Below are 118,612 nucleotides of genomic sequence, written 5' to 3'. Positions count from 1 at the left end.
GCATGTGTAATTTATCATTCTCGTAGCTATTTCCCTGGTAGTTTGACATCTTAAAAGGGAGACGGAAGCACACCCACCTATGCTCAACCCATCCAAAGGCCATTATGTCCCTTTTTCCTGTAGCATTATACTTCTCAAAGAAGGTTCACACTCATTTGCTCCTAGACCTCAAATTGTTTCTGTAAATAATTTTAACGTATTATGGGTAACACAAATCTATGATAACCAGGTAAAACTCCAGTTCCTGGCATGACAAGTAGTTTGTGTCAGACTCTCCTGTTAACATGAATATATATATATATATATATATATATATATATATATATATATATATATATATATATAACTGTATGAAAGCATGGAGACCTACCAAAAGCAAGACAAACTAGAAGGAATTTAATTCTTGAAAAAAGCAAAGCCTACTGGGGTGAGTACCACATTTAACAGGCTTTTCCCTAAAGACACTTCACCATTCCCTGCAGCACACAGGGAAACAGAGCTCAGGCAGAAAGTGACAGTCTGCCTGGCCGAGGAAGCAGAGGCTGGAGTACAGAAACATCAGAGTAGCTGGAAATTGAGGGAGAAAGCTGGAAAATGAGTGAGCTACAGAGAGAGAGGTGAACCCAAAATCCACATGCAAGTTCCCCTCAGATCCTTAGCTACCTTCTGAAATGGCACACGTGCAGGGTGAGATTCCAAGAAGCCTAGTGGAAAAGTTAATAGCCAAACAGGGATTTTTTAGAGGCTGCCACAGTGTTAGGGAGACCAAGTTTGGAGGTTAGGACCCATAACATTAGAGGTCCTTGGTAAACACCTTGGGGTTTTTATTGAAATCCTTAAAAGACCATATCTTAGATATACTGTAAATACAAAGGCCAGGACTAAGGGAAACAGCCGAGAATTAAGACAGAACCAAAATACTCTGGCCCTAAAATAATCAGGCTTCAAGGTTTTTCTGCCAAAAATTTAATTGTAATAAAACTTTCTCACAAAGAAACTCAGGCCCAAACACTTAAAGAAGAAGAAATAGCAATCTTAAACTCTTTCAGAGCATAACAAAAGAGACAATACTTTCTGACTGATTTTATGAGGCCAGCATAACCAAACTTTTGGAAGAAAACATAGGAGAAAAATCTTTGTAAGTCTGGGGTAGACAAATATTTCTAAGAACACAGCATTAGCCATAAAAGATAAAATTAATAAATTGGACTTCCTCAAAATTAAAGTATTTTGCTCCTCAAAAGACACTATTAAGAAACTTAAAATGAAATGTTCAGAGCTAGAGAAACTATTCAAAACACCATTTATCTGATAAAGGAGTGCTATCCAGAAGTACCCAGAGAATTGTGCAAATTAGGAGTTGTAAATATTTTTAGATATTGTATTCATTTCCAATCACTGCTGTAACAAATCACCTCAAACTTACTAGTTTAAAGCATCAAAAATTTACTTCCCAGTTCTGGAAGTCAGAAGTCTAAACTCAAGGTGTCAACTGGGATGTGGTCCTTCTGGAGTCTTACAGGGAGAATCAATTTCCCGGCCTTTTTCAGTTTCTAGAGGCTTTTTGCATTCCTTGGCTTGGAACCCCTTCCTTGCAGTATTCCAATCTCTTGCTTCCAATGTCACATGTCCCATTACTGATTCTGACTCGCACTCTCCTGCTTCTCTCTTATAAAGATCTTTGTGGTTCTATTGGGCACACCCAGAAAATCCAGGACACTCTCCTCTCTCATCTGAGGTTAATCACCTTCTAAGGTTAATCACACCAGCAAAATGCCTCTTACCATGTAAAGTAACATTCACAGGTTCCAGAGATTCAGACGTCGACATTTTTAGGGGCCATTATTCAGGCTACTGCAGATGTCATAAGTATTGTGGCTATGTATAGTAAAACTATCATTAATTCTAAGAGATGTGTATTGAATTATTTAGGAGTGAAATGTCATGAAGTCTGTAAATTACCTTTAAATACTTCATTAAGAGGAAGAAGCAATTGTGATAAAATCTTAATTGTTAGTCTGGGTGGTAGTTATATATGTGCATTCATTAGATCCTCTGTTTTAATTGAAAATTTTCATAATTTTAAGCTTAATAAACAAAATATGGAAATGCCAATCTAGAGTTTAGGAAACTCACACACTAACCTATAACTAAACAAGAGTGGAAACAAAAGATCAGTTAATTTCTTAGCCAGTTAGTTATTGCAATAGCTCTATTAGAAAGAGTATAGTGGTCTGAACCAGAGAAATGGCGGCAATGTGGAGAGAAGTGGATAGATGTGCAATACACAGAGGGTGCCAAAAAAACATATACCCATTTTAAGAAAGTAAAAGACAGTATTAAAATTATAATACTCGGGGTGGCCGGTTGGCTCAGTTGGTTGGAGTGTGGTGCCAATAGCACCAAGGTTGCCGGGTTGATCCCCGCACGGACCTCTGTGAGCTGCACCCTCCTTAAATAAAATAAAATTAAATTTTTAAAAAATTGTAATATTCAATATATACTGATATGATAACAAAAGATGAATACAAGTCACGTTTGACTTCTGCAATGACAAGAGGTGCTCAAAGTGGTTACCATCAGCGTAATTTTAATACAGTTTTTTCCTTTCTTAAAATGTGTGTACATTTTTTTGGCACCCTCTGTATTTTGCAGGTCAAATCCATGTATGTTGAAGGTCTTTAGGAGGCTGAGGGTAAAGTGAGCATCGAGGGTAATAAAAACAGACTAAAGGCACTGAGTCTACTGTCTCGTCGTTGTTCATATTTAATCCTCACAACAAACTTACGACGTAGGTACAATTCGCACCCACATCTTACTTGCAATCCATTTCTCCAACTTTGGACCTGGTTTACATAAAACAGGAGCGGGCCCCTGGGGGTGAGGTGGCTGCGTGGACGGAAAGGCCAGCAGGAGCTGGGTAGGCTTTTGCAGGGGCAAGGCCTGCCCGCGATCGGCGGAGCTACCTAGGGAGGAATGTGCAGGTTCATTTTCGTTAGCGGGTGGAAAGCAAGTCCCGCTTAGCCGCTCCAGCTGCGGTCTCCGCCTTCTCTGAGAGGTAGGTGGGGAGCAAGCGCGCGGAGCCCAGGAGGACGCGGCGCCGGCTGTGGTTTGGGGACTCCTGGGGGCTCCGTCTGCTCCTCTGCTTCCTACTGCGGAACAGCAGCCCAGTGGGCAGCAGTGGCCACCGTCCCGAGGAAACCGAAACCTTGGGGGTGCAGGCAGGGCCAGAGCGATCCCCAAAGAAGTGGGTCAGGAGTCCTCGATGTTAGGAACTTAATAGGAAAAGAATGTGTTTGGAGGCGTGAAAAGAGATAAATGTAGAGAGTGTGTCACAGAAAGAGGCGCAAGCTTGCGGTAGGGCTCCGCCTGGGGGATCTGGACCTAAGAGAGAAGCGGACTCGGGAAAATTGGGGAATCGGGAGGAGGGCGCAAAAACAAGTGGGAGGAGGAAAGAAAAAACGGTCTATGCGACCACAGGAGAAGCAAGACTAGCCGAGGGGCCAGAGAAGAGACGCCCGGGGCTGGGGGACAGGCAGGGGACCAGGGTCTATGGACAGTAGGAGCAGAGACCGCAGGTATCGGGCTTCGCTCCGGAAGGAAGGCTGGGCCGAGAGATAAGCCCTCAGAGTCTGGTGTCTGCAATCCAGTTTCCGATAAGAAGGGGAAGGCTAGGCTGGAGTAAAAGAGGATGGAGTAGGAAAGAGTCCAGCCTTTTTTCTTCCCCCTCCACTCTGCGCCAGCGGAGCAGCGCAGAATTAAATCTGAGCAGCCAAAGAGGAACTGCGCAGACTCGAGGATTCCGTGCCCGGCACTAGGGGAAGACAGCGCAAACTCCTAGTCCGAGGCCAACTCTCCCCCTCCCGATTTTTGGATTTAGAGGCCTATGCAGAAGACTCGCGAAGAACTATGGGAAGAGGCCTGGTGGCAGAAGATAAAACGGGGTGGGAGGTAGGGAGGAAGATCAAGCCTGTGGGATGCCTTGCCCTCTTTACCGCCCAGAGCTGCCTCTTTCCCAGGCTTCGACCACCTCTCAGCACCACGGACAGCACCAGGCCTCCCGTGGGTCTGACCCAGGGTGTCCAGCTCTCTTTTCCTATCAATCTTGGGAGCGCTGCCTCTTCCCTTCCAGAAGCTCTTTTCCATCTCAGTAGGATGCTGGGGGTTCTGCTCCTACCTAAAGCCAGGAAATCGATATTAGGACCCATTTGATTGGGGAAAATTCCCTTTTCCTAAAGCCTGTCCATAATGATTCATGGTAATTCCACCACAGAAAAAAAAATGGACTCTCCTCCAACCCCACCACATCTACCTGGAATAAGAAAGGTGTGTAGAGCATTAGGGACTATCCTTCTTCACCCTTTGTCCTTTGTCTATGCACAGTTGGGCAAACTGGCTTTCAGGACAAGGGTCCAGACACACTCAAACCCTACACATACCAATACTTTCCCCTATGCGGAGTCCAGGCCTCCTCCCCTCATGCCTGACTTCAAATCCTTCCACGGGATGCAGTTCACCTGCTTCCCAAGCCCCATCTCTTCACCTGCATATGCATTCCACGTGTGTAGCTGTCCAAGTTTCTGCTTACCTCAACCCCCACAGGCTAGTCTGCCTGTAAGCTTGGTTCTTACCTGGAAGTTGATACCAAAGGTGAATGAGGTGCAGGGCCTGAAGAACAGGGCAGGTGGTGATGGGGGCAGGGAGAAATGAAAAGAAGGAACACTTGAAAGGAGGAAGGGACCTGGTTGGGGGGGGGGGGAACAGAGACCAGGTACCCCAGGGGTCATAGTGGAAGCTGCTTTTCTTCAACTTGGAGTTGGAAGTCTTCTGGCTAAGTTCCTTGCTGAAGCCACTATTTTGCCCTGAGAAGGTCAGGGCCAAGTGGGAGTGGGGCAGCTCTGGCCCTTCCAAGGATTTACTACCCCAGTCTTCCAACACTTGCAAGTTGTACTCCAGCAGATTGTGCCCCGAGGTGAGTAAGACCTGGAGAAGAGAGGCTGGGGCTGGTCAGATATGAGGGCGGGGGGACAGTGAGGGGCTGTTTGATCTGAGGTCAGCCTTCCTTCCTCATATGTCTCTACTTGAAACTTTCCTGTCATGCTCATCTCATGGAGAAGGGGTGAGACCAGAGGCAGGGTGGAGTGGGACGGGTGGGCTGTTTGCCCTTAAGCACTCTTGGGAAGAGCCCAGCACAGGCTTCTAGAAGAAACCACCAAAGAAGCTAGCGTCTAACTCCTTTAGACTCGTCCCAACCCCTGGCCCTATCTGAGTGTTTCCAGAGTCAAGAATCCTTAAGTTCTCAGCCAGGAGAACACACACCCACCCCTGTGTCTGAGTAGGAAGCAGAGCAAATTGTATGACAAATACAGGGGAGGAATGAAAGGGAGTGGGAAGTCCCTTGGAGACAGATGGCTTACCCTTCCTTAAAGCAGAGTTTCATGAATGGGGAGAAGGTCAGATAAGAACTCTATCTGGCGTTCATATTACTACTACAACTACTACTGGTGTCTAATATGTGTATAATGCCTTAGAACAGTGGTTCTCAAAATGCGTCCTAGGACCAGCGGCATCAGGCAACTTGTTAGAAATGCTAATTCTTGAGCTAATTCCAGACCGACTGAATCAGATACTCTAGGGGTGGGGAACAGCAATCTGTATCTTAACAAGCCAGGGGATTCTAATGCACACTAAAGTTTGGGAATCAGTGCTTTAGCGTTTTGTAAGCACTCTTTACCTCCCTGGTCTCATTTAATCCTCACAATAGCATCAAATGAATCAGCAAAGAGAATATAATCCTAATCCTAAATGAATATTTATTAAATGCCAGGCACTATGCTAAACAGCTTTTATATACCATCTCATTTAATTCTCTCCACAAATTGTGATCATTTACCTACTTCAGGGAGAGGGGGAGTGTTAATCTCACCTGGTCCCTGGCGTGGGCCTGTGTGTCCCACAGGTCAATTCACTGCACCTTTTCACCCTGCAGGTTTGTTCTGGAAGGATGACATCACCCAGGATGTGATGACCCAGAAGATGGAGCACATCAGCGTGCTCCACCCCCAAGATCCCTGTCTGAGGGATGGGCAGGGAGCCTTTCCCACCAAAACCACTGGGGTGAGGTGCATGAGGTCCATGCTGTCTGGCGGACAGACAGAGCAGGGAGAGAACAGGTATTAAAACTGCAGGTAAGAGCTGTCAAGAGCACGTTGAGAACGGTTCAGAGGTCACGCCTAGGATCTGTAGGAAACCACTCCATGAGGCATTAATGATATCTGCGAAAGGAGAGGAAGTGGATGTTAGCCAGCCTAGCTTCCTGCCTCTTCTCGGGGACAAGCAGGAGGAGAAACTTCGACTCCTTTTCCCCAACGCGAGGCTCATACATCTTCTAAAGAATTTTAAGTCTCTGGCTTTGGGTCCCATCTCTTTCCTTCTGGGGCTTTGTTACCCTTTTTTGCCCCCTTCACCCCTGGCTTCCCGCCTCACAGATCCCAGTGGTCGAGGTGATCAGTGCTATACCTCCAAAGTGGCTTTGATGGCCCTGACACAAGAGATGACCAAGCCTGTCCAGGTGAGGGGCTCGCTTTTTCTAGGGAGGTGGGAACCCTCAAGGGCCTGTTGAAATGAGGGAGGCAGGCACGAGAAGGGAGTGGGTATTGAGGTGTGAGTGGATAAGCTGAAGAAAAGAGATTTCTTTTCCCAATCAAAGGGTACCCCCACTTTCCTTTTCTGTCTCACAGACCCTGTGGGAATCCACATGAGAGGCTGGGAGGGCGAGGAAGCGGGAGCCTCTGAGGATGAGATGATCTATAGTTTCATGTATAAGCATCGAAAACTGCAGAGTTTTCAAAATTAAATAAGGATCCTCCTCTGCTCCATATATTCCCTTGTTTATATCAAGTGATAGCAAGTTCCTTTGGATAAATAGGAGACGTAGCTCAGGGACTTTCACATTCAGAACACACACACACACACACACACACACACACACACACACACACACTACCTTACTCTACTCTGTGGCTTGGGCCAGTCATCTGGGTAAAGCTCTGAGTTATTTCCTTGAGATGCTTGAATTCTTCAGAATCCAGATTGAAAACACCCACCTAGCACTCCCATCTATGTTTTTAGCTGAGACGCTGGGGTCCAGGCTGGTCAAGGGACTTACTTAAGACCGCATAGCAGATTTATGGTAGAGGCAAGACCGGAGCCAGGTCCCCTGCACAGCTCCTGCCTTTTGTCTCAGGGACCACAGTGGGGGTTGGACTGTGCCAAACATCAGGCCCTTCCACACTGACAAAAGTCGTTTTTGTTTGTTTGTTTGTTTTTTGGACTAAGACCAAAATTACAAGAAGGTGGCAGCTAGAGGAAGCCGTAAAGGAAGGGCTTCCCAGGCGAGAGCACTGCAATGACAAATGCCCTCAGACGAGGATACCATGGTATGTGAGAGAAGCAGACAGAAAAGTCAGTGGTAGAAGAGTAGGTTGGAGACGGAAGCTCAGGACTGACCATACAGGGCCTCACGGATCATGTTTAAAAATTTTTTTTTAATTGGGTTTTATTTTAAGTATAATGGCAGGTTAACTGGGAAATTTTAAGGAAGGAGATGTCACAATGTGATTGGTAGACGATTTTAAGAGGCCACTCTAGTGATGTTGGAGAATGGATTGTGAAAACACCAAGAGTGAAAACTGAGAGGCCAGTAAGGAATGGATTATCCAGGTCCAGGGGAGACTGAGGTGGCCTGGACGGGGGTGGTGACAGAGGAGCTAGCACCCCCAGCTGGCTGTGCACTCCATCCAGAGGTAGCCCATACCTCAGGGGGCTTCCACCCCTCCTGCTCTTCTAGGAAACCGGTTCCCTTGGTTCCCACTCTTGTAAGGTGGCAGCTGGGCTTCCTCGGCCTGGATTGGTTGCTGGGTTAACGCACTCAGAGCTAAATGACAGACCCACCTGTGAGGGACTGGTTGCCGTGGTGCTTCTGCCAGTGCAAACAAGGTGTTGCCATTCTTCTTCAGCTCTGAGCCCGCGGGAAAATCACAGGAGTGAGGATAAACTATATGTGGGAGCCATGGGGACGGGCTCAATCAGTGGGCTGAGTCACTGTGGGCTTGCTCAAAACAGGCTGTTATTGAAGGAGAGTAGGTGAGGGAGGGGCCACCTCCCTACAAACTGATTCCAATCCTTTGTTTCTTCTTGTTTTAGGCCTTCTTTGAGCTGCCCCCACTGTACGCCATAACCTTGTCACTGACTGAGACCTGTGAAAAGCCTCTCTGCCCCACTGCCCTCTCCATTGCCCTGCAGAGGGGGCAATTCTAGGACGACCCGATTCTGGATCATTAAAGTGGACTTTTATGCAAAGTCTTTCTGGGCCTTAGTTTGAGGAAGGATGGGTAGGGTTTGGACCTGGTCAGAGCCTCCAAAGTAAGAGAGGTAGGACGAGAGCAGGGGTGGGGGTGAGGAGAGCACAGTTCCTCTGACAGTGCTCATGGAGGCTGGTCTCTGTCTTGTTTTCCTCTCAGGGACCATTCCTGAAGTGGGGAAAGTGAGGATGGTACTACTGTTGGAATGTCAGCCTTCCCCACCCACACCCAGCTACATTGGGTGGTCTAGTTGCTCGCCCTTCCTGGTCAGACAGGCCTGCACCCTGCTGTTTTATGGGGGTCTCCACCTCCAGCATTACAGCCCCTGCCAGGGCTTTCCCACTCATCTAGTTCCCAGGAATCCACAGGAAAGTGCTATGATTAAAGTGTACAGACATTAACTATTTCGATGGCTCTTGCCAGTTTGCTCCTACTAGCTTAAATTCTTAAAAGGGAGTGGGTACTCTGACCACTCATGCTCAGCCCAACCAAACACCAGGATACTTTATTTGCAGAGCTTTATTCTCAAAGTACTCTCACTCGTTGGGTACTCACAGGTGTCAGCAAATAGACAGGTATCAAGATTTACTCTTTCTAAGGAGGAACAGAGTTGTACACATATATTAATAATCATACAGTTATAAACATAAGTTTGTATACATTACTGGATATAAGTTGTGCTTTAATAATAAATAATAATAACTATGAACCTCTCAAAATGTAAGAGGTGAATAAGAGGAAAAATGTTTTTGAAAAGAAGATGGAATGATTTGCTCTACATGATATCAAGACGGAGTATGACGTTGTAGTAATTAAGAAAGTGTGGTATTGATGCAAAGACGACAGGTAAATCTATGAAATACAGAGCTGATAGATAGACACACCACAATGTGGACGCTTTATAATAAAGATGGTACTGCAGAGAAGAAAGGGTAATCTTTTTAATACATACTCGTAGTTCAGGAACCACTGGGAACCCTTGTAGAAGAAAAATTCACTTTTATCCATAACTTAAAACAGACACACAAATAGAATCCAGGTGGATTATAAGCCAATGTGAAGAATTAAACAATGACGCTTACTCCACAGCTTAAAGCCATTCAGCAGTTTTAGTTTGATTTTAGGAACGCCTACTCTACAAAACTTTGTGGATGAAGCATTTAGAAGATAGTATAAGAAAATAACTCCATGTCCTAAGAGTTGGAAAAAATTTCTTCAAGAGGAAACAAAAATGCTAAAGATAAAGTAAAAAATAATACATTAAATAAAGAATATCTATAAACTCTTCCTTACAGCTTAAATAGGACAGTGTTAGGGTATAATATTGTCTCTGCTGCTATGTGAATGCAAACTTCTTCCAGTTGTCTTTCCTAACAAGAATGGAAAAGAAAGATTTTTCTAAGTCAGTGGTTGTATAAATTATATAGAAATATAATTTATAATTGTGTATGTAATTTTTCAATTTCTAATAGTCACATGATTTTTTAAGTAAAAAGAAATTAAAGCTATGTCATCTGCCCTGTCCGTCCTCTGTAAAAATATGATTTGGAAAGACATTTTTTATTTTGATATCCCACAGAAAATCACACTAGTCCATGACTTGGATGATATTGTGCCAACCAGATATGGTGAGCAGGATGCAGCAAGTGCCCTAGATGCCATAAGACATATGCATGGAAGAAGAACCTCAAGAAAGCTCAGAGTCCTGCCACATCAGTGAAGTTTCTAGGGTCCAATTGTCTGTGGCATGTTGCTATATGCTCTTGAAAGTGAGACAAGTTACTTAACCTAGGATATCTACCACAATAAAAAAAAAATGAGGGAGAGATAATACCTTTTGTGAAAGAATGGGCAGTTATCTTTGGCAGTTGAGGCAAAATACAACAAACACATTTCAATGTGCTACTCTGCCCCATTTATCATTAATCCATCAGGCTTTCCTAGTATGGCCTGAAGCAAGAAACAGTTCTGCAACAGTCCCAGGTTGCAATGTAAGCAGATCTTTCTGAGAATGTTTCAAAACTGATGAAAGATATCAAGCTACAGAGTCAAGAAATACTTTGAATCTCAAGGAGAGGAAATAAAAAGAAACCCCTCCCTGTCACAGCTTAGTAAAACTGTTAACAACCAAAGACAAGTTACCTACAAAAGAGTAACAAATATACTGACAAATGATTTCTCCAAAATGTTTTTAAACAGAGAGAAGGGTATCAAGTGAGCAGATACCTTAAGTTTGGCCCCTGGATCTACTCTCCACTTGTCTTCACCCTGTTTTCTGTCCAAAGAGGCTGGACTACTTCAAGGAACTCCTTCTTCCTCTGGATTCTGATTAGGTTAGCACAATGGGAATACCTAAAAGGAGATCAAAGAGAGAGAATGCGGAGTAAGGAGCAATTATTTATTTCTCCAGCTTCCTCCCTGTGAGTTTGCTGTAGGTTGTCTGCCTCCCCGGGCACACATGTGCAATAGGAAACATGTATAAGAGGCTACATAGTCACACTATGTATTCATGATAACTCAAGGTTGGGGGTAATCCAAAACTCATGTTTATTGGCTTTTCTTTAGTTTTATAACCTAAGCATGTGTCCTTAGATTATAAAATTGTAAAGTAAAGAAAAGAAATGTGGTCAACAAGAGAATGGATAATGGTTACCTTTGGAAACAAATAATGACTGGGGGACACAATAAGACTTTTAGGGTACAGGAAGTGTTCTATTTCTTTTTTTTTTTAATAACTAATGAGTGTTGAATATTTTTTTTTATTGGGGAAGGGGAACAGGACTTTATTGGGGAACAGTGTGTACTTCCAGGACTTTTTTCCAAGTCAAGTTGTTGTCCTTTCAATCTTAGTTGTGGAGGGTGCCGTTCAGCTTCAAGTTGTTGTCCTTTCAGTCTTAGTTGTGGAGGATGCAGCTCAGCTCCAGGTCCAGTTGCCGTTGCTAGTTGCAGGGGACACAGCCCACCATCCCTTGCGGGAGTTGAACCGGCAACCCTGTGGTTGAGAGGACGCGTTCCAACAAACTGAGCCATCTGGGAGCTCAGCGGCAGCTCAGCTCAAGGTGCCATGTTCAATCTTAGTTGCAGGGGGCGGAGCTCACCATCCCTTGTGGGACTTGAAGAGTTGAACTGGCAACCTTGTGGTTGAGAGCCCACTGGCCCATGTGGGACTCGAACCGGCAGCCTTTGGAGTTAGGAGCATGGAGCTCTAACCACCGCCTGAGCCACTGGGCGGGCCCAAGTGTTCTATTTCTTGTCCAGGGTTACATGAGTATTCACTTTGTGATCATTTATTGAGCTGTTCATTTTTGTTTTATGCATTTTTCTGTCTGTTATATTTCACAATTTACAAAATTTTTTTAAAAGGAAATAAATGGGATGAAGTGATCAAGAGGGCAGGGGGAATTGTGCAAGGTGCAGAAACTTCCCTGAGTATATCTTATTTTACAGTTTTAATTTTTTGAACAATATAAATATTTTACATTGTTCAAAAAATAAAATTACATAACAATAAAAAAATCAAACCCTAAAATTGAAAACAAACTGAAACAAATATACCAAATTATATATCAAATTTTTAAAAATGACTACACAAACAAAAGAACTATTTCAAATTACTTTAAAACACAATATTTTGATGGTATACTCCTTGGGGTTATATTCTAAGGACAAAATAAACTACCAAAAGTCTTAAACGTATTCATTATTTATTAGCAGACTATATTATTATTTATAAATTGTATGCATATTGTAGGACTGAACATATAAGTGATTATGTTAATGTCATTAGAAACCAAAATTTTCAGTATAAGAATAAAGAGATACAAGTATAAATCAAGAGTTCAGTAAAAATCACAGTTAAATTTTAATCATAAATAGTGTGCATGTCTTAATATCCAAGCTCTGTGCATTGAAAGGCCTAGAAGCACGACACCTCGGCAGCCATTAATCATTCCTAGAAGTTCAGTCCTAAGATCAGTCTCTAAGATCAGTCCTTACTGAAAGCTGCCAAGTCTCTTTGGAGGAATGGCTGCTTCCACATCTAGGCCAGGGAATAAAAACAGATAAACCTGGTACCCCTGAGAGTGATAGAAAGCAAGGGAGCGTTCAGTGATTAATGGGACGTTTCAGAAGGAGACCAGAACCGGTTTAAAGGAATTTTTATTGACTCACTCTGGGACAATTTGAATATCAAAGAGAATAATCACTGCAACTGATTGATACACACTGAATATATAAAAATCCATATTTTCATAGTAGTGCTCAAACAAGAAAAGTCATAAAAATTTTTTTTAAAACTTATTTGTCATTGTTGGAGGTAGCTATTATACCAGCTGATTACTCTGAAAATTGGTAGGTAAAAAGAAAAAAACTAAGAATGTATGCCACTTCTCCAGTTGGAATTATATTGCAGGGTAACTAAGCCCAGTTGATAGGAGAAAGCTCCTCTTTATGAAATAATATCAGCTAACAAATGTTAAAGGAATGATAGGGAAAAAATCACCATTTTGCAACCTCTAATGAAATCATTTAGACAAGTATCTGGCAAACCATTAAATGAAAAGTTGATAAGGAACTAGATATTCTCAGCATGCCAAAATATTCTCCCATGGATTACATACAAGGTCTGACAATTAAGTTTGTGAACTCATCCTAGAAAAAGCGCTACATACCTCATTGCTGAATATCACTATGGTCACCTTCGAAGTACACCCCTCGGGAAGCTATGCACCGACGCCAGTGCCTAGTCCCCCCTTCAAAGCAATTTTGGGACTCTTTTTCTGGAATGGCCATCAGTGCTGTCTTTGTGTTACCATTGATGTCCCAAATGTCCTCAAAATGTCTTCCTTTCAATATTTTCTTTATCTTGGGGAAAAGAAAGAAGTCATTGGGGGCCAGTTCAGGTGAGTAGGGAGGGTGTTCCAATACAGTTATTTGTTTACTGGCTAAAAAGTCCCTCACAGACAGTGCTGTGTGAGCTGATGCATTGTTGTGTTGCAAGAGCCATGAATTGTTGGCGAAAATTTCAGGTCGTTTTCCTCTAACTTTTTCATGCAGCCTTTTCAGCACTTCCAAATAGTAAACTTGGTTAACTGTTTGTCCAGTTGGTACAAATTCAGAATGAATAATCCCTCTGATATTAAAAAAAGTTAGCAATATCATTACAAGTTCACAAACTTAATTGTCAGAACTCGTATTGGTCACTAGAGGAAAACATAACTGTACATACAGAGATCTGGCTGTCTCCATCTTAAATCAGTGATCAATCTAGCATCCCTAATAGTGGGACAGCGAGACATTACGCACTTCCTGAAATGATGCAATTGGGGCATACAGCATCACCTGTAAAGCATTTTGCTTAAAAAAAAATGTTTAACCCGACCCAAACAAGACTTTGGCTATAACTTTTAGTTTGCAGGAAATGCAGGGTAAATACAGAATACATACAGGGGAACTACAGGGAACTGTATCATGAGAAAACAACCAGACAAATCCAGAAGGTGGGGAGTTGTAAAGAAAAGCTGACCTGGTCTCTTCAACAAAATGTCAAAAATAGGGTGGAGGAGGAAGGGGAGCCCTGTCTATGCGAATTTAAACAGAATTAAGAAACATAACCAAAAACAATGGTGGTCTAGGACTCCTATTTTAAACAAAACAGCTGAAAAAAAGGTATTTTTGGAAACAATTTGAGCAATATGAACATGAACTGAGCACAAATTCTATTTGGACATTATTGTAAATTTTGTTAGATGTCATAGTGGCATTTTTGTTATGTGGGAAATATCTTTATTTCTTGGATATGTACATTGAAATATTTATATGGGAAATGTGATGTCTATTATTTACTTTTAAAGCTAAAAAGAAGCAAATATGGCAAAATGTCAGTAACTGAGTATTTACTACCTATGCACTACTATCTTTTTTTGTATTTTGGAAAATTTTACTGAAAAGCAAGAAAGTAAAGTGATCAAATTTGAAAGTAAAGTGAGCAAATTACAAAGCTCACTCCCTAGCTTATTGAGTGGCAGGAGTGGAAGCAAAAGACTAGTTAGTTGGTTACTGCAATAGTCATGAAGAAAGAGCACAGTGGTTTAGATAGGACAGTGAGCATGGAGAGCAGTGGTCTGATGGCAGATATATTTTGCAGGTAGAAACCATGAGATTGTTGATAGACTCGAGGTAGAAGAGGGTGAAAGACAGTCAAGTCGAGTGTTCCGTATATGCCAGTGCAGTTGTTCTAAGTGATTCACATGAGTTTAATTCCAGTAATCCTCACCGCCACCTGGTAAACAAGGTACTATCAGCACCTCCATTTTACAAACCAGGAAATTTGGGCGCACAGAGATTAATCAACTTGCCCAAAGTTATCCCCTTAGAAGGTGGCATCGCTAGAACTGGAATCTAGGCACACACGCATGGCTATTCCTGCTCTGAAGGATGACATCGGTGCCATGAATTGAGATGCATAAGAGTACCTACTCTGTTCCTTGTTATGCTCTTCATCTTAGTGTTTATACGACCTGACTCCCATATCTTTCCTGGTTCCCATCCAACTATAATAACCCTTTTCGTCAACCTGGGGACTGGGGAATAAAGGTGGTGGTCCTTGGGGAGAAGCGTATGTCAAAAGGGGTAAAGCCAAGTGGGAATTCTAGTGAGGCCCCTATTTGGTGGACGAGGGACGGGGTGGCTAGGTCCCCCGCTAAGACAGTGCTCTTACGCCACTTGTGACGCAAATAAGCGTCAGAGCCGGGGGTGGAGATGTCGTCACCACCCTCCCGGGTTGGCCGAGTAGAGGCGAGAGGGGCGTGTAGATCCCGCCTCGTAGGTGGGTGGGGAGTGGCAGGCCCCGCCCTGGACCCTCTGGGAGGCTGTGGTCCGCGTAGCTGCGGCTCCGGCAGCAGAGCCAGCGCGTGGAGCCCGTAGGATGCGGCGCCCGCGGCGGCCTGGGGGCCCCGGAGGATCCGGGGGTCTTCGGGTGCTCCTCTGCCTTCTGCTGCTGAGCAGCCGTCCGGGAGGCTGCAGCGCCATTAGTGCCCACGGTCAGGAGGAAACCGGGAGCGCGGGGGGAGGAATATGGTGCGGGGAGCACAACTCGGTGGGGGGTGCGGGGAAGTGTCTCGAAGGTAGGAAGCTCGAGTAGAATATGTGTGGAGTGGGGTAAGGAGAGGCATTGTGAGATGAGGGAGATGAGAGGGCGTCTGAGAGGAAAGGGGCGTAGGCCTGGAGGTGGGGCTGGGAATACGGGGGCGGGGCCCAAGAGGAGCGGACTCGGGGAAGATTGCGGGTTTGGGAGGAGGAACGGGGGTGCAAATGGACAGAGGGACTTAAAGATGGGCTACAAGACCACGGGAGAAGCAAGCTGCGCCGAGGCGCCAAAGAAGTGGCCACTGGCGCTGAGAGGTGGAGAGGGCGGTAGGGGGAGGGAGAGGGAACTCCGACCTCCGGGTAGTAGGAGTCTGGGCCGAGAGCCTCGGGGTCCCAGGTCCCAGTAGAAAATCAGGCCGAGGAAAGGCTCAGCGTTTCTCTTTATGCCTCGAGAGGTCAATTGCTTCGGTCTGATCTCCGATAAGGGGTACAGCTGGGGGAGAGGGCGGAAGAGAGCGAAGAAGGAAGGGTCCTCTCCGGTCCCCCTCCCCACAGCCCGGCCCCGGTGCTGACTCACATCTTAGAGGACAGAGACAGTCAGCGCTGACTCACGGGCCAGGGGAGGGCGGGGGCGAGGGGCGCGTGGCGGAAGGGGCGCAGCCCAGCTGTCACACTCCCTCCTTCACCACTGGGTTTGGAAGCCAATGCAGGATACTTCCTGTGGCGCTGTGGGTTAGTAGGATGGTAGATGAGTGCTGGAGCAGTGGAGGGGTCACGTCACATGGAGACTCCTCTCCTTGTCACCCCTCCCTCCCCCATAACTGCTTCCAGGCAAGTCCTCGGCGGCTCCAGGCTCAGAGCTTCAGCACCGCGGACAGAGCCAGCGTCACAGGGTCCACGGACTGTAGGGACAGTGTAGGAAGCATTGCCTTAAACACACCCCATCCTTCCTCCTTTCCCACATGAGGGGGGAGACGTGCTAGGGTTTTCACCTTTTCTGGGTCCCAGGCCATCAGTTAGGATGTGTTTGGAGCTTTGGGAAGGAAAGTCCTCTTTTCCTCAAAATTTGGTCATAAACGTCCCCCATAGTAATTCCATGAGAGTACAAGTGTTTGCTCCTCCACTACCACTGCCCCATGCACCTGGAAGGCTTCTTCTCCCCATCACTCAGTTAAGCAAACTGAAGTTTTTAGGGAAAGCATCCAGACTCACAGATCCTTAAAATCCAAAGCCATACCCTGTGTTTCCTTCTCTTAAGTATTTTAGGCCTTTTCCCTCTTCTCCCAGCTTAAAGCCTTCCTTAGAATGAAAGAATGGACCCATACGCTTCCCGCTTTCTCAGCATGTACATCCATTCTATGTGTGTGGGTTTCTGAGCCTCTGCTCACTTATCCCTCTACAGGCTGTCTGTTTGACCGAAGACTCTGCTCTCACCTTGAAGTCTGTATCCAGGGTGAGTGAGGCCCAGGCACAGGATTTACAAGATGGGGGGATACAATAACAAAGACTGGGGGGAGGCCTGGAAGGGAGAGGGGTACTGGGCTTGGGAAAAAGGGGGACTAGCTGGAGGAGCAGAGCTCTCTGAAGCCAAGAGAGGAGATGAAGAGAGTCCTGCCCATTTGCAACCTGGATTTGGGAAGGCCTTTTGTCCAAACCACCTACTGACACCACTTTTGTCTTCTTAGATGGCTTATTTGGACAGTGCCAGGTGGGAGTGGGGCAGGCTCGGCCCCTTTTGCAGGTCACCTCCCCTGTTCTTCAGCGCTTACAAGGTGTGCTCCGACAGCTTATGTCCCAAGGTGAGGTCTAGATTCATTGGAGGAGAGGGCTGGAACTTGATTAGATAAGGGTGGGGAAGGGAAGGGTCACCTGACTCAAGGATTTCTCTCATGGAACATTCCTATCACACCACCACTCCTGGGGCCTCACCTTCCCACACCTCACTGGAGAAGTAGGCGAAACAGGAGTGTTGTGGAACCCTAGAGATGGGCTGCGCATATGTAGACTCTTGAGGAGTCCAGAGGAGGCTTCTAGAAGAAGCCACTGTGAGAGGCCAGCATCCATCTCCTTAGGGCCATCCCAGTCCCTGGACGGTCTGAGTGCTCCAGAGCTATGAATTCTGGAGTCCTCAGTCAGAAGAACACCCCACTCATCCAGTTCACTCATTCAGCAAGTACTTATTGGGTATTTACTATGGGGCAAGCATAGTTTTAGGGGCTTGGGACTTCTCAGGGAATAAAACAGACAAAGGTCTCTGTCTACTGGAGTTTACTTTCCAGGGTGAGGGGAGGGAATACACTATATAAATTGAAAATAAGTAGTATGTTGGAAGGTGATAAGTGCCATAGAAAAAGCAAATATTGCAACAGGCTACAGTCACCCGAAATTGTGAGGGAGGAAGCTACAGTATTAAATTGATTGATTAAGACAGACCTCATTGAGACTATGAAATTTGAACAAAGACATCGAGGAAGTGGAGGTGTTTTCCAGAAGGTTATCTGGGGAGATTGTATTTCACATCAACCAAAGAGTTAGAATAAAAGCCCTCAGGTCGAAGCATGAGTTTGAGGAACACCATGGAGACCCCCTCTATAGTGTGGCTGTAGAGAGTGACAGAGAGGCAGGGTAGAAGATGCATTCAAGTAGCTCATGGGAAAGGGATGCAGGTCACGACAGGGCCTTAGAGGAGAATGTACAGATATTGGCTTGACTCTGAATAAGAGGAAACCATCACAAGGTTTTGAGCATGGGGTGCATGATCTCACTTCTACTTTAAAAGCATCATTCTTGCTGCTATGTTGAGAATAGAATGTAAGGATTCAAGGTTAGAAACAGAGAGACCATTAAAAGCTACCACAACAATTCATGTAAGAGGTATATGTGGCATGGACCAGGGTGGCTGCAGGCGGGTAGTGAGGAATGACAGAATTCTGTATATATTTTTAAGGTAGTTAGCATGATTTCATGAACGATTGGATATGGCTGTGAAATAAAGGCAGGAGTCAAGGATGACACCCAGGTTTTACTGAGTAGATGTCATTAACTATGCGGGAGAATCAGCTTGGGGGAAAGAGTGTTTAGTTTTGAATATATTGAGTTTAAGATGTCCATTCAAGGAGAGTGGGCAGTTGGGTTTTGAAGGAGAGAGCGAGGTCTGCAGTGGAGATATAAATTTGGAATTCTTTGATATGTAGATGGTAATTAAACCCATGAAGTGGATGAAATAACCAAAGGATTGAGTGTTTATGAAGAAGAGCCCTAGAGAATTCTAATACTTAGAGGACCAAGAGAAGGGGAAGAACCAACAAGGGAGACTGAAAAAGGGGATCCAGTGAGGTCGGAGAAAAAACAAGAGTGTTTGGTATCGTAGAAATCAAGTGAAATTGTATCCAGGAAGAAGGAGTGATTAACAGTGTGAAAAGATGGTAGGTTAAGAAAGATGAGATCTGAGATTTGACCAATGGATTTAGATATACAGAAGTCACTGGTGACCTTGATAAAAGCAGTCTTGGGAATAAATAGTTGGGAATAAAATCCTGAATAGAGTGGTTTGAGAGGAAATGGGAGGGAAAAAAATTGGATACAGCCAGTATAGCTAACCTGTCAAGGAATTTTGCTATAAAGAATGGGAGATGAGGGTAAGGGGGATCGAATATATGGTGATGGAAAGAGAACTGACTCTGGGTGATGAACACACAATGGGATTTATAGATGATGTAATACAGAATTGTACACCTGAAATCTATGTAATTTTACTAACAATTGTCACCCCAATAAATTTAATTAAAAAAAAAAAAAAAAAAAAAAAGAAAAGCAAAGAGATGGGGTGATGCAGGGGAATGTGAGATCAAGCATTCTTTTTGAAATTTCATCCTGTTTGCATGATAATGGGAATAATTCTGTAGAACACAGGAGATGATGGTGTAGTATATAAGGGAGAATTGCAGGGAAGATGTTCTTGAGTAGGTAGTGGAGGATGAAATCTAGGGCTCAAGTGGAGGAATTGGCCTTAAATAAGAACACAGTCCATGTAATGTTAATTACGTTGACATTAGCATAAAAGGAGATATGGGTGCTAGTAGACCCCTGGAAGGAGTTAAGAGCAGTACTGACTGTTAATCCAGAGCCAGGGAAGAAGGAATGGAAGTAGAGAGTGGGAGGTTATTCCTTTAGAATGGCTGACTGACCTTTCCTGGTAGGAAAGTGTTAAACAGGGGATCTGCCTCAGGATAAGATGATTATGATGGTGATGATGGTGGTGATGATGGTGATGATGATGGTGATGGTGGTGATGATGGTGATGGTGGTGATGATGATGGTGGTGGTAATGGTGATGGTGGTAATGATGAGGGATCAGAGGATGAGGTTTAAAACAGGTGTATCATGCTTTAGAGTTTTCTAAGCACTTTCATTTCCTTCATCGCACTTGAACTTCACAACAGCCCCATGAAGTATATATTATTCCCACTTTACAAATAAAGAAAACTAAAGTTCAAGATCAACAAAAAGAAGAATAGGAATAATAATTATGATGATGATGATGATAATAACATTTACTGAAAGTTCACTATGTGACAGGTACTATTATAACCATTTTATATTGTGTTATTTTAATCATCACAACAATCTTAGGAGGCATAGGTTCCCATTTTACAGATGAGAGAATTGAGGCTCAGACAGGTTCAGCAAATTGCCCAAGGTCACACAATTAGTAAGTGGCAGAGAATTCAAACCCAGTCTGACTGGACACAGTCTAATTCCAAAATCTGTTCCTGAGGGTGGGAAATGGACACGTCAGATCACCCACCAGGTCACTGCACTCCCTCCACTGTCCTTTTGCTCTTTCACACTCAATACACTGCAGGGCAGGGGTTGCAGTTTTGATCTCCACTGGTCCCTGCTCCTGGGCCCTCAGGCTGTCCTGATCCAATCTCACCCTCTCCTGTGCCCTGGCAGGATTGTCCTGGCACGATGACCTCACCCAGTATGTGATCTCCCAGGAGATGGAACGCATCCCCAGGCTTCGCCCCCCAGAGCCTCATCCAAAGGACAGGTAAGTACTCTTTCTCAACCATTCTAGCATGGTAAGGCTGGTGGGGCTGGCATCTTCCTGATGGATGGAGGAAGAAGGAGGGGTGTGGGCACCAACGTCAGCAGCCTGGGGCATGGGTACAAGGGGTTCAAGAATGGCCATCTGACATGCCCACACACCCAGGAGGAGCTGAGCTCATTCCTGGGAATCCAGCAAAACAGGTATTTTTAAAATGTTGTGAAAAACTTGGATATTTGGTATTTTCAAAGAAGCGTCAGAGTAGTCATCATAGGAAAATTAGAAATGTGTTGGATTGAAGTTGGTTGATGTTCAGTTTCATTACTATGTGGAATTGTATCCTGTAGGAGATATAGCCATCGTCTGTGGTTAGGGACTCTGAAGGTATCATTCGGGCCCTGTGAAGCAAAGTAAATGAGAGCGTGGAGCTCAGGTGATAACACCAGGATGAAGAAGGCAGAGGGATGGGGGTGGGGGCAGCGTGGGAGGCCACGGTGTTGAATATTTGAACCTGTACTTGGAGAGCCAGACGTGAGACATACACACAGGGACAATGGGCAAGCTATCGACACAGTTCATCTAGAAAGGTTGCCAGCTGCCTTCCCCTGTGCCTGTCATTCCCTTCTCCTTCCTCGCCTCACACTTCCCTAGCCTCTGCCGCTGTGTTTCAGGGACCCAGGCATGCTTACCAGGAGGCAATGACCTTTCCCTCTGACTCCTCCTCATGCTGCTCTCTCCTCCCCTGAGGCTGCCTCATTTCTTCAGAGGTCAGACTCACTCTACACTCCTGGGCCTGTCTGGCCTCACCAGCTCTGCCTCATAGGCTCTGTATGCCCTTGCCACACAGTCAACACACACACACACACACACACACACACACACACACACTTTGCTTTCCTCCCCAGATCCGGCTCGGTGCCCAGAAGACCTGGTCCCTCCGGGGAACTGCTTTTACAAGGCATCCCTACTGGCTCTGCCCCTGCTGCCCAGCACCGGCTTCCTCGACCTCCAGTGGGTGGGGATGGAGCTGGGGCGGGCTCCCCCCTGACCCCTCTGCAGGCTGAGCTGCTGCCCCCTCTCTTGGAGCATCTGCTGCTGCCCCCACAGCCACCCCACCCTGCCCTGAGTTATGAACCTACCCTCCTGCAGCCTTACCTGTTCCATCAGGTGAGCCCCACAAACTGGCCCCACCCCCACCCCAACCCTCCAGTCCTAATGTCTGCTTACCTGGATCTCTGGTTTCCCACAGTTTGGCTCCCGAGATGGCTCCCAGGGCTCAGAGAGCTCCCCAGGGATGGTCAGTGTTGGCCCCCTGCCCAAGGCCAATCCCCCTGCCCTCTTCAGCAGAACTGCCCCCAAGGGCATGTTTGGGGCTCACCCTGGCCACTCCTATGGGGACCCTCCAGGACCTTCACCTGCTCAGCTTTTCCAGGAGTCAGGGCTGCTCTACTTGGCCCAGGAGCTGCCAGTGCCCAGCAGGGCCAGGGCACCAAGGCTGCCAGAACAAGGGGGCAGCAGCCGGGCAGAGGACTCCTCAGAGGAGGAAGGACTCGAGGGTCGTGGGGAGAAGCCTCCTTCCCCAGCAGAGCAGCCAGGTAACAGTCTTCATCCACTGCCTGCCTGTGGGGGCTGTTTTGGGGGACTCCTTCTTGACTGTCCATGCACTTGTGAACTTGCCCTTTAAGTCATTCATACATGTAACTAATGTCTACTGATAACCCGATCAACGCCAGGCAGTAGGTAGGCAGTGGGGATACAGTGGGGGGTGGAGGTGACATGACTCTTCTTCAGAGGGAGAGTCCAGATGTCCCTGGTGGGCCTGAAGTGTGGTCTTGGCCCCAGGAAGGTCTTCCCCCCAAAGTGTGGACAAGGGCTGGAAGAACAGGGCGGGCGTCAGTGTCCTGGTGTTTGAGAAGGCGCTCTTAGATATGCTAGCCCCCTGCCACCCCCAACTCATCCATCTGTAACCCACAAGTGTATCTCGCCACCAGCTCTTAGCTCTGTGTCTGGCTCCCAGCAGATGTGACTCTGCAGAGACTGGCAGCTGTGCTGGCGGGCTATGGGGTGGAGCTCCGTCAGCTGACCCCTGAGCAGCTCTCCACCCTCTCCACCCTGCTGCAGCTTCTGCCCAAGGGTGCGGGACGAAATCTGGGTGAGTGTCCAGGCAGAGAGACCAGCACCTACCAGCCCCATGGAAGCCTATTGCCCCCATGGAGCTGCCTAGAGGGGAAGGGTCAGGGTCAGGGAAGGGCGTTCTTTTGAGACATGGGGTCCTTGGCAGCAAAGGGCAAGAAGCAAGGGGGTGCAATGAGAGCTGAGGAGTTAGACCAGGAAAGGACTGGAGGGTGGAAGTAATGGACAAAGAAGCCAATGGGGGGAGGGGGGTGCGGGGAGGTTGAGCAGAAATCCGGAGGCACTGAGAAGGGTGGGTGGGTGACAGTGAGGACCTAAAGAAGGGCATGGCCAATTCGGAGGAGAAGCCAATGATATACCGATAGAAGGAAGACAGAACAAATAGTTTTGAGAGGTGTGGCCAATGCCAGAGGGAAGAGTTGATAAAACAATGAATTATAAGACAGAAGCACAGTGGCACGAGGCCATGCTTAGGATGAGACCAGTGCCTGGGTCTTGGTCACTGACTGAGAGGAAAGCGGCCACAGCAGATGTAACAGCCTTAGGGCCTCTGGCCCTTCTCCCACCTGCGTTGTGTGGACTTTGGCCCTTTGGCCAGAGCCTTGTTTTTCCTGTCTCTACAGGAGCGATGGTAAACATTGGAGCTGACATCAAGAAAGTGAGTTCCAGCACCTCCCTGACCCATACGTGCCCCATGGCAGTAAACCCCCTTGCCGAAATCTAAACCTCAAGATCAGGACCCAGAATCTAAATCCTCCAAATCCTCATTTTGGGGAAACCAAGGCCCATAGACTGTGCATTGCCTAAGTCTCACCTCAAGTTGATGGCAGAACTCAGACTAGATAAGCTATAATTCTTTTTTTTTTTTTTAACTTTTGTTTATTTTAAGTGTGTTTTTCCGGGATCCATCATAAGGTAGAATTCTTTTTTATTTTATTTTGTTTTATTGGGGAAGAGTGTGTTTCTCCAGGACCCATCAGGGCCCATCAGCTCCAAGTCATTGTCCTTCAATCTAGTTGTGGAGGGCGCAGCTCAGCTCCAAGTCCAGTCGCCATTTTCAATCTTTAGTTGTGGGGGGCACAGCCCACCATCCCATGCGGGAATTGAACCAGCAACCTTGTTGTTGAGAGCTCACGCTCTAACCAATGGAGCCATCTGGCTGCCCCTCTGGCAGCTCAGTGGCAATAAGCTAGAATTCTTGATTCACTGCTTTTTTCCACTACAATCATTTGAGACCATGCTCTGAGGACCCCTAGGGGAAGAGGGGAGTCATGAACAGGCAGGCTCCTGACACCCCTGGAACTTGAGGAACTCTATCTGTTTCATGTGTTGGACATCTAAGATTCCGTGGCTAAACCAAAATCTAAAAGGCATTGCCTGCCTATTCACCTTATAACCGTGCTCCAAAGATTCTCCCTACTCCAGCACCATCCTGTGGATTATCACTGATCATGTTCCTTTCATTCATTCATTCACTCATTCATTCATTCATCTACTTGGCTCACTTTTCTGGGTGCCCTCTCTGTATCCAACCCTGAACTGGACCCTGGGGATAGAAAGAGGAGCACGTCCTAAGCTCCACTGTAGGGAACTCAGGGTCTAGGATGTGGACTCCCCCCCCCCCCAGACCCTCTACTGCCCAGAGACCATATCCTCTCTTCTAAACAGACAGTGGAGGAGCAGATGCAGGGTGGAGACACAGCAGAGCCTCCACCCCCTACACCTTCCCTGCCGGGATACCCCACTGCCGGCCCCACCTCCAATAAAGCCCAGCAGGTGCTGAGCTCTGGATCCTCTGAGCCCCCCAAAGCTGCTGGCCCTCCTGCCATGCCTGTCCTGATAGAGAAGAAAAGTCCACTGGGCCAGAGCCAGCGCACAGCAGCGGGGCAGCCTTCAGCTCAGCCAGCAGCGGAGGAGTATGGCTACATTGTCACTGACCAGAAGTAAGGGCTCCAGCCTGGGGAAGTCTTCCAGTCCCCTAGGGGTTGGGCTGGCCTGCCTGGCAGGAAGCAGAGAGTAGAAATCCAGATGTGAAGTAGAAGGAGGGATGGGCTGCTCTGCACTCCTGGAGGTGGCCCGTTTCAAGAAGGTGGCCAAGAGGATCCCCACCTTCCTTCCTCTGCCTGCTGCCTACCTCCAGGCCCCTGAGTCTGGCTGCAGGAGTGAAGCTGCTGGAGATCCTGGCTGAGCATGTGCACATGTCCTCGGGCAGCTTCATCAACATCAGGTGGGCTGGCATCTGGCTGGGGAGGCAGGGATCTAGAAGTGGCTTGAGTGGGGGGAGGGAGGCTAGAGGAGCTTGGGGAAGAGGGGAAGGAGACAAGCTCTGGGTCAGAGGTGTTCCCAGCTGCATTGCAGGTACAGCCACACTAGCCCTGTTGCTGGCCCCATCCAGTATCTCCCTGGCCTCAAACACCTTTGTAGGGCATCTCTGATCAACTGCAGCCCCACCCTCTAATGCGGAGAGAGTCAGAGCTGGCCGCTGTTCTAGAGCCTGGGGTCTACGGTTGGTGAGGTAGTAACATAATTCCTATTTGGCAGTGTGGTGGGACCAGCCCTCACCTTCCGCATACGGCACAACGAACAGAACCTGTCTTTGGCTGATGTGACCCGGCAAGCTGGTAAATACTGCCTGGCCCCAGCTCCAGCCCTAGCAGGATATACCCAGGCCATGGCTGATGCTCCCCTTGAAATAGTCTAAGCCCACATGGGCTGTGCCAGCCACCTGGCATAACATGGCATGGGGTGGGGACCACATGGAGCTGGAGAGAGCCTGACCAGTGTCCTCCCTGCAGGGCTGGTGAAGTCTGAACTGGAAGCACAGACAGGGCTCCAGATCTTGCAGACAGGAGTGGGACAGGTATGAGCTAACTGGAGAATCAGGCAAAGCCCCAGAGGGCTGATATCGCCCACAAGAGACCAAGGCAAACTTGACAGGAGAACTGGAGCTGAAACCTATACCTGGCTGGCCCAACCCACTTCTCCAAAGCAGCCCTCCCCCATGCCGTTTTCTTTCTGGCCAGCAGATGGCCCCAGTGGCTCTTCCTGCAGTCCCAGCCTTCCATAGGAAGGCGGACTTTCCGCTTGGCAAGAACTGCCTGAGATGCCCATAGCCTTCGGAGCCATCTCTAAATTCCAAGGGACAACCTTACACAGAAGGACACTGAACTCAAAATATGGTTCTATTCTGCATCTAACGCTGATGCCTCATATTCTATTATTTGATTCCTTGGGTTTTTCTCTCCACTTCTCTACGTCCATTTTTTAATGCAAATACTCCTGGTGGGGGTCACCCACTCAGCCTCTGGCAGTGTAGTTTGGCTGAGTTGGTCTGATGGGGATTGAGAAGGAGTTTCTTGGGTCCATCTGAACCCTTCTGCCAGTCCCGGCATGTCCCTCCCCCTCCCCCCCAGCTTTGCCCCAGAAGGTAGCCAGCAGGGAGCAGAAGCAGCTCCTAAATCTCTCCCCACCACTGCCCCCCCTTGATTCTAGCCTTGTTCCCACAGAGGGAGGAGGCAGCTGCAGTCCTTCCCAGACCAGCCCGCAGCACGTCTCCCATGCGCTCAGTGCTGCTCACTCTGGTGGCCCTGGCGGGTGTGGCTGGGCTGCTGGTGGCTCTGGCAGTGGCTCTGTGTATGCGGCAGCATGCACGGCAGCGAGAGAAGGAGCGCCTGGCAGCCCTGGGACCCGAGGGGGCCCATGGCGACACTACATTTGAGTACCAGGTGTGCAGCCCAGAAGCTTGTTGAGGAGAGGGAATGGAAGAGGTGTGGGAGTCTGGGTCTCACATGGGGTTAGAGCGGGGAGTTGGATGGGGAGTGAGCACCCATCTCTTGGAATGTTTTATGGGGGGCACTGGAGGAGCCCCAGGAGGGGTGTTGGGAGGGTGTTTTGAATGGATGGGAATTGGGAGCAGATGGTCCCTAGTTTCTTCCAGTGTTGCGATTCTGGCATTCTGAGATTCAGCTCTGTAATATCTGAGGTGGACATAGGCACCACCCAAGCAGAACAGCTCCCAAAAAGGACGAGGACCAGGGCAGAAGAGGAGGTCATTCAGATCTATCAAGGGGAAGCCTAGCACCCAAGATTGAACTCAGGACCCTGTTGCAAAGGCTTCAGGGACGTTGGACCCTGCCTGATCCCTCCTTTGCAGGACCTGTGCCGCCAGCACATGGCTACCAAGTCCCTGTTCAGCCGGGCAGAGGGTCCATCGGAGCCTTCTCGAGTGAGCAGCGTGTCCTCCCAGTTCAGCGACGCGGCCCAGGCCAGCCCCAGCTCCCACAGCAGCACCCCGTCTTGGTGCGAGGAGCCCGCCCAGGCCAACATGGACATTTCCACGGGACACATGATTCTGGTCAGGACGGGGCCTGGGCCCAGAGCGTGTGAGAGGACAGGATGGCAGGAGGGGCTGGGCTGGTGGGGCGGGACAGAGCCAGTCTGTGGTGTCCCTGCAGGCATACATGGAGGACCACCTGCGGAACCGGGACCGCTTGGCCAAGGAGTGGCAGGCCCTGTGTGCCTACCAGGCAGAGCCCAACACCTGTGCCACGGCTCAGGGGGAGGGCAACATCAAAAAGAACCGCCACCCCGACTTCCTGCCCTGTGAGTGAGTCCTGCTGGCCAACCCAGCCCAGCTTCTCTCTGCTGGGAACTCTGGAGGGCTTGGGGGAAGGGACTGGACTCCTGGCTCAGGCTGAGTGGCAGAGGTGCCAGGACCCCAGTGACTGGAGGGGAACCTGGGGGTGGGATGTGGGGTCTGTGCAGATGACCACGCCCGCATCAAGCTGAAGGTGGAGAGCAGCCCTTCTCGGAGTGATTACATCAATGCCAGCCCCATTGTGAGTGGCCCTGGCTCCTGCCCCCTTCTCTGCCCCGTTTTCATCCTCCTCCTATAAACTCCATTCCCATATAATCACCATCCTCCCCATCTGAAGCCGTGGATGGGGCCTGATGTCCTAGCGTGGAAATGGAGGGTCTTCAGGCTCCGCCAGACCTTGGCCTGCTCCCTTTGACCAAGCCTCTCCATAGCAGCATTTCCCATTCTGGCTCATGATATATCTTTCCTGCCCCCAGATTGAGCACGACCCTAGGATGCCAGCCTACATAGCCACGCAGGGCCCGCTGTCCCATACCATCGCAGACTTCTGGCAGGTGGGCTCTTGGAGGGAGGCTTCTCCAGGAAACAGGGGCCCTGTGGGAACCCAGGGCCAGCCAGGTCCCAGGAGGTTAGAATGGAGCTTACCTGAGTCTCTGTCCCTAGATGGTATGGGAGAGTGGCTGCACCGTCATTGTCATGCTGACCCCACTGGTGGAGGATGGTGTCAAGCAATGTGATCGCTACTGGCCAGATGAGGGCTCCTCCCTCTACCACATATATGAGGTCAGCAGGACCCCATGGCTCTGGGAAAATGGGAGTAGGGAAAGTGGACGGTAAACATTCATACATGTATGAATATATTTCTACACCGGGGGTGCCAAACAAATGTATACAAATGAACACTTTGGTCAGCGTTGCTCATGCAGTAGTTCGCTGTAATCAGAAGTGTCTGGATATTGATGGTAACCACTATGAGCACCTCATGTAATTGCAGAAGTCGAACGTGACTTGTATTCATCTTTTGTTATCAGTATATATTGAGTATTACAATTTTAATACAGTTTTCCTTTCTTAAAATATGTATACATTTTTGGCACCCTCTGTGTGTGCATATACATATATATGTGTGTGTGTGTGTGTATATGTGTGTGTGTATGTGTATATACACACACATACGTGCATGTGTGTCCAGTCTAGGGCCCAAAAGCATTTGTAGGGACCTATCGTGAAAGGTACAGAAATAAAACTATAAAACTGCCGAAACTGAAGTAAGAAGCTAAGAGCCAAGAGTATGAGACAGGGAAGATAAGTGTGCCTAAAGACCAAGATTAAGACCTACTTCAATTAAGTCTAATTTAGGCCTGAGTTCCCTGGAGGCCAAAGTAAAGAAAGAAATATGTTGCTTATGAAAAATAGAAACAAACTTTTTCATTAGGGGATAGGACAGGTAGGAGGAAAATAGGCTGAAACAAGGCAGGGGAAAGAGGAACAGATTCCGGACCAGTGGGAGAAGGTGACCCCCTGTAAGACAAGAGACTTGAAGAGCACAACAGAAGCTTCTCATTACCAGATGAGTACTGGATAGTAGATTATTCATTACCAGGTAAACACTCAACAGCTTTTTTTTTAAGGTTTTTTTTTTTTTTTTTTGGTCTTACTCATGTTAAAGAAAAAAATTAAATTACAGAATTTCAGCAAAGTTTATGTGTGTGTAGCACAGAAACTTTGCTAGACTCTGTGAGGAAGAGGAAATAAAAACTGGCCTTGAGAAGCTCACAATAGTTATATCTAGATGGAAAAGCCACCAGTTGTCCTCAGCATAGAACAGTGACACAGACAGCTAGGGTCATTGGAGACACCTGGGACAGTAGGGTAGGGGGGTGGGTAAGCTTCCTGGAAGATTTAGAACTTGAAGTGGCCTGGGAAGCTGGGAGGATTTGGAGAGACCAAGGAGCGAGCACGCAGACCTAGAGAGGCCTTGATGTGCTCAGGCCCGGAACGCACTCCCCGGCAGGTGAACCTGGTGTCGGAGCACATTTGGTGCGAGGACTTCCTGGTGCGGAGCTTCTACCTGAAAAACGTGCAAACCCAGGAGACGCGCACGCTCACGCAGTTCCACTTCCTCAGCTGGCCGGCAGAGGGCACTCCGGCCTCCACTCGGCCCCTGCTGGACTTTCGTAGGTGAGCGTCCTGGGCGCCTCTGAAAAGCTGGGCGGTGCGGGCCTGCCGCCGTCTGTAAGGCGGCCGCGAGGGAGGCTCGGAGGACCCGCGGAGAGAGCCGCGCAAGAGCAGGGCACCGGGCGTTGGGCTCCTCCTCAGCCCTCCTCCTGGGGCCCCGGGTCTTGGGAGGCAGACCCTCTAGGCTGACCGTGAGCCTGGCCTCTGACCTCCAGCCGCCCCCTTCTAGACACCCCAAACCAGGACTGTCTTGCTGTGCCCATCCCTCCACCCGTATGGTCCAGCTCCTTTTCGCTGTCTCCCTCTCAGGGCCTTTTTTTCTCCCGTCTTCACTGGCTCCTTCCCTTTTACCCACTTCTCCAAGAACAGCTCACCTTTTTGCAGGCTCCTTGCCTCTCTCCTCTGCGTCTGCTTGGCCCCTGCCGCATGACTGTTCTGTGTCTGCTGAACCCTCGCTGTCTCTTACTCCCTCTCGCCCATCTCCCCCTCTTTATCCCTCTGTCTCTTTGCCTCTATTTTTATTGCTCTCCCGCTCTCTTTCCTTCTCTTTCCCTTCCCTTCCCTTTCCTCTTCTGTCTCCCTCCACCTTTCCTCTCCCCCTCGTCTCTGTCTCTATCATTCTGTCCCTTTTTTACCCTCTATCCCATTTCTCTCTCTTGTTCTGTCTCTTCCCTCCCCCTTTTTCTTCATTTCCCTCCCTTCTCTGCCCCTCTCTCTCTGTCTCGTTCCCTACATGTCACTGCCTCCCCCTCTCTGTCCTTCCCTCTCCCCTCCCTCCTCTGTCTCTCTCTCTCTCTCTCTTTCTCACAGCTGCCAGTGTCATTTTTGTGATCTGCAACTAGTATTCTCACTCCAGTTGCATAGTCACAAAAGTGATCATTGGCAGGTGTGGCCGCTGCATGAACAGGACAGACAGGACATGTGGACCCAGGGACCACCCCAAAGGCAGCTGGGGGAGCTGAGGGCTCGGGGGACACAGGGAAGAGACAAATACTATCAAAGGGAGGGCTGGAGAATCTCTGGATTCTTGGGGACTCAGTGGAACGGTGGGGGCTGGCATGGGAAGCTAACTGAGGGACTTACCGTTCTGACACCAAAACTGAAACCGCATCCAGACCAGGCCTCTAGCTCCTCTGCCTTCCCCTTCCCAGACAGGTGGCTGAGAAGCCTGTCACCACTGGCAGGGGCCTCCCTCACACTGTGACCTCTTCCTGCTTCTCTTAGCTTTGCCAGGCTGGCCTGAGGTCCCTAGATGCTGGGCAAAGGAGCAGAGCTGGGGAGGTTCTAGGAATAGTTTCTGAGCCTCAGAACAATGGTTTCTAACTGGGGCCTGAGGCACATTGCTTCTTCAAAGCAATGCCAGGGGCATTGAAGCGATTTCCTGTTTTCCACATTTTAAAAATCCTTGTAGAACATGGACCCTTTTTAAGACTGCACAGGTAAGCTAAAAGGTTATGTTCCTTTGCTTTAGGCTAGAATTATGTCAACTCAGTTGGCATTAGATACCCAGAACAAATTCATTGCTGCTTAATAAATATAATTTGGTGACGATCCAACAGAGAGAAGGCAAAATAATTTTTTTAAGTCCCAGAAAGTGACCCGGAGCAAATTCTTTGATCTTCCTCTGTTTCCTTACCTGTGAAATGAGGATGATGACCCACATTTTAGGGGGTTGTTGCAAGAGTCCATAGGATAAAGTCTATAAAATCTAGTTTAAGTTCCTGGCACACAGCAAGGCTCAATTCTAGATACTATTTATTATCATTATTATTAAATGGTTGGAAGCCACTGTTGCAACTTCTGTTCAACCCCAGCCCTCTGACGTACAAGCCAATGTGCTAGAAAACCAGGTGGACTCCTGTAAAACCATTCAGATTCACCTGAGCCCTACAAGTCTGGTGGAGCCAGGAAGCTGCCCCTGAAACAGTCTGCTAACCCCTAAGAAGGTTCTCCCTATTCCTAAACCATTGGAGGTATCAGGAGTGTGCAGGTGACTCTCAAAGCAAGAAGGTTATAAGGGACAAGGGCAAGTTAGACTGGGCCACCAAAGGAGGGAGAAATCCCCTGCTCCTTGCTGAGCGGTGGTCAGGGCAGCAGAGAAGAGTCTGAGATCCAAGTGGACCCCAAGTCTGAATATGACCCAACCACAGAGCACCTGTGCTGAGACGAGGCTGATCCAGGGGGATAGGGAGCAGCACACTGTTCAGAGTTGAGGGATTGTCCTCCCCTGGTCAAAGGGACTTGTGCCCAGGTCTACCTGACCTCACAGCTGATGACTAAAGGGAGCCTGAGTGGGGAGGAGAACAGCCTGGGCAGTCGTAGAGGAGGGCAGAGGCTCAGAGCAGGGATGTGGCACGATTGACACCCCTGAAGTCAGCAAAAGCCTGCCATCCTCAGACTTCTGGCAGAGGTGGCTGTTAATATTATTATGTATTATCATTAATAATAGCTACCATTTATTGAGCATCTACTGTGTGCCAGACCTTGCACTTAGTTCATTACATGGATTATCTCATGTAATCATAGTACAAACCTTAAGGAGAAGGTTACTATGACTATCATACCCTTTCTACAGGTAAGAAAACTGAGGCTGAAAGAAGTGAAATCAGTTGTTCCAGGTGCATAGTCTGGGCACATAGCTTGTAAGTGACAAGGCAAGCCCAGTGCTGCCCACATCACCTCTGGTTCTTTGTCTTCAGCCTTGACTCCTTTCTCCAGCCCTCTTTCCTCCTCCGTCCTGGGCATGTGGGTAGAAGAGAAAGAGAGGCCCGCACGTGTGTGTTTCAGTTCCCTTTTTCCTCTGCTGGTGCCCCTGGCCCTCATACCTATTTCTTGTTGCAGGAAGGTGAACAAGTGCTACCGGGGCCGCTCCTGCCCCATCATCGTGCACTGCAGGTGCGTGGAGAGGGGCGGTGGGACGGGTGGGGATGGAAGGGTTTGGGATGGTCCTGGCCAGAGGGCCCTGGGGTGGGCATTCCTGATTCCCACCCCTCAGTGCCCGGCTCCCCTGCACACTGCCTGCCTGTCCCCTGGATGCCTGCAATCTACAGCCTGGAGGCCACATTCAGCATACCATGTTTTTTTAATGGCCCATGAACTAAGAATGGCGTTCACAGTTTATAATGGTTAAAGGGAAGGAAAAAGAAGAAGACTGTGCAAGAGAGACTATATGTGGCCCACAAAGGTGAAAATATTTACCATCTGTCCATTTACACACACAAAAATGTGTTGAACAAAAAGCCTGGCCAGAGGCTGGAAACCCAATCCCATTTCCTCCTGCTGCCTCCACCCCAGGGCTGAGCGGCTGAGCTAGGGCTCTCCTTTCTCATTGGCCCACTGCCCAAGTGACACCCCATGGGTCACAGGCTTCCAACTCAAGGCCCGATTCCGGGGCCCAGGTGCTATGACCACTCCCTCAACCTCAGCTCACTCACTGCTTCCTCAAGCCAACCCTAGTGGCTCCACCAGTGTCCTCCCCACCCCAAGCCTCCATGTCCCCTGCACCCCTCCCCTTTCTGCTGGATCCTGAGCTGAGCTGAGCCTGACGCCATCTCCTGTTTCAGCGATGGTGCAGGGCGCACTGGCACCTACGTTCTCATCGACATGGTACTGAACCGCATGGCCAAAGGTGAGGACCTTCCCCATAGTGCCCAAGCTCAGCCCCAGGCTTTGCCCAGTCCTCCAAGCTTCCCACCCCAGGACGGCCCAGGGTTTCTGGGTCTTATCCTGCTCTGGACATCCACTGAGCAGCCCCGTGCCTCCTGCCCCCAGGAGTGAAGGAGATTGACATTGCTGCCACCCTGGAGCATGTCCGTGACCAGCGGCCTGGCCTTGTCCGCTCTAAGGTGACTGTTCCTCCCTGTCCCAACCCTTGATGCCCCCCTTGCTCAGGGAAGCCAGCAGCAGCCTGTCTCTCCCGCCTGCCTCTGTACCTCCCCCAAAAGGACTTTTCCCTCTTCCCAGTGGTGTCCCCAGCTCCCCTCCCGCAAAGGCCCTTCCCATTGGGGCCAGAGCAGAAGCCAAGCCTACCCATGACTGTCCTCTCGCCCTCCCTCCCCAGGACCAGTTTGAATTTGCCCTGACAGCTGTGGCGGAGGAGGTGAATGCCATCCTCAAGGCCTTGCCCCAGTGAGCCCCCGGGAGTCCCCTCGGTGGGCAGCCAGCCTCCATTCCCTCTTTCTTGCCTGTGTGAGCATCTATCTGTGTATCCACTCTGCGGTCCCCCACCCGCATCTTGGCCCCTCCTGGGCATGCTCAGCCCTTCCAAGAGGAGTGTGTAGGGAAGGTAGGGGTAGTGGGAAGAGGCAGGTCTGCCCAGCCTTGTGCATGCCAGAGCCTGGGGGCATCCCGTGGGGGAGCTGGCAGCCGGGCAGGAGGAGGAAAGTCACGGGCAGTTATCACAGCCAGTGCCTTCTCCTGCTGGAGTTCCCTGGCCCCCATCTCTCGCCATTCGGGATGCTCCTAACATGTCTCTGTGGACAGAACAGGGTGGAGGGGCTGCCACACCCAGCTCCCCCTGCTTTCCAAGCCCTAGCTCCTGCTGCCCTGTCCTGCCTCCCTGACCCACACTCCGGCCCCCTCCCTCAGAGCTCCTCTCCCCAATCCCCTGCCCTCCTCCCACATGCCACTCAACTCTCTCCCTCTGGCGCAGAACATTTCTAGAAAAATCTACTTTTGTATCAATACGAATAAAGTTAGTGTCGTGTGTGCAGCTGCAACCTGGACTCCTGCACACTTCTGTCTGCTCTACCCCGGCCTCAGTCTGGAGCCAGGCCTGCTGCATTTCTCGGGAGATGCAGAGTGTGATGGGAGAGCCAGGCTGCAGTCAGGCTCCCCAGGGTTTGGATGGAAGCTAACAGCGAGGCCATCGCTTTTCTGCGCTGTGCGTCCTGCTTGTGGGGCAGTCTCCAAGATGCCTACGTGCATTCACTTGCTTATTCCTTACAACAGCACGACCAATTATTAGCCCCATTTTACAGACAGAGACTTCAGCACAGAACTTACCTGAGGCAACACAACTTGGAGGAGGTGGAGTTAGGATTCCAACCAGACGTGCTGACCCTCTCCTCTCAGTTCTAGGGTAGCTGCTCGGTGCTCTTGGGCCTCAGGAATCAAGTTCGTAGACTGGATTAGGACTGAATGAGGTCCTAACCTGATAGTGACTGGTAGGCCAGGCCTGTGAGATGTCACAACAGGCATTCACATGGAGACAAGTGGTATCTTCTCCCCCCCCCCCCCCCCCCCCGCCATCCCATGGCTCCCAGAACCCTCTACCCTGTATGGTCCCAGAGAAGCCCTCACTTGCCTTTCATGAGGCATCCTTGGACAATGGTAATGGACATGGAAACTAGACAGAAAGAGTCTTGGGCCTGGTGCTACTTGGAAGTTAGGGCCACTTAACCTTGCCAAGAAGGCTCAGTCCCCTCACATGGAAAACGGGGCGAGTACCCTCTGCCTTGTGCAGGGAGAGAAGGAACCAGCAAGCAGATCGCCGGTCCTTCTACGCCTCACCTGGGCTCAGCTGAGGTGCCTACAACTGCAGTATGGCATCTCAAAGGCTAGAAATCAGCACAACAGTCATTTACAAACTTCCACCAGAGTCTCTCTCTCGGCTTGAAATTCTTTCAGGGCAGGCTGCTTCCTTGCTTTGACAAAAATGAACTATAGCCCCTTTGGCTATTGAAGATGAAGCTAAGTGCTTATCCTGGGTTAAGAGAGTTGGTGGGGAGCCACACTGCCCTGCTTGGCAATGGAAAGATGCTTGTCCCATGGCCAGAAGGGCATCTCTATAGGTGTCCAGAGAGTTGTGGGCCTGGACCCCTGGGTGGGGTGGACTTGTCCCATTCCATGTGGGGGGAGGTGGGCCTCTGAGTCTCCCCACTGGCTCTGGGCTAAGTAACCCTGTAGAAAGGCTCAGTCTACAGACCCCGAGAACATGTCTTTACAGGTTTTCATGTGCTCCCTGCTTTCTGTGGTCTCCAGGCTTTCAGTGAAATCATACCTTAGTCTGGTCCTAGTTGTGCTGCAGAGTACTGGGTGGTGGGTCCCTGCGTAGGGAAGCACAGCTGCCTGGGGAAAGCCATTGGTGGGACCCCAGGAGGTGAGGGCAGAAGAATGTGAGCAATTCTCGGGATTCCACAGCATTCTTGGGGAGGGCAGCCTGGCCAAAGAGGGGACATCTGCTGTCAACGGGGAAAGCTTGCAACCTCTAGATGTTTGGGCAATAAAGGGGTGTGTGTCACCCACTGGTCCCACAGGTCATCCAGGCCTCCCTGGAAAGGAAGAACACTTCAACACAACACAACACCAAGCTCTCAAAACTCAGCTTTATTGAATTCCAGTGTTGCCCTCTGGTCTGAGCTCAGCCCAGCTGGCTTTGATAGGTCTCTGAGACACGATGTCACAGGGTCTGGCAACAACCTGGCTCCACCACTCCCCTTCCTGGCCATTGGGCTCCCCAGGCAGGGAGGAGGAGAGGCAACTCAGCTGTGTACTGGAGAGAGAATGGGCAGCAGGGTCAGAGGCCAAAGAAGCCATACAAGCAGCAACATGCCTGGAGCACCCATCACATGCCAATCCTGGACACACACACACACACACACACACACACACACACACACACGGGAATGCCCTTTAATTCAAGCTCTCTGCTGGTCTAAGCCCATTACCCTGCTTAGTGATCCCACCCAGGCCTCAGACCCCAGTACTGCCCACAGGAAAAGAGCCTCTCCCAGATGCCACAGGACTTTGATCTGTACACTCTAACCTCGGCACTAACAAGAGGTGTCAGGGGAATGAAGCTCAGAACATTGCCCCTTCATCCACATTCTCACCACCCCTGCCAGGGACAGACTAAAGGATAAGAACTCCCCATCTCACAGTGAGTAACAGGCCGACCTGGGTTGGAACTACTTGTCCCAAGATGCACAGCTCTATAACCACTCACTGCTTCCCTCAAGCAGAAATGGAAGGAGGGCGCATTGCATTCTGGGACGTGTAGTCCATGAGAGACGACATAAAAAACCCAGGGAAGAGTTTACAGGCTAAGACTACCAACACCTCCCACCCAGCCCCCACCCACCACCCAGGCCCAGCTCTAGCCCTGCACGGGTGAGGGACAGGAATGGAGGGTCCCCTCCCAGTGCACAGGGGAGAGCGCTGTCCTGTTGGAACTGTGCAGCAACTCTGGATCCTGGACATCCAGCTCAGAACACATCTGGGGAGAGAGAGCGGGGGTGGGTGACAGGAGAGAGGGTCAGCAGCAAGCCGTGGAGGATGGTGCCAAGCATGCAGACCTGGGCTAGCCCTGTGGCCTCTCCCTGCACCCTGATGCATGGTGAAGTAGGACGGGGCACAGTCCCCTCCTAGGCCTCCCTCCTGGGGCACCCTGGCCCTAGCCCACCTCTCCAGGGTTGGCCAGCCTCACCTCTGCCTAGTCCCGAGGCCTGGGGCAGGCTGAGGCAGCAAGAGGAAGGGAGGAGGAGTGGGCTCCGGTTCCGAATCTGGACGGCCGAGAGGCTCCCGCCCCACCCAGCTAGCCTCCCCGGAAGACCTTATGGCCCTACCGGCCACAGCATCTTCCTCGACACACTGAGGCCTTCTCAGGGAAGGAAGAAGGGAGTCCTAGCCAGACGGCAGTGAAAGCAAGCGATGAGGCCCATGGGGAATTGCAGAGAGGAGAGAGTGAGGAAGAAACGGCACCAGAAGAGAAGCAACAGAGACAGTCAGAGCTCAACACTGCACAGAAACCAGGGTGGGGGGTGTCCGCAGCTGGACAAGGAGAACCAGAGATTCCCCAGTGTAGCTGCCAACTCAGGCTCAGAGAACCCCAGGCCAAGTCCTCCTTCCTTGACATCAGCAACATAGGTGGCAGAAGACCTGGGCACAAAAGGACCACCCCAAACCACTAACGCCCCTAATAAGAAGTGCATCCTGGCTCCTCAGGCCCTCCCACTGCCCTGAGGCCCCTGCCCTGGGCTTCACCAGGGACCTATCAGCTCAGCAGAGCAAAGCTTGAGTCCACACTGGAGTGCAGGGGACCTGGGGGGAACCTGCAGGGGAGGCATGGAGTTCAAGGGGCCACACACCTCTCCGCTCTCCTGACTTGAGCAGGACCCCAGTCAACCTGAATTGGGGTGGGTTGGGCCTGGTGATCAGAGGATGAGGCAGCGAGAGGCCTTCTCCTCTAGGGTTGGGCTAGATTTGGCTGTGTCACCCCTTGCACCCTCATGGGTCCCCTGCATGCCCAGATCTTGGTACTGGGCCTTGAGGGGCCCTTGTCGTCGTCGTCTCTGTGCCTCCCGCCCACCTGCTGGTTTCTTCCCAGCTGCCTCCATCTCTGACAGGCTGTAGGCCATGGCGAGCTGAAGGTCTTCATCATCCTCAGAGAGGTCGCTGTCAGAGGGGCGTGATGCAGGGGTCTGCCGCATCTGCATGCCCCCGGATCTGGAGGTGACAGACTGTTGCTGCTCGCGACGGCTCAGCTCCAAGCCTAGTGCCAGGTCATCTGGGACACCTGCAAGAGTCATGGCCACCATGAGGCCCTCTGACCCAGGCCAGGGAAATCCTGCCAGGCTGCCTCATGCAGCAACAACTCTGACCACTTCTAGTCCCGCCTTTGGAAATGGCACATATGCATTTTGACACCTCGTATGTGGTTATGAGCACAGGCAGGTACTCAGCTCCAGCAGGTACGAGCTATTAGGTTGGTGCAAAGGTAATTACAGCTTTTGCAATTAACCATTTAAACTGCAATTACTTTTGCATGAACCTAGTATCTCTTTGGGCAAGTTTTTCAACCTCCCTGAGCCTCCCTTTCTTCATCTATAAAATGGAAATGATGAGAGTATTTACACTGTTAAATTGTTCCAATGATTAAATGAGACAGCATAGTGTTTCCAGGGTCAGCAGACATGAAAGGGTAGCCATGGTGACTACCCTGTACAGAGAGGTATTGTGGGAAGAGTTCAGCTCTAGGAATCCTGCGTCCTGAGTTTCATTCCTGGCTTTCCCACTTACTAAGCAGGACAGAGCCTTGGGCCTGGGGGATTAGGGCTTTGGAGCCTTGTCCAGCTGCGGGATTAGAGCCATTTAACTGTGCTGAGATGCAGCCACTTCAAATGTAAAAGGGTGCACACCAACTGCCGTGCTTTCCCCCTGGCTGTTTGAACAATACAAGGGGGTATGGTATGTGTGCAAGTGCTTTAAAAACAGGAAAGTGCTCTGCAAACTCGACACCCCACTAATAATGACGGTGATTAGCCAGCCCTCTCAATTCCCTGTCCTAGCCCCCTCCCCATGATCACCGTCTTGGCTCCTGCTAGTCTGGCCTGTGGCTGCCATTGACTTCATGCCCCAAGGGAGTTTAGACAGGAGCAGTTTGGGGAGGGAGCTTTGGGGCCTGGGGCTGGGGCCTCCTGCCAGGCACTGGGTGGCAGAGCTACTCCTTACCATTGATTGTGACTGACTTCAGCTGCCCATCCTCCTCCACTTCCACCCGTTCCTGCCCGTTCTCCATGATTCTGTGGGAGACAGCACAGGTCATTCAGTGGGCATGTCTGAGTCCTGTGGGCACTCAGCCAGGCTCTGGGATGCCACAGTGAACAAGACAATCTGGGCGCTGCCCTCAACGGGCTGACTTTCTAGTTGTCTGCAGCTCCCCTCCACCCCGTATGGTCCCAGAGGAGTCCTCACCTGCGTGTTGTGATGCGGCGTCCTTGGACAAAGGTGGTAGACATTGAAACAGAGCGAAAAGCACCGGCCCCAGGACTGAAGGAGAAAGATGAGGAGGAGAAATCTGGCATTGGGATAGAGGAGGAGGAAGAGAGGCTGTTAGACAGGCTGTAAGCAGCAGGCTGCAGTCACAATGGGCCAGGAACCTATGGGCTCAGTCCGCAGAGCTGCCCGGAGGCAGGGCTCCAGATGCACCAGAAAGAAGGCTTGGAAAAGCCACGAACTGAGATGAGGGGTTCCAAAACTCAGAGCTTGCAAAATGGGAAGGGACAGTACTTACCAGAGTGCCCAGGGAAGGAGGAAGAGAAGGTGAAGAAGGGGCCCGAGTGTCGGGATCCTCGGTTCTGAAGCTCTGAGAAGGGACCCAGGTCATCTACAACAAACAAGCAGATTAACCATCACCTGGTGAAGAGATTTCCCCCAAAAAATGTGCGAATCCTGCTTTTAAGTCTAAATATAAGCTGCTAAGGTACATTTCTGATTTTTTTACTTTTCTGCTTGGACTTATTTACAAATTAAATTCCTTTTTAATATATGAAAAAATTCATTAGTAAATTCTGTCCACAATAACGAATAAAGGAAGGAGTGGGGAAGGCAAAGAGGGATGACAGATAGCTCCTTCAGTCTAAGACCAGCATGATGTGATGTCAGGCAGACACTGCTCCACGTCTGGCTCTGCCATCTGCTTTGTGACCCGAAGCAAGTTATTTGAATACGCCTCAGTTTTCTCATCTGCAAATGGGGATAAAATTATCTGCCTCACAGGGTTCATATTAATCATTCCAAAAAATGGTATCTGTTGTTTGCAATGGCATTATTATTGTCACGTGATGCTTTGAATCTTGCTTTCATGGCTGTCATTGTTGAGGTCTAACAATGTGTTGTTGTTATCGTTTAATAAGGCAAGTCTCTGAAGTGTCGCTACAGGGTCACGTGAGTAGGTTCTGTCCCAGCTCACACTGGATCCACCCCCACAAAATCTTCATTCTGGAATTCTGCTTCCCTCTCAGCCTCCCACCTGAGGGCCTCCCAGCTAATGGAGGGTGGGCGTGGAGAGCGAAGTCGACTAGTCAGAGGCCTCCTGGGTCAACTCACCAAAGAGCTCCGAAAAAGGGTCTCCACTCCCAAAGAACTCCCGGAAGACCTCCTCAGGGCTGCGGAAGGTGAAGGTGAAGCCAGGCCCACCACTGCCAGCTTCAGCCCGAGATGGGCCAGTTCCTGGAGGAGAGGCAGGATGAGGAAGGGGCTTAGGGCGTGCATCTTGCCAAAGCTAGGGGACCCCACCTAAGACATGGGTAGGAGCCCCAAGAGAGCATCCGTTGTAAGAACCTGCCCTTCCTCTCTCCTCCCTGACCCACTTCTATCCCTAGGCCCCACCGCTCCACCTACCTGCTCCAGTTAGCCCTTCCCGGCCATAGCGGTCGTAGACCTCTCGCTTATGCTCTGGAAAGAGAGACTGGATCATTTCTCCCTCCCTCTGGGATGCCAGCCTCCCATTCTGGGCTAAGACCCTCAGAGGCTGACCAGAGATTGACACTTGGGGGACAGCACGGTACACAGGAGACACAGACTATACGTTTTAGCAGTAGCTCAGCCCTTCACACAGTGGCTCCTTCTCATCCGTAAAATGGACATGACACAGCACCTATCTCATAGGGTTGTTGCAAGGATGAAATGAGATAATCTACATAAACAGCTTAGCACAGTGCCTAACAGAGTAAGTGTTCCATAAATGTTAGCCAATTATTAATGTGTTATTATTGATCAGGGCTTAGCCTAAATGTCACCTCCTCAGAGAAACCTTCTGGGATCACCGTAACAAAAATCAGTGCCCATTATTCCTTATCACATCCCCCTGCTACTTTTCTTTGGAATACTCTTGTCTATGTATTAACTCGGTTAATGTCCATCTTCCCTGACCAGACGTAACAAAGCCATCAGGACAAGGACAGTGCCTATTTTTCACTCCGTTGTTCCGCAGTACCAAACAAGGGCCCAGCAACACAAGCATTCACCAAATATTTTTGGAATGAATACAAGACCTGGATTCATGGTCCAGGTCTGTGTGACCTTGAGCCAGTTACTTCACCTCTCCCAGCCTCAGTTTCCTTGCCTGTAAAATGGGGGTGATAAATCCTGCTTCACAGGATGACTGTGAAGACTCACAAAGATGATAACCACCAACACCGGGCACAGAGGAGGCTTGGCACACATTGGTTACCTGCCCTGCGTCCTTCTTTGTCAGGACCCATGCTGCAACTACCAGATCCTGGGGAGCAGACACTGAGCACAGGGGATGAGGGGAAGAATAAAAAGGTGCTTTGCACACAGTAGGTGCTCACTTGAAGCAAAAAGAGGAAAAAGTCCCAGAGTCCCTGTGGGAGGGGGGCACTTAAATGCCAGGTTGGAAAAGGCATGAGAGACTGGGGTGGTGGCAGCATGGCTTTGGGAAGGAGTGCAATGGGGCATGAAGTGGGGGCGACGGGTGACGCCTTGCCCTGACCCCTGGCCCTTACTGTCCGACAGCACTTCATATGCCTCGGCCACCTCCTTGAACTTCCTCTCAGCAAACTCTTTATTATCCGGGTTCTTGTCTGGATGCCACTGTAGAGCCTTCCGACGATACCTGCAGGAAGTGAGTTCAGAGGGTTGGGTCGGGACAAATGCGGTACTTCCCACTAGGGAACAGAATGACCCATTTTCCCACTAGCCAACCACTGTCCTTTCACCACTCAGAGCCCAGTCCAGGGCAGCTGCTGGAGCTGCCTCTGCTATGATGTTTTAATGGAATCCCTATCTCCCCTCTGCAGCCAGTACTAGGGCTACTTGTTTGCATTCGCAAATGATAATGTGAGGATGAGAAGGCCCCAGCCCTAACCCTCCCTGGGGATCTCTGGGGCTGGGGTTACAAAGGTGGAGGGTATATGTGGCCATGGACAGTACAGGGGCACTGGTCCTTTCTGGTCACATTGCCTGGGCATTTTTGCACTGCATCCTGAGAAAGCCCACACCTAGGGGCTGGGGGTGGGATAGCAGTGGAGAGGAGGGGTAGGGAGGGTTTACTAGAGAAGGACACAGACTGCAGCTCCCATGAGAACTTCATTCTATGGACTCTCTCCTACTCATCCAGGGGTCTCCTTCCTCCCTACAGGTGTCAAGGACCTGGTTCCCTCACACGGCCTCTGAAGGGCCCCATAAAGGTGAGAGTGGGGATGGGGGACGGGGGTGGGGGGTGGGGTGGGTGAAAAGCTCTGTGATGCACAGCGGAGGCACTTACGCCTTCTTGATGTCATCAGCGGACGCACTTCGCGGCACGTCTAGGATGTCGTAGTAGGATGCCATGGCAACTCGTCAGTAGGCTGGCGGGCCTCCTTGGGGGTGCAGGAGAGAAGGACGAGTCAGGCAGAAAGACCCAAGCGCCCCCTCCCTGGGGCTGGAGCCCCCGCCCCGGGGTGGCGGGTGGCGCTCCTAGGGGGAAGCGGAGCCCACTGAGCTCTGCTTGCGGCGGTGACTAGGCTTGCTCGGGCAGCCTTATCGGCCCCCGCAGGTCGATGCCACCGACTATCTCGGTGCCCAGGCCCGGGGAGCCCTAGCGCAAACCCGTAACTCCGCAGCCCAGCCTAGGACCCCCAGCCTGACGGGCAACCTGTCCACACCTCCTCCGCCCGGAGTCCCTGGCTCCTGCGGCGCCCCGCCCCTGCCCCCCGCCGGGAACCGTCTGGCACCGGCTGTCCGGCTCGCGGCTGCTGCGTAGGACGCGCCCGGCCCAGCTGTGCGCGCAAGCATGCGTCAGCTGCACGGAAACTACTAGAGAAACCCAGAGGAGGCCGGCTCGGCCAGTCACCCGGGGTGGGGGGGGAAGGGAGGGAGGTGGAGGGGGGGAATGCTGCTGCAGGGGCTGCCGGGAGATGGGGGCGGAGCCGGCTATATTGGGCCTGCACCGGGACGACATCATTCCCAGCTGGGACTTGGGAGACAACGGCCGGCTCCATCCAGGCATGACACACTCGCAAACAAACAAGCCACCCGGCTCCAGGTCCCTCTGTCGCTTTTCTATAAACAGGCTCGATGATTGATGGTTACTCACCCCTGAGGAAATCGCCACCTCAAGAACTTAGATCCTCCTCTGGGCTTAAATCCACCTCCTCCTCCTCCTCCTCCAGATCCCAGCTCTAACCCCAGGTCCTCAAAAGAGGCTGCACCTACTTAACTGAATAGGTCAGATCTGCCTCTGATAGCATCTCATAGCATCCTACAAATTAGCATTTATTTGTTTGATTATTTAACTGACGTTCACCTCCTCCACTAGAATATAAATTCCACAGGGCAGAGATTGCGTCTTTTTTTCCTACTGGAGTATTAGGGCAATGGTGGGGTTAAAAAATAATCACTGATGATCAAATAATGAACAAATGCAAACCCCTTGTTGACTGTTTTGACACATTTGAGGAGATGGGGTTAAAGAGTAAAAGGAAGGCAAAGAGTAAAGGAAATCCCTGGATTCAAGGTTTTTCTTCCCAAAGTGATCCTGAATAGAATTCTTCCACCTCAAAATGATTCCTGGGCTCAGGCCTCATGGGAGAGTTAGCGAACCCTCCAGAATAGGCTCCTGTTTGATATCATCCAGGCCAATCCACCAAGTATTGATTGAGCATCTTCTACATACTAGATGCTGCCACGTTGTAAAAAGAAGAATGTGGCCCAACCCTACCTCCCCAGAGCTCCAACTGGATAAGATACCAGTCCATTAATACAGCCCACTGGGAAACCTCCAGGCTTTGGAAACAGTAGAGCAAGCTGGCTCTACTGTGTGACTTGGGGAGACCTCTGAGGACTCAGTTTGTCCTCCCTACAGGTAACACCAGCGGTGTTTGAAAGTCAGATGAGGCGTATTTCATAGTAGGTCTTAGCACAGATCCTCTCTGGCATCATGATTGGCCCAAGCGGTAATGGTTAAGTGAGTCCAGAAGAGTGTTTTTAGACTGGGTGACCCAGAAATGCTTCACCAAAGAGAAGGGCTTGAGCCAGATATGAGAAAAGAGGGTGGTGTGCATTTGTCCAGTTTTCCTGGCTGCTCACAGTTGGAGCCTCCTGTCCACATTTGGGGAATTCCCATTGCGTAGACCTTGACGGGTGGCCTGCCACGAAGCTCGGCCTCTTGCTCTCCCAGACTTCTCGGCTCCAAGGGTGCAGGTAAAAGACATAATCTCTGCCAATCAGAAGCTCCCACTGGGACTTTGAATCTGGAGCAAGTTACAGAGAAGCTGGGGCAGTTGAGAATTAATTTCTGCAAGGGTGGTGATGGCGGCAGAGCCAGCGGCGGCCTCTAGTGTCTACAGGAGGAAATGTTAGCCTCGGTGCCTAGGTGGGAGGGGGCCTCCCTGCAGTGCGTAGAGGGGTCAGGGGTCTTTTAAGCATGCTATCATGTGCCCTGACCTTGACTATGGTGCTGGCTGCCCAGCTTACCTTGGTGCCTACCTGTTTGCGGAGCCTTATTTGGCAGCCCTCGTATTGATTCTGTGTGTGTGTGTGTGTGTGTGTGTGTGTGTAATGTGCCACTTAGTTTCTGCTTTTTACAACAGGAGTCCTGACTGATCTTGGTATAAGAGGAAGGAATAGGTTAGGTTAGGTCACTTGAAAATCTTCTAAATCTCTATCTTCTTACTTCTTTTATCTCCACAGACATTTGTCTAGCACCTACATGTATGAGTATGTGATATTATATTAAGAATAGGAACAAAGAGGTTTAAGTTCAGTCCCTGTACTCAAGGAGACGAAAATCTAATTGGGACATAGACAGCTGGGGGAAATTAACTGCATCTAACAAATGGTTAATTTTCTTTGTTCACAAAGAATTCCAACAAATTAATAAGACAAAAGAATGCCATTTTTTAAATGGGCAAAGGACACAGACAAGACACCTCAGAAAATACTGGCTTTTAAATATATGAAAAGATGTATAATCTCCTAACAAGAGAATTATAAAGGAAAACTGCGACAAAATACTGTTTCACTTATCAGATGATTGACGAAGATCAAAAAGTTTAACATCGTAGGGGCAAGGCTGTGGGCACAGGCATTCTCATACACTCGTAGAGGGAAGGAAATTTGGTATAAATTCTAAAGAGAGCAATATGAGGTATATCAAAATTAAAGGTACATAGCCTTTGACCAGCAATTCCAATTCTAATAATTTATGGTTGTACATATGTGCAAAGAAGTATGTACAAGGGTTGCAGCATTCTTTTCAATAGCAAAGAACTGGAATCAACCTAAATACTCATTAATAGCAGACTGGTTAAATAAGTGATGCAATGGAATACAATGGAATACTATTCTGTCACCAGAAAGAATGGGGTACATTTACATGAACTGATATGGACCATCTTCTAGATTTACTAAGCGAAAAAACAGGTATAGAACAACATGTATCTAAATGTACATACACACGTTAGTATATACGGGAATGTAGATGCGAATGTAGATGTATCTGGAAGGAAACACTAACAAAAAAGGCAACAGTGGTGGCTGCCAAGAGGGGAACCAATGAAGGAGACATTTTCACTGTATAGACTTATTTTTGCTGTTTGTAAATATCTTTGGTAGTTTTTGAATTCTGAAGGATGTGCACATACTAACTGTACAAACATATACAGAATTAAAATCTATTTGGGGAAATAGGATATTGGCAAGAAGCTAAGTACTGCCATACAAGGAAGTCCATGCCAAGTACCAAATGAGTGATAGAAATACAGAAAGTGCCAGGAGAATCTAGAGGAGGGAGAGCTGCCCAGGGTTGGGTGGGTTCTGGGTAACCATGACCTAAGCTGGAAGGAATGGCAACACTGAGACAAGCAGGGGAGGTGACATTCCAGAAGGAGGGAATGGTGAGAACACAACTCTGGAGGCAAGCATGTTCCTGACACATCAGAGGCGAGGGAATAAATGTGTCGAGTGGATTCCAAGGCTGGGAATCTGTCTCTTGCACCTGTCTGCAGAAGGTAATTGTAGCCTCACTTTAGAAGCGTCAAGGATGAAAGCATTCCCCTGCACTGAGGGAGTGCCCAGGAGCCAGGCTGGGTGGCACTCCCAGCTGCCCCATGGAGCTCTGGATTGCCACCTCCCCACTCCCACACCTAGTCCAACCTAAGCCTGCTAGTCGCTACTAGCACAGTTTCTAGCTGGTTGGCTTCTCAGGGTCTGAGAGGAGATGGCTCTATAGCTGCCCGGGGTGGGCTGGCTGGTACAGCAGACAGGAGGGCGGCCTGGCGGCCTCTCTGGATGCCCAGCCATTGAAGACTCACTCCCTCTTGGCCTTCTCTGCTGGCCTCTCAAAAGGCCTCAGCTCCTATGAGATTGGGGCTGGGAGGAGGACTTTCCAGAGGGCACTTACAGCCCCAAAACTTGGCCCCAAAGATGCCTCTTCCCTCGTTCAGCTCAGAAGCTGGGTCCCTGCATCTCACCAACACATGCCTTCCACCACAGTGCCTGGGCAGGGGAGTGTCAAGGGGAGTGTCTCCCCCCTCCCTGCCTTCAAGGCACCTGAGTCACTGTCTGGGCACTGGGAACTTGGCAGGCTCAGAAGAGGTGCTGTCCAGAGGGGTACCTAGAACTGCTGTGGGCAAGAGGGGAGTTCATATGAGGATGGGGAGGGCATCAGCATAAGTTTTGGCCCAGGCTGACCTGGGTTTAAATCTTTATTCTTCCCTTTACTAGCTGAGTAACTTTGGGCAAGTTACATAACTTCTCTGAGCATCAGTCACCACATATAAAATAGGCATTCATTTCACAAGTCTAGTCAACAAATATTGAGTATCTAATATATGTTGGGCAACATTCTGGTGCTGAGAGTAGACTAGGCCTTGTTCCCATGAAGCTTCCAGTCCAGTGGGTATAATTGTCTTTACCTCAGGATTAAAGAAGATAATATGGCTACAAGGGCTGGTGCATAGTAGATGCTCAATAAATGGCAGCCATTTCTTAGGGTTTGAAGGGCTCCCAAAATAACCCCTCTTCCTTTGCCAAGTTTGAAACCAGTTGAGAGAAAGGCACAGGAATCAAATAAAGATTTGGAATTCAGTCCATTTAATGGAAAAATAAAATGGGTGTGAGGACATAGCTGAACTATTCAGCCAAAATGGACTTCGAAATACTCCCTGTGAATTAAATTACCCCTTTCCCAGCACCACCACACATACATCTACACACAACTGCAGGCCTCTGTCTTCCTAGGACAGACCTTCCCCTGTGAGCTTAAATTCTCAAATTAAAGTGGAGAATATTTGCTCTCTCTGGGCAAATGATTCCAAAATAGGAGGAGGGAACTGCTACGCTGGGCATGCCCATTTTCTTCTCTAAACCCCCCACCATCCTGTTGCTTCCACTCCATCCACTACTTACTGCAAAGTAATTACTGGGACAAGTGTGACAGGGACAGGTGATGGGTCAGATGAGGAAAAGCAGGAGTCACTCCATTTCCAGTGCTGATATGTGTTTTATTTGTCTGTTTTCTCTGAGATCCATTCCTCCACCTTCCCTATGCTGCTCTGTATCTCACAGGCTGCACCCCTTTTTTTCTAGGCCCTTTGCCAACTAGCTTCTGTCTAGGTTCAGCCAACCGGAGCTGCTGGCTGGAGATTGAGGGTGAGAGGAAGGGAGAAGCCAGGGTAATTCTCTCCTTCTCTCTAAATCTGGGGGTATCTCAGACCGTGGTTGTATCCACTCTATGGCTCTGCATCCTGACCAATGTCCCTCCCTCCTTGGTCCCTCCTGCTCCCTCTGGGTAGCTCTGCTGTGGCTCCAGCTCCAAAGCTCTGCCCTCACCATCTCATCCCTTGACCTTCAGCCCTGGGGTGATAGCAGCTTCTTAGTGTTGCTGACCTTTGGGCTGCCTTCCCAGGCCTGCTGAGCCTGTGTCCTCTCAGGGTCTGAGAGGAGATGGCCCTACAGCTGCCCAGGGTGGGCTGGCTGGTACAGCAGACAGGAGGGCGGCCTGGCGACCTCTCTGGATGCCCAGCCATTGAAGACTCACCTCTCTCTTGGCCTTCCCTGCTTGCCTCTCAAAAGGCCTCACCTCACCTCCTGTGAGATATCGGGGAAAGGGGACACTGCAGGAAGGACAGAGTAGAAGGCAACACAGCACTGAATCTCTGTGAGGTTGGCTTGCCTTAATTTCCAATGGTTAAACCATCCTTCCAGCCCAGCTGGGGCTACAGAAAGTCCACATACAAGGATTTAAGGGGCAGCCATCTGGTTGGAAGTGGGGCTTGAAACTGTACTTGCATAATACGCGGCATAGGATTGAAAAAAGGGTCCATTGCCTGTTGAGGGTTGATAGGGCTTACTGGAGGAAGGGAAGCCGCCACCCCCCACCCCCACAACTGCCAGCCATTCTCCCATTGTTGCTGCCACTGTGCCACTGTTCTGCCTTAATGCCAGTTTCTGAACTCTCTAAACCCAAACCTCCTGCCTGAAGAAAACAAAACCCGAATCTATAGGATGAACACCAGCTATATCAGCTGTATCAGACTACTCTAAGGCACCTCCTGGCCTCACCAGGCTCTTGTTGCAGCCTGTGGGGCATGGACCTAACATCATCTTGCCTCCTGCCCCAGGGTTTCTCTGTTGACCCTGAAGCCCAAGTGTGTGCAACCCGGAAGTACAGAGGGGCTCATGCTTAATAGGGCAACATTTTAACCAACTGAAGAATGGAGCCAGTGCATAAGTTCCCCCACCCTCACCACCTCTCCTACCCTCTCACCCAAGCAATGGTTCTGAGATGCCATTTATTCAGCTGCCTCTTCACTAGGGTAAATTCTCCCTCCTTCCTTGCTTTACTTGGCCCCCATTCCGCTTCCTGCAATGTACTCTTTATTGAAATCTAAAATCAGATCTGCTTTCTGGGGGAGTCTAGGCTAAGATACCAGCCTTTCTATCCCTCATGAAGGAGAAGCCCTCCTCTCATGGTTTTTCCCAAGAGAAAAAGACATTTGTGAGACAATAAGGCCACAGCACCTTATTTAGCACAGATACAAAAGCATCCCCCTAGTATTAAACCCCCTCTCTTTCTTCCCCCTCCCCCTCCACACTATCCATGCCCAACTCCTCGTAATCCTTCTCCAGGGCAGCCATATCCTCCCGGGCCTCGGAGAACTCACCCTCCTCCATGCCCTCACCCACATACCAATGCACAAACGCCCTCTTGGCATACATCAGGTCGAACTTGTGGTCCAGGCGGGCCCAGGCCTCGGCAATGGCGGTTGTGTTGCTCAGCATGCACACAGCTCGCTGCACCTTGGCCAGGTCACCCCCAGGCACCACAGTGGGCGGCTGGTAGTTGATACCAACCTTGAAGCCCGTGGGACACCAGTCCACAAATTGAATACTGCGCTTGGTCTTGATGGCAGCAATGGTGGCGTTGACATCCTTGGGCACCACGTCTCCACGGTACAGCAGGCAGCAGGCCATGTACTTGCCATGACGGGGATCGCACTTCACCATCTGGTTGGCAGGCTCGAAGCAGGAATTGGTGATCTCGGCCACCGACAGCTGCTCGTGGTAGGCCTTCTCTGCAGAGATGACGGGCGCGTAGGTGGCCAGGGGGAAGTGGATGCGAGGGTAGGGCACCAGGTTGGTCTGGAACTCCGTCAGGTCCACATTGAGGGCCCCGTCGAAGCGCAGGGAGGCTGTGATGGAAGAGACGATCTGGCTGATGAGGCGGTTGAGGTTGGTGTAGGTGGGGCGCTCGATGTCCAGGTTGCGACGGCAGATGTCATAGATGGTTTCGTTGTCCACCATGAAGGCACAGTCTGAGTGCTCCAGGGTGGTGTGGGTGGTCAGGATGGAGTTGTAGGGCTCCACCACGGCTGTGGACACCTGGGGGGCAGGGTAGATGGAGAACTCGAGCTTGGATTTCTTGCCGTAGTCAACAGAGAGCTGCTCCATCAAGAGCGAGGTGAAGCCGGAGCCGGTGCCGCCCCCAAAGCTGTGGAAAACCAGGAAGCCCTGAAGTCCTGTGCACTGGTCGGCCTCACAAGTGAAGGCAAAGAGAAATGTGGGGTGTGAAGCACAGCTGACAAATGGGAAAGAACCAGCTTGTGCTGTTTCAAATTGCCCCAAAAATTTCATAAAATCTTTGGAAGACTTTTCTAAGAGCACAACAGAGGTCCTCATAGGGTAGGCCCACTCTCTCTCCTCCTCGTCCCTCTTCCTCTGACACCTCCTGAGGTCTCTCGTAGGCAGCTCTCTTGAATCCCGTGACATAGTCATTGTCATCATAACTCGACAGCTCCACCCAACTTCATACCTGTGTCCTCCTGATTCAACTTCAGATGTTTCTGCAGGGCTTCTCTACTGAGATCAACAATCTAGGAACTCAATCCCCATCCTTGGTAGAAGCCAAAGTCGATCTTGTAGCCCTGGACTGGCATTATTTGGATCCCTGTTTTTCACAGAGCCTTCTGCCCACCCCTACAATATAAGATGATATTCTGGGAATGCTTCTGGACCCCCATAGCTTGGCCAGGCAGCCCATGGAAAGGTTTGCCCTGGTGGTCACTCTGCCCAGCTTTGGACCCATTGCTATGAGAGAGAGAAGACAGCCAGCTCCATGATGGAGCTTACGCTCTGCCTCCCCTGATGAGAATGCAGGGCCCTGATCCTGTGTGTTTAAGACTTTTCCAGGAGCCTCTCTCCCAAAGGCTGAAGTGGCCCTTCCCCTATCTGGTCTCCAGACCACTTCACAGCAGGAATCCAGAATCCCCTTTCCCCAGCCCTCAGCCCTTCTCTCACCAGCTTCTGAATCCGGTCCAGCACCAGGTCGATGAGCTCCTTTCCAATGGTACAGTGGCCTCGGGCATACTTACTGGCAGCATCTTCCTTGCCTGTGATGAGCTGCTCTGGATGGAAAAGTTGGTGGTATGTGCCCATCTGAACTTCATCTGTAATGAACAGAGTTTTAGGCCCCCTCCTCTTGCAGCCTGGTTCCGAGAGCCCCAAGGTATCCAGAAAGGGTGGGGTATCCAAGCCCCAATTTCTACCCTGGAGGAGCTCCATTCAGGCTACTGTATTGCCCTTGACTTAAAGTGTCCTTCAATGCAAAAGAAAGGGATGTGGAGTGACCTTGAGACTCTGGAGCTGAGTGACAGTGATTCTGCAGATCTGGAGTTCTAATTGGCAGTAGCAACTAGGAACCACAGACTCTAGTGTTCTCCTGTTACAGAGAAAGACTTGCTGTGGCACCTCGGACGAGGTCATCACTTACCAATCACGGTGGGCTCCAAATCCACAAACACTGCCCGGGGCACATGCTTTGCAGCTCCAGTTTCACTAAAGAAGGTACTGAAAGAGTTGTCCTCTCCTCCGATGGTCTTGTCGCTGGGCATCTGCCCATGTGGTTGGATCCCCCATTCCAAGCAGTAGAGCTCCCAGCAGGCATTGCCCATCTGCACACTGACCTGCCCCACATGGACTGAAATACATTCACACTGAGTGGGCAAAGGGCAGAGAACACGGTGAACAGAGAAAACATATTAAACCTGGACACGATTCCTGCCTTCCTTCCTTGAGTAGTTCTCCTGCTGAGGGCAAAGCTTCCTGGACTCTGCTGTCCTTGCCCTACTTCCTGTGTCTAAGTACTTACTGGTGGCACTGAGGACCAAAAGGTTGCCTCTGGGGGTTGGACCAAAACAGAGTATGTAGGCAGTTCTAAGATTCCAGAGTCTTGCTCAGTGACTAAGCGTCTTGAGGAATGTTGAGGGGATCAAATGAGTCTGGCAGAGTAACCCCCCTCATATTCAGAAAGAAATTAAGGGCCACTGTTGAGGGAAGCAAGTGAGGTTTCATGGGTCAGAGATAAGGAAGAGGTGTAGAAAAAGCAGAAAGAACTCTAGATTCTTGTTACAGCTAGAAATGCCGGCAAGGAAGGGAAAAGTGGGCTTGAAATGGATGTGCAACTGTTCTTTCCTCTCTGGGTGTGCATGTGTCACGTGGGGCGGCCTGCGGGGTCTCTAGTCCTGCTCCCTGCATAAGAACGCAGGACATGGTGAGGCCAAAAAGGAGCACCCACAGAGCCATAGACAGGGGAGTCATACCACTATAGTCTCGCTGGTGGCTGGGTGGGAGATGCAGGAAGCAGGAGCCACACGATTTGCAACCTGCCGTCTGCTTCTCTGCCAACCAACCTCACTTGCTAACTGCAATCCGCGCCTCTCTGCAATCCCCAATCCCCAATCCGCGCTTGCCAGCCACCATCCGCTGCTAGCGTAGCCTCAGCAGTTATATCAGTGGCCAATGGCTCTCTGGTTACAGCTAACGGCCAACTAGTCACAGCTGATGGCCATCTACTACTCCAGCCAGCACCTTTCCATGTGAGGCCGAGAGCCTAGAAACTGTTCTCCTGGCTCTGTTCCCACCACATGGTTCTGGAACTAGGAAGAAAGGTCTTCCCCACATGATTCAAGGCTGGCGGTCAACGAAGTCTTGGCCCTGACGCAGGACTGGAATCATCTGCTTGGTCCTAGAAATGAGAAAGGTCAGTGTCCTGCCTGGGGAGCCTATGAGAATCAAGGAGGCGGCCCTCTCGCTTTATCCCGTTTATTTGAGTCTCTACTATGCCGAACGCTGTGCTGACCCTGGCCATCCATAGCACCTGACACTTGGTCGCCGCCCTCCCGAAGCTGTGTCGGGAAAGGAGAGTTTCATACATTAACAGATAGATGTGTGACAGTGGGGTAAGTGGGGTACCAGAATATGTCTCCCAGCTCTGCTTGAGAAGTCATTACGACAGACCTTAAAAACAAAATGAGCACATTCATCGTGTTTCCCCAAATGTTAAGGCTTAGTAATGTGGAGGGTGTGGAATAATGTGAACTCTTCCACTGCTGGTAGAAGGCGCCAGTGGTACGTCTCTTTTGGAGGTAATTTGGCAATGTCTAGGAAAGCTGAAGGTGTTTGTGCTCTAGAGAGATTCTTACCCAGGTAAACAAGAAAACAGGTGCAAAACCTGTCATAGCACCACAGCAATGGAAGCCAGTTAAGTGTCCTTCAGCAGGAGAAAATTGTTAAAGAATGATTTGGAAGTGGAAATGAATGAAATACAAGGCAGAATCTTACCCCAAAAATTCTCACCAGAAAAAAAGCAAATTAAGAAGAATCATACAATATGATACCATTTATATAAATCTTTAACTTGTAAAATAATATGATGCATCATTTACAGATGAAGTTATATATTTACTATATATCCTTATAATGTGTGTGTATTGCAACAAAACTAAAGGAAGCAAGGGAATAGTATTATGATAGCATAGTACAGTGTCACATAGTTGCTGGACTTATCATGCTGATCACTTCTTTAGGTGTATAATTGTTGAATAACTATGGTGTACCCCTATAATATAATATTTCATGTTAGCTATATTTTTAATAAAAATCTTTTTTTAAAAAGGCAAGGGAAACTATTAACACCAAATTTGGAGTAATGGTTCTCTCTAGTACAGGCAAATGCAGAGATTCTATTTCTTAAAGTGGGTAGCAGGCGTTCATTGTATTATTCTTTATACTTTTTTGCATGTCTGAAATATTTCATGAATCTTTAATGAGGATGCTTCCTCCGTAAATTTAATAAGTCACTGACATTTTTATGTGACATAAGGGCCTTGACGTCTTATGATTTTTAGATGACTGGGATTAATCCATAAATCATTTGTATCCCAGCCCTATTACTTCTCCGCTTGCCTTGAGCAAGAGTCTTAACCTCTCTGTGGGTGTCCTCCCCTGTGACACGGGGGCGATAATAAGAGCCCCTCAAAAAAGAGCCCCCTAGAATTCTTATGCGGATCAAATGAAAGAATGCATGCATGTTGCCTGGCTCATTTTGTGACACATGTTAGGGTGCACCATACATGTTGGTCCCCCTACAGCTCCCCATCCCCCAATTCCTTCTGTCATAGTAAGAGAAGGCAATGAATTAAGCTGGGAGGGATTGAGGGACAAGGGGTTCAGAAATCCCCAGGTCCAGGAGGAAGGGCTGACCCAAGTCACCAATGACCTGGCGAGGCCAGCATCAGCTGCCGCACTTCCAAGCTTGCCCAGGCTCTGTCTACAAAGCCAGACACAGTCCTGGTCCCCCCAACTGCTGGCCCATGCCAAACATCTCTGACCTCTTGGGTATTCCTGTGATGCTAGAAATGATGCCCCCTACGTTGGGGCAAAGAACTGAGCCCCTGGAGTCACACAGACTTGGCCTCAAAGCCCTGTTCCTCTACGACTTCAGACAAGTTACTTCACTTCAGTTGCTCTAGCTCCTTTTCCTTTTGACCGTAAAAATAATATAATCTCGCACCTGAACCAGCAAGCTTTATCACTGTGAGGATATTGATTAGTTCCCATTTATTAAGCACTAGTTAGGTGCCAATCACTGTGCTAAGTGCTTCATATACATTATCACATTTAATTTTCACAACAACCCCCTGCGGTAGGTATTTTTATTAACCCATTTTACAAATAAGGAAACTGACTCTCAGAGAGGTTAAGCAACTAGCTCTTAACTGCTCTCCTATCGGGCCTGGTGGGGAGACATGTTAAAGATATCAGATGAGCCCAAGCCCAGCCAATTCTCCATAAATGAGAGCACCCTCCCTCTCCCTCCTCCTTCTCTCTCTCCCCACTGATAATAACTGCAAATGGCACGGCTATGAAGATGTGTCCCCACAGCTGGGAGGTGGGACCACAGTGAGTCTGCAGTGGGGCCCAGGGTTTGTAGGAAAATGCCTACATTTTTCTGCTGCAGTCCTGCTTACCCCACACTCCCTACCACTAAATTTAGAGCTTTTCAGCAGCCCTGCCTCTGAGCCCAGGCTCAGACCTACATCCTGGTTACCATCGCCTGTCCTTCTCTACCCACTGAGTATGGCCCACACACCAGCACACTTGGAGGTGCCGCACTCACATCTGTAAGGCTTCTTTCCCCTTCCCCACCTCACCTACCCGCACCTAGTCCTATAAACATCTGTACTCCCAAAGGTCCCTCACACCACCCACCTGAGCCTACTGGGACTCTCACTTGCATGCACCCCACCCCTGCTCACCATGCTGCCTGGCTGGGAGCCAGCTGGGGTCGTCTGTCTTTGTCTGCTGCTAGATGGAAGGTGGGCATGGGTCTGTGAGACACCCACAGCTGCCAGCCTCTGGTCTGCTCTCAGGGTGGGACTGTTGTTAGAAACATCCCCAGGATGGCAGGCCTGTTGACTTGATTACCAGGCCTGGGCCCAAAGAGGGGAGCGAGTTGGAGTGTGGGTGGGGCTGCTAAGAGTCTGCAGTGAACCAGAAATAAGGAAAACGGGGGCAAGAGATCAACCTCAGCGCCTCCTGGGTAGAAACTCAGACTATCATAGAACATAGGGAACTACCGCTTGGTTTGAGCCACGTCTCCAGCATGTAACATCTTGCCTCAGTTTTCTCATCCGTAGAATGGGGAGTAGTATTGTAAGGGTTAAACAAGATAACATTTCCTAAGTGCTTAGTCCAGAATTGCTGTTTTTCTCCACAGGGAAAGCAAGCTGATGAGCAGGGCTTGGGGCTATTTGTCAGTGTCTCTCCCTATGTCAGTGCAAGTCATTGCTGGTCTAGCCTAGCCTGATTTCTCCACAAAAGGAGTCGCCTTGTATGGAGAAATGGCCTTAGGCAACATTGTGAAATACAAAATGTTCATCTCTGGCATTTGTTCCTGCTTTGTAGTTGTTAAGGCAGGCTTCACCCCTTATCTCCTTTGAATCCCTCAACAACTTTGTGAGGTAGGCGAGGCGGGGCCTCCATTCCCATGATGAAGAAAAGGAAATTGAAGCCTCTTGTGTGTTACCCAAAGTTACATGGGTTTAATTAGTGGTAGAATTAAGATTCATTTGGGATTCAGGTTCGGTGCTTCACCTTTGTCCCCGTGGCAGAGCTGTCATGTCCCTCATCCCCTTCCTGTGTCTTTATTTCCTTCCTTCCCATCTTAACTTACACGGTCAGTGGTGATCACTCTCTTGTGTACCCCTAACTTCCTTGCCTCCCTCTGGCGTCAGCAGCCTTGTTTGACTAAACAACCCCGGTTAAACCCATTTCTTCACCAACTCTCTGCCTATACTGACCCAGCTAAACAGTGGAAAAACCCAGAACCAAGCTGACAGATCTGACTTCAAATGCATGACCAGTCACATTAAATGGACCCTAATGCTGCCTGGAAACCACACTCCATCTCTCCTGTCACTCTTCCAGATAGCAACCATGACCCAGAATAGAAATGCCAGATTTAGCACATAAAAGAATTTTACCTAGAAATCCTATCCAGGAAGTAACTGCTAATGTGAAATTTCAGTCACTGTGGCAAATGGTAGGGGTTATTTTGAGGCAGGGGTTTTGTCAGAGACCTTTCATCATATACTAGGGAGTGACCCAGAATATCAAGATGGTTAACTCTGGTTTTGGCTGTGGACTGGTCTTTTCTATCTGGAAGTCAGAGGTCAAGATCCTCAGAGAGTAGACACCGCCAACCACCACTTCAAAGGTAAGGAAGCTCAGACTTCCACGGGGTTGATCCGTGAGTTGAAGCCATAGACCTCAGGAATTATCGTCCAGAGGAATTATTATCCAGATGGAGGGATTTGGGGCCCAGAGGGCTCACTGGGCCCAAAACTCTTTTGTCCAGCACTTCAACTTCCCCCAACTGGTCTTCAACGTTGGGCATCTCAGAGTCAGCCTAGACATCACCAACTCTGAAAAGAAAATTATCCTAAAGGCAGGTGCGGGGAGGGCTCTTATGTAAAACAGAATAGAGAGACTGAGGTTTTAAAAGCATATTAATGTATCTAAGTTATAAAATGAGGGGCAATCAATACTCTTAATTCCTTCAACAAATATTTATTGAACATCTGCTATGTGCCAAACACTGTTCCAGGTACCAGGGATACAGCGGTTCTCAAAAAAGTGCATGCTGTTAAGGAACTGACATTTTCATGAGGAGATACATAATGAATAAAGGAGACAATTTCAGGTTACAATAGGCACGTGAAAAAAACAAAACAGGATAATGGCACAGAAAGAGATGGGAGGTGGGGGAGCTAAAACTGAGAGGGAGCAGCTCTCTAAAAAAGTACTATTTAAACAGAGACTGAATCAAAAGGTGTCAGCCATGGCGAGATCTGGATAAGAGTGATCCAGGCAGAGAGAATAGAGAGTGCAAAGGTTCCTAGGTAGGAGCGAGCCCCATGTGCTCAAGAAAATAGCATAAGGGAGGGAGCTATATGAGATCACATAGGTAAAGGGGCCTTGGGAGGAGAGGGGCTTTTATTACAAGTGCAATGGGGAGAGGTTAAGCAAACATGATTGCTTAGTTTGTGTTTCAGAGCGAGTATTGCAGCTGCTGTGTGGAGAATGCATGATAGGGGTTCAAGAGTAGAAGCAGGAAGTTGGTTAGGAGGCTACTGTCGGCATCCAGAAATGAGGGGGTGGGAGCTTGGACTACAGTAGGGGTGAAGGGAATAGCTGGGTTCCAAGTAATGGGACATGCTAAAGTGGGGTGAGGCAGCTGTACCCAACAGCCTTCCCTGCCCCTGCCTTCACTTCTTTGCTGGTAGGGTTCTGATTTTGTTTAATTACTCACCCTTCCACTTGCTCAAGGAAGATGGGCTTTCCTCAGATCTATGGGTATAAGGTAGTCTAAACCATTCATGGTAATTCTATTCCCTCCTTCTAGTGACTGGTGTAGGCACGGGGTTCGTGAGATATAAGCGGAAGTCTGGTTTAAGGAAAGGCTTTTCTCTCTGATAAAGAGATGTGGGAGGAAACCCCCCTTTCCTGCCTTAGGACAGTGTCATATGAAGACATGATACTTGGAGCTGCTTGCAGCCATCTTATGATTATGAGGGAAGATGTCACCAGCCCATGGAGGATTCCAGAGCAGAAAGCTGGAAATACTGGAGTTATTGGTGACAGCACTAAGTCAACCCTGGAATCGTCCTACACTCAGATTTGTTGTGGGATAATAAATATTCTCAGTGTTTAAGCCACTGTTAGTTAAGCTTTCCATTATTTGCAGCCAAAAAAAATTCAAACTGGGTGGCTGGATGGCTCAGTTGGTTAGAGCACAAGCTCTTAACAACAAGGTTGCCAGTTCAATTCTCGCAGGGTATGGTGGGCTGTGCCCCTTTCACTTAAGACTGAAAATGGCAGCTGGACTTGGAGCCGAGCTGCGCCCTCCTCAACTAGATTGCAGGACAATGACTTGACTTGGAGCTGATGGGTCCTGGGAAAACACACTGTTCCCCAATATTTCCCAATTAAAAAAAAATGCCTAAAGAGTGGTCTATAGGGAAAAAAAAAATTCTAACTGAAAAAAGAGGAGGAGGAGTGAGGGAAAGAGAGGAATGCAGGATGATCCTTGGTTTTTAACTTAAGCCTGTGGTTGGGAGGTGATACTGTTCCTTAGACTCGGAAGCCTAGGACAGAAACAGGATGGGCAGTGAGTGGGGTAAGGGTAGGATATGGAAAGTTCCACTCCTGAATGCGTTATATTTGAGATGTCTAACAGGCTTTCAGGTGGAGATATCAAGAAGGCGAGTAGTTGTGTGAGTTCAGAGGGAGGTCCCAAATGGAGACACAAATTTGAGAGTTATCAGAATATTGCTTTCTCATGATTCCTTTCTTTCACTATGGTTTGGGAAGATATATAGTCTAACTCTGTTCCTTTTTAAATAACTCTAGAAATGTTACAAAAGCTTTTTACTAAGGACATTAAAAAATGTTCCTAAAGTGGAGATAATATAATAAAACACCATATACTGAGATAAGCCACCTTCAACAATTGTTCCTGCAGGGAGAAAAACAAAGAAAAGAGAGCGCTTGGGACTGAGCTAGGGGGAACACCCTTTAGAAGCAAGCCATCAAAAACCACCAAGGAGTGGCCAGAACAAAAACGGGGATGGGGAGGGATGGGGAGGGGATGTCATTAAAGCCAAGAAGGAAGTGATTCAAGGAGGAAGGATCCCCTATGTTGAACACTGATGAGAGGCTGAGAAAGATGAAGATAGAGATGTGACCTTTGGCTTTGACAACTGGAGGTCACCAGAGACCTTGGCAAGAGGATCTCAGTGAAGCATGGGAACCAAGCCTGCAGGGAGAGTGGGGAGGAGAGAGAAGACATGGAGATATCCCTTTAGAAAGGTTGTGCTGTGAGAAGGAAGACAGCTGGTAGAGGCTCCAGCCTGGAAAAACAGGATGTGCACTAAGGCTCAGCTCCACTTCTCCCAGTACAACTAGTGGAGTCATTTGAAACTTTGAGGACCTTGCTGCACTGCTCCAAGATGAAGGTGTGGGATTCTGGGAAAGGGTTGGAAAAGATGGAGATAACAGTGGGCAAAGGGAAGAGGGAGAGAAATCCAAAGAGTGGCCTGCTGGACACCCATGGAGGGTAGATGAATTAAGTGTTTATTTAATGGGAGGAGTGAAGAATTGCCTGGAATCATCTTCTAGATTCTGTACGTGTATGTGAATGTCTAAAAGATTTCAATCTGTTTATATGAACTGTTACCTGCACACCCCCCCAGACCTTATGGCTCTAATTCAGCAGCATCTGTATATATCCTGAGGACACACACACACACACACACACACACACACTCAGAAGCAGAACATGTATCCCACTAACATGCCTTGGGCACTTCTTCCTGCACCTTTGTCCTCTCCACTTTCCTTGCCAGAAGGCCTGCTCAGGGGTTGTAAACTCCTTGCTACAGGGGCCAGGGTAACATAAATGTGTAAGGGGGGCTGAGCATATGATATTAAATGACAACAAACCCTCATCACCTGTGTCAGGGAGACATAGAGTGGTGAGAACTGAGTGAGCCTGAGCAGCTTGCTGTCCAGTCTAAGAAGATAGCCACTATCCAGCTCCATTTGTTACCCTATTAGTTTCCTGATGCTGCTGAAACAAACTGTTGCAAATTTCTTAGCCTAAAACAACACAGGTTATTTTATAGTCCTGGAGATTGGAAGTCCAAAATTAGTCTTACCGGGCTAAACTCAAGATGTTGGCAGGGTTGCCTCCTAGAGACTCTAGAGAAGAATCTGTTCCTCATTTTTCCCATCTTCTAGAGGCTGTCCATATGCCTGATTCATTGCTCTCTTCCATCTTGAAAGCCAACAATCACATCACTCTGACCTCTGCTTCTGCCCCCTGCTTCCCTGACTCTGACCCGCTTGCCTTCCTCTTCCATTTATAAGAACTCTTGTGATTACATTGGGCCCACCCAGAAAATCCAGAATTATCTCATCTCAAGATCTTTACCGTAATCACATCTGCAAAGCCTTTTTCCCAGAACATACATAGTCACAGGTTCTGGGGATTAGAAAGTGGACATCTTCGGGGGGGCGGGGCGGGGGGCCTATTACTCTGCCTACCAGTGTTGCCAAATGGGAATGCAGGCCTACTTTGGCCAGACCTTCCAGTTCTTTTCAGTAAAAGCTAGAAATCTGCATTTTTATATGACTGTGAAGAAAAAGTTAACATAGCAGGCCTGAGATTACTATCCTTAGAAAGGCCTGCTTGCAAGGTTGACCCTTGGCTGGCATCTGGGAACTTGGCTCTTGGAGTGTTCCCAATCAGCAGTTAAACAGTGATGGTTCACTGAGCCTAGACTGTTGGTGTAAATAATATGGTTTATGTTGAACGCCTGCTTTTCTTCTAGGAGTCTGGAATTTTGGTATGTGCAACGCAGAGGTGCCTATGTGACCAGCCCCCAATAAGACCTTGGGTACTGTGTGTCTAATGAACTTCCTTTGGCAGAAACACTGCAGGGAAATGTTGCTCCATTTTCATTCTGAAGGAGGAACACACTTTGTAAGTCCTTATGGGAGGGAGAGGGCATAGATTCCTCTAGACTCCCCATATGTCTTTTCCCTTTACCATCCAGCGGTGTAGCCTTCCCATATCGCTGTAATAAACCTTAGTTATGAGTACAACTTTATCCTGAGTTCTTTGAGTCCTTCTAGCTAATCTTCTAACATATGGGTGGTCTTGGGGATGCCCCAACACAAACACAATTTCTGATTTTCCCCCCCTATATTCTAAATGCTACAGGGGTTAACACTGTGAGGGCCAAACAAAACATTTCTGAGAGGCAATTTGTAACTTCTGGCTTCTTAGACTTCTACCCTAATTTTAGTCCCATCTCTCAAGTGAAACAATTCATCTGACACACACTTAGCAAATGCCTACCATGTGCTAAGCACCATGCCAGGAACTGGGGACACGAAGATGGCTAAGACAATTACCTTCACCAAATTTGCTATCTAGTAAGATGGGCATGTACACAAATAAATGCAGCATGATGTGCTACATGCACTAAAATAAATGAATAAAATGCTCTAAGAATCCAGACAGTTGCTTACATAGTGCTTTGCTGCATCTCTACACATCCCTAAATTCACCTAGTCTTCACAATCTGCAGTTATCCCAGTTTCACAAATGAATCTGAACCTGGAGGTCAAAGAGTTTTAGGGTTTTGCCTAAATAGCTAAAATCTCTTATGATATTCATTCTGCTGGGGTGGGGGTGCACAAGGGAAAAAGAGGGCCAGGGAAGGTCTGCACCAGGCCACATGTTCTGTAATCACCAAGGGTTCTTGCTCTGTGGAGACCATGACCCCATTTCCCAAAGCAGCCTCACTCTATGCCCTTGTCAGTTTTCTTTTTTATGAATGAGTCTTGTTCTCCCAACCAGATGGCAAGTCCACTGGGAAAGGAGACCTTGTCATATTTCACTGTATTTCTTTCCATGCCTTGCCTAAGTAAGGTGTCAATTAGCTATTTTGTTGATAGAAAGTTGTCACACTAGTTATTTTATCCTGCTGTGTTGTGTTGTCAGACAGCCCTTGCCCTAGGAAACACTATGGTAGGAGAGGCAGGTGAATCCTTTCCAACTGACTAGCCCGGGAGACAGGTTTCTCAAATGTGTGCCAATGGCACATGGAGCATTTCCTAATGAATTTCCCCAGTGAAGGGAGACAGCTAGAAAATGAAAGGCACATAAGGAAAAGCAGAAATAGATTAAAAAGCCCATTCTTGCAAGAAATGGAAATGAAAGTTAGAAGGACTAGCTTCTGCTGAGGCCTCCATCTGAGCACTAAGGGTGTTAAGATGCAGGTCGCTGATCCTGCCACGGCTTAGGGACAGAAGAGGATGGGAAAGTCAAAATCAGCCACGATATCAGAATTTCCATTTTTTTTCCTCTTCGGTGTCAACAAACATTTTGATACCTCACAACGCTTTCCGGTTGGAATTATTGTCTCCTTTTCACCGATGCCAAGGACTCGTGAGGTTAAGTCACCTGCCCAAGGTCACCCAGGGCAGTCAGAATGTGGATCGAGGTCCTAAGGGCTTTAGGCCGGAGCTCCCGCGGTTCTGGCAGCAGGAAAGCGGGCAGGTAGCAGTGGCAAGGGCTCGCTAATAGTGACGGCGCTGATGACGAGGCCACTGACCCGCGGGCAGCGGCCAAGCGGTGGCAGATTCTCGGGGTCGGCCTTCGCAGGTAGGCTGCGGGACTCAGCTCGGTGGGGCAGTCTAAAGGACCGGCACCCTGGGTCTCAAACTGTGCAGCATCCGGTCCTCGGCCGCCCACAGGCATTGGCGGAGGCCAGCCGTCCCAGCCGGGGACCAGCAGGCGGCGTGCAGCCGCAAGGGGTTCCTCCGGGACCGGCCGGAGCCAGGTAGTCGGTTGGAGCCTCCAGAGAGGCGGGACACGGAGGGCTCGGGCGAAGGTCCGGTAAAGCCACCTCCGAAGAACAGCCTCTATGGCACCCGGCCTAAGTCAGAAAACCTGAGCGACGGGCGACCCCATGACGCAGGTGCAGGCGAGACGCGCCCTGGCACCGCGTCCTGCGTCGGTGCAGCAGCGCTCGAGATCCCGAAGTATGGGTTCAAAACCGGGAGCGTAGGGTTAAAGCCCAGGTTGCTACTCCTAACGCAGGTCCGACAGGTGAGAGACCCCGGCAACGCGCGGGGAAGGTACCCTCTCTGGCCCCACCCCTCGGAGCCGCCTACTCCTCGGGAGGCGTGGCCTCCAGGCCGCCCAGCTTCTAGTGGGCGAGCCTAGCGCGCGGCCCCGCCCCCCTCATATAAGAGCGGTGCGGCACTGCAGCTAGCGCACTTCTCACTGAGACCCGTCACGCGGACTCTAAGTGAGACCCACCGCCAGGACTCACCATGGTGAGTGCGGCCCCACCGGGTTGGAGCCCATCCCCTAATTGCCCCTCTCTTTTGGGGACGCTTCCTTTCGGGATGCTCGGGGCCCTTTATCTGGCGTTCCTGGTCTCGAGGAGGTGCAAGGGTGTTTGCATCACCCCCACCCCCACCCCGTCCTAGTGACTTTGGCCGAGCCGTGTTGTCCACTTTCAAAGGCTGGGGTAGGGGGGTGGGGTACAGTGGGATTCTTCACTAGCAGAGAGGAGTCCTCCTGGAAATCCCCCCAGCTCCACCAAGCATTTAACCCTCCTTAGGGGAGTTACGCGGTCCCGCGCCCAGTCCTTTTCGCGGGCGAGGGAGTCCCGCTTGGCTGCCCATTGCCCCTATCCTCCCCCACCCGGTCCCTGGAACTGACCGAACACGTGCTTGGCGCCAGAAGGTGGAAGGGGATCAGGTTACTTGGTTCAGCATCCCCTTTTCCTCCGACTGTGTGTGCATCCCTCCTACTCTCACCCCTCCCCGTGACTCAGCACCCCGCTTCTGAGGCAAAAGGGGTGGCGGGAATGGGGTTCGGTCTCATGAGGCGAGCCAGCCCCTCTCCAGCCTGAGCCGGGGTGCGCGGACGGGCAGAGACAGCTGTCACTGAGCGGGAGCGCGGGCCAAGGCCAGGTTGGGGGGAGGGGGAAGAGGTGTGTGTAGGGGGGTGGTATTTATAGCCCAAGAACGGGGGCCGAAATCCAATCTTCGCTTTCCGCTGGGATGTAACTGGAAAGAATCTCAAAGGAGCGGGGGTGGTGGGGGGCGGGCGGCGGCGAATACAAGGCCGGAGTGCAGGATGGCGCTCATCCGGCTAGGGGCAAGGCGCGTTACCTCTGGGGCCTCGTCACAGGTTCCGCTTCCTTTTCTGAGTATTTGGAAACTGTCACCCCGCCATTTCGGTGTTGGGAAAGGAGGCTGCGCAGGCCCGGCTCCGCACCACTTTGGCGCTTCAGGGGTTACTTTCAGACTGGCAGGGACGAGCCTAGGGCAGCGAATGCCCCAGTGCTCACAGCCCTTTTGCCTGCAGCTGCCCTCTGCGCTCACTAACATTATCTTTGCTATTTCCCTGAGGGCTGTCGCCTTGGAAGAAGGTGGTAACGACGTGCAGAGTGCGGGGGTGGAGGTGGGGAGAGGAGACAGATGGGATTGATCCCTAGAGCCAGATGGGATTTAAAGGTGGGGGAGAGGGCATCCTGATGGCAGTGTGGTCAGTTGGTGCCAGACTGGAAGGCGGAAACAACTCTGCAGCCCACAGGAAAGAAAGGGGGAGAGGGTTGTACGAAATTCCAGTTGTTCATACTCAAAGCAAAGAGTTAATCAGGTGGGGGGGGGGGGTGGAGGCTCTAGCGATAAACTCAACAGCTCTGGAAAACCTTCTGTCCCTTGTTAGGCTCTTGAGAAGCTGGGTTTGTGGGAGTAGGAATGGGGAACAGCTGAAAAGTCTCTTGTTTTTGTCTCAGTTACTGCAGTGTCTTGTCTGTCTCATAGGCACTTGCCCTCTCCATCCTCCCTGAGTGTCCTATGAATGTGTCCGAGTCCTGTGGAGCCACAGCTCTCACTTGGCAAGGTCCCCACGGAGAAGTAGGCTAAGGGACTGGCCTGCCCTACTGGGTGCCCCCGGTTGGGGAGTCCTATGCAGGGGAGCCTGGGCAGGCTCCCAGCCTCTTCTGACCTCTGTCCAACCCCAAGCCTCCACTTTTGCCAACTGAGTCATCCTAGCTGGTAGGTGATAGGGTGAGAGGCTTATGAGGTGAGGAACTATGGATGTGGGGCTTATGCTCTCCTCTCTCTTTATCTCTCAGCGTGAATGCATCTCAGTCCATGTGGGGCAGGCAGGTGTCCAGATGGGCAATGCCTGCTGGGAGCTCTACTGTCTGGAACATGGGATTCAGCCTGATGGGCAGATGCCCAGTGACAAGACCATTGGTGGAGGGGATGACTCCTTTACCACCTTCTTCTGTGAAACCGGCGCTGGAAAGCACGTGCCTCGGGCAGTTTTTGTGGATTTGGAGCCCACTGTAATTGGTGAGAGGGAAAATGGGGTGGAATTGAGCGGAGTGGAGAGACTCTAAGCTTCTCTCTGGAGAGAGGGTGTCTAGATCTGGCTTTCCTGGCCCTGAAAACTCTTCTCCCTGTTTGAATGTAAAGAAGGCAAGCTAATCGCAGGCTGGCCTGGGCAGCAAGTCTGGGTTTCCCTCACACCCTGGTATCTCACACTGGCAGAAGGATGAACTCTTCCACGCATCTGACTGCAGCTACCACACTGAGGGAGGGAGGGAGGTCCCTGCTGAGCACAGCCTTGTGGTTTGGGCCCTAACGATGTGGTTTCTGCCCTTCCAGATGAGATCCGAAATGGCCCCTATCGGCAGCTCTTCCACCCAGAGCAGCTCATCACTGGGAAAGAGGATGCCGCGAACAACTATGCCCGTGGGCACTACACCATTGGCAAGGAGATCATTGATCCAGTATTGGACCGGATCCGCAAGCTGGTGAGAGTCTGGCATGGAAGGGAGGGGGCTTATGAGACGATGTTAATGGTCAGGAACATTTTTTTTCAGATCCATTTCAGGGGTCATCTCTGTTTGTCACCAGAAGGGTCACCGGAACGTGCTGCTGCTATGGAATACTCATTCTTCTTTGTCCTGGCTCCTGAGATATTTTAGGCTTTTGTGGAGCCAGAATATAGACTTCCTCAGGCCCTTCCCCCACCTACATTGCTCTTTGTTTTTCTTGCCTTTCAGTCCGACCAGTGCACAGGACTTCAGGGCTTCCTGGTTTTCCACAGCTTTGGGGGCGGCACCGGCTCCGGCTTCACCTCGCTCTTGATGGAGCGGCTCTCTGTTGACTACGGCAAGAAATCCAAGCTCGAGTTCTCCATCTACCCAGCCCCCCAGGTGTCCACAGCCGTGGTGGAGCCCTACAACTCCATCCTGACCACCCACACCACCCTGGAGCACTCAGACTGTGCCTTCATGGTGGACAACGAAGCCATCTATGACATCTGCCGTCGCAACCTGGACATCGAGCGCCCCACCTACACCAACCTCAACCGCCTCATCAGCCAGATCGTCTCTTCCATCACAGCCTCCCTGCGCTTCGATGGGGCCCTCAACGTGGACCTGACGGAGTTCCAGACCAACCTGGTGCCCTACCCTCGCATCCACTTCCCCCTGGCCACCTACGCGCCCGTCATCTCTGCAGAGAAGGCCTACCACGAGCAGCTGTCGGTGGCCGAGATCACCAATTCCTGCTTCGAGCCTGCCAACCAGATGGTGAAGTGCGATCCCCGTCATGGCAAGTACATGGCCTGCTGCCTGCTGTACCGTGGAGACGTGGTGCCCAAGGATGTCAACGCCGCCATTGCTGCCATCAAGACCAAGCGCAGTATTCAATTTGTGGACTGGTGTCCCACGGGCTTCAAGGTTGGTATCAACTACCAGCCGCCCACTGTGGTGCCCGGGGGTGACCTGGCCAAGGTGCAGCGAGCTGTGTGCATGCTGAGCAACACAACCGCCATTGCCGAGGCCTGGGCCCGCCTGGACCACAAGTTCGACCTGATGTATGCCAAGAGGGCGTTTGTGCATTGGTATGTGGGCGAGGGCATGGAGGAGGGTGAGTTCTCCGAGGCCCGGGAGGATATGGCTGCCCTGGAGAAGGATTACGAGGAAGTAGGCATCGACTCCTATGAGGACGAGGATGAGGGAGAAGAATAGAACAGCTGCCTGGAGCCCACTCACTGTGTTTATTGCAAAATCCTTTTGAAATAAACAGTCTCCTTGCACGATTTCTTGTTCCCTCTGTGAGTGCTTGAGCTTCTGCTGCTGCCCTCACTATTTGCTGCTTATGACCCTTTTCCCTTCCATGCTGAAGGCAAGACCTGCCAAAGGGCCCTTGCCAGGCCCAGGACATGTGACCCCAGGGACTTTCATGTAAGATCCTGGGGGCGCTCAGGATAGGGAGGAAATGGGGACCAAATCCTGGACCTGTCTGTCCACCACAAGCTATTGAAGGATAGGAGTCTTCATTTCCTTTCCAAGTAGTTTAAGTCCAGCAGTTTCTGTATTTGAGTTATACTACTACCCTATTTTTCCTGCTGCTGCTGCATTCACCAACTCTGGAAGCAAGGCTTGGCCCAGGCACCTCTGTGCATTATGAGGGCTGAGGTGGCCCAGAGTTCCTGGGCATGGAGCCTAGTCATAAGCTTGGGGGATGGGAGGGAACAAGGGCCATGTCCTGGAGTTGTTTGTGTTACTGCACCTCCCAGCAGCTTTGCATAGCTTACTGTCTGTTTTGCTGCTCTGCAGGGGCCTAGGGATGTGCCATTAAAAGTCAGGTCGTCTCCCCTCTGTTTGTGCTTTCTTTCTGGCCTCAGCCTCTGCGCTAGCTGGTAGAAGCCTCCTGCCAGGGCCCTGGGGAAAATTTCAATTTTGCTAATAGGCACCCCAGGACCCATACTGACGTCAGCATGTGGGGGTGGGCATGGTTGGGGGGAAGAAGCTTCAATCTCAGGAGCAAGGGATGCCAACTCTGCTCTTGCCTCCCGTCCCTGTGATTCAGGGACACAGTGCCCTTCCTTGGGGAACAGGTTTCAAGCCCAGCTAAGGCAGGGCCCCTGTTTACTCAGCAGAGTAGGCAGGAAGTGGCAGCTGGATACTGCCATACCACACTGGTCTCATTAATCATTAACCGTGCGTGAGCTAGAACCGCCTGGGAGAGACTGGGCCAAAATGGCTACCACCTCCACTCCCTTTGCCCTCAGGCTGAGGCTGGGAGACCTGTTAAGTAGCTGTCCCAAAGCTTCCTCAGGTGTCTCCACCCTTGCCTGGCAAACCGGCTGGGCTGCTCTAAGCTACCCACCGCAGAGGATGAAGGGAAGAAAGAACAAGTTGAATGTAATGTGATTAGGGGGCCCTGGTGCCAGTTCTTGGCACAGAAGCCCACTCAAGCCAGAGCAGCTTTAAGTGTTTGACTAAGACAAGCCAGAAGAACTGCCCACTGCCGACCAGCCATATCTAAGGTAAGGATTCCTGCCTTCGGATGTGGAATGAAGTCACACCATTCCTGACTCTACGCCAGTCCCTCTTCTTCCCGGGTTGTTCCCTTGAAAAAGGCAACCAGGCTTTGGGCCCCTTGCGCCTCTTTTCTCATTCCAGGAACAATGAGACTAAGAGCCACACCAAGGTGTTTTCACTTTATTCTATTTACACATTCTCCTGTTCCCAGATTTGGAGACAGACCATGATGTAAGCTCAGCAGTCCTGCTCAGAGCCTTTACCAGATTCTATCAGTTTCCCTTTCCCCATCCCCCCACCCTCACCCATCCCATCAGACAGAAGACTGAGCTAAGCCTCCCCAGCCCCCCTGCCCCCAACTACAAGACAGCAGGCCTGGATAGAAAAGACAGATTCCAGTGAGGGACGGGGCCCTCTTTCCAAGGCACAGGGGCCACCTTCTCAATGTGGCTACTGGTTTGTTCAGATTTGGGTAGTATGCTGGCCTGGAGCTGGGGGTTGCAGTGCCTCCAACTGACTGAGGAGAAGAGGAATGTGAGGGCGCTGGTGGGGGTCCACAGTCATCATGGAGGCCAGCAGCTGCCGCAATGCTGAAGAATGCCTGTGGAGAGAGGAGGGCAGGGTGATGGGGGCGGGGGCGCCCATCCCCCATGCCGAGGCTCCACCCCTGCTAATGTCAAGGAGAATCTGAAATGCTTTGTGCCCCTTCTATTGCTCACCTGGGACTTTCTGGGATGCTGAGTTGGTTCTGCACAGCAAGGGCTACACTGTCACCCTTCTGGAACACCATGTCATAAGGGCCTTCCCCAAACATCATGGCATACAGCACACAGCCTAGGGACTGAGCAGAACTTAAGTTACTCCATGGAAGGGGACCAGTGGAGGTGATAGCTCTTCTCTTAATTCTGTAGTGAAATGAGGCTACACGAGCTAAAAGGAGTAGGCCAACAGCCACATGACACCAGCAGGGCCCAGAGAAAGTGCCAGTTAGCAGGAGGCCTCTACACCCCTTACTTAGCCACTGCCTTCAGCCCTGACTTAGCTGTCCCAACCCTGTTCAAAGGGCAGGGTTATACCACTTCCTGAGCAATTGAGTACAGTGTCAGTGACAGTTCCCAGAAAGGAAGTCGAGGGGGATGGGGACACACATGGTTCCTGGGGCCCCACACACTAGAAACCAAAGACCTGCCCTCTACTCCACAGCAGGTACAGGGCAGCATTCCTCCCCACCCACATGCTCCTCACCCAGACATCAGTCCGCTCATCGATGACACAGTGGCTCTGCACAGAGAAGAGCTCCGGGGCCCGGTAGGAGATGGTGCACCGCTGGGCTGCCCAGTCCTGGAACAGTGGCCCCAGAGCTCAAAAGTGGGGCATAGCTCGTGGTCATGTGCCCAAAGTGGGGCATGCACCAGAAGGGGTCAGGGTTGGGGAACAGGTGGGCAAAGGAACCTAGAGACTCTCTTACCTGCAGGGCCAGAGCCTGGCGGGAACCCTCCACATGGATGCATGCTTGATTCATGGAACCCAGGTCCATTAAAACCGGCTGCCCCTCATCTCCAAGCAAGATATTGGTGGGCTTCAGGTCCCTGTTGGCAAGTAGAAATGACCCATGAGCACCCCTAGACAGGGAGGCTGGAATCCCAGGGGGCAAAAGAATCATGGAGGCTGTTCTTTGGGAGGAGAGCAGACCTCATTTTCTTGGTGGGGCTCTTCCTTTCTGCCCCAGAAAGGCCCCTGCCCCCCACTGACCTGTGGGCATAACCCTGGGCATGAATGGCTTCGAGTCCTCTGCAGATACCCAGCAGCAGCTGAAGGATTTGATCTTCAGTCAAGAAGTTGCCTTTGTCTTTCAGTCTTTCTATCTCATTCCACAGCGTACCTCTCTGCAACACAAGTATCCCCACAGCTGGTGTTTTCTGAGCCTCTGCTCCCTGAGTGTGATCCCTTCATGTCAAAAGCCTATCAACATTTCCACTACACACACCTCATACCCCACAGTCCCACTTGGATTCCTCTAAACCCCAAATCCGAAGTGGTCAAACCCAGGACATGGCCTCCGCTTCCTAACATACTTGACTGCTCACACAGCTCTTGGTAGGTGACTCTGTTGCAAACCCCTCCATAGCCAGGAGACGTTCTGACCTTGAAGAAAGGTAGCAGCAGCCAGGCCTCATGTTTAGTGCCCCGCTCCCTCAGACAGTAAGCCACGAGGCGAAGGATGTTGGGGTGATGGAAGAGGCGATGCATGTCTGCTTCACGTTGGGCTTCCTCCCGGTCCTGCTGCTCGTGACACAGGATTCGCTTCAGGGCGTAGAAGTGTCCATCATGTAACCCCTCCACTAGGTCCACATAGCTGAACCCACTGTGGGCCAAAGGGGTCAGTGAAGGACCACGGTCATCTCCCACACTGCTTGGACCCAGAGGAATTCCCTGGGGAAAAGATGGGGGTGTCTTTCCCATTTACTAGAAACCCTCCCAAGGTGTAGCTCTGAAGATCATTAAACGTTAAGCTCAAGACATGGGACATAATAATCTTTGAGGTTCTATGATCATAATCCAGTGCTCTGAACATGACAGACGCTTAATAAACATTAAATGAATAATAGTCAACATTTATCAAGTGCTGTGGACCAGGCACTGGCGAGACATTTTATATGCATTTTCTCATTTAATCCTCACAGCTCCATCAGTGAGGCAAGACAGTAATTATCTCCATTAAGCAGATGAAGAAACCATGTCTTATCAAGGTCATACCATACACGGTGGATCTAGGAGGCTTGGCTTCCGAACCTATTTTCTTGACTAGCATGTCATTAGGCTCCGTCAGGTGAGTTAAAGGATAGGGTAAGGATAAAATCTTTGTGTCCCTATCAAGTCAGACTGCTGTTCTCAATCACCACAACCCTGGGGACTGGTTGTTTCCAAACACTCACCCCTCCCCCAGTTTCTGGATGAAGAGGTAGCGTTTATTGTCAATGATGACAGTTCCCCGGGAGCAGACACACAGCGCGTGGCCCATAGTGTCTCAGTCATCCTCCTCAAGGACGGAATGAGGCTGCCAAAAGGTTCTCCAGGTTGAGTGGGCTCTTCCAGGTGACGCGCTGGGGGCCCAGCGGATCATACTGGAAGGAAAAGAACAGCAGGGTCGCGGGTCGGGCACAATCCAGACGACCACAGAAGTACCAATGTGGGGAGCTCGGGCCCAGGTCTCGGAACCTAGAGAAAACGGGCCCTGGCGATACCAGCTCCAAGAAGGCTGGGATCAGGGGCCTTAAAAGCCTCAGGCCACGCAGCGACTACCAGACCGCTTCCTCCACCTTTAAGCGGCTCGGGCTCCCACGCCCGTGGGGCCGCAAAGGCAGAGCATAGGGCAGTTCCGAGGGGGTGCGAGGCTCGGGCCCATCCCTTGCAGAGCCCACCCCGGGCCTCCGCGCGTAAAGCGCAAGGAGACCAGCTCCGCTTCCCCACTGACCTGGCTCAGGCGGAGAGAAGCGCCAAGGACCGGAAGCAATGGTTTCATCATCATTCCGCGCCGGCTTAACGGCCCGAGGTATCTTAGCAACCGCCTGGCTTCCGGACGATGTGGGGGCGAGGAACTGACGGGGGTGGGGCGGGCTAGACCTGCGGAAGGACCGGTCCTAGGACCCGGGTGGAGGTTCCACACCTGGCCTTCAGTAGGCGTCAGGACGCAGGCACCTACGCCAAGGGGGAGCAAAGCCGGGCTCGGCCCGAGGCCCCCAGGACCTCCATTTCCCAATGCCGGAGGTAGGAGGCCTCATACCTCCGAAGCGCTGGGTGGCCTTTTACAGTCCAGCCTGGGCTGGGTGGGAGGACGCAGGGAGGGGCGGGTGCTGGCAGCCTGGACCCGGGGAGCTCTGATCAGTACAACCTTAGGGACTCTGGCCTGTATCCCTAGTCTCAGTGGTTAAGAGTTCAGGTTCCTGAAGCAGACTAGGGTCTAAACCCGGCCTTAATAGCCTACTAGCTGTGTGACTTCGGACATGTTATTTAATCTCTCGGAGTCTCACTTTCCCCAACTGCAAAATACATATACTAGTACCTAAGGTTTAGTACATGAACCGTGAGGCCAGACCGACTAGTTCAAGTCCCAGCTCCCCTAGACGAGTTGTGTAACCTTGGACAAGCTACTTAACATTTCTGTCCCTCAATTTCCTCATCTGCAAAATGCAAATTGTAATTATCTACCTTATGGAGTTTTTTGAAGATTAAGTGATATGTAAAGTGCCTTGCACAATATCTGACGCGTAGCCCTTAGTAAGTGTCAATAAACAATACTAATTATATTAATACAAATTATTATCATTACCCTGGTTCTCACATCCCAGGCTTGGGACTGTGAAGACAGGAGTAATGGAAATTCCCAAATTCCCAAGCCTTGGCACGAAGCAGCTGTGCCCAGCAGCAGCTGAAGGATTTGATCTTCAGTCAAGAAGTTTCCTTTTTCTTTGTTCAATTGCCCAGGGAGGCAGGGAAAAATTGGAATGGGGTGCACATCCAAAGAAGATGGAATGCCCTTGAGGGTCTTTTTTCTGTTGAAATAGGGCTCTTCAGGAAAAAGACCCCTTTTATAACTTGCTCCCACCCCCTTCACATCAGTGGGAAGATCTTCCTAAGTTTCCCTTGGTTCTGAACCTGTTTTAGAGCCCTGGTTCTGACATTCATCTAGATTTAACCAGCTATGTGCGGCCCACTGCTAGAAGCTGAGGTTTGGTAGACAAGGCACTCTCCGCCCTTTGGAAGCTCAGTCTAGTAGAGCACTGCTTCTCAACCTTGAACGTGCTCAGGGTCACCTGGGAATCTTGTTGAAATACAAATTCTGATTCTATAGGTCTGAGGTAGGACCTGAGATTCTGCATTTCTAACAAGCTCCCAGGAGACGCTGATGGAGCTGGTTCAAGATGTAGAGGATTAAAAAAAAAAAAAAGATGTAGAGGATTTTACAAATTAGTAGAGTAGCAGGAGACAAAGTCCAGGCTAATCGCTTGGCAGCTTGGAGTGGTCTCTGCCCCTCCTTGCTCGCTGAGATTCCCTCCCAGGAATCCGCCACGTGACAGTTGGACTGCCGTCTCTGACTATAGGAGACCTGTAAGCGCCATGGTTCCCAAGAAGCGGCTCTGCCTTCCCTCGCTGCTGCTGCTGCCGCTCCTGACGCTGCTGCTGCCCCAGGTAAGATAAGAGGATTGAACCAGCCGGTTGGGTGCGGTGAGGCTAGATCTGGCGTAAGAGAGAAAGTGAAAACAACAAAACAGCGGGCAGGGCTAGTTCCAGCTCCTCTGCCCTTGGCAGCCGCTGACCCCCGCTCTCCAACTCCAGACCTCTGTTGAGCACGGTGTCTCTCTTTGCAGGCAGATACTCGGTCGTTCGTAGTGGATCGGGATCATGACAGATTCCTCCTGGATGGGGTTCCGTTCCGCTACGTATCTGGCAGCCTGCACTACTTCCGGGTACCACGGGTGCTTTGGGCAGACCGGCTTTTCAAGATGCGAATGAGTGGCCTCAACGCCATTCAGTTGTAAGAAATGCTCAAGAGAGCCATGGAGGGGTGGGATTTACTCTTCTTGCCACCCCCTTAAGAAGGATATTGGGACAAGAAGACTGGCAGGGTATCATGAGGGGTTAGAGCTCCAGGGCTTCCAGGCCAGGGAGGGAAAAGGTGGGCCAGGACCTCCTTCCTGGAGATAACCCTGCAAGACCTGAGCTCTTAAGCCTCCTGGGCATCTCCCCGATGCCCGCCTTGGGCCCTGTTAACCTCTTCCTTTCTCAGTTATGTACCCTGGAACTACCATGAGCCAGAGCCTGGGGTCTATAACTTTAATGGCAGCCGGGATCTCATTGCATTTCTGAATGAGGCAACTATAGCGAACCTGTTGGTCATACTGAGACCAGGACCTTACATCTGTGCAGAATGGGATATGGTGAGTTAGTTGGAGAAGGGATAGAACGAAAGCCACCCAGAGTTCCTAGGCTATCCCTTCTGCCCACACTCTAGGGTCACTTTCAGCACTGTACTCAACTTCCTCCCTTCTCACTGCCCCCACTCCACTCCCGGACAACAAAACCTACATGCTTCTTTGTGGTCTTTGTGTTTGTCTTAGGGGGGTCTCCCAGCCTGGTTGCTTCGTAAACCTAATATTCATCTGAGAACCTCAGATCCAGGTGAGTTGGGACAAAAATTTAACACAGAAAAAGCAAACAATGACAAAATGGGTCATTTGAGTACCCAAAACAGAAGCGAGCACTCCCAAATCATTCAAATATTTATTCAGTGTTTCCTTCATGCCCAGCAGGATTCTAGAAACTGAGGATCAGACAGACTCAGATCCTGTGCAATGGAGCTTATCATATAGTGGAAGAAACAGACTTTTTAAAGAAACCTGCAATATTATTGCAAGCTATAAAAATACCACACAAGAAAATGGACAAGGAGTTGACATAATGAATAACAGAGAGGGTCTCTTTTAAGTAGGGAGGTCAGGAAAGGCTTTTCTGAAAATATAATATTCAGTTGACGCTAGGGAAGGGAAAACTCTGGTGATATGAAGAGTGAGGTAAGAATGACCAGGTGGAGGGGTGGTATATTCTGAGGCCAAAAACTGGGAAAGAACAGCATGGTTGAGACCAGCACGGCTGGAGCATAGTGGGTAAGGGAGATAGTAGTGTGATGTGAAATTGGAAATAGGGACTATTGCTGCAAGACCTTGTAGGCCATTGTAAGAGGGTTGCATTTTACTCTTAGCACGGTAGAGGCATTGAGAGAGTTTAACCAGAGATGTGAGATGATCTGATTTGTTTTCAGATTAGTTTAGCCTGGATGTGGAGAATGGATTGAGGGGAGTAAGGGTGGAAGTGGAGAAACCAATTGGGAGACTATGCCTGTAGTTGAGGAGAGAGATGATGGCTCCTAGACTAAGGTGATAGTGTTGACAATGGAAAGAAGAGGACAGAACTGAGATAAAATCACCAAGACTTGTTGATAAATTTCAATGGAAAGGGTAGGGGTTGGGGTAATGGGAGTAGGTCTGGAAAGAAAGGAATGAAGGTTTTGGCCAGTCAAGATGGTGGTTCCATCCCATTCAGAATATGAACTGTTCCTTAAATTATCTATTAGGTCCTACTTAATTGGCCCAGTCACCTCCCTGACATCTGCTCTTCTCATTGTTTACACTGGCCATTTACCAACAGGTGAAAGAGAAGACCAGGGATGGCAAAGGAACAATTTTGGGGGAGAAAATAGTTGTGTTTTGGTCATGTTAAATTCCTTTTAGGCCAGCCCGGTGGCTCAGGTGGTTGGAGTGCCGTGCTCCTAACGCTGAGGTTGGCGGTTCGATTCCCACATGGGCTAGTGAGCTGCGCCCTCTACAGCTAAGAGTGTGAACAACGGCTCTCCCTGGTGCTGGGCTGTCGTGAGCAGCTGGAGGTCAGCGTGAACTGCTGCGTGCTGCCATGAGTGGCCGGCAGCCAGCGTGAGCTGCCGTGAGCTGCTGTGTGCAGCCATGGGCTACTGTGTGCTGCCAGAAGTGGCCAATGGCCAGCGTAAGTGGCCGGTAGCCATCGTGAACAGCAGGCAGCCGGCGAGAGCTGCTATGGGCTGCTGTGAATGGCTGACCTATGACCGGTGACCGACTGCCTCAGCCAGAGGGGGAGTGCAAGGCTCATAATACCAGTGTGGGCCAGGGAGCTGTGTCCTACACAGCTAGACTGAGAAACAACGGCTTGAACCGAAGTGGGGGGGGGGGGAGGCGGGAGAAGCGGGGAAAAAATATTTTTTTATCACATCACACTCAGTGAGGATATTAAGTAAGCAATGGGATGTATGAATGTGGATCTTAGGGCGAGGTCTAATTTAAAGATATAAATTTGGGAGTCATAAGTCTAAATGTGGCACTTAATTCCATGGGTACTGAGACATCACCTGGGAAAAGAGTGTAGGGAAAGACAAGATGAGAACTCAAGATTAAACTCGGAGGTGCCCAATATTTTCAGAGTTTGGATTTCATTTCAGGTGCAAACAGGAAGTCATTAGAGCAAGGGAATAATTTTCTCTGATTTATACCTTTTAAAAAGCTCACTCTGGTAAATGCTTTATATCCAGGTGCTGTTTCACTTCTGAGGGTGCTGGAGAGCTTCATGCTTTTGGCATTACTCAAACTCAGCTGACTATGAGATACGTTTAAAACGATAAAGTGTTAATGGAATACCAACATGCAATCTCGGTTTTTCTCAAGAAAACCAGTGACCTCTTCACTGTGAAATCCATGATGATTTCTAAGGCCTCACGCTCTTTGACCAATCAGCAGCTTTCAGCACAGCTGATCACTCTGTCTTTTGAGATACATTCTTCTATTCTTCTCTTGGCTTTCATGATGCCACACTTACCTGGTCTTGGCCCCTTTCCCCACAGTCTTTCTGACCATTCCTGTCTCTTATTCGTTCTTCTCCATTTCCCTTTCTGCTAAATGCTCGAGTGCTTCAGGGCTCAGTCCTCGGACGCTTCTCTTTTCTATGTTCACGCACTGGATGGTCTCATCCATTTGCATGACTTTAAATTCCATCTAATAGCTGATGACTCTGAAATATGTATCTCCAGTCAGGACCTTCCTTTAGCCTCCAAAAACTATATATCAAACTACCTACTTGATTTCTGCATTTGGAAATCTAAAAGGCATCGTGATACAACTAAGCTCCTGGTATTCTCCCCATCTGAGTTAATGGCAACTGTGTTTCCCAGCTGATCAGCCTGAACGCTGTGGTATAATTCTTCATGCCTATCACACCCCACATTCATCCATCAGAAAATCCTGTCCGCTTTACCCTCAAAATATATTGTGTTCACCTACTTTTCATCACCTCCACTGCCACCACCCTCGTCCAAACCACCTCTCAGCTGGATTATTTTAGTAGCTTCCTAACTGGTTCCCTTCTTTGTCCCTCCCCCATGCAGTATATTCTCAATCCAGCAGCCGGTGTGATCCTATGTTTTAAATATATTTAAATATCTATTAGACCATGTCATTTCTCTGCTTCAACCTCTCCAATAGGTTCTCCTCTCATGAGAATATGAACCATAGATTCCTTACAATGGTCTCGGGCCTACCTAATGGGCCCAGCCACGTCCCTGACATCTACTCTTCTCATTGCTGTTCTCCAAAGCCAGCAGGCGTGTGGGGCTCCCTCTGGCTTCTTGCAAAACCACCTTCTCAGTGAGGTCTTCCCTGGGCCACCCTCTAAAATGGAAGCTCCCCACCCCACCACTTTATATCTTCCTATATCTTCCTTCCCTGCTTTATTTTTTCTCCTTGGCATTCACTCACTATGTATTTTACCCATTTATTATCTGCCTCCCTCGCTGGAAAGGAAATTCCACACTGGCAGAGATTTTTGTTATTTTGTCCTGTCCTGCATCACTAACACCTAAAACAGTGCTTGGTGGATAGTCAGCAGTCATAACTATTTGTTGAATGAGATTTAATGTATGCTTGGATTAAAGAAGGCAGTAAAACGTGGACACAAACTATAAAAGGAATGAAGTGTTTTAAGAATACAAAAATATCCTCCAAGGTTTCTTTCGTCGAATCCACCTTTGAGAGTCTGCTATCTGCTAGGCGTTGTCCTCAACGATAGGGACAAAGAAAAAGAAGCTGACAGAGTTCCTGCTCACTAGTGGGGAAGACCAACAGGAAACAATTACAGAAAGAAATGCTTAATTTTAATTGGTTATGTGCTTGAGAGAGAAGTATGAGGTGACATGAGAGCATGTAACGGGGATCTACCCTAATCTAGGATATCAAAGGCTTTCTTGAGGAAGTAAAATATAAGACCTGCCTGAGTTGGAGATGGCTAAGTAAAGGAGGGAGGGGAGAAAGTGTCAGACAGAGCTAATAACATGCACAAAGACCCTGAGGATGAATCAACAGAAATCACAAATAGGGGTTGAGAATTTAAGGCATGATACCTAATATAATGATATTTCAACTGATGACATAAATCATCTGGACTGTCGCTTACGTCAGGATGCAGGTCAGAAATTCTCCATTACTGTGAATTCCAGTACTACTTCATGGCCATCTCAGGTATATGAGTACATTGATTACATAATAATAGCTCCGTAAGATGTTTCATAGTTTTCTTACATTTAAAAATGAAATTTACAAGAAACACTGCTTTAAGATTTCTATGCTTAAATGTTATTGCCATGCAAATATACAGGTGCTTAGGGTTGGGCTGAGAGCTTCCTCTGACAAGAGTCCCTGCTTCCCAGATTACTTGTGGACAGTGGGACGCAAACCGCAGCCCAGCGATCAGGCAGTGCTGAAGCTGCTAGCATTGATGCCTGCGGTGGGGGCCGTGGAGGTGACGGTGCCCTAATAAGCAGCGCTCTGCTCCTTCCTTTAGACTTCCTTGCCGCAGTGGACTCCTGGTTCAAGGTCTTGCTGCCCAAGATATATCCATGGCTCTACCACAATGGGGGCAACATCATTAGCATTCAGGTACAAGTGGAAAGTTCACTGGGCAAGGGGAAGGTGGGGTCCTTAACCTTCTCCGACTCATGGCTGAGCTCCGTGTCCTTTCCCCCCGCAGGTGGAGAATGAATATGGTAGCTACAGGGCCTGCGACGTCAGCTACATGAGGCACCTGGCTGGGCTCTTCCGTGCATTCCTAGGAGACAAGATACTGCTCTTTACCACAGACGGGCCTGAAGGACTCACATGTGGCTCCCTCGAGGGACTGTATACCACTGTAGACTTTGGCCCAGGTCTCCTGAGCAAGGGTTAGGGGTGGGGTCTGGGGAAGGGGCGACTCTTCTGTGATGTTTAGCTCTCACCTTTGCCTCCTCTCTGCAGCCGACAACATGACCAAAATCTTTGCCCTGCAAAGGAAGTATGAACCCCACGGGCCGCTGGTGAGGAGTCAGAAGGGAGGGCAATCAGTGCCAGAGTCAGGGTTGGGAATGGGTCTCGCTCGGTTCCCATTTCACCCATGGCTCCTTTCACTTCGCATTCTAGGTGAACTCTGAGTACTACACAGGCTGGCTGGATTACTGGGGCCATAATCACTCCACGCGGTCCATTCCAGCTGTAACCAAAGGACTAAAGAACATGCTGGAGTTGGGAGCCAGTGTGAACATGTAACTGGAGGCATGGGGTCAACATGCATCTAACATTGGGTGTTGGGGATGAAAGTTAAGATTCAGTGGGTCAGCTTATGCCTTTCCCCCATCCTTCCCCACTTCAGGTACATGTTCCATGGAGGTACCAATTTTGGATACTGGAATGGTGAGTCCAGATGGTCCCTGGGACTGAAGCAGGTGTGTAGCAGGAGCTAGGCTCTGAGGGCTGAGTGGATTACGATGTCTAGAAGCTGGATACGGCCCCCACTGCCCCCTCTGATGGCAAAGTCCTCTGCATGAATTTCTTTGCTTAGTATCTATCATCTGAAAGACACATTCAATTAATTAAATTGGTTCTACTACAGGTGCTGATGAGAAGGGACACTTCCTTCCCATTACTACCAGCTATGACTACGACGCACCAATATCTGAAGCAGGGGATCCCACACCTAAGCTTTTTGCTCTTCGAAATGTCATCAGCCAGGTGTTCTACCACTTTATCAGGCGCCAAATGCTTTTATATATTAATTGGGAGGAGTGCCTAAATTATTTGTGAAGGTATCCCAGAGATCAGTGGTGGTTGTCTGGGCCAGAGAGCCCTCTGAGCACCGTGTGAAAGCATTTCCCACCTGCCCAAATGGGACTACCTGGGGAGATACACACAAGTATGTGAAAATTACAGGACCCCGGAAGCCCTTCCCTGGACCCCAGGTTAAGAACCCTGCGCCAGGGGCTTGGAGTAGGGGTTGTGTGGTTTTCCTATGGCTCCTGAGAGAATTTGGGCTCAGTTCCAGGAAATTCCCTTGGGACCTTTACCTCCCCCCAGCCCCAAGATGATGCTCGGACCTTTGACCCTGCACATGGTAAGACCCCCCCCGCCCTTCTGATTCTACCCTGTCATTCTCTAAATAGCCCTCCATTCTGTCCTGTCCTCTATTCTGAAACTTCCTTTTCATTCTGATATTGCCCCCTTATTCTAATAGGATGGAAATTTGCTGGATTTCCTGTACTTCCTCTGCCCCCAAGGGCCCATCCATTCAGTCTTGCCCATGACCTTTGAGGCTGTCAAGCAGGTAGGGCATAACCCCCCCATCTGGTGGGTAAGGCAAGCTTCCTCAACAGCTGGAGCCAAAGGTTCCCTAAGCTCCACATCTTCCCCACAGTATCTTTTTTTATTGCTCAGTTCATCTCAAGTACTCATTCTTCCACACCCAGGACCGTGGCTTTATGTTGTACCGGACCTATCTAACCCAAACTGTTTTTGAGCCAACACAATTCTGGGTGCCAAACAATGGAGTCCATGACCGTGCCTACGTGATGGTGGATGGGGTAAGAGCCTAATTCCAGGTTACCTTGTGAGCCCGTTTCCTCTCTTCCCAAGCACCCTTTAGCCTTAAGTTCCCCGTACCTACCTTTTCCCCCTGCCTGCCCACATTTGTAGGGGGTCCATGGATAAGAAGGGATAAGGAAGAGTTTGACTAAGGGTAAGCTCCAGAACAGATGGGTAACTGACAGATGGGCTACATTCTCTTTGCCCTTCAAATAAGTGCCCTAATGTGACTTCCTGTTTGGTGGCCAGGAGCTAGAGGCCAAGCCCTTCCTGTCCTACATATGTAGGTCTTCTTATCCACAGGTGTTTCAGGGTGTTTTGGAACGAAACATGAAACAAAAGCTATTTTTGACGGGGAAAGTGGGGGCCAAACTGGATGTCTTGCTGGAGAACATGGGGAGGCTCAGTTTCGGGTCTAACCACAGTGACTTCAAGGTGAGCTAGCTTTGCCTGCCCCTCGCCCCCATACTCTTATTGACCAAACTCTCTAGGAAAGATAGGGGCTCGATGCAAGATAAGCAAGAGCCATGTCCTTAGGAGTGAGGCTGCAAAGTGGTGGCTTGTGGGGACCTGGACAGTGCCACTAATTGCATCTCGACTTGATTAGGGACAGTTTGGCCTTACAGCTTATTGAATGAATTTTCACTTGCCTTTTTCACAGGGCCTATTAGAGCCACCAATTCTGGGACAAACAGTCCTTACTCAGTGGCTGATGTTCCCCCTGAAAGTTGACAAGCTTGTGAAGTGGTGGTTTCCCCTCCAATTGCTGAGACGTTCACGTCCTCAAACTCCCTCTGGCCCCACCTTCTACTCCACAACATTTCCAATTTTAGACTCAGGCGGGGACACATTTCTCTTTCTACCTGGATGGACCAAGGTATTATTGATGGTGGTGGTTGGGGTGGGGATGAGAGGTGATAAGAGGAAAATCATGGAAGAAGGGGAAGCAAATTATTCCTCTGATTAGAAACCCTAAAGGGGATGAGTCCACCCCCGAGAGCTAACCATTCATTTTCCTCTCTCCTCCCTCCTCCCCAGGGCCAAGTCTGGATCAATGGGTTTAACTTGGGCCGGTACTGGACAAAGCGGGGGCCACAACAGACCCTCTACGTACCAAGACCCCTGCTGTTTGCTAGGGGAGCTCTCAACCAAATCACATTGCTGGAGCTAGAAAATGTGCCTCCCCACCCCCAAATCCAATTTCTGGATAGTCCTATCCTCAATAGCACCTTACAGGAGACATATATCTATTCCCTCTCAGCTGACACACAAAGTGCCTCTGAACCAATGGAGTTAAGTGGGCACTGAAAGGAAGGTAACCCTTGGACCTGGGACATGGAGTGGGCAGGATCCCTTGGTGCTGGCCACGGTGACCATAAGGAACCAAAGGCCACAAGGCTTCAATGTAAGTACAAGGGCAGTTTCCTTGCCAAACTTTATTGTGATTAAAGTTCCAGAGACAGTACCAGCTCCACACACCTCTGTGGCCCTATCTTTGCCCTGGTTCCTGAATGTCCCTCCCCCTAATCTTCCAAATACTCTGGTTTCGTGGGGAAGAAGAAACCTAGGGCCCGTGTGAAAGTGCCCTCTCAGGGCCCGGAGGTGGCCCCAGGTGGAGGTGTAAGAGATCAGGAAGAGGGCTTCCCAGCCCGACAGCGGTGATCCTGGAGGCAGCGTGTGGAGCAGAAAGAGAAGTCAAAGTAGTGGAAGGGAGTGAGGCCCTGGAGGGATGTCCCACAAGTCCAGCAGCGTCTGAACAAGAGAAGAAAAATGGATGGACAGGTACCCAGAAACTTTCCAATCCAAGTCCTCCCCGGTCCTCCTCCTGTCATTTCTGTTTTCATTCCAAAGCATCACAGAACTTCTCAGATCCCCTCAACAGCCCTTCTGTGTAAGCACTCTTTCTACTTGCCCAGATGTTATGGTCTACACATCACCCCTGCCCCCTCCACGTACCGAGCGTTGACAATTGCAGAGTCAGGAATCTGAGGGTTAGGGGCTCCCAGCTGGGCAGCTAGTCGGCGCTCTGCAGCCAGAGCTCTCTGAGGGGAAGAGGATGTGTTAGGGCAAGGCCCCAGTGGTGGACAGGGTACCCAAGAATTGACAGTTGCACACTGAGAAGGGATCAGACCTCTCAGGAAGTCTCCTGTGGAAGGGAAACCTCCGGCCTCACCTTCTCTCTGTCGCTGAGGGCGGCAAATTGCCGCTGCTCTTCTTGCTCCTTCTTCTCCTGCTCCCATTGCATCCGCTGCTGTTCTTCCCGTTGTCGCCGGGCTGCCTTCTGCTCCTTTTTCCGCGTAGCCTGCCGAGCCTCCATTTCTGGTGTCAGTGGTCCTGGCACCTGGAGGATTTCCGGGAAGGTAAGACCTATACAAACTATCCTTGGTAAAACTGTAAGAAAGTAGAAGGGATCTATGGTGCCATCCCACTTTGCTGCTGCTTCCTTTCCCAGCTGACCTGAGCCTTGCTGTAATCATAAACGTCTGGATTCTTCCCCATGAACCTTCGGAACTCATTACGTGTTGATTTGTCAGCTGCAACAGTATATGGTGGCCGGCTCTGGGAGTCCCTAGGTGTGAAAACCCCCCCAAAATTGGTTCAATTTGCCTCCTGCATCTGCTAACACCACCTACCCAGCCCAAGGGGGATACTGTCAAGTAGCCAACACCACTGTTACCCTTCAGAGCATCCACTCTATACCCTAAAGGGCTTGGCATGGGGACCCTGACTTACTGGATGGTGGGGTCAGCGCCTGCCTCCAGTAGCAGGCGAACCACTGAGCCTCTGCCAGCTGCAGCTGCTGCATGCAGGAGGGTGAAGCCACTGGAGCCCGAGGGGGCACTGAGCAGAGACAGAACTTCAGGGTCTGTGGGGCTGGCAGCTAGCTGGAGTTTCAGCATCTCAACATCTCCAGCTCGGCAAGCAGCAAGCAGCACATCCCAGAGCTCTGACTGACCAGGGGCCGTGGCCTCATCCGGGGAAGGCTCCAAAGGGGCTGCCTGTGCCTGGGCTGACAGTGAGAAGGCTTCACCTTGAGGTCGCTGAGGAAGAGTCGTATGGGCCCCAGCCTCCAGATCTTGGCTTCTCTCCTTCTTATTCCTTCTTCTCCTCCTCCGCTTGGGCAGTACCTCAAACTCCCGAAGATCCAGGGTCCCCAGTGTCGATTCTACTAGCTCCAACTCCACCTGGAAGCCATCCTCTTCCTCTGACCCTGAACCTAGGGAAAAATTTGACATGTTAGATCTATCTGAAAAATAAGCAGAGGGTGGAAGGATGTGAGCTGCCCCAGATGCATAAGAATGTAGATAAAGAGATAATCCAGATCATCTTGAAAAGAAATTATTTGTATTTTGTCACCCAAGATCAAGTAGCACATCAAGAGAAATCAGGTTCTCAGCCCAGACAAGGACAGGCCCGGAAGGACCTACGCAGGGACAAGAATCTCTAGACTCTCCCCATGAGCAGCCTTAGATGCTGCACAACAGAGGAAAGCATGGGAGCAGTGACAGCTATGCAGGCCAAGAGTCTGCAGCCAGTGAAATGCCCTTAGCATCCCATATGACAGGTAAATCCTGTGAGATTCATGAAATACATAGTCAAGCATCTCTTTCATGCTAAGAGCTTTCTGAGGACTGGGCTATATCAATGAACAAAAGTGGTAACAGGAGATTTGCAAAGGTCACCAAACATGTCTCAGTGATTGCTACCCACGTTATAAACAGATCTGTGTATGTGCATAAAGGTGTTTGTATTATATAAGCCCTTATATAATCTCTAAGTAGGGAAGTCAGAGTAGGGGATTTGCCGCTGCATTTCCAGGACAGACACAGTTGACAGATGGTGCTCAAACCCTGTTTGGGAGAGTCCTCATTCTGTCCCCGTGCCTCATGTTCATCACCGGGGGCTTTTCTTTCTTCCTCGATAGCCTTCTTTCTCTCTCTCGTTGTCTTCCAGTGTGTCTGAGGTGAGTCCAACCTGACTGTCTCCCGGGGATCTTCTTCTGCCATAAAACAAAAGATGTTGCTCAAGTTTAGCCAAGGAGAAGCCAGCCTCTATGAAGGTGTGATTGGGCTGTATTCCCAGGGCTAGAAAATCATCTGGATGCCCAAATAAGAACCTGGGGCTTGGGCTGGAAGGCACAAGAAGGTCTAGGGAATCTGGGGATTGGGATCAAAGGCTCACCATGGACACGCAAGGTGGTCAGCTTATGGTGCACACGCTGTAACTCTCTGAAGGTGGGTCTGCGGGTAGTGAGGGGGATATCCCAAATTCGGGGATCCCCCTGTTGCAGGGGTGCCCCTTGGCCTCCGAAGAACAAGGAGCGGCCAGAGCGGGGGGCACGCAGCAGTATTGTCCCAGCCTCCCCCAGCGCCTTAGCCCAGCCTGGCCCTGCCAGCAGGTCACGAACATCCTAGAGAAGAGAGTAACTCAGCCCTGTGTATCTTCACTTGTTAGTTTTAAATCTCTAAACAAAAAATGGCCCACACATATAGGGAGTGAAAGGTAGAAGTGAACACATGGAGTAAGAAGACGAAGATTTCTGGGGATCCATCCTATTCTACCTTTGTCTACCCAGAAATCGTAAAGAGTGGAATGATACAGGAATTAACCTCCTGATTGTAACACTTAATGATTGGAGGGGAAAATGTGCATGAGCGGCCCGCCAGGTCTGGGATGCCTAACTCACCTTATAAAGTGTGGCTTCATTGTAGCGCCTCAGGTTGGCTCCAGCAGAACGAGAAGCCCCACCCCTGGCATCACGAAGTCCCTGGGCTGTGCCATGCTTGGCCCGTACTGTGTAGCGGTGAAAGGTTTTATGTGTCACCACTTCTCTTCTGTAGACAACACAGACTCAGTACTGGAAACCTGGTACTCCCAGGTGAACAGGATCCATTCCATCCTTACCCCACGCAGCACCCTCTCACCCTTGGAAAATGGCGCCAGCAAAGTGCCCAGCTGCAGCCATGAGCACCACGCAGTGTCTAGGACCTCCACTTTGCAGGTTCTGTAGCAGCAGCTCTGGTTCTCCCGGGGACACCTGAACAACACACAGCAGCACAGACATATCTGTAACATTCACTGAGTAAGAAACCAAGTGCCAGTGCTAAGTGTTTCACGTGCATTATTTCATACAGCCACCCTGAGACTTGTCTCTATTTTACAAGGAAGGAAATGTGAGGCTTGTAGAGGTAGTCAAGATCAAGTGGTACAAGCACAATGCAAACCTAGATCGGTCTGTTTCCAAACTTAATTTCATTCCATTTGACCTTTCCAAGATTCAGGCTACTTCAATGCAAGACTGTGCTGTCAAGCATGATACCCATACCCAATAGGAAGGAAGGGAAGAAGTGAGAAACAGACAAGGCTAAGGGGAAATGTAAGCTGAATGTACAAAAGGCTGGTGTTGACCACACAACCAGTGAAGCCACTTGCCTTGCGAGGGCCTAGGACACAGCGATAGGCATAAAGAAACTGGCCCTGGGCATTTTGGAAAAGAACTCGGTGGGAGTGGAAGCCTCGGGGTCGGTTAGGCTTCTCTAACCCAGCCTTTTCCTCATCCAGTATCTCCAAGTCCTCCTCTCCGGCTGAGTTTGAGTCTTCTGATCCTGAGATGCTGGAAAGGTCTCCTAAGAACAACATGAGATATACAAGTTTGGTGGCCCGTTTTTGACCTTTCCTCAAGCTCCTAAAGTAGGGTCTTCCTTCACCCCCATGTCCTACTCGCACACAGGTTTCCTACCAGTCATCACCTGTGGAGCTGTGCTTTTCAAAGTCCAAGGCAGAAAGGAGAGGCTTGTCCTTGAGACGTTGCTTTAGGTTAAACCGATGCCAGTCAAGCTTATAATGTTCCCTCTGGGAGGAGACAATGATGGAGTCAGAATGGGGAAATATGCCCCTGCCTGGCTATGGTACTCAAGACCAGTAATAGAACTCCAGGAAGTATGGCAGGGTAAACCAACCGCCTTAGTCAAAACATGGACCTTTATTAATTAAAGACAAATCAGATGTCTACCTCTCATCACCCACCATTATATTTTTGCTTCCACCATTTAATTCTGCACCTGGCCTTTTACCTGTTCCTGGTGATTCTGGAAGGTCTGGTCACAGGTTGAACAATACAACTTCTCTGAAATATCCGGAGGACCCCGGAGTGGTTTTTTTTCCTGGCTTGCTCTCTTCCCTGAACCTAAATAAGAGGAGGGTAATTAGAGGTGGAAAGGAGCCCAATCCACAGTACCTGGAATTATATCCAGTGTTTGATATACAAAACAGGAAAATACAAAAGAAAGAGATGGCATATCCTGCATTTACAGTCACGCAATCATGTAATAAATGGCACAGTAATCACTTTATACAATAAATATGCTTTTGGAAAGATATGTAAATATACAATAAATATGCTTTTGGAAAGACATGTAAAATGACTCTAAGTCACTGTATTTAAACTAATCAAAGGGATTTAGAGGAATAGTGCAGAAAATATTTTGATAAGGTTAACATTATTTTTAACTCTGCAAAAACCACTTCCCAAATGCCAGTTTTTTAGCTTACATTTCCAATTACAGCGTGCAGTTTGTTTTAAAAAGATTCAAGAAAAACATAGCCAGAGACAAACTACAGTTGTACAAAACCAAATAATAAATTGTTTTATATTCAGCAACAAGGAATCTAGTTAAATTTGGACCAGAAATTTTGAAAAAAATAGGAATTTTGAAGTGTTTTTGCAGGCAGTGGTGGTAGTGTGAGAAGACATAAGCAAAGGCAAGAAAATTGTTTGGAGGCAATTCAGGGGCCTGTGCTAGAAACAACCCAGAGACCAAGTGAATTTAAGATAAATTTTATCCCGTGGAAAGAGATGTCATCAAGAGCTCCTCAGCTGGGGAATACCAGTAAGACTGTTTCCTGGATGAGCAATAAGCCCCAAAAGCCCTGTCAGGTTCCTCGTGAGTCCATCCCAAACCTTCCCTGATACCTGGACAGGAAGTCCGCGGAGCCTGGGCCTGGGTGTCTCCGGAAAGGTGGCTCACGAGGCTTAGGCCCGCAAGGACCGGTGCATCCGCGTGGAGATCAAACAGGGAGACCGACGCAGGAGCCTGGGCTGCAGCTGGGTCCGGCGACATTGCTGAGCAAAAAGGGGGGAAGAAAAAGCGCTCTCCCCCACCCCCAACGAGATCCGCCTGCCGCGTCTTCTGCTTGCCTGACTTGGTCTGCTTGGCGCCGCAAGGAACCTTACGCTGGTACCAGTAGTTAGCTTTGGGGTTAATACGTGTGGTCCCAGCCTGGTTTTTCAAATCCGCAGTCTCGGACCACAGCAAGAGTGAAATGGGGCATCAGCCATCTCTCAAATCGAGTCCATAAGAGTTACAATCACTGAGGTTCCCCAACCAGCCGCTCTTCGTTACCCGTGCGATGAGCTCCAGCAATGACTAAGCGGTGTGGACTCCTCCCCGCCTTCAGAAGCTGCACCACAGGTCCACCAGAGCTGAGCCTCACGCAAGTAAGTCCACAGTCCCAAGCCCCATCTCTGCAACACCACAACCATCTCGTCACTACGGAGCAGCGAAAAGGACAAACAGGCGCCCGCAACTGAGCCCCGCCCCACATAGAGCGTCCTATTGGTCCTCTGACCGTTCAAGACCTTCCTTGAGCCTTTAGTCCCACCTCCGAAGCCGAGAATTGGTCGTTGTGCCTCCACCCCCCATGGTTATTGGTCAGGCTGGCTGCGGGTGACAGTGAGTGGCAGACAGTGGGCCTAGCGCTCTGGGTCTGGCCGAGCCCAAGTGAGCCTTCCGAGGCCCTGGAATCACCCAGATCACGGTTCCCGAGGTGGAACGCGAAACCGGTTACTGGTATCTCAGAACCCGTCCTGGGCCTGACCAAGGGTGACCGCGGAGCCTTAAGTGAGCTTGCAGCGGGTAACGGGGAGGGGGCGCCGCGGGCGGGGCGGATGCGCGCAGCCGAAATGTTTTGATAGCGGGGGCGCGCGTGCGCGCGGACGTCGGGGCCGCGCGCGAGGTTGTCCGCTCTTGGGAGCCGAGCCCTTGGCCTGGGGACGGTCGACCCTGGGGCGCGCTGGGCTCGTGTCGTAGCGGCTGGGTGTGGGGGGGCAACCCAGCCCACCTGAGGTATCTGCTGTCGGACTGGCTCCATTCTTCCAACATCCGGAGGAACCCCTGAGCCCAGGCCCGGCCTGCCGGGGCTCCATGGGCCCTGGGTCCACAGTCCCCCGGTGAGTGAGTGGTGAGTTCCTTGAGGGCTTGGTCAGCTCCTTTGGACCCAGGGCTCTCACTAACCCAGGGAATCCCACTGGGGCCAGATGGGACCCTACTCCCTGGTCCCAGGGTCTGCACTGCCTGGGTGAGTTCCACCTAGATCGTGCCTGGCTCCAGGGACCTAGGGAACACACAGTTCGCCCAGGATCTGGATCTACATTGCCCCGTCAGGACCTCCCACCCAGGAGCTCCTTATCCATGCCGCCTGCTGGGCGTACAGTGCTAGAGAAGCCGGAAGGGGTTAACCAGAAAGGTCCTCTTCAGTAAAGGTTCTCTTCTTGGGTTTTGGGTTTGGGGATTTGTGGACCCTGAGCAGCCCAATTTCCGAGGCTGAGGGAGAGCAATGGAGAGACAGCCCAGAGGAGCCTCCTGACCTCGCCTGTACTAACTCAGTCTTCAATAAGCCACTTCTTGGGATCCTCCAGCTGAATGAGTGGCCCTGTGCAGTCCTACCAGAGGAAGTGCGGTAGCCCTAGGCTGGAAGCGTGCCTCTTCCCACTGCTGCCTCTTGTCCCATGTTTGGCCTCTTCTTAGTAGGGGGTCGGGATCGGGGGAGGGAGGGTTGGGGTTCTTTCTATCCCTGCTCGCCCCTCTCTGGGGCCTGACACCTTCTCTTCCAGCAGCTGCAGAGCCAGAGCATCCAGGGTTGGAGTGGAGCAGACACTGTCCATGGAGCTGGTAAGGCCATGTGCTTATTTCAAACCTTTGTTTACAAAGTGCTTCCAAACTGCTGGTCTCTTAGGAGACCAGGGTTTTTCCAGGAGGGCAGGGGGAGGGCCCCTCCTCTCCACTGAAAAGAAAATAAAACCACTCCCCCAAAGGGGTAGAGTCTGGCTTCAGGCCAGCAAGGCCTCAGTCGACACTCAGTAAAGGCTCTGGGAATGACTGACCTTATTAGTCAGTTAAGGGCTCCCAAGCCCTGAGCTCGCTGCTCTCTTTTCACTCCTCCTCCTCTGCCTTTGAGCCAAGAAGACTGGTAGTAGAGACCAAGCCCAAGGATTCTTTCTCAGTCGTGGTCTAGTAGGCAGGGCAGTAGACAAGCAGCCCTGCGAGCTGACCGGTCTCTTCTTCCTCATTACTGGCAGGTGGATAAGGTGGACAGGGGGCGGTGGTGATGGCGCAGTTTGACACTGAATACCAGCGCCTAGAGGCCTCCTACAGCGATTCACCCCCAGGAGAAGAGGACCTATTGGTGCACGTCCCTGAGGGGAGCAAGTGTGAGTTCTTGACCATGACAGCCAGAGTGGGGGCATCGGGGAGACTTGGCGGAGGAACGTTGAGGGAGCAAGGGGCTTATGTTCCTTCAGGGCTCTGACATCTCTGCTCCTGTGCCCCACAGCACCTTGGCACCACATTGAAAACCTTGACCTCTTCTTCTCTCGAATATCCTTTGTGTCTCCATGTTGGAGCTGTGGGACCTTTAGGCCCTCTCTAAGCCAGGCTCCTAATAGGAAGTTGGGGTGCATTTATCCCTGGAGGGGGATGGAACTCTTCCTGAGGCTGAAAGACGTTGGGAAATAATGATTGTTATAAATAACGATACCCCATATTTACCAAGAGCTACGTGTTTTTCACTTTGTGGTGTTAATTTATAGGGAACCTTTCTAAGGGTGCTCCTCCTTTTTGATGAGATGCTAATAACCATAATAATTAATGTCTTTTGACTCATTCTATGTCAGCTCTGTTAAATACTTTCTTAGACCTAATAATCCTGAGACACGTGCTGTTATTCCCAATATAACACCACAGACAAAAGCTTAGCGAGGTTAACTTGGCCAAAGTCACACAGCTAGACAGTCATAGAGCCAGGACTTAAACTCAGGTATGTGACACCCAAGTGCTCTTAATTGCTATCTCTACCAACCACTTTTTCTTAAGAATTACACGTTTATAATCTACACCAGAAGAATGGCTTCACTTGTATGCTCATTGGGGAGATCTTTGAGCTCATGTAAGTATAACAAGGGATGGGTAATTTGGTGAAGGAATACATCTCAGTCTTTCCTCTCCTTGAGCCCACCCCTGGCCCTACCTGCCAATACAACTCAGTCCTAGGCTCAAAATTCTACAAACCTTTGTAGTTCCGGGACTGGGTATGGCACCAAAATTTACAGCCTTCACCTTTTTTATCTCTTGTATAAGTAAAGCTTTCCAACTCCTGTCTTTACCACAAAGAGAACTCAGACTTGATCATTTCATCAGTGCTCCAGTGGAATGGGCGTGGTTCAGTCAGAGATGCCAGCCACTTACTTGCGAAAAGTGTCTCTGTTCTGCCTTGGTTGCACTTTAGGCTTGCTGCTGGGCAGAGAGCCTCCTAAGAGGAAGGAGCCATAAGGCCTTGCCAAGGGGATAGGGGTTGAGAAACCCTCCCTCAATAAGAAAACCGTTCAAACCCCCAAAGGGCTTCTAACTACCATCTCAAAAGGAAATTGGGGATTGGGGACCAGAGACAATAATCCTAAGACTTTTGAAGGAGTCCAGTAAGCCATGGCAGAAATTACTATGAGGCAAAGAAAGCAGGCTGATTCTGTGGGGCCTGAGGCTAAGAGCAAAAATAGGAGCAGGTTTGTGCCCGAGACAGTCCTGTGGGGCTGAGCAGTACAGAGAGCCCACTGGGAGTTCTCCAGCCCCTCCATTTCCCAGAGGTGGCTCCCTAATCTTGTTCTGCTGCTTCCAGACCCCTCTGTTTCCCATGTTATTTCCCTGGTGCCTCTCTGACTCTCGGACTGCACCCCCTCTTCCCAACTCACCAGGCAGTTCCTCTTTGTGGTTGCCTTTACCACCTTCCTCGTCAGCTGTGTGGACTACGACATCCTATTTGCCAATAAGATGGTGAACCACAGTCTTCACCCTACCGAGCCCGTCAAGGTTACTCTGCCAGATGCCTTTTTGCCTGCCCAAGTCTGTAGTGCCAGGTAAGGGCTACAGGTCAGAGGGCACCAGAGCCTATGGTTCTGCTAGCAGGTGGGGAATGGAGTGTGAGGCACATTCCCTAGAACACAGACTCAGGCTCAGCCTCACAAATCCTTCATGAGAGCAGCATGCCTGCCAAGACCCTTAAGGGCACTCCTCCTCCTCTTCTTTTTTCCCCATCAGAATTCAGGAAAATGGCTCCCTCATCACCATCCTGGTCATCGCTGGTGTCTTCTGGGTCCACCGGCTTATCAAGTTCATCTATAACATTTGCTGCTACTGGGAGATCCACTCCTTCTACCTGCATGCTCTGCGCATCCCCATGGTGAGACTGGAAATTTGGGCAGTTAGCGCCACAGCCCAAAACTTCTCCTACAGCGTGGGAAGGGTTGGGTGTATTCCTGGACATCAGTCATCTTCAGGCATCATTGGCAGGTCCGGGCGCATCTGTTTAAGGGCTCCATTCAGCTAAGCACAGGGCCCAAGCCTCACAACTAATGCAGGGCAAGGGGGCGAGGTAACAACCCCACCTTTCATACCGTGTCCCTTCCCCACCCCGCAGTCTGCCCTTCCATACTGCACGTGGCAGGAAGTGCAGGCTCGGATCGTGCAGACCCAGAAAGAGCACCAGATCTGCATCCACAAGCGCGAGCTGACAGAACTGGACATCTACCACCGCATCCTGCGTTTCCAGAACTACATGGTGGCGCTGGTTAACAAATCCCTCCTGCCCCTGCGCTTCCGCCTGCCAGGCCTTGGGGAGGCCGTCTTCTTCACCCGGGGTCTCAAGTACAACTTCGAGCTGATCCTCTTCTGGGGACCTGGCTCTCTCTTTCTCAATGAATGGAGCCTCAAGGCTGAATACAAACGCGGGGGGCAGCGGCTAGAGCTGGCCCAGCGCCTCAGCAACCGTATCCTGTGGATTGGCATTGCCAATTTCCTGCTGTGCCCCCTCATCCTCATCTGGCAGATCCTCTATGCCTTCTTCAGCTATGCCGAGGTGCTGAAGCGGGAGCCGGGGGCCCTGGGAGCGCGTTGCTGGTCACTGTATGGCCGCTGCTATCTCCGCCACTTCAATGAGCTGGAGCACGAGCTGCAGTCCCGCCTCAGCCGCGGCTACAAGCCTGCCTCCAAGTACATGAATTGCTTCTTGTCACCTCTGCTGACACTGCTGGCCAAGAACGGCGCCTTTTTCGCTGGCTCCATCCTAGCTGTGCTCATCGCCCTCACCATCTACGATGAAGATGTGTTGGCTGTGGAACACGTCCTCACCACCGTCACACTCCTGGGGGTCACCGTGACTGTGTGCAGGTGGGCAGGGCAGCAGGTGGGAGCGAGCGGACTAGCGCTCCGGGAAAGGCTGATGTCTCACCGTAACCCTGATCTCACAGGTCCTTCATCCCGGACCAGCACATGGTGTTCTGCCCTGAGCAGCTGCTCCGCGTGATCCTTGCCCATATCCACTACATGCCTGACCACTGGCAGGGTAATGCCCACCGCTCGCAGACCCGGGACGAGTTTGCCCAGCTCTTCCAGTACAAGGCAGTGAGTGGAGTTGGAGTTAGGGCCTGCTAGAAACTGGCTGATAGCTCGGTGGTGAGTGCTGGGTCCCTCCCGCTCTCTCGTGACCTCGGTCCCCCCCTTTCAGGTGTTCATCTTGGAGGAGTTGCTGAGCCCCATTGTCACACCCCTCATCCTCATCTTCTGCCTGCGCCCACGTGCCCTGGAGATCATAGACTTCTTCCGCAATTTCACCGTGGAGGTGGTTGGTGTCGGAGATACCTGCTCCTTTGCCCAGATGGATGTTCGCCAGCATGGGCATCCCCAGGTACTGGGTGAGGACGGGGGCAGGTGGCTACAGGCGGTGCTGGCACATACAGTGGCTTTGGGCAAACTGCATAAAGGCACCCCTTCTGAGTAACAAATTACAAATAGCTGCCCTGCTTCTGGGCAGCCCTGCACCAGGGCACCCACTGCTTGATAAACAGGAGCCTGGCTGGATTTTAGCCCTAAATTTGCACCCTTGGCCCAGCTCTCTTGAGAAAGGCACAAGCCAAGCAATTAGTCGAGCATGTGGCCACTTCCAGGGTGGACATGGGCCGCTGCGCAAGATACAGCAGTGCATGGCACTCTCTGTCCTCCTGGGGCAAAACTGCCCCCTAGCAGGCAAGGTACAAAAGGGACTCCTGTCCGAGGACAGTCCTGCTCACTGCAGCCTCCTTTGTGCAGTGGCTGTCCGCTGGGCAGACCGAGGCCTCAGTGTACCAGCAAGCTGAAGACGGGAAGACAGAGCTGTCACTCATGCACTTTGCCATCACCAACCCTGGCTGGCAGCCACCACGTGAGAGCACGGCCTTCCTAGGCTTCCTCAAGGAGCAGGTTCAGCGAGACGGAGGAGCTGCTGGCCTTGCCCAAGGGGGTCTGCTCCCTGAAAATGCCCTCTTTACGTCCATCCAGTCCTTGCAATCTGAGTCTGAGGTGTGTTTCTGGGGACTGGGAAATGATGGGCAGAGTGGACTCCAGGCCCTGGAGTTGAGGACTCGGCATGGGGTGGAAGCGCCTAACCCTCTAGTTTTTCTTCTGTCTGTTCAGTCTGTGCCATTGGGTGCTGACATGCAGAATACTGGGGGCCCCAGAGGCCTCCCTCATGCCCTGAGAGTTCTACTTTCTTTCATAGCCACTGAGCCTTATTGCAAATGTGGTAGCTGGCTCATCCTGCCGGGGCGCCCCACTGCCCAGAGACCTGCAGGGCTCCAGGCACAGGGCTGAAGTCGCCTCTGCTCTGCGTTCCTTCTCCCCTCTGCAACCTGGTCAGGTTCCTACGGGCCGGGCTCCCAGCACCATGACAGGCTCTGGGTGAGTAGAGGTGGGCCAAGATGGGAAGGCATGGCAGTAGTGCCCAGCAACTTGTGTGGGTCTCAGAAATGTTGATGATTGCTATCTGTCTGTGCTGGGGGGACAGGGTGGATGCCAGGACAGCCAGCTCCGGGAGCAGCGTGTGGGAAGGACAGCTGCAGAGCTTAGTGCTGTCGGAATATGCATCCACCGAAATGAGCCTGCATGCCCTCTATATGCACCAGGTGAGTGGGCAGCAAGGGGTGGGCCATAGAACCAAGGTGGCAGTTGAAAATAGAATAGAGGATTTTAGACGTGGAGAAGCAAGACATAGGTTCAAATCCCTGCTCTGCCATTTACTTGCTCTGCAATCTCCATTCCCACATACACCTCCTTTCCTTTTAGCCAGGCTTATTCTCACCCAGGGCCTTTACACACTCGTGGTTTCCGCTGCCAAGAATCCCCTTCCCCGAGACATCCATATGGCTCCTTCCTTCTCCTTATTCAGGTTTCTGCTCTGACCTTGTCCATGAAACCAACACTGACCACCTGGAGTAAAAGCCTCCCTTGCCCACCCTCCTGAATCTCCCTGCTCCATTTTTCTCCATAGCATTTAACACCATCTGACATACAGTATTTTTTTTTCTTATTTGTTTACTGCCTAGCCTCTCCCCACCCTCCTTTTGAGTATATAAGCCCCACAAAGGCTGGGATTTTTGTCTGTTTGGTTCACTGCTATATCCCAAGCGCCTAAAAGATTGCTTGGCACCTAGATCTGCACATTGTTCTTGAATCAAATGACGAGGTACAATGAGTGCCCTTACAACCTATGCACAGGCTTGTTCCAGGGGTCCGCTGAGAATTTAACCTGTAAAACATCATATGTATGTTACACACTATAACGCAATAGGTATTTGGGGTCAGTGATTCTAGGTGAGATAGTATAAATGGGAACTGGCTGAGACCGCAGTGGGGAGCTGCTGTTTCAGACAGATATCCTTCTGTTCTCAACTAATGGGTCCCCCACTTCTCAGCTTCACAAGCAGCAGGCCCAGGCCGAACCTGAGCGGCATGTGTGGCACCGCCGGGAGAGTGATGAGAGTGGGGAGAGTGCCCCTGAAGAGGGGGGAGAGGGCGCCCGGGCCCCCCAACCTATCCCCCGCTCTGCCAGCTATCCTTGTGCTGCACCCCGGCCTGGAGCACCTGAGACCACTGCCCTGCAGGGAGGCTTCCAGAGGCGCTACGGGGGCATCACAGGTATCCAGTGGGAGTACAGGAGGATACAACCTTCAGGGAAGGGTGGTTCTTTTGGGGCATTGTGGGGAAGAAAGAGATGAGAGGGACAGGCCCAGGAGACTAACCCCTCCCCACCCCACTCCGGACAGCCCCAGAACCCTTTTTCTCATTCTTGTTTGTACTGATTCTAAGAGTATGTTTACATGTGTCTCAGATCCTGGCACAGTGCCCCGGGCTCCCTCTCACTTCTCTCGGCTGCCTCTTGGAGGTTGGGCTGAAGATGGGCAGTCGGCATCAAGGCACCCAGAGCCCGTGCCCGAGGAGGGCTCGGAAGATGAGCTTCCCCCTCAGGTGCACAAGGTAAGGGCTCTACGACCCAAGAACAACTGCCAGAAGTAGTAACTTCTAGGCTGAGGTCAAAGCTTTCCATGAGAAGGATGCCTCTCATGCAGAGATACTGCATCCCCTTTCTTCCCTCACCTCTGAAATCCAGGGCTTGTTTTTTTCCTTTGCTTACCTCCCCAAGAATCAAGCTTTTCTTTTCCTTTGTCTCCAGGCTTCTATTGGGTAAGCAGATAGCTGAAGACTGTCTTCACTACCAACTGTTTTCTCTCCACAGGTATAGACAAGGCTGAGGAAGGTCCCTATGCCCCAGGATGGAGGCCACTGTTGTCCTGCCATCCCATCCGCTCGCCATGGAGGGCTTCTCTGAGTGTTGCCTGGCTCCACGCGTGTGGTGTTTGTGTGTTCGTGCCTGGCCAAGGGAGGTGCCAATACTGGGCTTGCCACAGCCCCAGGAGAGAAACTGGGGGCCTAGGAACCAGGGCACACAGGACTGTAGCCTCATCCCTAGGAACCTCCTTGGCTCAGAGTGTGGTGCTAGAAACTGGTCCCCAGCCCAGCCCCAGTACTGCCACCTTTGCACCCACCCCTGCAAGTCTCCAAAGGACTGCCCACCACAGAAGCTGCCAACCAGGGAGAACCTGTGCCAACTGTGGAGTGGGGAGGTTGGGCCTGGACCCTCAACCTCTGCAGCCTCCCTCCCCCAACCCTGAACAGATGAGCAGCTCCGGCTGTGGCCCTTACCTCACCCCCAGTTCTCTCCCAGTGCTGCAGCCTGCTTACCTCTCTCTTTCCTGCACATCACTGGCATGTGTGCTGTTTGCTCCCATTCTGTTCGCTTGCTCCCCTTCTGTTCAGCTTTTGCTTTGCATTGGCGTGGAGGCCCTAGCTCTCAGTTCCTCTCACGCTATCTCTTGACACTAAAAAGGAAGGTTTCTAAATAGCAGGAACAGAATGGAAATTTTTTGCTGCCCTCTCCAACTTTTAGGATGGGCCCCTGGGAGACTGAGGTCTTCCTGGCCCCCATTGCTGCTTATTGTACCTCCCACCACCTGCACAAGGGACAGAGCTGGAGTGTGCCCTCGGCTGTCGACTTCCCAGCAAGAGAGCTCTGGCCTGCCTCCCACTGTCCCCTAGAGGGGGATGGAGGGGCGACCAGACGGATTTGCCCTAGGCTTTGGGCTGCCGCACTGCATGCTGGGACCCAGCTCCTACCCTCCGACCCACCCCTCACCCAGCTCTGTCCGCAGCGGGTGGATGGTGAATTGCGCTACCGGAACTCACAGCGGAACGGAGTGGGGATCGTGTACAGCTTGATAACCCTTAATAAAGAAGGGCCTTTGATCGGGTCGCGACCTTATTGTCTCGCGCGGCTAGGGTTCTGGGAACCAGCGGAGTGGGGGGCGTGTGATGCCTCCAGGTAGCTGGGGACAGGGCCGGGCCCTGTAGGAAAGTGGGCCTATGAGGTCGCTCGGATATACCGAGCTAGCTGGCTAGCAGAAGAGCCGTTTCTGACCCATGGTTCCTTGGAGGTCAAGGTCTCCTGCAGGACGGTCAGATTTCCCGCCCTGAGCACGTGACCAAGCCGAGTCCGCCGATCTATTTTGCCTTCTCCGCTTGCATCATTTCACCCCGCCCCTCCGACGACTTTTGCCCAATACGGGGACGCTGCGGGCGGCCTCGGTGGGCGGGGCTGCTGCGGACAGCTGCGGCTCGACTCGGAACATTCCTGCGGGCCGGGACTTGGTTGGAGGGTCCCGGCCCGCGATCGAGGGGCGGACGGGCGGAGACGGCGTACGTGCCCTGCGTGAATGCGTGGCGGCGGCGCGTGCGCGAAGCGAGTGGGCGGTGTGGCCGGTTCCACGTGTGTCCCTGGCCGCGACCCTTGCAGCTTTGAGCCCCGCGGCTCCATGACCCCAGACACCCCGGCATCCGCGCCCCGCCCCGAGAGGCTGGTCCAGTTCTCCCGTCCCGCAGTCCCCGCAGCCTCGACCGGCGGGTACGCATTGCCATGGTAACTGTGGGCAACTACTGCGAGGCCGAAGGGCCCGTGGGTCCGGCCTGGGCGAAGGGTGGCCTGAGTCCCTGCTTCTTCTTCACGCTCGTGCCCTCGATACTGTTTGCCTTGGGGACTCTGGCCTTGGTGCTGGTCCTTCCCTGCAAGCGTCGGGAGCGGCCTGGTGGTATCGATGCGCTGTCTTGGGGGGCCGGTCCTCGTGTCGCTCCCTACGGGCTGCAGCTGCTTCTGGCCACACTTCAGGTGGCGCTGCCCCTAGCCGGCCTGATTGGCCGGGTGGGCACTGCCCAAGGGGCCCCGCTGCCAGGTTACCTACTGCTGGCTTCTGTACTCGGGACTCTGGCCAGCGCCTGTGGCTTGGGGCTGCTTGTCGTGGAACGGAGCCAGGCACGGCAGAAGCTAGCAATGGGCGCTTGGATCAAGTTCAGTCACAGCCCGTGTCTCCTGCTCCTCTGGACTCTGGCGTTTGCTGCGGAGAACTTGGCCCTGATATCTTGGAACAGCCCACTGTGGTGGTGGGCAAGGGCTGACTTGGGCCAGCAGGTGAGGGACCTCATGGGAAGAGGGGAAGCGTGGGTGGCGTGGTGGGAAGAAGGATGTCCTCCCTGGTCATACTGGCTGCATGCTTTGGGGTGACTCTAAGAAAGGAAAGAAGGGAGGGGTAGGTATGGACTGGGAGCTGATAGCCAGCTGGTGGGGCGTGTCTGTGCTGAGTCATTGTGGATTTTTTTTTTTCAGTCCTTTAGATGTTGGGCCCCTGAGGAGGACTTGGGCGTGTGCCCTACACCAGTCCCCAGCCCTGTTGTAGGTTGTAACAATGGGATTTGGCCCTGGCTGATACTCTCCCTACATATGTTTCATTCTAGGTTCAGTTTAGCCTGTGGGTGCTGCGGTATGTGGTCTCTGGAGGGCTTTTTGTTCTGGGGCTCTGGGCCCCTGGACTTCGTCCCCAGTCCTACACCTTGCGAGTCAATGAAGAGGATCAAGACGTAGAGAGGAGCCAGGTAAACTTCAATTTCTGAACCTTACGGTCTGTCTTAATTTCATTCCGTTACCATTTTTTCCCACTAAAATGAACTGCTTCTTTTCCAAATCTCAGATTGTGTGCCCTGTTAGCCTTTCTGGCCCCATCAGGGGTCACTTGTGAGTCTAAGATACCTGGAAGACCGGGTAATCACATACATTTTCCCTAGAAGGTTTCCGGCTTGTGCACTTCTTTTTGATTTCTGAGTCCCTTCACCTATGTGTTTCACCATCCTAGGTTCAGTCAACAGAGGGACCACCACAATCTACCTGGCGAGACTTTGGCAGGAAGCTTCGCCTACTGAGTGGCTACCTGTGGCCTCGGGGGAGTCCAGCTCTGCAGTTTGTTGTGCTCATCTGCCTCGGGCTCATGGGGTTGGACCGGGGACTGAACGTGTTGGTCCCCATCTTCTATAGGGACATAGGTGAGGGGGAGAAGGAGTAACAGCTCAGTGCTGTGATCCTTCATTGGCCTGGTGGGTGGGGGGACCCTACTTAGACCAGTGGGACAGAGTTCAGAGCTGAGTGGTTAGAAAGAAGCTATGGCTGGTGCCTGGGGCAGTCTCTCCTGAAGAGTCCTACGGTCCATAAGTGGGCTGTGACTTGTTTTCTCCGTAGTAAACTTACTGACCGAGAAGGCACCTTGGCACTCCCTAGCCTGGACTGTTACCACCTATGTCTTTCTCAAGTTCCTGCAGGGCGGCGGCACCGGCAGTACAGGTATGAGGGGCTCTGCTTTCACCCTGGTGGGCACTGCCCCTCTCCCTCCTCCGGTCGTCTCCTCCCCCAGGCCCTTCGGTGGCCCCAGACCTTTCACATCTTGGTGTGTGACTAATGACATTGAACCCTTCAGCCCTACTGAAACTGCTCCTGGCTCCCCCCAGGCTTCGTGAGCAACCTGCGCACGTTTCTGTGGATCAGGGTGCAGCAGTTCACGTCACGGCAGGTGGAGCTACGCCTCTTCTCCCACCTGCATGATCTCTCACTGCGCTGGCACCTGGGTCGCCGCACAGGGGAGGTGCTGCGGATCGTGGACCGGGGCACGTCCAGTGTCACCGGGCTGCTCAGGTGCCAAGCCCGTGGAAAGGGAGTGTGGGAGGGTATGGCTGGAGAAGCAGGGATGGAGGGGCTGTTTGGAGCACAGACCCAGTTTGAGGAACTGCCCCTCCACTCTTTTTCTTTCCTAATTATAAAATTAATGTACATATGCTCTCATAACGTAGAGTAGACCTGAGAGCAAATCTCTTTTGAATTCTACTCAGTTCTCCAGTGGTTCCCATTCCATTTAGTATGTTGAGTTCTGCGTTCTGCTTCTTTGCATTTTTACAAATATGTATGCAGATTCTCAGAACTAATGGGGTGTTGTGCAGGTAAAACTAATGGTATCATGACACAGGCATTGTTTATTAACAAAGCGTTATGGAGGCGCTGGCCCAGTGGCTCAGGTGGTTGGAGCGCTGTGCTCCTAACACTGAGGTCACCAGTTCGATTCCCACATGGGCCAGTGGTCTGCACCTTCTACAGCTAAGATTGTGAACAACAGCTCTCCCTGGAGCTGTGCTGCCTTGAGCAGCCAGAGGTTGGCGTGCGCTGCAGTGGGCTGCTGTGTGCGCCACCATGAGCTGCTGGCGGCCAGCGTGAGTGGTCAGCAGCCATGGTGAGCTGCCGTGAGCTGCTGTGCGTGGCCTACTGACGACTGACTGCCTCAGCCCAGGGGGGAGCACGAGTCTCAAAATACCAGCATGGGCCAGGGAGCTGTGTCCTACACAGCTAGACTGAGAAACAACGGCTTGAACCGGAGTGGGAGCGAGGGAGGCAGAAGAAAGGGGAAATAAAGACCACACACACACAAATTATGGAGATGTATTCTCATCCGAGCATGAAGGTCTCATCCGAGCATGAAGCTCTCCCTCATTCGTTGTAACTGACCCAGAGCACGCTGTGTTTCACTGAGCCATACACCTCCTAAGGGGCGTTTAGCCTGATTGCAGTCTGTTGCTGTTGAAAACAAAACACTGCACTGAAACTCCTAGCGGTAGAGTTGCTGGTCCTGAGCCCCTAAGCCTTTCTGTCACTTGACTTGCCCTTCCAGCTACCTGGTGTTCAACATTCTGCCCACGCTGGCTGACATCATCATCGGCATCATCTACTTCAGCATGTTCTTCAACGCCTGGTTTGGCCTCATTGTGTTCCTGTGCATGAGCCTTTACCTCAGTGAGTGCCGCTCAGTGACAGCAGCTCCCTGAACTCGCCAGCACCTCCCTTGGGCATGCGCCCTGCCCCTACTCGAGTGACCCAGTTTGGGAGGCTATAGGTTAGCCGACTTGAATGGGCTCCTGCTGCTCCCCAAATATGGTGGATGGGCATGCTCCTTTGCCAAGGGAACCTTAGCTCCATCTGGGTAGGGGGCCAGGAAGGGCATCCTGGTCACATTAGGTGCTCGCTGGATGTGGGTCAAGGATGCAGCTTGCCTGCATTTGTTCACCAAAAGCATTTTCACAGATGAGGCTTTGTATGTGCTACAAAGATACCTTGGCACAGCCCCTTCCCTCGGGGAGCTTAGGGTGCTCTCCCTTCAGAATCTGGGTCCCTGGGCTGTAGTGTAGGGTTAGTATGTATGGGGTGGGCCGCAGATAGAAACACGTGGTCTCTGCTGTTGGGAGTGATGTCTTGATCTCTTCCTCTCCCTTATCCTCCTGTCATTCTCTAGCCCTGACCATCGTGGTCACTGAGTGGAGAACAAAGTTCCGACGTGCTATGAACACCCAGGAGAATGCTACTCGGGCACGAGCCGTGGACTCTTTGCTAAACTTTGAGACGGTAACAGAGGCCTCCGTGGCAGTGGTGTGAGGCCCAGAGCTGTGGAGGAGTGTGCTTGGGACCCCTGGGGCTGCCAAGGAGCTAGAGGGGTGTGCGCTGTTTAAAATGAGGAAGGAGGGCTGAGGGTCTGGAGACAACGACCTGGGTGCCGGACTGCTGTGGGCCTGTCGGACGGTGGTGCTTTGCATTCATCAGGTGAAGTATTACAACGCAGAGCGTTATGAAGTGGAACGCTATCAAGAAGCCATCATCAAATATCAGGTGAGGAGGCTAATGTGAGGCCTACAGAGAGCAATGGCCTGGCCTTGGGGAATTGCCAGCGCCCAGAGGAGTAAAATTTGGGCTGTGAGGTTGAAGGTGCCTAGGCCGAGGTTTGCACTTGGTGATGGACAGTGCATATGTGACGGTCTTCCCTCCCACATTATTGCCACAGGGTTTGGAGTGGAAGTCAAGTGCTTCACTGGTTTTACTAAATCAGACCCAGAATATGGTGATTGGACTTGGGCTCCTTGCTGGCTCCCTGCTTTGTGCATACTTTGTCAGTGAGCAGAAGCTACAGGTAACGGAATTGTTCTGGGGATGGGGAAGAGGGGCCTGAGGCCTATGGGCCAGGAGGCTCCTGGGTGGGAAGCGGACAGATGACAGGAAGTGGGCAGGGTGACAGCCCACAGGCCTCCTGTGACTCGGTCCTCTTCCCTGGATCGCCACAGGTCGGGGACTTCGTGCTCTTTGGCACCTACATCATCCAGCTGTATATGCCCCTCAACTGGTTTGGCACCTACTATAGGTAACCTGATCCCCGGCCCTCACCTGTCCAGGTGCATTGTTCTTTCCATAGCTCCCCAGAGGAGCTCCAACCAGCGCTCTTGTTGCAGGATGATCCAGACCAACTTTATCGACATGGAGAACATGTTTGACCTGCTGAAAGAAGAGACAGAAGTGAGTGAAGAGAGAGGAGTGGGGGTTTGGGAGCGGGACCTGCATGGTGTGTCTTGTGTCTGGAGAATACCAGGCCTATAATGGTGGCACGTGTTGGTGGTACTCTCCCAGGTGAAGGACCTTCCTGGAGCAGGGCCCCTTCACTTTCAGAGAGGGCGGATTGAGTTTGAGAACGTGCATTTCAGCTACACTGATGGGTGAGCCCCTCCTCTTGTGCCGTCCCACAGCCCCCTTTCCCACTGTCCATTTACACACTGCCTTCCTGCCCCTCATCCCTGCTTCTTAGCCGCCACTACCTGCGAAGAGAGCCCAAGCAGGGGAGGCGCGGGGCCTACTAGTAGCTCTGGGGATGGGAGGGGGTCTTGGAGGTGCAGCGGGCCTGCTGACCGTGCCACTCCCTTGTAGGCGGGAGACCTTGCAGGATGTGTCCTTCACTGTGATGCCTGGACAGACCCTGGCTCTGGTGAGAGAAGCCCCAGCCACTTGCCCAGCCTCCTCAAGCTCCCTCATTCCAGTGCCCATGGCAGCTTGTGACCCAGGCTGTGGAGTCAGAGAGCCCTGTCATGATGGGTCACAAGAGTGAAGGGGGCAGCCTCCGTGGACATTGGAGAGAGAAAGCCTTCAACACCAATGGGCCTGAGAATGTTTTCCCTCTGTTTCTAATGCACCAGGTGGGCCCCTCCGGAGCAGGGAAGAGCACAATTCTGCGCCTGCTGTTTCGCTTCTATGATATCAGCTCTGGCTGCATCCGAATAGATGGGCAGGACATTTCACAGGTAAGGTTGTTTGGGAGAAGACTGTAATTTTAGGGGCCTGTGTGTAAAAGCATGGCGAGTGCTGGGCATCCAGGGCGAGAGAAGGAAGAGATGTCATCTCTGCAAAAAACTGGGGCAAAAGACCTTAGTCTTTTTAGCACTATCTGACCTCCACAAGTAGGAGTCATGAGAATGATTTGTATGGTGCTGTACCAGGTACAAAGATCTGGAGCAATCTCGGGAAGCAGGTGGAGAAAGCGTATTTCCTTTTTATTGATGGGGAAACAGACTCAGAGAGGTTGAGTGATTTACCCACATAGCTAGCTAGGATTTGGGGTGGTGGTGGCAGGATTGTTACCCAGGGCCTCTCATCCCATGTGCTTCCCACCGGCACATCTTATTGCCTAGGCCTGTGGGGAATCTCACAACCAGAGCATATGGTCTTTTGGCCCCAGGTGACCCAGATCTCTCTCCGGTCTCACATTGGCGTCGTGCCCCAGGACACTGTCCTCTTCAATGATACCATTGCCAACAACATCCGCTATGGCCGCATCGTAGCTGGCAATGAGGAAGTGGAGGCTGCTGCTAAGGCTGCAGGCATCCATGATACCATTGTGGCTTTCCCCGAAGGTGCGCTTCCCCTGCCCTGTTTAGCCTTGTTACTCCCCCTGTCCTCTGTGCCATCCCTTCCGTGCCCCATCAGGTCACAGAAACCAAGTTATCACATGTGATTTGAGGGAGGTGGGCAATATCCACAGGGTATGAGACGCAGGTGGGCGAGCGGGGACTGAAGCTGAGCGGTGGGGAGAAGCAGCGTGTCGCCATCGCCCGCACCATCCTCAAGGCCCCCGACATCATTCTGCTGGATGAGGTGAGGGCCCTGGGCAGCCTTCACCCCTTCTTCCTGCCCTGCCTACACCCCTGCCATTCCTGCTGGGTGTTGTTTTCCATCCGGGAGATCACGAATCCACAAAACACATTATAGTTCTCAAGCGCAAACAAGGTTCTTTTTGATTCCCAAGGCCTCCGCCAGCAGCTTGCATCCTCCTTCCACTGGGGACTTGGGTGGCGGGGGCAGTTTTACCCAGATCCTCTCTGTAGGCAACCTCAGCGCTGGATACATCCAATGAGAGGGCTATCCAGGCTTCTCTGGCCAAAGTGTGTGCCAACCGCACCACCATCGTAGTGGCACACAGGTACAGAACCGGGGCAGCAGGCAGCGAGTGGGGCCCCCTTTTGATGGTGTGGTGGGTAACTGATCTCTGACTTTTCAGGCTCTCAACTGTGGTCAATGCTGACCAGATCCTCGTCATCAAGGATGGCTGCATTGTGGAGAGAGGACGGTAAGGGATGCAGCAGGATGAACAGGGCAGGGCTTCTGAATTGGGAGGCCCAGGAAACAGTGTGAAGTCCCAGTAGGCTCTGGAGGAGCTGCCCCTCATCAATCCCATCATCTCTGTGGGCTGATGGCAGGGACTCTTGGGATTAAACTGATAGTTGGGCCTTACACTTCCCTCCTTGCCCCAGGCACGAGGCTCTGTTGTCCCAAGGTGGGGTGTATGCTGATATGTGGCAGCTGCAGCAGCGGGGACAGGAAGAAGTCTCTGAAGACACCAAATCCTAGACTAAGGCATGGTGACAAAAGTCGTGGCCACTTCCCTCCCAAAGGGTAACTCAGAGGAGGATAAGATGTATCCTTCCCTGGCATATTTCATCCTGGTCTCGGGGCACGGTGCTAGCCAGTGAGGGAAAGGGACCTATCAGTGAAGCACTTTTTGGGGAAATAAAAATGTGAACTGTGCTAGGCTTACTGTGACTTTGTGGAGTGACATATCGCAATGACCTCCACCCTTGGTCATGTGAGCCTTCTTGACAGGACTCTTCTGGTGTTGACTGGAGAAGGAAGAAACACACCACTTGGATGTCTGATTGACTTCCATTATCCTTTATTCTTTCCAGGCCCTTCTCTGCCCTACACATGGGGGCAGCCCCAATGTAAGGGGGTGACATTATGCAGGGGGCTCAGTGGGGCCTGGGTAGCCTCCTCTGAGGGCCCAGCCAGGGAGCAGCTCATAGCCGCCCTCTCCCATGCAGCGGGAGAGGCCAGCAGGATCTTCTGTCGTCTCAGTTTCACACGCTGTTTCTCCTGCTGCTCCCTGGAGGCGGCCTCTATGTCACTCCTCATTTCACTCTAGGCTGCTCCTGACCGCCTCTCCCTGTGGACCTCAGAAGTTAGGGCCACAGTCCTCCTCCGCTGAGCCTCCCTCCCCGAGCCCAAGGCCCTAGCACAGGTTGCAGTTGGATGGCTTCAAGCTGCGGCTTTGGGCCTGGAGCAAAGAGGGAAAACGGTGCGATGTCAAGGAAGTGAGGGGACAGACCTCACTTCCAAGCTCAGCCTGGGCTAGAGTCATAGTGAACACAAAAGGATACCACCATTCCAAAACTCTCAACCATTTGGAAGAACCCCCCCCCCCCCAATCCCTTACTCCCTCCAAACACAGGACCCCATCTCTACCCCATCCTCATACCTGCTGCCGTCGGTACTCTGCCTCACTGGCTGACAGTGCTTGTGCTAAAGCTAAGTCTTCTTCCTCCTGAGAACTGGGAGGGAGGAACAGCTTAAGTTGGATGACAATAGTATCTATAATGTGAGCATCTGATCTGTTAGGTATCACTGTGCTGAGCACTCCTGAGTATTATCTCAATTATTTGCATAACCCTACGAGGTAGATATTAGTATTGTTCCATTTTACAGAGGAAATTAAGACCCTAATGGGTTAAAGAACTTGTCAAAGGTCATATAGTAAGCTTAATTTTGAGCCCAAGTTCTTAACTATTATCTTGCGTTGGGTTGGTGTGGTCCCACCTACCTCCTTCCAAACAGAGCCCTTGCCCACATCCCACCCTTTCACCAGAGAGTAGGTACCTTGGAACCTGGGGTTTGGTCTCTGCCAAGGACAGTTCCAGGGCTCGCTGCAGAGCCTCATCCTCACTCTGCAAGAGGAGAAACAAGACCAGTTGCCTTGCATTTTACTCTGCATGGGTTTGCTTCTCTCTCTCCAACCTCTGCCCAACTCACCAAGCCATTCTGCAAAGCAATCACTGGAGGGGCTGTCCACGGTGGAGACTGGGCTGTGGCTCTAAGACAGACATTCAAGAGGCAGAGGTCAGAGATGCAAAGGGGAAAAAGGGAGAGGAGAAACAGGTAGGCCTACCTGCTGGGAGAGGTAGAGGAAGGCAAGGTCCGACTTGGGCTGGGGATGGTGCTTGTCGAAGAAGCCACACCTTGTGCTCTGGAAATGGCAGCAAGTCTGTAGGGAAGAGACACTTTTGGCATGCCTCCAAGAGCTGTCAGCTTATGTGCTCTTCCTAGGCTTTACCCAGAGCCAGGAGGGAAGTTCCTCCAGTCTGGAAAAATAGGCACTTAACAGTTAAGACTCCCCTAGCCAAAGGGGATAGGGTTCAAGCTTCCCAACTTGTGATAAGGGCTGAGTCAATTCCAGAAGGATGGGATGTCCCAAAGGCAAGTTAGAGTACTTGGCTGAAATTACCCTGCCTGGCTGGTTGGGTGCCCCTCTCCAGAGCAATCATGGTCCAGTGGGTGACGGTGCTTGATGCAGAAGTTTCGGCCACAGCGTTCACAGGTCAGTTTCATCATTTCCCGCTGCCGGCAGCCAGAGCGTTCACACTTATTGGTGTAGATCTGAGACAGAGTGGGAAGGTTTGTCACTGCTGAGACTCTGACCCCTTTTCCAACCCAATCATAACAGCTGTTCAGGTTTCCAGGCATCCATAGTCCCAGACCCCTCCAATGCTTACCTTACGTTTTTGCTGTGCTGGATCCGAGCGACAGTCTCGGTCAATGTGCTCCCCCACAGCGCGGTCAGGGGGTTCCCCTCTGGCCACAGGCACAGGCACATTACAGAGTGGGCATACAGGTACTTGGATATCCTATAGATAAGGAGCAGGGATCAGTCTGCGGCCCACTCTGGTTCAACCAAATCACTGGTCCTGAAAGAACCTGGACAGGCCCTCTATAAACAATGGAGCACCGAGTCTCAGAAACACAATAAAGCAGAAGAAACGGGAGGCAGAAGGATTCCGGCGATTCTGCATGCATCCTCCAGTCACCCCCCCATCACCCTCACACCGCCCCCTCACCTTTTGGTAAGCAGATCCACAGTGATGCTGAGCGTAGGCCACATGGTCTGCGCAGAAGATGCCCGAGCAGGCGTCACACTTGAGAGGCAGAAAATCTGCAGGGAGTGGGTCGGAATGCAGGTCCAGCGGGACCTCGACGTCGTTCCGGGTCACTCAAGCCTTCCACTCAAGGGAAGGAAAACACCACCCTATTTGCAACAAACCACCCGGCCCTAGTGCACTACCCTTAGCCACGCCTCCTTTGACACCGCCCCAACTTCGAGCCCCGCCCCTATCCGGCATTTCCAGTTTCCGGAGCCCACCCTTCGCGGTATCCGCAGCAACAAGACCCTCTCCACCCGGCCCCGCCCCCTGGCGCTCCGCCCCTCACCCAAGCGCTGACAGCTTGGCTCGGAACAGTGAGCCCCGAGGTCCGGAAACTCCATCGCCGGGCAGGGCCTGCTGGGAGAAGAGACGATGCTGAGCATCTCTGGGGCTCCGGCTCCAGGTCTGGACTGCGACCCCGCACCCTGTGGGGGCTCCCTGCCCCGCCCCTTCCTCTCCCCCGCCCAGCCCGGCTTACCGGAGCCTCTGCGCCTCCCGGCCCGCAGCTCCCACTCCTCCCCCGGCGCGCACAGGCGTGCTGACGTCATCCCGCAGGGCGGACACGTCCCGCGCAGTCGCCGGGCGGCTAGGGTAGTGCTCCAGGAAAGCCGAGCCCCGCCCGTTCTTGTTTGGCAAGGCTGGGAACAGGATGGTTGTGCCTGAGTGAGTGGGTGGCTGTGGCTGTCCGCGATCCCGCGTGCGGCTTTAGCTCCAGGTAGGGCGAAAGGGCCTGCGAAGGCGACGGCAGATATCTTGGGGAAGGAGGGCTGGGGTGGTTTGGGGTCTTCACAAGTGGTCCTTCGCCTGCTTCTCACTCTACATCTAGCTATTGCGTTCACGGCCATGGTTGCGCTTACCCTCCACGAGCGGACGACGCCCATAATTCTCAGGAAGTACAGGTTTCTCTCCAGAGCTGCGGATCCTTCCTCCAGGTTTAGCTTTGATGCCCTTTCTGTAAGATTTCCCTGACCATCCCCAGTCTGAGTTCAACGCACGGGCTCTGTGAGCTCCCTAGTTCCAGTCTAGCGCCCATTTCATCTTACTGTAACCAGCTGTTCATATGCACACAAATATACTGGGCAGTCAGGAACCAAGTGTACGTGGTGCTGTGTTAGGTCCCTAGCACCTAGCGCACTGCCTAGAGCTGTGTGACTTCGGTGTCACCCGAATCACCTACAGAGTCTGGCTTTAAATGCAGATTCCTGGGCCCTGGAGCTTCTGATTCAACTAGGAAGCACCCAAGAGAATTCTGACACAGGTTTTCCAGTATCCACTGTGAAAAACACAAGCCTAGACTATTCTGAGTGTTTATTAACTACTTCTGGAATACGCATGAAAGTCACTGGATTGATGACCTGCTTCACCTTGGGGAGCCGGAGGGTGAGACCTTCCAGCTTCAACACATTTCGCTTCTTACATGTCTCCCTGGCCTCTCATGCGTGGGGTTGGTCACATTCTATCTTCCCCTACGTTTGGCCATCGGGACAAGTAAACAGATGGGATAAGCTTAGAGTTGAACAGTGTCCTCCAAAATGGAGGGATCACCCAGGCCACAGTTGGAAATGATGAAACAATCTCCTCTCGCTTTTCCCTTCCCTCTCCCCCTCCAGCTTTTGGCTCTATTTCCTTCTGTGTTTGCTTCTTACATCCTCACAACTTTAAGGCCAACGAAAGTTAAAATCACTTTTCCTGGTTCCTCAAGCAGATGGCTTTATTTCAGCTCTGCCCGATTGCCTTGACTTGGATGACCTGCTAAGCTCTGACCAGTGGCCCTCTGGTCAGGGTATGTGATATTTTGATGGGCTAGGCCTGAGTCTGTTTGGGGGAAAGAGTCAGCTCCACCTAAAGTGAAAAATCACCCAGCTGGCTTAGACAATTGTTCCAGAAAACCCAAGAGAATCCATTCAATTCCTCTCTTCCTTCATTCAACAATATATTGAATGTCCTCCCATGTGCCTGTCAATGGATGATATGTGCAAATACAAGATATACAGGGCAATATGGCAGTACATTTCAGGTACCCTCTTACAGGGTTGACAAGTGTTATTCAAGCCAAAACCTGAAGGGTAAGTAGATGTTGGCTGGGTGAAGGCCAAGAAAGAAAGGAATGGCGTGGAAGGAGATGGTATTCCAAGCGGAGGAAAAGCAGGGACAAAGACTTGGCGATGAGAGGGAATAAAGTCCTTTAAATGAGCTTTTAAAATGCTTGGGGCATCTGGATCTTAGGCTATACGAGGCAGGCTAGAAGGGAAGTGAAGCTGGAGAGCTAGCAGAGGCCAGATCACATCAGGTAGTGGACGCCACGTTAGTATTGAGAATTTTAACCTAAATATGAGAAACTGTAGATAGCTTTAAGGAAGGTAGTGGCTTGATCAGCTTTGTATTTTGGGAAAGTCACTCTGGCTTCAGAGTGGAGAACAGATTGGAGGAAGTATGAGACTGGAAGAAAGGAGAGCAGGTAGAACAGTGTTGTAATCCAGGCAAGAAATGATGATGGCTTGAACCAGAATGGGAACAATGCTCAGAATTAATGAGAGCTCAGTAGAGAGGTTAGATATGAGATAATACGAGGTGTGATCACAAAATATGGTGAGTTTATATTAAAATTTGTAAAAAAAAATATTTTATTACAGTAAAAGACACATTGCCATTAATCCCCCTCAAAATACTCCCCCTCACTTGGAACACCCTTATCCCATCGTTCTTGCCACTTTCTGAAGCAGTTCTGGAAGTCCTCTTTCGTGAGTGTCTTTACTTCATCCTCCATCATGACAACACTCCGTGTCACACATTACTGGTATGGCAAGTTCTGTCAAATAAAAACATTACAGTGTCTCCTCATCTACCTTATTCACCGAATCTGGCATTGGGCGACTTCTTGCTCTTCCCCAAAGTCAAAATGACCATGAAAGGTAAACATTTTCAATCAATTCAGGACATCAAGGCAGCCACAACAGGGCAACTAAAGACACGAACGAGGACTTCCAGAGCTGCCTCTGAAAGTGGCAAGAATGATGGGATAAGTTTGAAGTGACGGGGAATATTTTGAGGGGGATTAATGCAATGTGTCTTTCACTGTAATACATTTTTTAATGTAAATATTCAGCGTATTTTGTGATTACACCTCGTATTTTAAAATAACTTTCCAGTATGTCACTGTAATGATAAAACAGGAAAAATGAAATTCTGTTGCCAGAGCAATCATGAAATACACACAGTCCCTGATTTACGATGGCTTGACTTAAGATTTTTCAACTTTACAATGAAGTGAAAGTGATACACGTTCAATAGAAACCTGCTAGGCTAAGCTACGATGTTCAGTAGGTTAAAGGCATAGGATATTTTCAACTTACGATGGCTTTTCAGGACATAACTCTATCATAAGTTGAGGAGCATGTGTACTCAGAACAATTTTGTAAAGATAAATCCTGACCTTATTGAAAGGAAACACCTTGACCTACCTCTATGTGAAAATTCAACCAAACATTCATTTAGTGTATGGAACACCTTTGACCACTCCTTCAGGGAAATCCTGGCAGCTGCTTTCTTTAACCAACCCTGACACCCTAGGGTAAGCTCTGAGAAGCCATGTTTCTGCCCCTGCCAAAGATGATTGGTCTGGGAGTGGTCATCTGCCATATATTGGGTATCCAAATTTGTGTTCACCCAAAAACAGTCTGAGACAAAGATTTGGGTGCAAGGAATTCATGTGGGTGGTAATCCTAGCCAGAGTAAGAGAGTAGGCAGGAGGGAGACAGGGAAGGAAGGAAAACCGATAGAGTGTTATTGAGCTGGTTACCACTGTGGTAATAGGAGCTCAGTTCCACTAGGAACCCTAGGTGGAATCAGATAGAATGCACCTCAGAATTGTCCCTGTAAAGGACAGAAGTCTGGGCTGACTCCTGTCTTCTATAAATTAGGAGTTGCTGCCTCATTTACAACTCGCCTATGCCTACCTCGCACAGCCAACCCGCACCTCTGTGCAAGCTGGCTGGGCTAAGGAGGCTTTGGGGAAAGCCCCAAGGCAGAAATGCTGAGGCTGGGCTTTGAGATGGGAAGCCATCCGGGCTCATAGGAACTGTCCACAGCGGCACCTGAAGTCAGAAATAGGCCCAGTAGATGTGGCACAGGCACCAGGAGCATCTGCTGTATTTGGCCAATCAGATTCTTTCCTGCGAGTTTGGAATTGAGACCAAGAGATCAATGTTCATAATACCATTGGACCTGTAACAACACATAAGCTATGGGATGGTCATCGGCGATACTACCATCCTGTCATACTGACTGAGGGACACGAAGAGATTATTAGCTTTAATATTCTGACTGCTGGGACACTGAACTCCGTAAAAATAGATTGGTCTTGTAGCTCACACATTATCTGACTCTTTTGCCTCCTCTCAAAGTCTACATCCCCCAACAACACTGTAGCTAACTGCCATTACTTTGTCTCTTTTAAGGGGGTTTTAAGTCATCCCATTAAATTCAGGATATGTCTCACGGCTTTGTCAGTATCTCTGGTCACAACCTGAAGTCAGGCTAATGACGTGCAGGAGACTCTTGATCCAGCTGTGCACCTAAGGGCCCTCTGCCACGGGGATTGAGCAATTGTTGAAGAGCTTGTCATTTGTGAATTCCAAGACTCCGTATCTGTTAGACCCAGCATTAATTCTGTTAGGTTTAAAATTATGAAATTGCTATAATTTGACGTTTTTTCTTCTAATTTTTATTAGTTTCAGGTGTACCAAACAACACAGTGATTAGATATTTACATACTTCACAAATAACCCCAATAAGTCTATTCCCCTCTGACATTGTACATAGTTATTACAGTATTATTGACTATGTTCCTTATGCTGTACTATATATCCTCATGACTTTTTTAAAATTATAGTTGACATTCAATATTACTTTGTATTAGTTTCAGGTGTACAGTATAGTGGTTAGACATTTATATAAAATTTATGAAGCGCTCCCCCAATAAATCTAGTACCCATCTGACACGTAGTTTTTTATAATGTTATTGACTATATTCCCCATACCGTACTTTACATCTCCATGACTCTTTTGTAACTATCGCTTTGTACTTCTTAATCTCGTCACCTTTCTCACCTAGCACCCCCAACTCCCCTCCTATCTAGTAACCATCAGTTTGCTCTCTGTATTTATGGATCTGTTTCTGTTTTGTTTATTTTGTTCTTTAGAGTCCACATATACGTGAGATCATATGGTATTTGTTTTTCTCCGTTTGACTTATTTCACGTAGCATAATACCCTCTAGGTCCATCCATGTTGTTGCGAATGGTAAGATTTCATTCTTTTTTATGGCAGAATAATATTCCATTGTATATATGTACCATAACAATTTTGTATGATTTAATCTAATCTAAACATCACATGTCACAGACAAGACCTCTGTCTCGTTTTCAGCCTGCTGGGTTTTGGATACCGGACATGAAGGCCAACAGCCACTGTCTGAGAGTATGATTTAAAACCCACATACCTTAATATCAGATGTACCAAATTTCTATGTACCTTTGCCTTTCAAACTTCCACTAGTTCCTACTAATTATATATAAGGAAAAGGTATTAGGTAGGATATAGGATATAGGGACTCAAAATGACTGGCATAAACAAGAAAAAACTTGAATTTCTTGTTTGGGTAATAAGCCAGTGCTGGTATGACAGCACCTGTCAGGGACCTCCTATTTTGTTACTCCGTCATTTCTAAGGTGTTGCCTTTGTCGGTGTGGTCCCAAATGAGTCCTTTTTCACGTAGCAGATTGGGGAGAAAAGAAGAAAGGCACACCCCTGCCACTTAAGGGCATGATCCTGAATTTGCATACATTACTTCTCTGCACTTTGTAACAACCAATACTTAGTCACATGATCATACCTAGTTCCAGGGAAGTTGGGAAATGTAGTCTTTAGCTGGGTGTCCATGTACCCAGGTAAAATTTCAATTACTATATCAGTGAATGAGAACAGATATTTGGGAGACAACTAAAGTCACCAAGGCAAGTAAAGAATGACTTTTATGATATTTGGATCATCCTGAGATTGAACTAATGAAGCAGGTGGTGGGTGGGTCACATAGTCACACAGAAGCCAAGATTGTACAAGGCATTTCTCTTAGCTCATGGGATTTGAGGATGAAAACAATAGAATCAAACACCTCTTGGTTAGTCTCCTATTATAGTCCACTCTGTGGGCTGTCTACTCCAAATCCATTCCCCAGCTCACACTTTGAGAACAAAACCTGATTTTAACCATCCTTTTCCAAGCAGTGTGTTTTGCATGGGACCCTTTATAGCCCCCAGGATAAGTCTTTTTTTTTTTTTTAGGACTATTGGGGAACAGTAGGTACTTCCAGGACTTTTTCCAAGTCAAGTTGTTGTCCTTTCAATCTTAGTTGTGGAGGGCACAGCTCAGCTCCAGGTCCAGTTGCCGTTGCTAGTTGCAGGGGGCGCAGCCCAGCATCCCTTGCGGGAGTCAAGGAATCGAACTGGCAACCTTGTGGTTGAGAGCCCATGCTCCAACCAACTGAGCCATCCGGGAGGCAGTTCAGCTCAAGGTGCTGTGTTCAATCTTAGTTGCAGGGGGCAGAGCCCATCATCCCTTGTGGGACACAAGGAATTGAACCTTGTGGTTGAGAGCCCACTGGCCCATAAGGGAATTGAACCGGCAGCCTTCGGAGTTAGGAGCACGGAGCTCCAACTGCCGAGCCACTGGGCCGTTCCCAGGATAAGTCTCAAATGGTCTCAGTCAGTGTTTTTCAAACTTTTAACCATTACTCACATTAGCAACTACGTTTTATAACACACACACACAAACACACACACACAACTTGACATTATGTTTGATATGCTCTGATCGTCTATCTCATTTTTTAGAAAATGCTGGTTGCCCATACACTACATTGATTTCCATTTTGCTATCTCATTAATAGATTCCAACCTTCAGTTTGAAAAAAAACCCAACTGTTCAAAGCCAGTTAAACTGCCCTCATTTCCCTTGGTTAAGGCATGTAAAACAATTTGTGTCTAAAAGAAAAATTTATCCCAAAGTTTTAAAAAGACAAAATGATAATCACTCATTTTTTAAAAACATATATATACCATGTTTCCCCAAAAATAAGACCTAGCCGGACAATCAGCTCTAATGCGTCTTTTGGAGCAAAAATTAATATAAGACCTGGTATTATTATATTGTATATTATATTATATTATATTATATTATATTATATTATATTATATTATATTATATTGGGTTAGGGTTATAATTACATTACATTACATTATATTACATTACATTACATTACATTACATTACATTATATTATACCCGGTCTTATAGTAAAATAAGACCAGGTCTTATATTAATTTTTGCTCCAAAAGACGCATTAGAGCTGATTGTCCGGCTAGGTCTTATTTTCCGGGAAACACGGTATATATGCTAGCATTTTTCTAATAAACCTACTTGACCTTCATCTGAAACTCTTGGGAATATAATTGTGGTCACAGTATATTTGACTAACACTCCACTACTGATAAAAGCAGTTTACAGCTCTGTACCATTAACCTTTAGAAATTGATAATGTGTTGCGCTTGTATAGCTTTGAAGAAACGTTAACCCCAAAGGTGTTATTTTTTAACCCTGTCGACTGTTAGTCAGTGTTGTAACTATTTTTTTTTTTCATTTATTGCAAGAATACTCAGAGAAACAATTGTTTGTATTCTTTACCAGTTCCCTCATTAATGACTTAAATAAAACCTTTGTATGTTCATACTGTCTATTTGGGTGAGAATTTATTTCTGCTCTGGACATCTACCTGTGACATCTAGCACTCAGGCAGCTATTTGGTGACTATGAGTAGAACCAAGTAGAGAGGACAAGCCAACATGCTGGAGATGTCAAAGAAGAAAGATGGAAAAGATCCAGGGTCATTGATAAGTAACCAATCGTGGACACCTACCTCTGGCCTCTTGTTATGTAAGAGAGTAAAAATGTCCTTGTTAGCAAGGTTTTCTGCATTTTGCAGCCCAAACCTTCCTTTGTGATACACCTTTTGTGGCATCTTAATAAAAATGAGTATTTGATTCACCCAATTGGAACTTGCTGCTATTGTATTTTCTACATATGGTGGCTGTGATGGGAGCAGTGGAATGATGGCTGAGCTCCCCAGTCAAACATAGAGACCCTCCCCTCATAGCTCTGGAAAGACTCCTGACAGAACGATCTTATAGTCTGCGCATTAATATTTTGTGTACTTGTTTTTAATTTTAAATTACTTTCAGGGCTTTATAAATGCTTTTTTTGTTTTAATATGCAACTGTCTGATTTTAAATAATTATTTTCATGTTAAACTATAATTATTTGATTTCAAGAATTTTTATTTGTTTGTTTGTTCTCTCTCTGCATTCATCAGTGGCTTTAGAATTGTAGGCTTCCAGTTTTTGGAACCTTGTCTGGAGCAGACTAAACAAAGATAAACACTGCTTCTCTCCCTGCTCCCACTCCACAAATGCTCAGGTAACCAAAGAGAGAGAACCCTAAAAATAAAATCTTTGGAGCTCTTTCTCAAGCATGAGCCAGAATGTTTTAACTGCCGTAATAGGCTTACCTCAGGGACCTCAGAGACCACAAGATAGTGAAGCTCTCACAGTCTCTTTTCTCAGGCAAAACTTTTCCTGACTAATGGGCTAGAGTCCAGATTAAGCTGTTCATGCTCATCAACAGCCCAGGGGCTTCCCAAGATGTAACAAAGGGTGATGAACAGACCAAAGTCACCACTCCGTGAGAGTTGGGATGTAGGTTCCTTGCTTCCTGAATAAAGGAGAGTGCTGAAAGAAATCCAATAGCATTTTCTACGTTGAGCAAGCTGTGTCAGAAGATACCAATTAACAATGAGCATTGCTTGAAAAAAAGAAAAAAGAAAAAAAAAGCATTTGCTTAAGTCTCTTTGATTGTAGACCAACAAAGCGTATGCAAAGCTGCTAAGTAGCTTTGTGCTTCAGCTGTGGGTAACTGAGCTGCAGCCTTCCACAGGAACAGCAGCAATTGGCTCCTCTACAAATTTTAACCCCCTTATCTGTGGGGGATATGTTCCAAGACCCCCAATGGATGCCCGAAACCTCAGATAGTACCAAACCCTACATACACTGTGTTTTTTTCTACACTTACATACCTATGATTAAGTTTAACTTATAAATTAGGTACAGTAAGATATTAACACTAATAATGAAATAAAATAATAATATACTGTAATCCAAGTTATGTGAATGTGGCATTATTAAGTAAAATAAAGGTTACTTGAACACAAGTGCTGCAATACCACAACGGCTGATATGATAACCCAGTGAGCTACTACGTGACTGTCAGGGAGTGTAGGCTGCGTGGGTACACGGCACAAAGCAATGATTTTTGTCCCTAGCGGGATGGAGTGGGACGGCATGACATGTCATCAAAATACTCAGAACAGCCAGCAATTTAAAAGTTATGAATTGTTTAGTTTTGGAACTTTCCATGTGGTATTTTCAGGCCATTGTTGACCCCCGGTAACTAAAACCACAGAAAATGAAACAGTGGATAAAGGGAGAGTACAGTAGCAGCAGGTGTCACAACCAGACACCTATTTCAGCGTCAGCAGGTTTAAAACAGACAAGGTCAAAGTGAAGATACCAGCAAGGGTGTCTCCAGCCCAATTCTACTTGAATATTAGTTTAATGGTATCTGTTAACGGTTTTCCTCCTTTTCAGTACATGCTCACAGAAACAGTGCATACAGAAAGGGAAAGAAAAAACTATTTTTGTTAACTGTCCTGTCCAGCTTTTACTCATGTGTTAGCTTATTTGATCCCCCATGAGAACCTTTTGAAGTAGATACTATGTATTCCGATGTTGCAGATAAGAAAACTGAGATTGAGAGATTAAGTTACTTGCTTATGGAGATGGGATCTGGACCCAGATTTTTGTGTTGCCTTAAGGCCCATGTTCTTTCATTATACAACATTGCCTCCAAAAAAAATCTACTCTTGTAACCGCCTTAATAACTGAAAAGAGGAATCTCAAGTGGTGGTTTTCTCAGAGCATTTGTGGAAAATCCCACATCCCTCCAGGGGTTATCAATGTTGGCATAACTCCGAGAAGTTGTGCAATAAAGAGGGTTGTAATCTTTTTGCTGGTGGGAGGGTTTTTGTTTTGGTTTGTTTTGGTTTGGTTTGGTTTGTTTTTTTAGTATGAAGAGGCTTTATTCTCAAGTTCTATGAGTTGCAATCCCCTTGGTGGAATTCTTTTCCCTTGATTTTAATAGGTACAGAAAAACCTAGGTGCTCAACTGGTGGAGGGTC

General features: G+C 50.1%; 11 protein-coding genes across 33 annotated transcripts; 6 read left to right on the top strand and 5 right to left on the bottom strand.

The window, feature by feature from the left end:
• Positions 1 to 2,247: 2,247 nt before the first annotated feature.
• On the top strand, positions 2,248 to 14,133 carry RESP18 (regulated endocrine specific protein 18). The gene is given in 7 exon segments (XM_074331155.1): positions 2,248 to 2,253; positions 3,063 to 3,189; positions 4,868 to 4,972; positions 5,990 to 6,186; positions 6,188 to 6,571; positions 10,563 to 10,696; positions 11,262 to 14,133. Coding segments are annotated over 7 exon segments (1,080 nt in total). The 3' UTR covers positions 11,389 to 14,133.
• A 1,021-nt stretch (positions 14,134 to 15,154) lies between these two features.
• Positions 15,155 to 34,125, top strand: PTPRN (protein tyrosine phosphatase receptor type N). 2 transcript variants are annotated; one of them, XM_019741818.2, is made up of 23 exons: positions 15,155 to 15,403; positions 16,852 to 16,902; positions 17,135 to 17,248; positions 20,406 to 20,502; positions 21,405 to 21,666; positions 21,749 to 22,094; positions 22,520 to 22,651; positions 23,256 to 23,290; positions 24,301 to 24,575; positions 24,773 to 24,859; positions 25,174 to 25,253; positions 25,428 to 25,492; positions 26,139 to 26,357; positions 26,786 to 26,986; positions 27,087 to 27,234; positions 27,397 to 27,470; positions 27,706 to 27,783; positions 27,893 to 28,012; positions 29,244 to 29,410; positions 32,249 to 32,302; positions 32,971 to 33,035; positions 33,179 to 33,252; positions 33,468 to 34,125. In XM_019741818.2, the coding sequence occupies exons 1-23, from the start codon at positions 15,289 to 15,291 to the stop codon at positions 33,537 to 33,539; spliced, it is 2,931 nt and encodes a 976-aa protein (XP_019597377.2). In that variant the 5' UTR covers positions 15,155 to 15,288; the 3' UTR covers positions 33,540 to 34,125. The 2 variants fall into 2 exon arrangements, with proteins under 2 accessions (XP_019597377.2, XP_019597375.2); XM_019741816.2 differs by lacking the exon at positions 15,155 to 15,403 and adding an exon at positions 15,654 to 15,764.
• Positions 34,126 to 35,719: 1,594 nt separating this feature from the next.
• On the bottom strand, positions 35,720 to 42,993 carry DNAJB2 (DnaJ heat shock protein family (Hsp40) member B2). 5 transcript variants are annotated; one of them, XM_074313724.1, is made up of 11 exons: positions 42,796 to 42,990; positions 42,417 to 42,510; positions 41,656 to 41,765; positions 40,529 to 40,582; positions 40,235 to 40,357; positions 39,420 to 39,512; positions 39,101 to 39,203; positions 38,858 to 38,928; positions 37,716 to 37,922; positions 36,834 to 36,862; positions 35,720 to 36,623 (listed from the first exon to the last, which is right to left on the bottom strand). In XM_074313724.1, exons 2-10 carry the CDS (start codon positions 42,479 to 42,481, stop codon positions 36,840 to 36,842), a joined length of 849 nt encoding a protein of 282 aa, XP_074169825.1. In that variant the 5' UTR covers positions 42,482 to 42,510; positions 42,796 to 42,990; the 3' UTR covers positions 35,720 to 36,623; positions 36,834 to 36,839. The 5 variants fall into 5 exon arrangements, 3 of the variants coding, with proteins under 3 accessions (XP_074169825.1, XP_074169829.1, XP_019597379.1); XR_012489810.1 differs by having other exon boundaries at positions 36,834 to 37,922; positions 42,796 to 42,991; XM_074313728.1 differs by lacking the exon at positions 36,834 to 36,862 and having other exon boundaries at positions 35,720 to 35,900.
• Positions 42,994 to 49,174: 6,181 nt separating this feature from the next.
• Positions 49,175 to 51,597, bottom strand: LOC109452647 (tubulin alpha-1D chain). The gene is made up of 3 exons (XM_019741747.2): positions 51,402 to 51,597; positions 50,930 to 51,078; positions 49,175 to 50,167 (listed from the first exon to the last, which is right to left on the bottom strand). The coding sequence occupies exons 1-3, from the start codon at positions 51,580 to 51,582 to the stop codon at positions 49,190 to 49,192; spliced, it is 1,308 nt and encodes a 435-aa protein (XP_019597306.2). The 5' UTR covers positions 51,583 to 51,597; the 3' UTR covers positions 49,175 to 49,189.
• An 11,651-nt stretch (positions 51,598 to 63,248) lies between these two features.
• On the top strand, positions 63,249 to 67,181 carry TUBA4A (tubulin alpha 4a). 2 transcript variants are annotated; one of them, XM_019741768.2, is made up of 4 exons: positions 63,249 to 63,382; positions 65,200 to 65,422; positions 65,738 to 65,886; positions 66,139 to 67,181. In XM_019741768.2, exons 1-4 carry the CDS (start codon positions 63,380 to 63,382, stop codon positions 67,108 to 67,110), a joined length of 1,347 nt encoding a protein of 448 aa, XP_019597327.2. In that variant the 5' UTR covers positions 63,249 to 63,379; the 3' UTR covers positions 67,111 to 67,181. The 2 variants fall into 2 exon arrangements, with proteins under 2 accessions (XP_019597327.2, XP_074169742.1); XM_074313641.1 differs by lacking the exon at positions 63,249 to 63,382 and adding an exon at positions 64,269 to 64,488.
• Positions 67,182 to 68,568: 1,387 nt separating this feature from the next.
• STK16 (serine/threonine kinase 16) lies at positions 68,569 to 72,019 on the bottom strand. 5 transcript variants are annotated; one of them, XM_019741769.2, is made up of 8 exons: positions 71,885 to 72,019; positions 71,346 to 71,534; positions 70,555 to 70,774; positions 70,162 to 70,295; positions 69,878 to 69,998; positions 69,655 to 69,750; positions 69,129 to 69,250; positions 68,569 to 69,010 (listed from the first exon to the last, which is right to left on the bottom strand). In XM_019741769.2, the coding sequence occupies exons 2-8, from the start codon at positions 71,429 to 71,431 to the stop codon at positions 68,872 to 68,874; spliced, it is 918 nt and encodes a 305-aa protein (XP_019597328.1). In that variant the 5' UTR covers positions 71,432 to 71,534; positions 71,885 to 72,019; the 3' UTR covers positions 68,569 to 68,871. The 5 variants fall into 5 exon arrangements, with proteins under 5 accessions (XP_019597328.1, XP_019597329.1, XP_074169775.1 ...); XM_019741770.2 differs by lacking the exon at positions 69,655 to 69,750; XM_074313674.1 differs by lacking the exon at positions 71,885 to 72,019 and having other exon boundaries at positions 71,346 to 71,575.
• GLB1L (galactosidase beta 1 like) lies at positions 71,938 to 82,344 on the top strand. Of its 3 annotated transcripts, none has more exons than XM_019741767.2 (17): positions 71,938 to 71,962; positions 73,512 to 73,599; positions 73,779 to 73,945; positions 74,198 to 74,348; positions 74,529 to 74,589; positions 78,826 to 78,920; positions 79,012 to 79,186; positions 79,275 to 79,333; positions 79,437 to 79,558; positions 79,666 to 79,706; positions 79,906 to 80,024; positions 80,329 to 80,403; positions 80,524 to 80,613; positions 80,756 to 80,869; positions 81,174 to 81,305; positions 81,532 to 81,747; positions 81,909 to 82,344. In XM_019741767.2, exons 2-17 carry the CDS (start codon positions 73,528 to 73,530, stop codon positions 82,176 to 82,178), a joined length of 1,959 nt encoding a protein of 652 aa, XP_019597326.2. In that variant the 5' UTR covers positions 71,938 to 71,962; positions 73,512 to 73,527; the 3' UTR covers positions 82,179 to 82,344. The 3 variants fall into 3 exon arrangements, with proteins under 3 accessions (XP_019597326.2, XP_019597322.2, XP_019597323.2); XM_019741763.2 differs by lacking the exon at positions 71,938 to 71,962 and adding an exon at positions 71,995 to 72,177; XM_019741764.2 differs by lacking the exon at positions 71,938 to 71,962 and adding an exon at positions 72,043 to 72,177 and having other exon boundaries at positions 73,470 to 73,599.
• On the bottom strand, positions 82,270 to 88,430 carry ANKZF1 (ankyrin repeat and zinc finger peptidyl tRNA hydrolase 1). Of its 2 annotated transcripts, XM_074313576.1 has the most exons (13): positions 87,844 to 88,430; positions 86,945 to 87,057; positions 86,621 to 86,723; positions 86,304 to 86,497; positions 85,796 to 85,908; positions 85,558 to 85,705; positions 85,053 to 85,281; positions 84,721 to 84,870; positions 83,604 to 84,087; positions 83,328 to 83,439; positions 83,044 to 83,211; positions 82,827 to 82,912; positions 82,270 to 82,622 (listed from the first exon to the last, which is right to left on the bottom strand). In XM_074313576.1, exons 1-13 carry the CDS (start codon positions 87,989 to 87,991, stop codon positions 82,499 to 82,501), a joined length of 2,172 nt encoding a protein of 723 aa, XP_074169677.1. In that variant the 5' UTR covers positions 87,992 to 88,430; the 3' UTR covers positions 82,270 to 82,498. The 2 variants fall into 2 exon arrangements, with proteins under 2 accessions (XP_074169677.1, XP_019597321.2); XM_019741762.2 differs by lacking the exons at positions 86,945 to 87,057; positions 87,844 to 88,430 and having other exon boundaries at positions 86,611 to 86,723.
• Positions 88,431 to 88,602: 172 nt separating this feature from the next.
• ATG9A (autophagy related 9A) lies at positions 88,603 to 97,813 on the top strand. Of its 9 annotated transcripts, none has more exons than XM_019741755.2 (16): positions 88,603 to 88,771; positions 89,767 to 89,821; positions 90,229 to 90,360; positions 90,483 to 90,526; positions 91,030 to 91,094; positions 91,897 to 92,058; positions 92,240 to 92,381; positions 92,619 to 93,367; positions 93,448 to 93,601; positions 93,705 to 93,884; positions 94,286 to 94,534; positions 94,734 to 94,912; positions 95,019 to 95,136; positions 95,926 to 96,148; positions 96,342 to 96,487; positions 96,747 to 97,813. In XM_019741755.2, the coding sequence occupies exons 3-16, from the start codon at positions 90,258 to 90,260 to the stop codon at positions 96,750 to 96,752; spliced, it is 2,520 nt and encodes an 839-aa protein (XP_019597314.2). In that variant the 5' UTR covers positions 88,603 to 88,771; positions 89,767 to 89,821; positions 90,229 to 90,257; the 3' UTR covers positions 96,753 to 97,813. The 9 variants fall into 9 exon arrangements, with proteins under 9 accessions (XP_019597314.2, XP_019597317.1, XP_019597318.2 ...); XM_019741758.2 differs by having other exon boundaries at positions 89,764 to 89,821; XM_019741759.2 differs by having other exon boundaries at positions 88,633 to 88,771; positions 89,764 to 89,821; positions 90,451 to 90,526.
• Positions 97,814 to 98,155: 342 nt separating this feature from the next.
• ABCB6 (ATP binding cassette subfamily B member 6 (LAN blood group)) lies at positions 98,156 to 105,824 on the top strand. The gene is made up of 19 exons (XM_019741752.2): positions 98,156 to 99,029; positions 99,353 to 99,490; positions 99,748 to 99,934; positions 100,128 to 100,229; positions 100,394 to 100,577; positions 101,602 to 101,723; positions 102,220 to 102,329; positions 102,525 to 102,590; positions 102,763 to 102,888; positions 103,040 to 103,116; positions 103,205 to 103,268; positions 103,380 to 103,465; positions 103,674 to 103,731; positions 103,940 to 104,044; positions 104,479 to 104,653; positions 104,782 to 104,894; positions 105,125 to 105,219; positions 105,298 to 105,366; positions 105,551 to 105,824. Exons 1-19 carry the CDS (start codon positions 98,481 to 98,483, stop codon positions 105,645 to 105,647), a joined length of 2,523 nt encoding a protein of 840 aa, XP_019597311.1. The 5' UTR covers positions 98,156 to 98,480; the 3' UTR covers positions 105,648 to 105,824.
• A 123-nt stretch (positions 105,825 to 105,947) lies between these two features.
• Positions 105,948 to 108,837, bottom strand: ZFAND2B (zinc finger AN1-type containing 2B). Of its 2 annotated transcripts, none has more exons than XM_019741772.2 (10): positions 108,747 to 108,837; positions 108,555 to 108,622; positions 108,185 to 108,279; positions 107,843 to 107,974; positions 107,575 to 107,726; positions 107,239 to 107,334; positions 107,103 to 107,163; positions 106,950 to 107,017; positions 106,552 to 106,624; positions 105,948 to 106,350 (listed from the first exon to the last, which is right to left on the bottom strand). In XM_019741772.2, exons 2-10 carry the CDS (start codon positions 108,607 to 108,609, stop codon positions 106,306 to 106,308), a joined length of 777 nt encoding a protein of 258 aa, XP_019597331.1. In that variant the 5' UTR covers positions 108,610 to 108,622; positions 108,747 to 108,837; the 3' UTR covers positions 105,948 to 106,305. The 2 variants fall into 2 exon arrangements, with proteins under 2 accessions (XP_019597331.1, XP_019597332.1); XM_019741773.2 differs by having other exon boundaries at positions 108,555 to 108,625; positions 108,747 to 108,822.
• Between the last annotated feature and the right edge of the window lie 9,775 nt (positions 108,838 to 118,612).

This window comes from Rhinolophus sinicus, linkage group LG01, assembly GCF_036562045.2.
Source record: "Rhinolophus sinicus isolate RSC01 linkage group LG01, ASM3656204v1, whole genome shotgun sequence".
Lineage (NCBI taxonomy): Eukaryota > Metazoa > Chordata > Mammalia > Chiroptera > Rhinolophidae > Rhinolophus > Rhinolophus sinicus.
Note: the sequence above shows the minus strand (reverse complement) of the source record. Positions and strands in the feature narration are given on the sequence as shown.

What these genes read in the sequence shown, in the direction of transcription:
- LOC109452647 (XM_019741747.2), bottom strand. Translation starts at nt 51,582, where the DNA reads ATGGGCAATGCCTGCTGGGAGCTCTACTGCTTGGAATGGGGGATCCAA. An exon ending in TTTGGAGCCCACCGTGATTG is followed by an intron (nt 51,079 to 51,401) that starts GTAAGTGATGAC and finishes TGTTCATTACAG; the next exon opens with ATGAAGTTCAGATGGGCACA. An exon ending in TGGACCGGATTCAGAAGCTG is followed by an intron (nt 50,168 to 50,929) that starts GTGAGAGAAGGG and finishes TTCACTTGTGAG; the next exon opens with GCCGACCAGTGCACAGGACT.
- ANKZF1 (XM_074313576.1), bottom strand. Translation starts at nt 87,991, where the DNA reads ATGTCGCCGGACCCAGCTGCAGCCCAGGCTCCTGCGTCGGTCTCCCTG. An exon ending in TCCGCGGACTTCCTGTCCAG is followed by an intron (nt 87,058 to 87,843) that starts GTATCAGGGAAG and finishes CCTCTTATTTAG; the next exon opens with GTTCAGGGAAGAGAGCAAGC. An exon ending in TCCAGAATCACCAGGAACAG is followed by an intron (nt 86,724 to 86,944) that starts GTAAAAGGCCAG and finishes GTCTCCTCCCAG; the next exon opens with AGGGAACATTATAAGCTTGA.
- PTPRN (XM_019741818.2), top strand. Translation starts at nt 15,289, where the DNA reads ATGCGGCGCCCGCGGCGGCCTGGGGGCCCCGGAGGATCCGGGGGTCTT. An exon ending in CCGACAGCTTATGTCCCAAG is followed by an intron (nt 17,249 to 20,405) that starts GTGAGGTCTAGA and finishes GTGCCCTGGCAG; the next exon opens with GATTGTCCTGGCACGATGAC. An exon ending in CCACCCCGACTTCCTGCCCT is followed by an intron (nt 27,235 to 27,396) that starts GTGAGTGAGTCC and finishes GGGTCTGTGCAG; the next exon opens with ATGACCACGCCCGCATCAAG.
- TUBA4A (XM_019741768.2), top strand. An exon ending in TTTGGAGCCCACTGTAATTG is followed by an intron (nt 65,423 to 65,737) that starts GTGAGAGGGAAA and finishes CTGCCCTTCCAG; the next exon opens with ATGAGATCCGAAATGGCCCC. An exon ending in TGGACCGGATCCGCAAGCTG is followed by an intron (nt 65,887 to 66,138) that starts GTGAGAGTCTGG and finishes CTTGCCTTTCAG; the next exon opens with TCCGACCAGTGCACAGGACT.
- ABCB6 (XM_019741752.2), top strand. Translation starts at nt 98,481, where the DNA reads ATGGTAACTGTGGGCAACTACTGCGAGGCCGAAGGGCCCGTGGGTCCG. An exon ending in GGGCTGACTTGGGCCAGCAG is followed by an intron (nt 99,030 to 99,352) that starts GTGAGGGACCTC and finishes GTTTCATTCTAG; the next exon opens with GTTCAGTTTAGCCTGTGGGT. An exon ending in TGGTTTGGCACCTACTATAG is followed by an intron (nt 103,117 to 103,204) that starts GTAACCTGATCC and finishes CTCTTGTTGCAG; the next exon opens with GATGATCCAGACCAACTTTA.
- DNAJB2 (XM_074313724.1), bottom strand. Translation starts at nt 42,481, where the DNA reads ATGGCATCCTACTACGACATCCTAGACGTGCCGCGAAGTGCGTCCGCT. An exon ending in ATATGAAGTGCTGTCGGACA is followed by an intron (nt 40,583 to 41,655) that starts GTAAGGGCCAGG and finishes CTCTCTTTCCAG; the next exon opens with AGCATAAGCGAGAGGTCTAC. An exon ending in CGCCGCATCACAACACGCAG is followed by an intron (nt 38,929 to 39,100) that starts GTGAGGACTCCT and finishes TGTCTCCCACAG; the next exon opens with AATCATGGAGAACGGGCAGG.
- ATG9A (XM_019741755.2), top strand. Translation starts at nt 90,258, where the DNA reads ATGGCGCAGTTTGACACTGAATACCAGCGCCTAGAGGCCTCCTACAGC. An exon ending in ATGCTCTGCGCATCCCCATG is followed by an intron (nt 92,382 to 92,618) that starts GTGAGACTGGAA and finishes CCCACCCCGCAG; the next exon opens with TCTGCCCTTCCATACTGCAC. An exon ending in ATGCCCTCTATATGCACCAG is followed by an intron (nt 95,137 to 95,925) that starts GTGAGTGGGCAG and finishes CCCACTTCTCAG; the next exon opens with CTTCACAAGCAGCAGGCCCA.
- STK16 (XM_074313661.1), bottom strand. Translation starts at nt 70,872, where the DNA reads ATGGGAAAGACACCCCCATCTTTTCCCCAGGGAATTCCTCTGGGTCCA. An exon ending in GCCAGGCTCTGGCCCTGCAG is followed by an intron (nt 69,751 to 69,877) that starts GTAAGAGAGTCT and finishes CCACTGTTCCAG; the next exon opens with GACTGGGCAGCCCAGCGGTG. An exon ending in AGCATCCCAGAAAGTCCCAG is followed by an intron (nt 69,011 to 69,128) that starts GTGAGCAATAGA and finishes CTCTCTCCACAG; the next exon opens with GCATTCTTCAGCATTGCGGC.
- GLB1L (XM_019741767.2), top strand. Translation starts at nt 73,528, where the DNA reads ATGGTTCCCAAGAAGCGGCTCTGCCTTCCCTCGCTGCTGCTGCTGCCG. An exon ending in TCTGTGCAGAATGGGATATG is followed by an intron (nt 74,349 to 74,528) that starts GTGAGTTAGTTG and finishes TGTTTGTCTTAG; the next exon opens with GGGGGTCTCCCAGCCTGGTT. An exon ending in CTAACCACAGTGACTTCAAG is followed by an intron (nt 81,306 to 81,531) that starts GTGAGCTAGCTT and finishes CCTTTTTCACAG; the next exon opens with GGCCTATTAGAGCCACCAAT.
- ZFAND2B (XM_019741772.2), bottom strand. Translation starts at nt 108,609, where the DNA reads ATGGAGTTTCCGGACCTCGGGGCTCACTGTTCCGAGCCAAGCTGTCAG. An exon ending in GTGGATCTGCTTACCAAAAG is followed by an intron (nt 107,975 to 108,184) that starts GTGAGGGGGCGG and finishes CCTTATCTATAG; the next exon opens with GATATCCAAGTACCTGTATG. An exon ending in CAGCACAGCAAAAACGTAAG is followed by an intron (nt 107,727 to 107,842) that starts GTAAGCATTGGA and finishes ACTCTGTCTCAG; the next exon opens with ATCTACACCAATAAGTGTGA.